Raw genomic sequence first — 144,179 nt, forward strand, 5'->3', positions numbered from 1 at the left:
ACTTGCCTTGAAAATCGAGCATGTATGCCCGAAGCATGTCCTCTAAAGTCTGAATCGTCCTTTCAGACTGACCGTCCGTTTGAGGATGATAAGCAGTACTAAACTGCAGCTTCGACCCCAATGCCGTCTGTAGACTTTTCCAAAAATTGGCAGTAAACCTAGGATCACGGTCCGACGTAATTGTCACAGACACCCCATGCAATCTAACAATCTGTTGCACATACAAATCAGCATATCGATCTAGTGCGAAATCCTTTCGTACAGCCAAGAAATGTGCCGATTTAGTCACTCTATCGACAATCACCCAAATGGAATCGTGGCCTTTTTAGCTCCTTGGCAATCCCATTACAAAATCCATTGTGATATGTTCCCACTTCCATTCTCGGGATTTCCAAAGGTCGCAACAGCCCTCCCCGGCTTACGGTGTTACGCTTTCACTTGCCGGCAAGTCGACATCTAGCCACATGTCTGGCTATGTCTACCTTCATGTCATTCCACCAGTAATACTGCCTTAAGTTTTGATACATTTTCGTGCTATCAGGGTGGATACTATAGCTACTATGATGCGCTTCCGACAAAATTTCCTCCTTCAGTTCCGCATCGTCTGGCACACATACTCATCCTCGGAACTTCAATATCCCATCCTCAGATACTTGGAAGTCCGGTTTCCTCTCGTAGAGTTCATCGCAAGAATTTTCTCGGGTCTCTTGATCTCGTAGTCCGTGGAAGCCCCTAACCTTAGCCTGGATTTCCGGCTCAATCCCGAGCATGGCTAGCAGGCTTGCGACTTGACTCACCTCGAACTTAAACTCCGAGTCTCGTACTTTCTCTAATAAGGTCCATTCCTTGACCATCAAGTGCGTGATGCTTGATTTCCGACTCAACGCATCCGCTACCCGGTTTGCCTTTCCGGGGTGATATAGAATATCACAGTCATAATCCTTCAGCAACTCCATCCAGTGACGCTGCCTCATATTTAATTCTTTCTGAGAGAATAAATACTTGAGGCTCTAATAGTCGGTATAAATCTGAAATCTCTCTCCGCATAGATAATGTCGCCAAATCTTCGGGGCGAACACTATTGCGACTAACTCCAGGTCATGCGTTGGATAATTTAACTCATGCAGCCTTAACTGCCTTGATGCATAGGTTACTATTTGCCCATGTTGCATCAGCACACATCCCACCCCTTTCAACGACGCATCACTATATATCTCGTATCCTCTAAGTCCCGACGAAATAGTCAACACCAGTGCCGTCGTCAGTCAATGCTTCAACTCTTGGAAACTCCTTTCACACTTGTCTGTCCATTCAAACCTCGCTTCCTTTTTCAACAAATGTGTCGGGCCGGTGTTGCTATCGCAAAAACCCTTCCATGAAGCTGCCTATAATATTCGGCTAAACCCGAAAAGTTTCGAACTTCCGTTACTGCTGTTGGTCTCGGTCATTCCATTACGGCCTCAATCTTTGTCGGATCTACCGAAATTCCATCTCCTGAGATCACACGTTCGAGAAAAGCAACTCGATTAAGCCAGAACTCCCACTTGCTAAACTTAGCATACAGTGCGTTCTCTCTTTAAGGTCTGCAAAACCTTGCTCAGATGGAATTTATGCTCCTCAGGACTCTTCGAATACACCAATATATCGTCTATAAAGACTATCACAAACTGGTCTAAGAATTCCTTGAACACTCTATTCATTAAATCCATAACGCAGCAGGGGCATTCGTCAACCCAAACGGCGTTACTGTAAACTCGTAATGACCACACCTCGTCTTAAATGCCGTTTTCAGTATATCCTCTTTTCTAATCTTCAACTGGTGGTATCCTGTTCTCATATCAATTTTAGAGAACACCGAAGCCCCTTGCCGCTGATCAAACAGATCATCGATCCTTGGCAGAGGGTATTTATTTTTTAATCGTCACCTGATTCAACTGTCGATAATTTATGCACAGCCTCAGTGACCCATCCTTCTTTCTCACAAACAAAATTGGTGTTCCCCATGGAGATGCACTTGGACGGATAAATCCTCTGTCCAATAACTCATGCATCTGCACCTTTAATTCCTTCAATTCCGATAACGACATTCTATAAGGCGCCTTCGAGATTGGCTCCGTCCTAGGTGCCAACTCGATCACAAACTTCACTTCCCGTTCTGGTGGCAATCCCGGCAATTCCTGGGGAAAGACATCGGGATAATCGCGCACCACGGCTATATCCTCTAGCCTCGGCTCCTCAGCCGTCGAATCAACTACAGCCGCTAGAAAGCCTTCACATCCTTCGTCTAACAATTTCGTCATTTCCTGTGACGAAATCCAAGGAATTGAGGTCTCTCCTCGATTTCCTACAAATTTGAATTCCGGATGTCTAACAGGATTAAATTGGATCACCCTGCTATCATAATCCATTACTGCCCTCTATTTGACTAACCAGTCCATTCTCACTATCACATCGAAATCATACATTGCTAAGACCGCTAGATCAATCCTCTCTTCCCTATCACCAATCACGATCTTACAATCCGGGCACCCCAACGAAACTAAAATCTTATCATTCAACGGGGTGGTAACACATAACACAACGTCAAGCAATCGCGGTTCCATACCAGTCAATTCAACAAACTGATCAGACACAAAGGAATGCGACGCTCCCGAATTGAATAAAGCACATGCAGCATGATCACAGAGAGAAACCATACCCGTGACCACGCCCCGACGCATTCTCCATTTCCCCTTCCTCGGCCATTGCATACACTCGTCCCTGAGCCGGCCTATTCTCGGTTCGGAGGTACGTGCGGCCCACCTCGGGTTTCTAACTCTAGGCGGCGGCGATAAAGCTGGCGGTCTCGCCTGTCTGTTGTTGGGACAATTCTTCGCCTGGTGGCCCTCTCCGCCACATCTATAACATACCATATTCCTACTGGGACACGGTCCAGTCCCATGCCTTCCTCCACATACCCGACATGGATCATTTTGAAAATGGGCTGGTTTCCCTATATTCTTTCTAGCATGAAGGACAAAGCGTCAGTTATCTATCATCGGCCTCTTTCCCAAATTGCGATTGTCCCTACCTTGGGCAAACCTCGACCCAGAAGCGACATTCCTATCCACCAGATCCCGCTCAATCGCTTGAGCTCGCTCATAAATCTCATTATAATCCCTTAGATTCAGAAAAAGCATCTGGCTGCGAAGATCCTATCTCAAACCTTCTCTGAACCTCCGAGCCCTATCTAGTGGATATTCCACCATTCTCGGGGCAAAGTTAGGCAACCGAGTGAAATCAGCCTCATACTATTCCACTGTTCTCTGCCATTGACGAAGTCTCATGAACTCCGCCAACTTTTGTTCTTGGGCACTCTCAGAGAAATATTTGCTATTGAAAGTCTCCACAAACATTGCCCAATTACCTCGTGGCAACACTGGAAATACTCGTCCCATGGTGGCCTCCCCACCAATCATTTATGCTCCCTTGCAATTGATACGCTGCCAACGTCACTTTCTCCTCATCATTACATTCCAGTACTTCAAAAGCCTTCTCCAATTCTTCTATCCACAATGACGCAGCCTCTAAATCACCTCGGCCATCAAACTTAGGGGGCTTCAACTTCATAAACTATTCGACTAGTTGATGCATTAGTCGATTAGCATTCGCTTGCCCCTGTCCTTGATCTCCATTATTACCATTTACGGCCGCGGCTAATGTAGCCTCAACAGCTTGGGCAATGGTGGCATTTTCGCTCTTAAGTCTGCTTGCCCATCAAAACCCCAACCTCCTCGAGGGCCCTTATCACTCCATCCACTCGAGGATTAGCTACAGCCCTAACATCAACTCCAGGATTTACTGCAGCTTCAACACCAACTCCAGGGTTTTCTATCGCTCTGGCACCCATTCCAAGGTCCTCTACCGCTCTAGCTCGAGCGCGACCTCTGCCTCTTGCTTCTCTTCCTGCGCCCCTTCTTGGGTCCCGTCCTACACCTCTTCCTTCACTGCTCATAGTCCCAACTTTCTATCACTATACTACCTGTTATAATTCTATACGAGAATTAGAGACCTAGGCCAACTAATCCAGTCTAGGCCTAGGCAGTGAATTCACACAGTAATCCACTTAGCAGACAATCAACCACACAGCACCAAACCACATCAATTGGGTTCGTGCACTTACCTCGAGTCCAGACGCACCTGCACATCCAACATTATCACATTCCAATCAACCAACAATCACAACAAACAGTCTAGAATACGTGTAACACTAAGTATACCTATGGCTTACTAAGTTTCCTCTAACCGACTATCACCATCCTGGGTCTCCACTCCTTATCACTCCAAGCTCTGATCATCTTAAATCGAGCTGTCCTTGCTCCGATACCAATTAAACCGGGTTGTCACGCCCCAAACCCCATCGAACCCGTGACTTCCCTCTCAGCTCGGTCGAATCAGTGCGACGTCCCAGGAACACATCGCCGACCCAATGTTCCCATCAGAGTTAATTCGCGGCGGAAACAATTATAAAATCCCAGACAATAAAATTGGAGATTACCAGGAATAACTAGATCGCAAAACCGCCAACATATGTATATATATACATTACACTTCCAAAGATTTACAATATCCATTATAATTTACAATCACACCGAACCAGTAACTATTAACTTCCAAAATACAAAAAAGGATCAGCATCCTAGATCAGCATTATCCAAAAATGGGGCACTCTCAAACTATTGCCTCGCTCCCAGAACTAGTCCCTACGCCCTCTCAAAGGCGTCCCCTCTGATTCACCGTTCTCGGCATCACCACCTGAATCCTCCTCAGCTGTCTGTTCACCCGACGGCTCCGAGTCGATCTCAATATGTTCATGGCTCAAGCGGGGGCTCTGAAATGGTTTGGTTGAAACAACCATAAGACATTTCTCAATAAATCACAACCTAAACCCTACCTAGGCTACCACGTATTCCAGACATATCCAGACACAACCAAGCAATAAACACAAACATCGTCATCCACACGATCACACTAACCTGGACTCTTGGCATAAACAGCCTGCACATTAGTCCGCAATCATAACAAACAATTCTCACATGCATCTCAACCACAAGCACTACAAATCACTCACATTCTCATGCCCACATACACATCGAACACACCACATTTCCAATTCCACATTCCACGCTCGGTCACGCACCAATCACATCATTTTTGTTAATTGCCATCGCGACCCGCGTAAACACGCCTCAGGCCTGATCTCACTTTCCTCGGCCCGCGTAAACACGCCTCAGGCCTACACGATCGCGCCCCGAGCATCACACGCCTCGGTCCGATCCCATTTCCTCGACCGGCGTAAACACGCCTCAGGCCCACACGATCGCACCCCGAGCATCACACGCCTCGGTCCGATCCCATTTCCTCGGCCCGCGCCAAATGCGACAGGCCTACGTGATCGAAACCCGAGCTTACCATGCCTCGGTCCGATCCCGGTCTCACCCGAGCTGATCATGTCTCAGACCGATTTCCACTTTCTTCAGCTCGCGCCAAATGCGACAGGCCTACGTGATCGCAACCCAAGCTTATAATACTCGGCCTGATCCCACAGTCATATCACGATCCGCGTAAACACGCCTCAGGGATTTAATGATCACACGTACACACCAACATACCAGATTTTATCTGAACCCCGCGTAAACACGCCTCAGGGCCTTTTAGTGATCACACGCACGTCGCACATCACAAGTCTCACACGTGCACACACTCGAGCATCAAATACGCGCTCTCAGATGCGCCCAAATCAATCAATCCTATTCAGTCACATCACAACATACAACCAACACACAAATTGGCATTTTTCGCACTCAAAATGACCATATCTCAATCGCGGCCCTTCACGATACTTTCATGAAATTCCGAGCCGGATCTAATGGCGCAAACCACACGCCAAACAGCCCATCACAGCACTTCAAACCACACATCACAGCCATCAATTTGCCATTTTCACACCCAAAATCACAATATTTCATTCTCGGCTCTTCGTGACACTTCCATCAAATTACGAGCCGGTCCTAATGGTACTAACCGCGTACCAAACAGCCCATCACAGCACTTCAAACCACACATCACAGCCATCAATTAACTTCTAAAGTTCCACCAAAATTTCCGATTTCACGCCTAAGGTCCGCTAATCCAATTAATTCCTAATTTCCACCAAATCGCATCTAAACGGGCCCGAAATAACCCGATATACTAGGCGAGATTTAGATCGCGACTTACCAAGCTCTAAACTAACACGGTTAGAGCGAAAGCGGCGGCAAAACCAAGCTTTAACGGCGGCTTGCGGCGGCGGTGACGATCGGCGGTGATTGGGAGGAACGGCGGGTGACGGTGGCCTGGGCGGCGGCCGGTGGGACTCACGGCCAAGAGAGGGAGACCGAGAGGGAGAGAGAGAGTCACGATGGCGACGGTTCGGCATGAGGGCGGCGAACGGGCGGACGGTGGTCGGACGGCCAAGGGGCGGCGAACGGCGGGAGGGGGAGGCTCATGGGGAGAGAGAGAGAGTTCGGGAGGGAGAGAGAGATGGAGCCGTGAGGGTGAGAGAGAGAATGGGGAGAGAGAGAATGGGTCGAGGCTTTTTGTCCAAGTTTTGACCCATAGTTGGCAATTTACCAAAATGCCCTTCTCTAATCTTTTCATCCGACGGCCCAGATTCGATCTTATCTTGAAACCGACGGCCAAGATCGAATCTTTCCAAAAATATCCAAGGGCAATCTTGTAATTTCTCAAAAAGTTCAAGGGCAAAATTGTCTTTTCCAAATTTGAGGGCAAAATTACCAAAATGCCCTTGCCCTTTATAATTAGCCCTTTAGAAATCCTTAGGGGTAAAATGGTCACTTTCTCATTTTCTTGCCCAAATTGAATTTTTCTGAAGGATTCGGGCACACCCAAAAATCGCACGTTACACCCGCAACGTCGTCCTAACGTTCTGCCGTGGCTTCCTAATTTTCCGATGCCCAATTTGGTCTAAATTTAATAATTAAATTCTATATAATGTAACTCGTGCATATCTTTGACTAACGGGCGGCTTTCCGGGAAATTCGCAAAATCGACCCGTGACTGATACCAAATCGAGTCACGTGCAATTTATTCAGACCGTAACGACTTCGGTTGTCAATAAAATCGCGAGGATCGATCACTAGTTCCGATGAGTACGATCGTTTGGAATAGGTTCTGGATCGTTCGTCAATTCATTTCGGGGTCAAACGGAATCACCCGTGATCCACGTGTATGACAATAACGAATCGGCCCATCACTATCCTAAGATCGGCCTACACTGGCTCAAAATGTCACCTCGACGATTTTATGGTCGAAAGTCAGTTCGCGATCGAATTCCTCTAGTCGTACGAATTTAAATCCCCCATTAGCCTTTCCCTAATGGTTAGTATCCCAGCAATGATCAGTTCCGGGCGAGACTGCCTTCAAGTACATTAATAAAATTGGCTATTTCTTAATTCCCAATTGGGCGAAATTTCGGAATGTCACAGTTTAGCTCTTGAATTTAATGTGATAATTTAGCACTTATAAAGTATTGTAAATTAGTACTATAAAAAAAGTGCTCGTGAAATGCACGAGCACTTCTTCTTTTTTACACTTCACAATTTCAAGTATTGACATTTTAGTTTGGATTGTTGGTATATAAATAGCATTGATAATTCTTTTAGCTTGCATTGTCATACATTGATATCAGAATAAAGCTTCTTTCTATTGTTACATGAAGTAATTAATGCATTTATTTTTTTAACATTTCACTCAATTCTTAATACAAATATTTGGACTGGAGTTGATTCAATGTCCGGAGAGCATTGTTTTATTGAGTAACTAAATAAATAAAAAATGCATTGCATGGTATCTAAATGGATGGACTCACTATTGAACATACAAATTGCTTCACATCTTGCACCAACCAAGTTGAATAACATTATTTCTAGCAAAAAAAAAAGTTGAATAACATTATTAATATGCTTAAACATATTTTGAGTGGTAAGTAAAACCTATTTAACATATTTATAAAAGATAGCTACCCATCGTTATTTAATAGGAATAGATCAATATTAAATGAATTGTTGGATGAAAATAATATGCTTGGGTGGTAAGTAAAACCTATTCAACATTTTTATTAACATAGCTACCCATTGTTATTTAAGAGGAACCCACATGCATTTATGTATAAGTATTATATAAAGTTCTATTTAATCTAAATGAATTAAGACTGCACATTTCAACTTCATTCAATAATACAAATATTTGAACTAACACACATTACAAGTTATAGGTGTTTAAGGAAGATTGCAATTGCTAAACTAAACCAAGCAAAAACATTTGCCAGAAAAAATTAAAAATTTTGATTTATTAATATGGTTTTGGGTTGATAAGGAAATTGTGAAATCAATAAATATGACTAAATGGAATCAATAAGTTAGACATCTATAAATAAAAAAAAATAATTGGTAACTTCACAATTAAGTATAGAGAAGAGTAGGGGGCCAGTCACTCATTCGAAATAAGTAATGGACAAAAACTTGGTAGAGAAGAGTAGTGGCCTCAAGTTAAATTATATGCTATCTAATACAAATCTGCCCCTGGATGATTAAAACAGGTGAAGCTCCTTGACTTCCTCTTCCCTCTTTTTATATTGTCTTAATTCCCTAAATATCCTCAAATTTTAGGTTCAGTCTTAATTTAATCCCGAACTTTTCTTTTTGTCTCAAAAAAACCTTCAATTTTAAACCCAATGCTACATTAATCCCCAATTTTTTCGTCTAAAAAAATTCTGAAACTTTATGTCCAATCCCACGTGATCCGAATTACTGACAAGAACTTTTAGGACGAGGTCAAGAGAGAGCAGTTTCCATCTTCACATGAGAGCAATTTCGGCAATTAGGGACCGAAATTCACGGCCAAAGAAGACAAGAAAATCTGGGCATAAAAAAAGCAGAGGATTCTCGGCATATAATCATTGCCAAAGCGAGCTCGAAAAAGAAAAGGATGGAGCTTTCCTTTACAGCCAAGAAAGAGAAATACAGAGAGAGAGAGAGAGGGGGTTGTGGTCGGCAAAAGAGAGAAAACTTTAATAAAGAAAAAGCGAGAAGTGATCGGCACAAGAGAAGAAAGAAAAAGGAGAACAGAGGAGGCAATTCTAGTGGAGGAGGTGAAAAGAAAAAGTGAAGAGAGACAGAATCGTCGGGGCACGCGTGAGGAAGCGACAGAGAGCAAAAAGATGCAATTTAAAAATAAATTTGCTTAATCTACTCTCGAAGCATTTATATTTCCTTAGCACTTTTAATTTCCAAAAATTTTACTCCTCGCGGTTAAATTCCTCCATCGTTTCATTTTCAAACCCAAAAATGAAATCAAGTTCAGCACTATTTTGAAGTTGAACAACTTTTGTTCAAATTAAAATCAGAGTGAGAAAAATCATTTTATCTTTAAAGAAAAGGGCATGCAAAGGTGACCACCGCAGTAGACTTTGCAAAAGTCACAATTGACATTGACGGATTATTCTCACGGGCGAGGTCCTCGTATCACGTACTCGCAAAAATCATTTTATCTTTCTCTTTTTCTTTCCTTTTATTTTTTTCTTCTATTCCTTTCTTCCTCTTCTTTTCCCTTTCTTTTCCTTTCTCTCCTGGTTCGTGCTCTTCCTTTTTCCCTTTGTATCTCTTCTTTTTTTTTCTTTTTTTAAAGCCCACTTTTTGACCAAGTCAAGAAGGACAAAATACTAGAGCAACCGCTAAACTAAACCAAGAAAAAACATTTGCTGGAAAAATTGTAAATTTTGCTTTGTTAATTTGGCTTTGGGTTGATTAAGAAATTGTGAAATCAATAAATTTGATTAAATGATTAATTAATAACTTCACAATTAAGTAGAGAGAAGAGTGGTAAGCACAGCCACTCATTCGAAATAAGAAATGAACAAAGACTTGATAGATAAGAGCAGTAGCCTCAAGTTAAGCAAGGACTGGTGAGACCTAGCCACTAGGCACGAGGGCAGAAAGAAAATTATATGCTATCTAATTACAAATCTGTCCCTAGATGATTAAAACAGGCGAAGCTCATCAACTTTCACTTCCCTCTTTTTATATAATCCTAACGCCCCAAAAAACCCTCAAATTTTAAGTCCAGTTATAATTCTACTCTCGAAGCATCTACATTTCATCCAAATTCACTTTTCCTTTGCACACTAATTTCCAAGAATTTACTCCTCACGGTTAAATTTCTCCATCATTTTAATTTCAAACCAAAAAAACGAAATCAAGTTCAGCACTGTTTCGAAGTTGAACAACTTTTGTTCAAAGATAGAACCAGAGTGCGACCGGAACTCACGGCCAATGAAAACAAGAAAATCTGGGCATAAAAAAGGCAGAGGATTCTCGGCGAAGTGGGGCGGGAGATATTTCAGCATATAATCATTGCCAAAGAGAGCTCGAAAAAAGAAAAGGATGGAGCTTTTCTTCATGGCCAAGAAAGAGAAATACAGAGAGAAAGGGTTATGGTCGGCAAAAGACGGAAAACTTTAATAAAGAAAAAAAGAAAAAACTGAGAAGTGGTCGGCAAAAAGAAAAGGAAGAAAAAGAAGAACAGAGGAGGCAGCTTCTCGGGGAGGAGTTGAAAAGAAAAAAAATGAAAAGACAGGGAGAGAGAGAGAGAATTGTCGGGGCACGAACGAGGAAGCGACAAAGAGCAAAAAGATGCAATTTCACCGTAAGTTTGTTTAATCTACTCTTTCATCCAAATTCACTTTTTCGTTGCACTTTAATTTCCAAGAATTTTACTCCTCACGGTTAAATTTCTCCATCATTTCAATTTCAAACCAAAAAACGAAATCAAGTTTAGCAATGTTTTGAAGTTGAACAACTTTTGTTCAAAGTTAGAACCAGAGTAAGAAAAACCATTTTATCTTTAAAGAAAGGATTAATACCATGAAAAATTCTAAACTGATGCATATGTGACAAATTTATCTAAAACTAATTTTTTTATCACGAAAAACTCAAAACTTACATATGTGATAAATTTACCAAAAACTAATTTTTTGACCACGAAAAACCCCAAACTGGTACACTTGTGATAAATTTACCAAAAACTAATTTTTTTACCACAAAAAACTTCAAATTTGTACACTTGTGATAAAATTTATCCTATGCTAAATTGGATTAATTCCACGAAAAATCACAAATTGATAAACCTGTGACAAATGGAGGGGTAAAACTCCAAATTGGTACACCTACCAACTGCCACGTGTCATCCAACTCAGTAATTTGACAGTAAAATTTAACGGAAACTAACGGATGATAAATTTATCACATATGTATCAGTTTGGGATTTTTGGTGGTCAAAAAATTAATTTGAGATAGATTTATCATAGGTATACCGGTTTGAGATTTTTTCTAGTAAAAAAATTAGTTTGCGGTAAATTTATCGCAGATGTACCAATTTGAGATTTTTGGTAATCAAAAAATTAATTTGGGGTAAATTTATCACATGTGTATCAGTTTAAGATTTTTCGTGGCATTAACTTTTAAACAAAAGCACGTGCAAAGATGACCCGTGTTGGAGACTTTGCAAAAGTCACGATTGACGGTGACGGATTATTCTTGCGGTTGAGGTCCGCTTGACTCGTACACGCAAAGTTCTCTTTCTCTTCTTTTCCTTTTTTTCTTCTATCCCTTTATTCCTCTTCTTTTCCCTTTCTTTTCCTTTCTCCCCTGGTGCGTGCTCTCCTTTTTCCCTTTATATCTCTTATTTTTCTTTTTATTTTTTTAAAGCCTACTTTTTGACCAAGTCAAGAAGGAGGGAAAAATATTAGAGCGAGCGCTAAACTAAACCAACAAAAACCTTGACCAAAAAAAAAAAAAAAAAAAAAAACCAAGAAAAACCATTTGCCGGTAAAACTTATAAATTTTGATTTATTAATTTGGCTTTGGATTAATTAAAAAATTGTGAAATCAATAAGTAAATTTGACTAAATGAAATCAATAAATTTATTATTTGGTTTTTTTTTTTTTTTCATTGCTTCTATAGCGAAACTTGCTCACATGTTTTCTTCTTCCTGGGCGGGGTCGTCTTGGATTCTTCTGTGCATTGAAACTTCCACCGCATGAAGCCAACGACCATAAACGCATGGTTAGTGGTCCCAGTCCAGGAATTACTTATCTAGCTTGGCAAGTTTGAATTATTGGTGCGTGCCTTAAATCAAACCCATAAATAAATACATATATATATATAATGAAGTAAAAGCAAAAGCGAAAGCGAAAAGGCATTTTGATTTATTTCTGATATTTGAAGGAGAAATTAAGGCAGAAACAGAGTAAAAAAGAAATTCTTCTCATTATGCTCAAGTACAAAATGAAAAAAAATATATATTATAGAAATGGTATGTTGATAATTTTTTATGATCCTCGACATGCGTTAATATTTAATAGGCTTAAAGTGAGAGGGGTTAAATTCCTAAGTGGGATCAAGAGCTTAAATATATTCAACAAAAATAACTTTTCTGAAGGAAAATGAATTAACAAAAGCAAAAGGAAAGTTGACCGGTGCAAGCAGTGGGACTAAGTTCAAGGAAGACTCGTCCCAAGTCTCTCTCTCTCTCTCTCTCTCTCCACTTTTCATCTTCCCAACAAATCTACCGTTTTATTACTTCTTATTGGAGAGGTATCGCCTGGGATTCTCTTGTGCAATGAGATTTCCGCCACGTGAAGGCCACGTGGTTGACGAGCTTGACTTGTTGGTGCGACCGTGGTTGCCAACTGGTTCCATTGTATAAATCAAATCCCAAGAGGATGGTCAACAAGAAGGCATTTCTTGTTTCCTGAGAGGCATTCTAGTTTTTTTCTCCGTCAGACTTGAAAGCGCAAATCAAGGGCTGAGTCAGAGCAAAGCCGAAATGCATCGTCCCATTAAGAAGACGACAACTAGTGCGGGCAGAAATGCAGAAGATGTTGATACTGGCGCATCTGGTTCGATGACCGCGCCGGCAGATACTAATTACGGTGGATCTAGTTCGTCTCCGACAGAAACTAACAACGGTGCATCTAGTTCGTTGATCGTGTCGACTGGAAACTGCTACAAGGTGTTCTTGAGTTTCAGAGGCCCAGATACTCGAAAAGGCTTCACCGATCACCTCTATAATGGGCTTTGCGACGCCGGAATTCATGCTTTTAGAGACGATGACGAGCTCCCCCAAGGCGAGAACATCAGACCAGAGCTTTTGACGGCCATCACGAACAGCAAAATCCTGATCCCCATTCTCTCCGTGAATTATGGTACAAGTAGTTGGTGCCTAGATGAACTGGTTCAAATAATGGAGTGCAAGAATAATAACGGGCACATAGTGTTGCCTATATTCTATAAAGTGAAACCATCTGACGTGGGACATCAAATTGGGAGTTTTGGAGATGCATTTCATAAGCGTGAGATGCGTTTGCTTGAGAGGCATTTTGACCCAACGATTTTGGAGAAATGGAAGCAAGCTCTCCTTGAAGTTAGCACCTTGAAAGGATACGAAGCCGAGGGGTAATATTTTTCACCGAGACATTCTCTACTTTCTATTAATTTGTGTAGGTGTTTATTGGTTGTTCTGATTCTTGCCTGCTTCATTTTCGTTGTTTATATATTTATATCTATATATATATATATAAACAGTAAGATCTTGCTAGCATTAAGATCTTGCAATACATGAGTTCTACAAGTTATTTTTTTAGTTTTTTGCGTTAATGATATTGACTAATCTAATTGAAGATTTTATTGCTACGATCCCATACGCTTGAATGATAAGATTTTTTGAATGAATTTTTAATCTTCTATCCAAAGATTTTGTAACATTGTGACATTTTTTTTTCATGTTTAGTGTACACTACATTTTCTCTTCATCACAGACTTTTTTAATTAATATTTCTCTGAGATTAATAGTACAACTCATTGGTGATTTTATTTAAAGCTCACAACATCATATACCGTGCATGGTGATTGTCAAAGCCATAATTCTTTATCTTCCCAAGTTACATTTATTAAATCATTAATATCGTTAATTAGTTGCTATTTATTTTACAAAAGAGATGTTTCATTGGTTATATATGATGATTGTATATATAAAAAAGGAAAAAAATTATTTTTATTATACATTTGTTTGAATAATTTTCAATGCATTTCCTATCTTCAACAAGTAATTTCTATCACATACACCTGCATATATTGAAGCAATGCTCTTATTTTGGGTAAAAATTATTCTTCTCCTTCCCTATAAAATTTATGTTAGATCAATTGAAATCATAGAACATAGATACTCAAAAGGAAAATAAAGTACAACCTGTTATCATCCCTAGAGGCAATGAAAACAAATAAGAACACCCATCTAGAATGGTACTAAATTCACAACACGAGGAGAACTTGCAAGCGTGTAGAATTGTGCAAACAAGGAGAAATCCCCTAATTTGCATTAAGGTAGCTCACAATATCACACTCTGTACGACTTTTCGAATTCGCATAGTTGGGCCTGAAATCATCTTGCATAAAAAATTATGACTTGTTTATTGATTGATGGCTAACTTTCATATTGGGCTGGCTTACTGGGTTTTTGCTTATTCAAATGCTGTAGAAAATTTTCAAAGTCCATGTTATCCCTAAATATCGTTAACAAACAACACGTTTAAAATTTGGTTCAAATCCATAATGTATATATAATATTCAAGATTCATAAGCAATGCCCTCAAGTTTCTTTTGGCTTAAGAAATTATGTCAAAGTAATAGTGGAATGGGCCCCACCATGTGAAGCAACCACCGACATTTCCCACTCTAGTTTTAGCATATAAGATAATACATGGAGGTGTGACAAAAACGATTATTAAAGTTATTCTGTTTATCCCCAGATTTATTTATTACCGTATTCTCAATAGATAAACAATATAAAATTATTGTTGCCACATATTTGAACATTTGTCCCATTTGACAGGTATGAAGCAAAGTTGGTGAAATCGATTGTCCGAAAAGTGTTGAACGAACTGAAGAAGAAGTATGAATTGGTTATTTCTGAGAATTTGGTCGGAATTGATAGTCATGTGAAGGAGATTATGGAATTTGTGGATAATAAATCTCATGCCACCCTATTTGTTGGCATCCACGGAATGGGAGGCATTGGTAAGACTACTCTTGCTAAAACCATCTACAAGAAGCTCTCCAATCAATTTAAGCATCGTAGCTTCATTGCTGATGTAAGGGAATCAAGGAAGCGTAATGGTGCACATTACTTACAGAATAAGTTAATCTTTGATATTTTGAAGCAAGAAAATGCAGTTCATAATGAGGATGAAGGGACTCGGCTCATCTCCTCCAACTTTAAAGGTAAAAAGGTCCTCATTCTTCTTGATGATGTGGATAATGTCCTTCAGTTGAAATGTTTGGCTGATTTTCGTGATTGGTTTTCTTCGGGAAGTAAGATCATTATTACCACTAGAAACGAGAGGATTCTTAAACAATTTGGGGTGGACTATGCCCATGACCATAAGGAATTGGATAACAATCAATCTTTGATTCTGTTTAGCAAACATGCGTTCCGAAGGGAGTCTCCTCCGAGGGAATTTGAGGTCCTCACTCATGAAGTTGTATCCATCTCCGGAGGGCTTCCCTTATCCATTGAGGTTTTAGGTTCATCATTGTGCGGAGCAGAGCTAGCATTCTGGAGAGATACAATAGACAAGCTAAAAGAAGTGCCTCATCAGACAGTGCAAGAAAAGTTAATGATAAGTTATGAAGCATTAGACTATAATCAACAACAAATATTTTTGGATATCGCTTGCTTTTTCATTGGCACTGACAAGAGAATCACATCCTACATGTGGAAAGCCTGTCGCTTTTTCCCCGAGGAGGGAATTGAATTATTGAGATTCAAGTCATTAATAAAAATTGGAGATGATCATGATCTCCGAATGCATGATCAATTGAGAGATCTCGGTAGGGAAATAGTTCGCATGGAAAACCGGCGGGAGCCTCAGAACCGTAGCATTTGTTATGGGACTCTGACGAAGTCGAGAAAGTGCTAAAGGAAAATAAGGTAACCGTTTCTTTCTTTTGCCCACTTAGTCCATGTTCTACTGTTAAGAGTAATGTTGGTCCACTACTTAGTGCTTGCTCTAGTGAACAGAGAACCTTCAACTATTATTGCCCTCGAATGTTTTATTGAAGTGATTATAAAGTAGGGAGGTTGCTCTCTCTTAGTAAGTATAGTAGTATTATCCGAGATTTTTCTTAAAGTGTATATTAAGAAATTATCTCCAAGAATGAGATACTTTCAAATGTTTTAGATAATTGATAGGGGTATTCAATGTTGGCAAGATCTTGAATTTACGTCTTTGTCACATGCAATAAATAACTTGACTATGCTACTATAAACCATAACTACTTAGGATATATAAATCATTAATAATCTAGATGTTAAAATTAATATTATAGGACTAAGATGCCTGCATTTCTCATGAAATTTTAGTCATTATTCCATAACGGAGAATGAAAGGGATACTTATTTTATGTAATATTACGTTTGGAATTCCATTTACCAATATTCATAGGAAAAGGATTGATTTAAGACTTACAGAATTAGATAGGAACAGAAATTCCTTATATATAACATATATGTGTGTATATAACATCAAGCGTATTTTATGCAATCACCATTAGAAAGAGAAATGTTTTATTTTTTTCTGAATAAAAAGTCCAAGAGATAAATACTGTAAAATTCTATTTTGTATAATTAAGTTTGTGAGTGTATTTGCATTTGTGAAATTAACCATAATTTTTAAACTAAAAAGGTACATTTAATATAATTATTTCAGTATTTTTGCATGACTCCATTTCGCTCTTCATCCATGATACTATCATAAAGAGAAGCCTAGCCTTTTGCATATGGGACGAAAATAACATTTCCTCTCAACCTCATCATTTTACTCATGGGACAAAAATGACACCTGCCATCAATTCTTCCTATTCTCACTTTAAATCACCCCGCATCATCCTACATAGCTCATGGTGCGAACATGCACAATGAACCAAGCTAATCGTGACCACAAATGACTTCTTCTCTTTTTACAAAAGGCCAGAAATTTCGTAAGAAAGATTATAAATAAAGTTTGTTAACAAGATCATAAAATAAAGCACAACATCTTTTTTGCTGTGGGTTGACATGGCTCATTGTGTACATTATTAGTAGAGTGAGCAATGTAGGGTACCCATGGCGATTTAGCGATGATAATGGATGAAATTTGTAACAGGCGTCAACTTTGTTCTACGGTTAAATAGTTGGGCTATTTGTATTACGTTTGGAATGTTATGTTATTTTTATCATAAATGCTGAAGGTTAGGCTTTATAGACGTTTGAAAGGTTTTGCTACTTTTGTCCCAAGTACAAAAAGGTTGGGCCTATTTTCGGGATTTGACCAAACTCTAGCTATCGATTTTTTAAGGTGAAAAAAGTCACACATCACACAAAGAAATCTTGAAGATAGATAGGGTATATTGATATTTTGACAGGGAAGTTTATGGGAAAATGACTAATGTGAGCATATTACTTCTGTTGAAGATTTCTTCCTTTTTTTTTTACATAGTTACTCTTTTCTTGGATTACTTTTAGGTGTTGAGATCTGATTCCTTTCCAAATTATTATGTCAATCACCTAAGAGTGTCCATGAAATCTTGCACATCATTGTGAATTACAATAACAAAATTTTTGGTTCGGAGAAACTGATATGGAAATCCATGAACTTTCTGTTTTACTTCTTGACTTCTTATGCATAAGTGATTTTTTTTTGTGAAAGCTTACTACACATTTGGTTCTCAGGAAGAACTATTCTATTTCCAATCTATTCCAATAAAGCAATTATTCCTTCATTTTGTTCAAAAATAGATTAGAAATTACTATTCTTTCGCAATCAGGAATAGTTATTCCTAGGGGGACCAAGGAAAAGCTATTCCATGTAGGTTTGTAGCCAAGAATAGCTTCAATTTTCACCTTTCAAAAATGGTTTGCACTTTCAAAAATTAATCTTTTTAATATACATTAAAGTTTTTAGGGTCTATTTATTATATTTATTATACTTTGAATAACTAAGTTATTTATGATTATGAATATATCAAGTTGTAATCTATAGTTAAACTAAAATTTATGATAAAATAACAAGTTGTAGAGAACATTAACATAACTAATATTATTGTCTTAGTTATTTATAATTAGAAAATAATAAGTTAAAAATATTTCAAGTTAATATTATCAAAATAATAAGTACATAATATATTAATATAACTACCATCACAATTTTCAGTTTCACTCCAATGGAAAATAAGAGTATATGTTATTTGTTTATTAATCATGTAAGTAGCACAGTTGAGTAATATACACGAAATTAATATGAAATTTATAGAGAGAAAAATATATATTTCTATTAGATACTGTTTATTGGTGTAAAAAGAAAATCATATCTTCACATTGCTAGCAATATGAACAAATGATATTCCATTACTTTAGTTGGATTTAATATTAATGAAGGTTCTTGCTAATAGGGAACAGACAAGATTGAGGCGATTGATCTAAGTAAAGGCAACTCAGAAGGCTCCGGCAAAACAATCGAGCAAGATGGCGACATTTACACAGAAGAACAATTCAAACAATTGACGAGTCTAAGATTCCTTCACATGGAGGGGGCACATCTCATTGGAGATTTTAAGAACTCAATTGAGGAGTTAAGGTGGCTTCGATGGAAAAAATGTCCCATGAATTTTGAAGTAAAAAATTTTCATGTAACGAAATTAGTTGTACTCGAATTGTCATACTGTAGGATAAATGAGAAATGGAAAGGATGGAGTTCTTTCGGGGTAAGAACAAGTCTGTTTTTTTTCTTCCTTTTATGCTTTCTTTTGAATCTTAATCACTCTAGACTAACCCCCTTACAATCATTATTATTTTTATTTTACCAGATGCCAGAGAGGCTCAAATATCTCGACCTCGCATCTTGTGATTGCTTGGAAAATACGATCTTCCTCTCAGCTTTTAAGCATTTGGAGGTTCTCATCCTAAAAAATTGTCGGAAACTAAAGCAGACCAGTCCTTCAATTGGAGACACGAGGGACCTCCTTCGCTTGGACTTGGGCGGGTGTGAGAGCGTCGTGGAGCTTCCAGCAGAAATAGAGTCTCTGGAGAGTCTAGAGATTCTGGATATTTCTTTCACCGGTATAGAAGAATTACCCAAGGGTATTGGGAGGCTGATAAAGCTCCGAGAGTTACGTTCTTATAGTTGCAGCAATCTGAAAGGGGAAATGCCGGAGAGCATCTGCAATCTTTCTTCCCTACAAAGCCTTAATGTTTGTTGCTGCAACCAGCTCCAATCGCTGCCGGGCCTTCTTCCTTCTGGCTTAACAGATTTGGGCGTCACCTGTCAAAGCCGCAAATTGCCCTCACTTTCCCACCCAACCCATCTCAAGGTACTACGAGTTTGGGACTGCGAATTTCTGGAGTGCATCCAGGTGCTTCCATCAACACCATTAAAGAATTCAGAATGCTCCCAACCGACAGACGTTGAAGAATCAGAATTACCACAATCCCTAAACACCGCCTTCATGTTGGAAATCTTGGACGTTTGGGGCTGTCGATCTATTAAAACAGTGGACGTTTCGCAGTTTATCCATCTAAGGACATTACACGTCGCTAATTGTGAGAATCTAGTTGAAGTTTGAGGTCTTGACAAATTGATATATTTGGAAAGCTTGCATCTCCAACGATGCGATTCAATTGAGAGGCTACTCCTTCCAAAATCCAAGAGCCTGAAGACATTACAAGCTGAATACTGCAAGAAATTAGCCGAAATTCAAGGCCTCGATAGGTTGGAGTTTTTGGAAAGCCTTGATATCTCTAGGTGTGTTTCCATTGAGAGGCTGCTCCTTCCAAAATCCAAGAGCCTGAAGACATTACAAGCTGAATACTGCGAGAAATTAGCCGAAATTCAAGGCCTCGATAGGTTGGAGTTTTTGGAAAGCCTAGAAATCTTTGGGTGCTCCATTGAGAGGCTGCTCCTTCCAAAATCCAAGAGCCTGAAGACATTACAAGCTGAATACTGCGAGAAATTAGCTGAAATTCAAGGCCTCGATAGGTTGGAGTTTTTGGAAAGCCTGGAAATCTCTGGGTGCGTTTCCATTGAGAGGCTGATCCTTCCAAAATCCAAGAGCCTGAAGACATTACAAGCTAAAAACTGCGAGAAATTAGCCGAAATTCAAGGCCTTGATAGGTTGGAGTTTTTGGAAAGCCTGGATATCTCTGGGTGCGTTTCCATTGAGAGGCTGTTCCTTCCAAAATTCAAGAGCCTGAAGACATTACAAGCTGAATACTGCGAGAAATTAGCCGAAATTCAAGGCCTCGATAGGTTGGAGTTTTTGGAAAGCCTGGAAATCTTTGGGTGCTCCATTGAGAGGCTGCTCCTTCCAAAATCCAAGAGCCTGAAGACATTACAAGCTAAATACTGCGAGAAATTAGCCGAAATTCAAGGCCTCGATAGGTTGGAGTTTTTGGAAAGCCTGGATATCTCTGGGTGCACTTCAATTGAAAAGCTAGACCTTTCAAAATCCAGGAGGCTGAAGAAATTAAAAGTTGTTGACTGCAAAAACTTAGCCGAAATTCAAGGCCTCGATACGTTGGAGTTTTTGGAAAGCCTGGAAATCTCTGGGTGTGTTTCCATTGAGAGGCTGATCCTTCCAAAATCCAAGAGTCTGAAGACATTACAAGCTGAATACTGCGAGAAATTAGCCGAAATTCAAGGCCTCGATAGGTTGGAGTTTTTGGAAAGCCTGAAAATCTTTGGGTGCTCCATTGAGAGGCTGCTCCTTCCAAAATCCAAGAGCCTGAAGACATTAAAAGCTAAATACTACGAGAAATTAGCTGAAATTCAAGGCCTCGATAGGTTGGAGTTTTTGGAAAGCCTGGATATCTCTTGGTGCACTTCAATTGAAAAGCTAGACCTTTCAAAATCCGGGAGGCTGAAGAATTTAAAAGTTGCTGGTTGCGAAAACTTAGCCGAAATTCAAGGCCTTGATACGTTGGAGTTTTTGGAAAGCCTGGATATCTCTAAGTGTGCCTCCATTGAAAGGCTAGACCTTCCAAAATCCGGGAGGTTGAAGATATTAAATGTTGTTGACTACATAAACTTAGCCGAAATTCAAGGCCTCGATACATTGAAGTTTTTGGAAAGCCTGGATATCTCTAGGTGCACTTCAATTGAAAAGCTAGACCTTTCAAAATCCGGGAGGCTAAAGAAATTAGAAGTTGCTGGCTGCAAAAACCTAGCCGAAATTCAAGGCCTCGATACGTTGGAGTTTTTGGAAAGCCTAGATATCTCTAAGTGTGCCTCCAATGAAAAGCTAGACCTTCCAAAATCCGGGAGGCTGAAGAAATTAGAAGTTGCTGGCTGCGAAAACCTAGCCGAAATTCAAGGACTCGATACGTTGGAGTTTTTGGAAAGCCTAGATATCTCTAAGTGTGCCTCCATTGAAAAGCTAGACCTTCCAAAATCTGGGCCAGAAAAATCCACACGGCCTCAAAATGGCCCAGGTGAACAGTGACGACTCGGCGCGGCTAGGGCACGACAGGCGCGGGGCTCAACCACGGCTCGGCACACAGCCCGGCGACTCGGTGCGGCACTCGGCCACGGCCTGGGACACTCGGCCACGGCAAGGGCGGCGGCTGAGCACGCTCGGGCACGGCCTGGGCGACTCAGCCCGGGGCTGGGCACACAGCCCGGCGAGCTCGGGTACTGGGGGCATGCTCGCCTGACTGGCCGGCGAGCTGGCTGGCCGGCCGGCTGGTTGGGCGGTACGGCGGAGGCTCGGCCACGGCCGGGACAGTCCGGCCAAGGCTAAGCTGGGGCGGCGTTGGGCGGACCAGGCGGGTACGGCAGCTGTAGGTGACTGGGCAGGGTAGCTAAGGGCTGGGTGGTGGCGGATAGAGCAGGGGTGGTGGCGGACGGAGCAGCGGCGGTGGCCAGAACGGCGGCGCACGGCGACTGGATGAGGCGGAGCCGGACAGGGAAGACGTCGGGGAGGAGAGAAACAGGGGGAGGGGATGGTCGTGTGGCGGCCGGAGCGACACGGCGTGGCGGCTGGCAGGGCAACGGCGCCTGACGAACGGCCGGACGAGCTGGCCGTCGGCTCGGCGGTGCCTGGCCGCGGCCGATGCAATGGCGAGCTGCTGCTCGCGTGCAGCGCAGGCACACCTGCGACAGGCGGACGGCACGACGGAGCAAAGCGGACGACATGGCGGCGTGACTCGACTAGGGTGGAGCCGAGGTGGCACGGCAGCAACGAGCTCGGGCGGCGAGTAGCAAGCAGGAGGCCAGAGCAGTCGCGGCCGGAAGAGAAGACCAGCGAAGAAGAAGAAGAAGAAGAGAGGAAGAAGAAGAAAGGAAGAAGGAAAAAGAAAGAAAGAAAAGGAAGAGAGAGAGAGAGAGGAGTGGACGGGTCTGACAGGGGAGGGAGGGGACATTGCATGGGGGGAACGTGCGCAGTAGGTGGGGGGAGAGAGAGAGGGAGAGAGAGAGAGAAAAGGTCAAAGCAATGATTGCGATCCAACGGTCACGATTCAAATCCAAAAACGATCTAACGGTCCACGAAAATCCTAATTATAATTTAGAAAAAAAGGGCCAAATGAAAATAACCCAAAACACTCTACGAGGGAGGTCTACTTGTCCAATTCCGCACCCGGTCGAAATTTCACTTTCTACATATCCCGAGCAATATCGAGGCTGGCCACAATAATATCGACATCATCCAATTAAATTCGTCCTGAAACTCCGAGAAATTCGACACCAAAGTTTGGGCTCTAAATAACGGCCAAATTCGATCGAGTGTGATTCTAGCGAAATCTCTAATTTAAAAATAATAACTGAGAGTGATCAGTTCCCGGGTGAGATTTTACTATAAACACACTGACGAATTACACTTTTTATAAATCCCAAAAATGGGTCAAAATTCGGAATGTCACATACACTTTATATGATTGTTTTCTACTTGAATTAAATGTTGTATTAGGCCCGTTTCATGCCGTATAATGCTTGTTTTGCCCCAAGAAATTTTTACTTTATGTGAAACTTTGTTATTTATTTTTTTAAAAGGTTTTTGTGGTCTATGAGTAGTAAAACCCAAGGTATCGGGTTTATATCTCAATTTTTATAAATTAAATAGGGCGAGGATGTTTAAATAGGGGAGCATGCAAAGTTTGGCAGTTTAATTATGTGTACGTGGTCACGTGTGATTTAATTACCGCGTTTTTTGGCATGAAACTTATAGTATCTTGATATGTGAGCATAACCACGTGTGCGTTGGTTAAACGAGGGAAATGAATTGGCTTAAGTAATTGCTATATGTGTATGATCACCTAAAAGTTTCATTTGTGTCGGGTTATACCGGAAGACCGCCAACCTAAGGTTTGGTCGTGGCCGTAAAAGGTCGTGCCCAATTTGGTAATTGGATGCCGTCGCAGGGGGCAGGGTGAGACGAAGTTGTTCGCGAATTGGATTTGGAACGAACCCCTTTTATGAGATGCCGTCATTGAGGTTGGTGAGACGACACCGTGCCCGACAAGGCGGGACGATGCCTGGTTATGCCGGAAGATAGCCAACCTGATGCAAATAACGTGGGTTGTGCCGTGCCCTAAGTGGCCATGGTAATCGGAATACGCGTGAAAAAGTATGGTAACATTGCACCTGATTATGGGATGAAATTGTGAGAGACGTTATAGGATGGGTCAAGGCGGTTTCATCTTATAATCGGGACTCGTGTGGAAGCATTATGCATGGGAAAGCTGCTGCGCATTCTAATTGCATTATATGCTTGTTGCATTACGATTGTATATGGAGGTTTATAATGCGCAAGGCGTGTGCCAAGGTAAGGTAAGGTTACTTACGATTGTGTGATGGCATGTTTGTGTGCACCGGGCTGAGTTGCATGTTTTAAGTGCATCCGAGATGAGTTGATTTCCTAATTGAGGCTTAGGTCATTAACTTGCTGAGTTTATCTCATTGTTGTTTGTTTAAATGTTTTCAACCCCCGAGTATAAACCATTCTCCCATGCGTTTTGGCATGCCCATGGATATGAGCACGATAGTAGTAGAGTTCCTGGTGGGACCGGGTAGAATTTATGAGAAGCATATGTCAACCGTCTGGGTTGACGAGGGGTTAGCAATGTGGCAGCCGCACAAATTCCTAGCATGGTTCATTAGGGAAGGGGGTAGGTTGTTTGGCCCGATAAGGGGCTTTGATGGACCACCTAATGGTGGAGTGGGGGATGAGGTTTAGGAGCCCATGGTTGTCAACCCTCCGGATGGAGCAGTTACTGATCCGGATACCGGTCCGGATGACATGGAGTCCGAAGCGAACGAAGCAGAGTTGGATCCGGAGACACCTCCTGGGTATCACCGGGTTTGATGATGGGTTTGGATATCTCTTCTTTTTTACCATCCTCTTTTCATAGTGAAGCTAGGTTAACCCGACCACCAAATCCCTTTTTTGTTTATGCGTGGTCTTTTAGGAAGCGGCCTTGTGATAGGCTTGTATATTGTATCTTCCAGGGGTTGACGTTGTATTTATCAAATGGTTTCACTGGTTTTCTTCTCAAAGTGTTTTCCTTACTATCCCATTTTATTACTTGTTGATTAGGGTTTTAAGTACGCTTCCGCATGCATTCATTTGATTGATGATATTTATTTGGGTCGGCGATGCATCCTGGAACATTGCCATTTCACGACCATTAGCGGGATGTTAGCGCGCTCGAGGTTCGGGACGTGACAGTCTTGGAGCTCAAAAAAGGCAACTCTGACAAGGCCGAGGTCAAAGCGTTAAAGATGGAGGTGCAAGAGCTCAAGACCGAACTCATCCTGTGCAAAGCAAACATCACGAATGGTGCAATGCCCGTTCAAGTGGCGCATAAGCTAGATATGCCGAAACCAAAAGAATTCAAAGGCAACCGGTCCTCCAAAGAGGTAGATAACTTCCTATGGAGCATGGAGCAATATTTCATTGTTGTTGGGATCCAAGACGGCTTGGCCAAGGCACGAACTGCTTTGATGTTCTTTAGTGATAATGTAAAACATTGTGGCGCAATAAATGCGACGAGACAAAGCGAGGCGCTGATCGCATCAATACTTGGGATGGCTTTGTCGAGGAGTTTCGAGATTATTTCTTCCCCGAGTTTGCTTAACAAGAAGCCCTAAGCAAGCTCCATCGCCTTGGACAATGAGGCACGGTCCGAGAGTACGTGAAGGAACTCACCGAACTCAACCTTCAAATTCCCAACCTTAGGGAGGATGAGTCCCTTGGGGCATTCATGGATGGACTAAAGCCGTAGGCACTACTTGAGCTCAAGCAAAGGGACGTCTGAAGCCTCTCGCGAGCGCTAACCGTGGCCGAGTCTCTCGCCGACTTCACCAAGAAGTCTTCCAAGTCCAAAGGGAGCAGGTGGAGGTCGGATCGTCACCATGAGAATGACAAAGAACAAGCTATCTGTGGTCGAAAATACGCAAATAGTGATCACAACGTGGACGAAGAGACCATGTTAGGCGTGAAAAGTCATAGGGAGAAGGATCATTCCAACCAAGTGATCCGAGGTGGAATCAACCCCAAGGGAACAGCAAAAGCAAGTTCGAGACTCCATCGTCATTCCCATGCTTCATTTGCAACGGTCCTCATTGGACCCAAAAATGCCTAAAGAAGAGCAAAATCAATGCGTTTCTCGCCATAGATGAGGATGAGGATGAGGAGCCGAAGCAAGAGAAATGCGAGGTGCGACTCGGAACCGTTGAAGGTTCTCAACTCAATCAATACCGTGAAGGTCAAAGCACCACCCAAGAAGAAGCTGACAAGCTTACACCTATCATTCGTTGAAGTCAAGGTACATGGTGAATCCCTTTTTGCCCGTGTCAATACGGGTGCTATAGACTTGTTCATGTCAAGAACTTGGGACTTCACGTGGAGCCAACCAGTCATTGATACAAAGCCGTCAACTCCAAATATGTACAGGCCGTAGGCATAGCCAAAGACATGGAACTCCAAGTTGGTGGATGGAAAGGCAAGCTCTCATTCGAGGTAATTGCGCTCAATGATTACAATCTCATTCTAAGTATGGAATTATTCGATCCGGTGAGAGCCATGATAGATTTGAGGACCAAGATGGTTGTCATCACCGACCTGGAGTGCCCATCGCTGGTGCCAATGATCCATGGATTGACCGAGACAAAAATCCTCTCCACAATCCGACACATGGACGATGGACCAAGAGTTGAGAAGCCCGCGACCGAGCCCCGCACGGAGCCAAAGACGAAGGTAGAGGTGGTTCATCCTTCTCAACATGAAATGCTGATCCATGTGTTATTCCCAAAAGTGGTGATCATGCCAACCAACATGGAGGCGGCCCAACCAAAGGAGCCGAATGCCCAACAAATCGGGAAGCCAAAAACGAAGAAGCCTCGGAAGAATCGGAAGCACTCCAACAAGCCATCAAACAACCCAAAGTCGAGAGTGTTGAGGATGTCGCTCGAATGGGTGGGAGAGAATGTCACAGTCGCGAGGTTCCCATGCACTAAGGACTATTCAATATCGAAGAATACTTGTCCAAACCCTAATAGAGCTTTCGGAATATTCCTAGGGACGGGCGATATGGTAATTGTGCCATGTTCTAGAGAATTTTCGGCATAAACTCCGGTAGTTGGTGGACGGGAAGATACGATCTCAATCACTCGATCAAATATCGATCAATGATTGTAATAAGTCGAGTCTTTGTATTAGTAGAGGTGTTTTTCCCCTCATTTGAAGCATCCAAATCAATTGAAGCACTTACATTCTCTTACATAGCTTCTCTCTCTAGATTCTTTCTCTACGATCAGGGTGAGCGAGTGAGTGAACGAGAAAATGCTTGGTTTAGGCGCTCCAACAATTCAATGAAACCTAAGTCGCCTCACGGGTTTGATCCCAAACTACCAATCCGTGACACATTGCTAACAGCAACTGTTGGTCCTTGTTTTAAAAATAATTATAAAGGATCGGGCTTGGGCCAAGCCATACCCAAGGTAGTGGCCTGAGTGAGAAGGGGCTGTACTAGGCCCCGGCCCAAACGGGATCAATGCAAGTGGCTTTCATATATTTTATTTTTTATTTCTTTTTTATTGGTTGAAAATCCACGCAGTGCGCAAGAACTTTTCGACCAAATAGTAGTTTTTTCTTTTTGGACCAAATAGTAGTTTATTTTTTATTTCTTTTTGGCACGATTGAAAAATATAATTTGTAAGTATACAGAGATGACACAAGTGAATTAAAACCTGCAATTTCGTCCAACCAATAATATCACAAAAGTATCTAATCCCTAGTCTTTTTCAAAGCACACCAACATTTTGACTTGTGTCATAGGGCGTTGGAATTGATCCAATATGATGGTTGTGTAGCCAGACAATTTTCATACCTTCGAAAACAAGTAAGGGATAAGTGACTTAGCCGACGGGGCTTCATTCAAGAGAGGGCTTTCCCGCATAGCTAGAGCGTCTGCCACAAAAGCCAATTGGCATAGTTAGATTACTCTATGAAATACAATAAACAATGCTAGGCATCTGTAAACATTACTCTATGAAATTCTAGAAATGCAGTTATAAATGAGTCCAATTATTTCAATTTCGAGAATTTATCGTAATATTGCCCGTGAAGACCGGCTTGTTTTGCTCCTCATTTTTAAGTAGCAAAGACCTCAGCTTTTTCCGTATTGTTTTCTCCTTTTTTCCTGTTGAGTAGACAACACATCGATCCAATAATAAAATGAAAATAAAGATATTACGATGGATTTTCGAATCTCAAAAGAATCTATCGCTGTGTATTAGGGATGTGCAAAGAAAGCGGGAACCGTCCAAACCGCTCAGAACTAGATCGGACAAATCCAAAATCGGCAGTTCCCATGGGACCGATCCAATTCTCGATGTCAATTTATTGGAACCAATTATTATTGGTCCGATTCCCAATTCCAGGCATGGAACCGCCCGCCCGGACCAAACCAATATATATATAGCTACTCTGAAGTTGTAATACTTATCGGAAGATCCCGACATAGTTCAGTTGGATCAACACATCCATTTACTATATTCAAATTAATTTTGCAAGTACACTCTTCATCTAAAAAGGTGATAGATTCACGTTCGCCTTCCTAGTAATTAGAAGTAGATATAATTTCTCTTGCATAACTCATGCACATTGCCTCGTCATCAAACCTACTTTAGCCCTACTGATGTCAACCTCCGCAGGAATCAATACATTGCCTAGTTGTCAGGTCACTCACGGCGAAGAACAAGCCGAGCAGCAAAATGAAACTATGGCAGGGTCACTTACCATCCGTGTTGCGGTCCAAATGAAATTGACAGGTCTTTCATCAATTCCAAATGAAATTAATAATTTCTAGTGTTTCTTGGGAGAGGCTTGCAGTAATCTCTCATGGAAGACATTGATCCCGTTGGTGGCCATTGAAACTGCATGTGCATGGACCATGCCCTTCTTGCATTGGTGGACGAAGTCCAAGATAATACTTGTAACAACCCGGTCCGACGAGGGCGGGAAGTAGTCGCCGGAGACAGAGGGCCTAGGTAAGGAGCGGCTCCTAGCAAGCTTCTAGGATGGTGAAGGGGGCAGGAATGAACCGAATTGTGCACCGAACAGAGGGAGAGCGATCCTGAGATATATATGTGAAAACTAGAATCAACTCACGAATGTGCCTTTTGACGTAACGGCAAGCTTTGCTTTGGAACTCCAAAGTTAAGCGAGCCCAGGCTAGAGCACTACCAGGATAGGTGACCTTTTGGGAAAGTGCCTGCCTGTACGCCAAAGGACAAAACCATGAGGCTCGGTATGGGACGGGCCAAGGCGGACAATACTTCGAGTGAGTTAAATCCAGGATATCACAATATGATATCAGAGCGGGACCCCCTCCAGTAGGTGTGTGGTTCGGGGACGAACCACGTGGAAGTTGGTGGACCTGTAACGACCTAGTCCGATAAGGGCGAGGAGTGGTCACTGGGCCAGAGGGTCTGGACAAAGAGTGTCTTCTGGCAAGCTTCTAGGATGGCGAAATGGATAAGAATGAACCAAACTGTGCACCGAACAGGGAGAGAGCGATCCTGAAATATATATGTAAAAACTGGAATTAACTCACGAATACGCTTTTTGACGTAACGGCAAGCTTTGCTTTGAAATTCCAAAGTTAAGCGAGCCCAGACTAGAGCACTACTAGAATGGGTAAACTTCTAGGAAAGTGCCTGCCTGTACGCCAAAGGACAAAACTGTGAGGCTCGGTATGGGACGGGCCAAAGCGGACAATACCTCGAGTGATTAAATCCAGGATGTCACGATACTTGTAGGGATTGAAGACCGATTCCATGAACCCACTCCAGACCGGACAAGCAGTTTAATTCCTTGATGGATCCATGAAATCAACGAGCGATTCCCGATTTCAATTTTTTGAAACCGATCCTTAGTTGGCAATCCCCTGTTCCAAAGTGGAAACTACCCATCTGAACCATGCTCACCTCTGCTATGTATGGTGGTCACCCATCTCCAGATTCGACAAGCTCACAAACAAGCTCACAAACTCTTATTGTTCACAAACCATTATGCTCTCACTCTCTCTCCCTCTCTTTCGAATCCACCTACCTATGTGAATTTTTGGGTTGCATGAATGAGTAGGAGTGTGATCAGAGTTCCAATGGCCAAATCCCTTTTCGGATGTTTAGATTTATATGTGAACCATAAAACGGTGATTCCGCCAAGTTCTTGGGATTGGCATTCCACTACTTAGGCCATGGAATCACCATTCAAATCCTACGTAGTTTAGAGCCGTTTGGGCTAATGAAATTAAACTAAAAGGCAAGATTGTCATTCATTAGGGGACCAAATGTATACACATGCCCAACTGCAGTTGTAACATGAAACGCCAGTTTCCTGATTAAACACAAACCAGAAAGTGTCAAAAAGATTCAAGTTCAGGCCCATGTGCCCCTGAGGAGGGCGTCCGCGGATGCAGTTTCCCCGAACGTCTTGAGCAGATCGGAACAGGAAGGATCCGCCTCTCCTTCCACTTCGAGCTCTAACCCCAGCTCCTCCTCTATGTCGTCCGATGCCGATATCAGCAGCAGCTCACACCCTTCGTAGTTCAGGAAGTCGGGTGGGTCGGCGGGACTGTACCTCAGCTGCGAACTGCCCCTGCAGGTGGGCGGGGAACACCGCCCTGCGCTTGCTCTGGAGTCCCCTGAACTGGGAAGGGCCAGCCCCGTGCTGGTCGGGGTTCTTGATCTGGATGAGGATGGATCCTTCTCTGTCGACGTTGAGCGACTCCTGGGGCTCCTGCTTCTCATCTTCCGAAGGGAACTCGAGCTTGTATATGAGGTGGGTGTGCGCCTTCTTCCCGCGCGATTTGTGTCTAAGTATGCGGTACACGCCCTCCCCCAATGCTCTGGCCGCAGCCGTGTGGCGGTGTCCCCTCGTGGAAGTGTCGTGCTCCTCTGCAACAAGCAAATCCGACTATTCGTTTGAATCACAATCACACAGAGAGAAAGAGAGAGAGAGAGCAGGAGCAGAGCACCTGCTTTTAGAGCCGACTTGACATCATCGATCTTGGTGGTGACCATCTCCACAAATCCCCAGTAAGGTCGGCTCCGTTTGCTTGGGTCCGGAAGACTCTTCTTCCCCATCACTATCAACCTCAACAGTGCCTGCTTCTCAATGTTCACCTCCTGCGTTTGGCATTTACAAAGACGCTGTGATATTGGGAGGTGATCATAGACAAGTTGTTGGGTCGTGGTTCTCGTGACCATCATTACCTGGCTACCGTGGCCACCTTCCACAGTGGCCTTGTCGTGGGAATCGGGGTCGGAGCCTTCCTTGCCCGAGTGGGGATCTTGCTTCTCCTCGACCGGCCTCTCGCCGGACTCGGGGCGGAGGACTATGTAAAGGCGCTGCACGTCATTGGCGCTGCGAGCTGCTTCTCTCCACCTTGGGCCTATAGAAGAAGAATATCTCCCCTCTTTCCTGCAACAAGCTCACTCGCTCACTACCCTCCGCCACCAACTAGCAGTAAAAGAGGACAAAGCAAGTATGGAACCTGAATTTCGACTTGGGGATCATTTCTGGTCTTGACTTCCTGGCCTTGACCCATTTCCAGTGCCACAACACAACACAACATGCAGCAGTTGCAAATGGAGCCGATGAAGTTGAAGGCAACCAGAGTGTTAACTGTGGACACGTTCACTTTAGGGATAAACCCACGTTTCAACAAACGATCCTGTCACGTCTCTGTGCTGCTGTAACCGACCGAATGGCAAAGGTGCCGGCGAACGATGCATTGCAGAGGGACCTCACACGTGTCCCAACGTTTCCTCCGTCCGTGGAAACACCACATGTTTGAACAGTTTAACAACATTTATGTCCGAGTATTATGGGCATGTTTAAAGTTAAAATTAACTGCTGTTATTTGAGTCCACTTATCAATATTTATTTAATTGTAATTTTCATATGCTGGAAAGCTTCCCAACGAAATGTGGTTGAATTAATGAAACAAATGCTATTTTTTTGTAGGGGCTAATAATACAACATGTGGGTTACGAAAAAAATTACCCGAATATATAAGTTAACAACAATAGAAGCAAATTATGGCAGTCGTATGCATAAGATATTGATAACAACTACTATGTGATAGTGGCGCTAGTGATTAGTCGTTGACAATAATGAACAAATAGCAATTTATAGTGGTTCGGTTTTATTTCCAATTCTACATCCACTCTTCAGATAACAACATCAACACGGATCAGACTCTACTAGTAATCTTCAGAGCAAGTTACAATTAGCAAGTGTCTATCAACCGATAAATCCCATTATCATAACATAATCACTATTTTCACGCTTATACACTTGACCTTGTCTAGATTACAAAGCAGCTTAACTTTACATAAAGAATATCAGTTGGAGAACACAGACACTTTCTAGTTACAGATGAGAAAGATGAAGTACAATGACATTATTCTTGTCCAACCCTTTTTGTGACTTCCTTGATCCTTTTTATATAGACATCATCAATCGCGGTGTTGGAGATTCTAATAAGGAGCAAAGAGCAGTTTGAGAGTTGTTGGAGGCTTTTGTAGCAATGAGCATTGACAATACAATCGTTTCTTCCGACATTAGCAGGTTTCCCAAGATGGAGTTAACTACAATTGTCACTTCACTAATTCTCGGTCTGCTACACCAAAAAGCTGTCATTCCCAGTTTTCTTGTTGCGGATTCTCAGCCTGTAATGGCTATTTCTTATATGGTCAACGGTCATCTTCAAACGAATACCTCACCGGCATCACTTGAGACTTGATATCAACACGATCAAATACTCATTATCAGCATTTGCTCGATATCACCAGTCAATTGATGCTTTCCAGTAATTGCTTGAATGAAGTGACTCGCAACTTGCAATTACATATCCAATAACCCTTTTGAGTATATCAACATACAAAGACTTCTCATGGACACAAGATTGACTTTGGTTTCTACAAGTCACCATGAGCCACTTGTCATATTGGCACTTATTCTCCTATTATCACAATCTTTGTCCTAGTCTTCACTAATCTCGTTTTTCATCAATATTAACACAATTAATCTTGATATCAACACATGTACGTATCATAATAGATATCAATACCAAGAATAGTTTTGGAATCATCAAAACTCCATAGGGATGTTTTCCCAACATTTTTAATATTCAAATAAAAGTTGGTAAGTGACCCAAATAAGAATTGGTAATTTAAGCTCCACAAATAAATATTGATAAATTTTTTAAACGAAGTTGATAATTTTAAAAAGAGTAGCTAATTTCGTAAAAGACTTTGTTTTTAGATTGGATTTGTTAACCTTTTTATTCGGTAATTTCCGTAAAGATTAGTTAATTAATATCAATAAATTATTGAAATGATTGGTAATTTTGGAAAAATCAAATGAGCATTGGTTATTAAGCTCTGCAAATAAAAATTGGTAAATTTTGGAGCAATTGGTAATTTTGTATCAGAGTAAGTAACTTTAACACTTGGTAACTTAAAAAAAACTGTTATTAACAGCCAAACAAATCTGATAAACGTTGGTAATAAAATAGACTCTTGGTAGTTTTCTAAAAGAGTGAGTAACATGAACAAACTGGGAAGCAGTGCAATTAAATTGCACAATTATTGGAACAATTAATATGTTCCAAACAATCGAACGATAGAAAGCCACTTTGCACAAGATAGAAGCCCTTTCATGAACTTTTAGTAATCCAAATGGCTACCACAGAGGAAAATAAACCATATTACCGTAATTATAAAATAACGTAGATAGAGGAATGGAGTACAACAATGCCATCCACAATGGTAGAAGAATCCAGTCATACCTAAATAGAATCTTTGATTAACCAATTGGTCCTAGCCAGTACTTCCGAGGTCTTGGGTCGATCGGGTCCTGGGCTTAAGCATCAGGGTCATGAGGCTGGCCCGTGGTCTCCAAGTCAAGGGGTCGAGGTTAAGAGCCCGACCTTGGGGTCCTAGGTATCACAAAGTATAGGATTAATGACATTTCTCTCACAAAACATCATAGACAAACTCAAATAGGGGGAGGGGACTAACACCGTGCTGGCCCTCAAGGTTCTTGGAGACTCAATTGTTCCATGATTTTGATGGAGGTGCAATATAATTGCGGTGGTAGCGAAATTTCGATAACAAGTGTTACTTAATAATATAATTTAACATCGAACATTTTCATACAGCGTAGGGACTAAACTGAACATATACCGAAAGTTCAAGGACAATATTAAACAAATCAAAAGTTCAAAGACCACATTCCACATCGAGTCAAAGTTCAAGGATCACATTAAACAAATTAAATGTTGAGGGACCACATTGAACATTAGGTTAAAGTTCAAAAACTGTTTGTTCCTGAATTCACTATCGCATCGAAAATTAACTCGCAATGACCTTTTCGATCAATTATATATAAACAAAAGTTGCAAAAAAGAAAAAGAAAAGGAAATTACACATAAAAGTTTCATATCATTTGCCCTATATTAGCCTTGCCCTAAGGTTCTCCTCTACCTCTGCCAAAGCCACCCCACCTATAAAACCACGTATAATCCCGTCGCTTCCAAACCCTAGCCGACAGACCCACAGAGAGATCTCCAGGAGGAACCCGCGAAGATGGTGAAATTCCTCAAGCCCGGGAAGGCCGTGGTGGTGCTCCAGGGCCGCTACGCCGGCCGGAAGGCCGTCATCGTCCGCAACTTCGACGACGGCACCAGGGACCGCCCCTACGCCCACTGCCTCGTCGCCGGCATCAAGAAGTACCCCAGCAAGGTCGTCAGGAAGGACTCCGCCAAGAAGGCTGCCAAGAAGTCCCGCGTGAAGGCCTTCGTGAAGCTCGTCAACTACCGCCACCTGATGCCCACCCGCTACACCCTCGACGTCGACCTCAAGGACGCCGTCGCCCCCGACTCCCTCCAGAGCAAGGACAAGAGGGTCACCGCCGCCAAGGAGGCCAAGAAGCGGCTCGAGGAGAGGTTCAAGACCGGCAAGAACAGGTGGTTCTTCACCAAGCTCAGGTTCTGATTTTCGGGTCCGTTTGCGAAATGGGTGTTCGTCGTGTTAGGGGAAGATTCGATTTTTTATCACTTTTGTTTTCAATACATGGATGGAGCGAACGATGAATGAGAGGCGAGCCTGGATTGGGCTTGTATTGGTTAATTTGGAGCTTGAACATCTCATTCAATTTTGAAATGTGTGACCGCTGTTAATGTTTCAGCGTTGGATCTGTTTCGGGTTGGTTATGTTTTCTTTGCTTCGAGCATTTCTTTTATTCTATGTGGTAGTGCTTCGACTCGGTAGAGGAGTGAAATAAACGTGCACGTTGCCGGTGTTTCATACTGTTTAGATTGGGCGGAATTGAGCATGTCATGGTTATAAGTGAATTCAGAGTTTCTGGCATTTTCGTTCGGTGGTCGATTCGTTTATCCTTTAGGCTGCTCGGTTAATGGGGTCGGAGTAGGGATTTTTTGGCATAAGTATGCTATTGTTCTAAACAATGTCTGCTTTCAACCAATGATGTTTGATCAGGTATGATCAGGGTGATATGGCACATTCTAATTTATTAATTTGTGATTGAATGCTGTCTTTTTTTAAAGGAATTTGAGTTGTTTCCTGGGGAGGTGGTGAATACCAAAGAGGGAACAGAGTTGTTCATTTCTTGGCCTTGATTTTCTCTACTTGCATAATGACTTGCCCATATGAATTGCAGAGTTAGAAGTTTGATTCTAGAGAGTGCTGTGAAGCTGTCTTTCATGTTATCTTATTCTGAATCTTGATTTGTGCTTGTGATAGCAATATCAAATCCATCCAACATGAAATTAATGGAGTTGTTGGTACTTTTGTTAGTCGCTGTATGTTGTGTCAGTCCTTGTTGTCAATATCAGGTCAAATTCTTCGTTGCTAGGATTATGGTTCTAATCAGCATACTAGTGCTTCGTTGAGTGATGCCATTGATCGATGAACATATTTTAGCTGTAGTCTCTCTTATGTGCTTATTCACGCTAATAATAATCATCATTTATATTTGACAAGAAAACTCATCGGGATTTGTCGTCATTGTGATTTCTTTGTTGGGCTTTGGTGATTGGTCATTGCAATATCACAGTTTTAGATCCTACTCTGCTTTTTTTGGAACTAGAAAACTGAATCATCAGTGTCTCTTCGAGTGGCTGATCCAATTGCACGGTTATTTTCCCATGCCTTCCTCCTTGTTTCATCTTTCTGGCGTGCTGTCATGCTATCTCAAGGCATGTATACAAAGTTACAAATTGATGTCTCTCACACATAAGTTTTCGGGTCATATCCTCTTTCTTTCTGTCCCCATTGACTCTCTCTCTCTCTCTCTTTGGGGTGCTCGCTCTCTGCTGGTGATGCACAGAACATTCATACAACAGTAACACAACGATAATCCAAGCATTATATCACTAAGTGGGGTCGACTCAGCTGTTTGATTATGTGTGTTGGAATGAACTCCACTACAGGTCAAGTATAAGTTTGCTTTATCACAGTGTAGTTCGGCGACTAGGACAAATTCACTGCTTAGGTAGGAGTTGCCTCTCGTATCCTGGAGTGCAACTCCCATTTTTTCAATGTATCAAATAGCTCTGGCTATTTTGATAGATCCTTTGGTGCTCTCTCTGATCCTGGGTAAACTACATACGTTTCTTTTCATTTGCTCTGGCATTGTGAGATAAAGTGTCAACAGTCCTTCGCCAGTATGAAAGTTCGTCCTATTAATGTTTCAGGATTTCAATACTTGAAGTTCAAAAACTTCAAATGTCTTGTCATTCACGACCTTGGTAATAATTTAGATGGGTCCTGAACCATGCACTAGTTCAAGCTGATATGAGACGGTCTATAGGGGCGTGGAAAAGTAGAGTAACGGACTTGGAACTCTATGGCTATGTAGTCGTAGTCATCCTCAGCCTCTCTCTTGGTACGGGCATTTCTATTTCAACACTTGAGTGGTATGGTCTTCGATTCCGAGACATGTTCTACATATCTTACTCAGAGAGGCTTATTTCCTAGCTCGAATGACGAACCTTTCGATTGGAAGGTGTCGTCCTCAATGAAAGTTGCATTCAATCGAGATAAAATTTATCGCTTTCTCCGAATCCCATAGATTGTAATTTGCATCTAGAAGCATGAGGTACAATGGACAGACACTAAGGAAAAAGAAATGTCTCCAGACAAATTTTTTTTTTTTGTGAAATAAGAGATTGCGAAAAAGGATAAAATAGCTAAGACCGGAGTTCACCAATCCGATGAAATTCAAATTGCCAGCAACTAATAGACGCTCTATCCCATTAGTGCGGTCCATTTTGGTTTTAGTTAAGTGGGTGATCTCCATTATATTTGTAACCTGTCAATCAGAGGCATGGCAATTCTTTCAATCAGAATCTTTCAATCAGAATTGGAGGAAAAATATAATTCTTACCTTTTTATGCTCATTAGAAGGCAAATGCTCCTTTGCATTCGTGTTTCTCCTCTGTCCATGCTAATTCAGTCATCTACAGGTCACCAATTCTGGATTTGTTTAGGGTGCATTTGTTTCAAAGAAAATTCCACGATAAAGTAAAATATTTTTTATGGAAATCGTTTTCAAGGAAAATAGTTAGTTTTCATTTATTCTGTGGTTTAGAAAAAGTGATCTCTTTCTTGTCGGAAGGTCGGAAGGAGAAGTCATTATCCCTCCTTCTGAGCTTGTTTTCGGTCCATGGAACAACGTTTTTCCGTAAACCAATGAGTTTTCCATCATCAAAACACCAGAAAATTGAAGAATTATTTTCTCGGAAACAGTTTTCTATCAAACAAACGGGTCTTAAGATTTTTTTTTTTCCCACATGACATTGAAGCTAGTTCACTCTTACATCATCTAAGAATATAATTTCCTTGATCGGAATACAACAATGCTGTTAACGTTCGCGATCAAGAAAGCTCTCTCCCAAGTATAAACCAAAAACAAGAGAGAAAACCAAAAGGAAGAAGAAGAACAAGTTTGACCCCGATGTTGACTCAACGAGACGGGTTTCGGGTGGAGCTCCGGAGGAACGACCCGGCCTTGGTGATTTCTCGAAGGGGCTTGTCGGTGAACCGGACCAAGTTGTAGACCCACGCCCCGGAAATCGCCCCGGCTATCGGTGCCACTATATAGATCCACAGCCTGTCGTAATGGTGAGACACTATCGCCGGACCTAAGCTCCTCGCCGGGTTCATCGACGCTCCCGTTATTGGCCTAACCACCACCAGAAAAAAAAAAAAAAAACCTCAGAATAATCATCACAAAATCCCTAATTTCCACCCGAATTAATACTTTTATTATTGTTATTATTATTATTATTATGAGATGAGGATGAGATGATAAATTTTTGAATAAGTCATTACCCTGCAAACAAGACGTTGAGCAAGACGGTTGCACCAACAGCAAGACCGCCGAGTTCTCCTATCTGCACCGATCACAAACATCACCACGTTAGCTTTCGACCAATCACCTCTTGCTTTCCAAAATCTTTCTCCATATCCCTTGGAAGAGCTGACAATTTCCGGTACGAATCCACACGTGTTAGCGAATGTTTGGCGCACAGAAATATAGGTTTTTTTTTTACGACACAACTCAATGCGATTACATAACTCGAGAATGATACGTGAACACGAATGGCCGGCCCTGGTAACAACTTAGAAGTGGGTCGACCCCTTTCTTGTTAGGAGAGCCTAGGGTTGCCCTCTTTTGGCCAGATTTTGGGATTGAGCCCTTTCGACACATAAAGGGCCGGTCCTCTCGAAAATAAAGTCGGAGAAGACATTAGAAAAGAAGCGGGAATGAACCTAAAGGGCGGTTGGGTGGTGGGGGGCCGCCGCCCTCCGGCCTCTAGGTACTATGCGCAAAATGCATCCATTATTTTCCATGTCCATGAGAATTCCACGTAATTTCTTTCTAATCTCATGCGATTTTATAAGATTTCCTTATCCCACCTCATTTTGAAGAGATTGTGCATTAAATTCTATTTGTACAGGCATTTCCATTGAAATTTCCCCAAAGTAATTCAAAGAAAGAAGTTAGAACTCACCGCTCTATCATCGGTGCCGACGCCGGAGACGATGAACATGAGGTAAAAAGTGATGATGAACTCCAGGACGAACGCTTGCACATTCGAACCGGCCGGTTCGGTCCCCACGAAATGGTTGAGCTTGCCAGTGAATAGCAACCGTAGCGTCCCGCTCGCCAACGTTGATCCAATTACTTGTGCCGATATATATGCAGGTACCTACACGCCAAGAACAAAATGCAACCAACCAAGAGGAAGGTTTAGCTTAGCAAAAACACATAAAAGAATCGACATAAGTCCTGCACAATGAATCTACGTATATTTGTTTGTACATTTTTTTTTTGCCTTAAAAAGTGAGTCATATTCTACACATGTGACTCGGATTAATTAAAAGGTCATAGGACGATACCGTTGGAAAAGATGAAAATGAAATCAATGGTCCGAGGCATGCAAACCTTCTCTAAGGATAATTCCGCCCATCGGAATATGAAACTCGACGCAACAGGTTCTAGCGGCTATATTCCACGATACGACAAACCTTTCTCATAAAAGTGCACAGAATAATAGAAGGAATTATATGTAAAACACAGCAAAGGAAGGAAGGAGAAGAGAGAATTTCTTGTTTTGGTATATATGTTGGATTATAGTTGGAGGTTCTATGTTTAGGCAAATAAAAGAGGGGTTGGTATGATAGTTCAACCATTTTAAATGGGAAGATACACAAAAATAGTTAGGAGCGTGGACTTCGGAAGTGATATGGTCGAACCTGTTTCCATGGAAACCTCTTGCAGGTTGCGAAAGCAATGGTGACGGCCGGATTGAAATGGGCGCCAGAGACGTGTCCGACTGAGTACACCAACACCATCACAGCCAACCCCCACACTATTGATATCCCCGGGAGCGTTACCACCTTGTCGTTGTTCAAGTTCACCACCACCGACCCGCAACCCGCGAATATCAAGAAGTACGTCCCGAAGACCTCTGCGACCAACTGCAACGTTTTGAGAAATTCGGGATCAAACTCCTTCGTACCGGAAGTCCTAAATTTTCTGCATATTATTTTAAGTTTGAGGAGTCTTAAACTGCCATGGCAGTTTCATTCATCACGATGAGGAGCAGTGCACCATATGTGCACCTCAAAAGATTCTTGATGAACATTTATATTATGAGTGAACACACACGAAAAAGAAAGAGTAGAAACCAAAAAGAAAACAAGAAGGTATCTAGGGTTTGGGGGAAAAAAGAGTCTCCATGAGAACAAAAGTTAACCTTTTGAATAAAGGGAAAAGACAAGAAAGTGCATTTGATCTCTTGCTTGGTGTTGGAAGTGTCTCTTATTTCCAAGACAAGTCCATGGTCTCCGTTGCTCCCACTGATCTGATCTGCCATTTTCTGCAAACTCAAGGTAAGGAACAGGTAACAGCTTCTCAAGATTGACAAGAAAGGGGGAAGAAATCACTGATGTGTGTTTGAACCGGTTGGCATTTGGAAAGAAGCACAGGCCCAATTTATAATAGTACCTGAGAGAAATAGATGAGGATAAAGATTGCGTGTGACAGTTTGGATTTCTTATAAATAATCATGCTTCTAAATTTGTTTCTTCTGACTATAAACCTACTAAGCCTGTGAACAGACCTGGCATTGGATAAACTATTCAACAACCTTAAGCTAAAATAGAGGCACAAGCACCTAAGCCCAGTTGGATTTATAATTTGGGGAAATTGCTTGTTCTGATGCTTATTTTGGCATTGTTGGCTTTGAGATTGGACCTTGATATCTTGTTTGGATGACAATGATATCTTGGGTTTGGCTATAATTAGCTGGTGCTTGTTTAAGGAAACTAGATAAATTGCTCTTGCTAGCAAAGATATTGGAGACTGCTTTGTCCTATAATGGGACTAAAGGGGCAATATTGATCCATTTGGAAGATATACGCTTTGTGGATTTTTAGATTATACATAAGTATACCTCTCATGAGCTGCTACTCCGTGAGGCCTTCCTAGATTAGCCTTGTTCGTTTCACATTTGGCTTGATGTATCATCAAAGTCAATGATTTGCGTACATATTCAACACAGATGTGAAGACATTATGTGCATGCAAATTTTATTCGAGCGCCAGAAGTTTGCCTAATTTTTGTGTGTATATTTTTCATTTACATAGGCAAAAGTTTATAATGTCTTGAGAGATTATCGACTTCTTTTTGCCATAGCATATCGAATGTCTGACTGCATGAATGCGTTATCTTTTTGTCAACAAATTGAAGATGATACTAATGGTGTAAAATTTAGAGATAGGAATGAGAACTGAATTATCTAGATTAAAATTACCTCAATAATAAAAATTGAATTTTTAATGGTATTAACTCTTAATTTAAATTATAAAAACTTTTATTTCCTTAAGTTCATCCTTTAATATTAAAAAGATTGGGTTGTATTCTAGAATTCAATAGTAACTCCGTGTGAAGCATGTCTACAATAACAATTTCAAAAGTATAGATGGTCACCATAATTATAGTCTCGTTAAATTTTTGTCCTAAATGATGCCACTTTTTTTTTTGTCAATAGTATCCTTATGCCCATCAAGTAATCAAACATGGAAATTCTTGCAATTTATTCAATTCACTTTACACTATATACGATAAATACTTTAGATAAAATAGATCCTTCTCAAAGCTTGACATGGATATATCATAGAAAGCATGACCAGTTACTTCTTTTACCTCAAAATCTATATTATTTTAAACAAATTAATTTTAAATTAAAAACTCATTATGTTTTAAGGACCACAATCATTACATCAATAAAAAAATTCGTTCAAACACCTTTATTTAAAAAATGCAGCAATATGAAATTCGAAATTCTTCTGAAACCTACGTCCATGAAATGCAATTTGATGAATTGAAAATGTTACTGGTTTTTCTTAAGTGTAAGAATCGAGTCAATAGGATGTCGGACGGAAAAGATATGTTCCATCAAAGTTTGGCCAAATTTGTTTAAAATTCATATGAATATAATTTTTCAAAATTTTTTCCAATTTCATGAATTGAAAAAATCAAGTTGTGGGCTTTCTGTAGGTGTAAGAATTGAGTCAATAGAATGTCAAACGGAAAAGTTATGCTCGATCAAAATTTGGCCAAATTTGTGTAAAAATCACATGAAGCAATGCGGTCTGGTCAAATTTCTTCGAGATGAGACCAATTCATCGAGCAAGTACATGCGATGTAGATCCTGCAATGTGGAGCACATCACATGCGATGCCTGGTTTTGCAAGGAGTGCTACGAGAAGTTTGGCAAGAGTGTGAAAGAGCTCAAGTGAGAGATGGAGAACACCACGGACTCCTTCTTGAGGTCCTGGATCATGACCGACCACGACCATCTTAGTGGTTGCTCGCTTGCCCCGCGTTCGCCAACGTCCTCTAAATCGCCGCCAAGGATGTAGGGTGACTAACAAGAGCTTATTTTAATCAACTTGCTGGTGGGAAGCCGATGTTGTCCAAGTCGTTGAATCCGGCTAGTAGGTTAATATATCCTCCGTGGTCTTCATGTCAACGTCAATGTTGATATACAACCGCTCAAGATTGCCACGATCACTGAAGTGTGAATGTAGCAACTTTATAAACGTCTTCGCATGTTCCACCGTGTTCAATATCAATACTTGGTCCATCTTAATTGTATCTACTATTTTTTGGAGATGGTTAGTCGCTGCTTCTTGTGCAAGGAGTCTCGTGGACACCATTCCTACTTAGGATTTGTTGATGATCTTGCTCTGATTTGAAGTTTGGGTTTTTCTCTGCTTTTGATGTGAAATCCGTTTGAATTTGGTAATTTGGGAATTTGAGAAGAGACGATAATCAAAATTACCCATCAAGCCAAAGTTATGCCACGTAAAAGTTTGATTGAACTTGTGTAAAAATCACATTAATATTATTTTTCAAAATTTCTCCAATTTGATGAATTGAAAACATTGGATGACAACCTTTTTGTAGGTATAAAAATCGAGTGAACGGGATGTCGGAAGGAAAAGTTATGCCCAGTATGAGTTTGGTCAAATTTGTGTAAAAATCACATGAAAATAATTTTTCAAAATTTTTTCCAATTTGATGAATTGGAAACATCGGGTTTGGGTTTTTCGGAGGTGCAAATCGAGTCATTGGATGTCGTGATGGAAAATTATGTCTGGTAAAAGTTTTGCCAAATTTGTGTAAAAATTGCATGAATATAAATTTTCCTAATTTAATGAATTGAAAAAAATGGGTCACTAGGTTTTCATAAGTGCAAAAATCAAAGTCAAGGAAATATTGGATGAAAAAGTTAAGGTGCAAAATTATTCTGTTCATCAAATTGGCAAAAATTTTGAATTGAGACGAGGAAGGGTGAAGAAGAAGAATATTCTTCCATGTCTAAGTGCCAATCAGAAGTATCGGTACTGCCAGCCACACTGGCCAGTCCTCAACCGTGGTGAGGAAGGGCAGTCATGCTGGCAACTGGACTGGGCTGTCGGTTTCACGTACACGTAATGGGGAGCTGATCAAATTTAAGTCTAGAGCTGCAGAAGTCGTGTTCTTCCAAAGGTTGAAAAAATTCCGCAATGGGAAGAGCCGGGACCCTTTGGTTCACACAATTGCATTCTTCAATCTCATCTGCAACAATTCGCAACTTCCAAATAAGATTAGGAAGATAAAGCGCAAGTTTGTGAAGGGGACAATGAGCAGGCGATTTGAAAAGAACCCGCGATCGGAAGGTCTCAGAGCTTTTCCGGGTCCTTCGATGGCCATGGTGGAGAAGTGCTCACGTCCCTCAAGGGCAAGCATGCAGCTGCCCCGTCCAAGTCGCGAGAGGACGAGGTTGAGGAGAGCGACTGGGTCAACGTGTCTTCTCTGTTGCAGCTAGACCGAATGGGTCTCGATGAGGTGGTTTTGAGAGTTGGTATGGGAATGATAGACCGCTGGAAGATGGACGAACTAAAGGAAAGGAAAGGCTGTGGGAGTTTCGAATGGGAGAGCTGCAGATGCCACGAGTAGAACAGCCCTGACGAATGACCTGACCAAATTGTTCATAAATAAATACCGTTCATGGATGGTACCATCGGGCAACGGCGGTAGGAAAATAGTCATTAGAAGGGGTTTTTTTTAGATTGTGTTTTTTTTTTTGCACGAAATCTAATATCGGAAGTTTATTGTGGCTTCTGCATTTGTCTTGAATATTTTGCACATTGCAAGCCATTCATGTTAAACTTAGGAATTCATTTGCTAATCGTGCTTTATTTGGTCGGGCAGTTAGGGATGTGAATCGTGGGTTTATTGGGTGGTCTAGTTTATCATCGGGAACTATACTCAAATTGCTTGGTCCTCATATTCAGTTCGCCAGTAGACACCCTCCATCTCTTGTATTCGCAAGCATACATACGGTCTTGGTTCATCATAGTCCGATGCAAAAGCTAAAGATACGTTCTTTGTCCTCCTTGGAATGTCTTCAAAGATCATCTTCTCTTGTCTCGAAACCGTAGACCAGAGGTCGCTCGTGGTGTAACAGTCTCCCATCCCACGACAGACGACAAAAATTATCCAATTTGTCGTGGATGTTTTTATCTTTAGGCGTGCATGACATTGTCATGAAGAACAATAGAAGATGGGAATGTAAAAATAACAAGACAGCACTCATCAGGATTCAGGAGTGCCCCTCGTGCCGTGCCAACCCACTTTTCGGGTCCGGCCACAATTGGTTTGGAACCCATCTGGGAAAAAATTAAAAAATAGAACATATAATTTTTTTGAAGAAAAGTTTAGAATATATAATTTATGCTATTGAATAAAAGTTGCAAGGAATGGAAATGTAAAAATATTTTTGGAGAAATAAGAGAGTATGTAAAACGATCAAAACATGATGTACTTATATACTGCAATATTTAAAATTTGATATTCTATACCGCACTTTGTCGATCCGACGATTTCTTTTCTTTTCTTTTCTTTTCTAATAAATAGTAAAGTTTGCATTGGATACCTTATTTTTATGGATAGATACAATTACTGTCACGCCCCGCACCCTACGAGCGCGCGGTCATCCCTCGATGGTCGATCATTGAACGCGACGTCCCAGGACGCGTCGCCGACCCAAACGAAACACCCAACAATAAAGACAAGCGGAAGCGAAACTAATTAACCCAGACAATAAACAATGACAAAGGGATAGTACGAAACAATAATTGCATACCATCATAAAGTAGTCACTATACAAAACGATAACTCGGGCTACCAATTTAGAACCACAGTTTTCAAAAGGGGGCGGTGGTTGACAAGCTTATCTCCTCTACAAAAGGTACTCAAAGGACAGGGTAAATGATCTACTCTTCAATTCCTGTGGTGCTCTGGCGGCGTCTCCGAATCGATTACGGTCGCGGATCTGAAATGGTTATATAATAACCGTGAGAACGAGTCTCAATAAGCAACCCCCTAAACCCCACGTAGGCCAATGCGTACCCAGACAAGTCATACATGCAATCTACCCCATAACATATAAAATTCGCATCATTGTACTTACTTCGCCATCAAGTCCATGCCAACTCTACACGTTAGTCGTCACGTGATAAGGCAATAATAGTAATTAAATAACACATCACAAATCGCTCAAACACCAACCACGCTTTCACTCAATCACTCCAACTAATTCAACCAGTCAATTCAATCACACTCAATTCACATGCGTGGCCGAGCAACTTTCTCACGACCTCCCGTGTCCTTTCACACGGCCCGCGTCAACACGCCTCAGCCAGCCCTCGGATCAAGCCGGGCTCGGTCCGCGTAACCACGCCTCGGACATTTCTCTCGACCCGCGTAACCACGCCTCGGGTCATTACTTGCCTTTCTAGCCACACCCGCGTAACCACGCCTCGGGTTGGCGGCCCTCGAGATCAAGCCGGGCTCGGTCCGCGTAACCACGCCTCGGACATTTCTCTCGACCCGCGTAACCACGCCTCGGGTCATCACTTGCCTTTCTAGCCACACCCGCGTAACCACGCCTCAGGTTGGCAGCCCTCAGATCAAGCCGGGCTCAGTCCCGCGTAACCACGCCTCAGGACATTTCTCTCGACCCGCGTAACCACGCCTCGGGTCATCACTTGCCTTTCTAGCCACACCCGCGTAACCACGCCTCGGGTTGGCAGCCCTCGAGATCAAGCCGGGCTCGCCCCGCGTAACCACGCCTCAGGACATTTCTCTCGACCCGCGTAACCACGCCTCGAGGTCATTACTTGCCTTTCTAGCCACACCCGCGTAACCACGCCTCAGGTTGGCAGCCCTCAGATCAAGCCGGGCTCAGTCCCGCGTAACCACGCCTTAGGACATTTCTCTCATGCACATGCACCACCACACAATCTGTCATCTAACACGTCGTACATTTCACAATCAAATTACCAAGCTCACACCAATGTCAATCTGACACACTATAATGACCAATTTAATTCACACTCCCCACATCAATCCACCGATTCGACATTCATATCGGCACATTCAAATAATCCAATTCACCCACAAGCGCCACGACAATTCAGTCAGGCATATTTATCTCAGTCAATCACTAAATCAGCCATACAATTATCGCCACAATAATTCACCAATTAAGCACAATCAGTCTAATTAGCCCACGTCTAATTAAATTTCTAAGCCGGTACTAAATTTCACCCTAAACAAGTCTAAAAATACCCAAAGTACTAGGTAGGGTTTAGGAAGTCACTTACCTAAGTTTGGCCCGGGAAAAGTCGGCTCGGCCCAAAATGGCCCGGTGAACAAGACGGACCGGGCGCGGGCGCGGGCCAACAGCGCGGTGGCCGGCCAACGCGAGCACAATGGCTGATCGGCGTGCTCTGGCGCTGCGGGCGCGATGGCCGTGCGGCGTGCTGGGGGCGCACGGGCGAACGAACGGACGACGCGCACGGGTCGGACGGGCACGGCGCCGGGCGAGCTCGGCCACGGCCCGGCCGGCTCGGGCCGCTTGGCTACTGGCCCGGCCGGGCTGGCTGGTCGGGCCGGGCCGGGCTAGCTGGCCTGGGCGGCAACCGCGGCGGCGGCGACTATGGCGACGGCGACGGTGACGGCAACGGGCAGGCTGCGACGGTGGCGAGCGACGCACGACGAGCCGCAGGAGGGTGGAGGTCGGCCGGGGGTGGAGGCGAGAGGGAGAGAGGAGGAGGTGGGCGGGCAGGGGGCGGACCGCGGCGGCGGCCTGTGCATGGCGACGGCAGGCGTGGCAGCTTGCGACTTTGCGGCGGCGGCGGCTGAGCCGGGAGGAGAGATGGAGGTCGGCCCGGGCGTGTGAGGGCGAGGGTGAGGGAGAGAGAAGTCAGGGCCGAGAAGGGGGCAAGCGGCGCGATCCGGCCGGACAGCTCTGGGCGACGGGCGAGCCGGGCCGGGCGAGCAGGGCCGACGACGGGGTGGGCTAGGCGACGCGGCGGCGGCTCGCAGCAGTGGGAACGGCGGCAAGCCGAGCTCACGCGCTCGGGAGGAGGAGAAGGCAGAGTCGGGCGGGGCTACCGGGCGATACGGCGGCGCGACGACGGCGCAAGGAGGACGGCGGCATCGGCGGCTGGTGGGGCGGCGTCGGCCAGAGGCGGAACGGCGGTCGAACGGCGGTCGGCGAGCAGGGCACGGCGGAGCAAAACCAGTCGGGCGAAGGAAGAAGGAGAAGAAGAAGAAGAAGAAGAAGAAAGAAAAGGGAAATAAGGGAAGAGGAGAGAGAGAGAGAGAGAGTGGTTGCATGGGGAAGGGGAAACGTGCGCATGGCAGGGGGTGGGACGTGCGCGGAGGGGACGTGCTCAGCGCGGCAGGGAGGAGAGAGAGGAGAGAGAGAGAGAGAGAGAGAGACTCAAAGTCAAAGCTCTCACTCGAGTGCGATCCAACGGACACGGTTCAAACCCGAAAACGATCTAACGGTCCCCTATAATCCTAATTAATAATATAGGAAAATGGCCAAAATAAAATATGCCAAAACACACCACGAGGGAGGTCTACCAGTCCAAATCCGCACCCGGTCAAAAATCCACTTTTCACATACTCCGGGTAATACCGACGCTGGCCACAATAATATCGACACCGTCCAATTAAATTCGTCCCGGAACTCCGAGAAATTCGACACCAAAGTTTGGGCTCTAAATAACAGTCAAATTCGATCGAGTGCGATTCTAGCGAAATCTCTAATATAAAAATAATAAAAAACCCAGGAGTGATCAGTTCCGGGCGAGATTTTATTATAAGCGCACTGACGAATTATACGTTTTATAAATCCCAAAAATGGGCCAAAATTCGGAATGTCACAACTCTTCCCCCCTTACAAAAATTTCGTCCTCGAAATTTACAATCCAACCCAACTATTCAAACAAATAGGGGTATTGGTGTCGCATCAACTCTTCGCTTTCCCACGTCGCACCTTCAGTTCCATGGTGCTCCCAAATCACCTTGACTATCGGAATTTTCTTGTTCCGCAGCATTCTTTCTATTCAGTCCTCGATCCGAACTGGCTTTTCCACATACGACGCTCTGTCGTCCATTTCTATCTCTTCGTAGTTCAGCACGTGGGTCGGGTCCGGTTCATACTTTCTTAACATTGACACGTGGAATACGTTGTGCACTTGAGACAAATTTGGTGGTAGCGCGAGACGATAGGCCAAGGTACCAATTCTCTCTAAGACCTCGAATGGACCCACGTATCTCGGGCTCAACTTCCCTTTCTTACCAAACCGAGATAATCCTCTCATAGGCGATACCTTGAGGAAAACGTGGTCCCCCACTTGAAATTCCAAAGGTCTACGTCTCCGGTCCGCATAATTCTTTTGGCGGCTCTGAGCGGTCTTAAGCCTATCCCGAATTACCTTGACTGTTTCGACTGATTGCTGAACCAACTCGGGACCTGTGATGCTCCTCTCACCAACTTCATCCCAACAAACCGGTGTTCTGCAAGCCCTGCCATAGAGTGCCTCGAATGGTGCCATTCTGATACTTTGCTGGTAGCTATTGTTGTAGGCGAATTCCACCAAATGTAGCTGTTCCTCCCAACCACCCTTAAAATCCAAAACACATGCTCGCAGCATGACTTCCAAGGTCTGAATCGTCCTTTCAGACTGGCCATCCGTCTGGGGATGATAGGCCGTGCTAAACTGTAACTTCGTTCCTAATGCCACATGAAGACTTTTCCAAAAGGCGGCAGTAAATTTAGGATCCCGGTCTAAAGTGATTGTCACTGGCACTCCGTGCAGACGGACTATTTGTCGCACGTAAATCTCGGCATACCTTTCCAAGGCGAAGTCCTTTATCAGTAGAAAATGCGCCGACTTTGTCAATCGGTCGACTACCACCCAAATCGAATCATGACCCCTTTGACTTCTCGGTAATCCCATTACAAAGTCCATCGTGATGTGTTCCCATTTCCACTCGGGAATTTCCAATGGCTGCAACATTCCACCCGGCTTACAATGTTGTGCCTTCACTTGCTGACATGTTAAACACTTGGCCACGTGCTTGGCTACGTCCACTTTCATGCCATTCCACCAATAATGCTGTCGCAAGTTCTGATACATTTTTGTACTACCCGGGTGAATACGTAATTGCTACGGTGTGCTTGGACAAAATCTCTTCCTTTAGTTCTCGTATCACCTGGGTACACATAACCGTCCACGGAACTTTAGAATTCCATCCTCGGATACACGAAAATCCGATTTCCTTTTTGTGGCATCCATACTCAAAATCTTCTGAGTCTCCGGGTCCGTCAATTGTAAAGCCTTAATCTTAGTCTGTATTTCTGGTTCAATCCTCAACGCTGCAAGTAGACTCGAGACATGACTCACTTCAAACTTAAATTCCGAATCCCGAACTCCCTCCAACAGAGTCCGTTCCTTGACCATCATATGCGCGATGCTCGATTTCCGACTCAGTGCATCCGCTACCTTATTAGCTTTTCCAGGGTGATACATAATCTCGCAGTCGTAATCCTTAAGGAGTTCCATCCAACGGCGCTATCTCATATTTAATTCCTTTTGGGAGAACAAGTACCTTAAACTTTGATGGTCCGTATAAATCTGAAACTTCTCCCCACACAGGTAGTGTCTCCAAATCTTAAGAGCGAAAATAATCGCGGTCAATTCCAAGTCATGCGTCGGATAGTTTTGCTCGTGTGGCCTCAACTGTCGCGATGCGTATGCCACTACTTTCCCGTGTTGCATTAGCACGCATCCCAATCCTCTTAATGACGCGTCACTGTAAATCTCATATCCTCCCGGGCCTGACGGGATCGTTAACACTGGCGCGGTTGTCAATCTCTGTTTTAATTCTTGGAAGCTCCTTTCGCACTTATCCGTCCATTCAAACCTCGTCTCCTTCTTTAGTAACCGCGTCAACGGCGTCGCTAATGCCGAAAACTTCTCCACGAAGCGTCTATAATAACCCGCTAGTCCGAGGAAGCTCCGAACCTCGGTTCGTTGTCGGTCTCGGCCAATTCGTGACGGCTTCAATCTTTGTCGGGTCCACCGCAATTCCTTCCCCGGATATCACATGTCCTAAGAACGCCACTTGGTGAAGCCAGAATTCGCACTTACTGAACTTAGCGTAGAGTGCGTGTTCTCTTAAGGTCCGTAGAACCTCTTCCAAATGTACCTCGTGCTCGGCGGAACTCTTTGAATACACCAGAATATCATCTATGAACACGATCACGAACTGATCTAAAAATTCCTTGAATACCCGATTCATTAAATCCATAAAAGGCTGCAGGGGCGTTCGTCAGTCCAAACGGCATCACCGTAAACTCATAGTGTCCATACCTCGTCCTAAATGCCGACTTCGGCACGTCCTCCTTCTTGATCCTCAATTGGTGATAGCCAGTCCTCAGATCGATTTTTGAAAACACTGACGCCCCTTGCAACTGATCAAATAGGTCATCAATCCTTGGCAACGGGTACTTATTCTTAATGGTCACCTGGTTCAGTTGTCTGTAGTCAATGCACAATCTCAATGATCCATCCTTTTTCCTTACGAATAATACTGGCGCTCCCCATGGAGACGCACTAGGGCGAATGAAGCCTTTGTCCAACAACTCTTGCATTTGGACTTTTAATTCCTTCAATTCCGACAGTGACATCCTATAAGGCGCTTTCGAGATCGGTTCCGTCCCTAGGGCTAACTCAATCGCGAACTCCACTTCTCTATTAGGTGGCAATCCCGGCAATTCCTGAGGAAAGACATCGGGAAAGTTGTACACCACGGCTATGCCTTCTAGCCTCGGCTCTCCAGCCGTCGAATCGATTACATTTGCCAGAAATCCTTGGCACCCTTCATCCAACAGCTTTGTTACCTCGAGCGACGAAATCCAGGGGATCGAGGTTCCTCCTCGGTTTCCCACAAACTCAAATCTAGGATGTCCAGCCGGATTAAACTGGATCACCCTGCTACTACAGTCCATAACAGCTCTCTGTTTGACTAGCCAGTCTATACCGACAATCACATCGAAGTCATGCATACATAATATCGTCAAATCTATCCTTCCTTATCTATCGCCAATCACTATTTTACAATCGGGACACCCAAACGTAATCAGCACTTTATCATTCAGCGGAGTAGTCACACACAGCATAACATCAAGCAATTTTGGCTCAATCCCAGATAATTCAACGAACTGCTCAGATATAAATGAGTGCGACGCCCCCGGATCAAATAAGGCATAAGCAGCATGATCACAGAGAGAGACCGTACCTGTGACCACGCCAGGCGCGTCCTGAGCCTCCCTCCTTGCCATTGCATATACCCGTCCTTGGGCCGGCGGCCGATTCTGATTGGCCGGCTGGATAGCTCTAATTTGATTTCCATTCCGGGGCGGCGGCGGCGGCGGTAGAAGTGCAGGTGACTCGGCCTGCTTGTTGTTTGGACATTCTCTCATCTGGTGGCCCCTTCCACCACATGTAAAACATGCTCCGCCCCTATTTGGGCAAGGTCCATTCCCGTGTTTTCCACCACACAACCTACACGGGGCGTTCTGGTAACGGTTTGGCTTCCCGATATTCCTTCGAGCGGGCGGAACGAAGCGACTATTTCCCGTCATGGGTCCCTTCCCCAGTTGACGGTTGTCCCTAGCCGGGGCATACCGCGATCCAGAAGCGGCAGCTCGATCCGTCTGATCTCGCTCAATTGCCTGAGCCCTTTCATATATCTCATTGTAGCCTCTCAAGTTCAACGAGATCATCTGACTGCGAAGGTCCGGCTTCAGCCCATCCCGGAACCTCCTAGCTTTGTCCATCGAGTCCTCCACCATCCTGGGGGCAAATTTGGACAGTCTTGCGAACTCGGCCTCATACTGATCCACCGATCTCTGACCTTGGCGGAGCCCCATAAATTCAGCCAATTTCTGTTCTTGGGCACTTTCCGAGAAATACTTGCCGTTGAAGGTCTCAGTGAAGACAATCCAATTCGGGGCAATACCAGCGGGGAATACTTGACCTCTGGTGGCCCTCCACCAATCACTTGCATTATTTTGAAGCTGATAGACTGCTAGCGTCACTTTTTCTTCCTCAGTACACCCCAGCACCTCAAAAGCTTTCTCTAGCTCTTCTACCCATCTCGGTGCAGCCTCGGGGTCGCCTCTCCCATCAAACTTCGAGGGTTTCAACCTCAGAAATTGCTCAACTAGCTTGGACATCGGCCTGTTCGCATTTACTCACACTAAACCCGGATTTCCACTAATCACATTATTCCCCTGATTTCCATTATTCCCTATGATCTCACTGGCAGCTGCAGCAGCGACAGTCGCGCTCCTTTCTCCTGTCTGTCTACCCGATAATAATCCTGCTTCCTCAAGTACCCTCCACACTTCATCCAATCTAGGATCCCCCACAACTCCAGCTTGCGGGGCTATACGACCTCGACCTCGACCTCTACCTCGACCTCTACCTCGACCTCGACCGCTCATCTTACCAGTCCTCACAAGGCTCACCTGCTAAATTCCACGCAGGAATTAGAAACCTAGGCCAACTATACCAGTCTAAGCCCTAGGCAGTGCATCACAACACATTTCATTAAGCAGGCAGCCAACCACAACAACACCCAATCACAACCAACAGAGTTCGTGCACTTACCTCAAGTCCTGACGCACCTGCACCTCACATAATATTGCATAAAAACCACTCAGCAATCACAATCATATAGTCTGGGATACGCATGACACACAAGACTCCCTAACTGACTACCCCAAAGTCATCGCTCCTTATCACTCCAGGTTTCGACCACTTGGATCGAGCTGACCTTGCTCTGATACCAAATCAACAGGGATGTCACGCCCCGCACCCTACGAGCGCGCGGTCATCCTCGATGGTCGATCATTGAACGCGACGCCCCAGACGCGTCGCCGACCCAAACGAAACACCCAACAATAAAGGCAAGCGGAAGCGAAACTAATTAACCCAGACAATAAACAATGACAAAGGGATAGTACGAAACAATAATTGCATACCATCATAAAGTAGTCACTATACAAAATGATAACTCGGGCTACCAATTTAGAACCACAGTTTTCAAAAGGGGGCGGTGGTTGACAAGCTTATCTCCTCTACAAAAGGTACTCAAAGGACAGGGTAAATGATCTATTCTTCAATCCCTGTGGTGCTCCGGCGGCGTCTCCGAATCGATTACGGTCGCGGATCTGAAATGGTTATATAATAACCGTGAGAACGAGTCTCAATAAGCAACCCCCTAAACCCCACGTAGGCCAATGCGTACCCAGACAAGTCATACATGCAATCTACCCCATAACATATAAAATTCGCATCATTGTACTTACCTCGCCATCAAGTCCATGCCAACTCTACACGTTAGCCGTCACGTGATAAGGCAATAATAGTAATTAAATAACACATCACAAATCGCTCAAACACCAACCACGCTTTCACTCAATCACTCCAACTAATTCAACCAGTCAATTCAATCACACTCAATTCGCATGCATGGCCGAGCAACTTTCCATGACCTCCCAAGTCCTTTCACACAATCCGCGTCAACACGCCTCAGGTCAGCCCTCAGATCAAGCTGGGTTCAGTCCCGCGTAACCACGCCTCAGGACATTTCTCTCGATCCGCGTAACCACGCCTCAGGTCATTACTTGCCTTTCTAGCCACACCCGCGTAACCACGCCTCAAGTTGGCAGCCCTCAGATCAAGCCGGGCTCAGTCCCTCGTAACCACGCCTCAAGACATTTCTCTCGACCCGCGTAACCACGCCTCAGGTCATCACTTGCCTTTCTAGCCACACCCGCGTAACCACGCCTCAGGTTGGCAGCCCTCAGATCAAGCCGGGCTCAGTCCCGCGTAACCACGCCTCAGGACATTTCTCTCGACCCGCGTAACCACGCCTCAGGTCATCACTTGCCTTTCTAGCCACACCCGCGTAACCACACCTCAGGTTGGCAGCCCTCAGATCAAGCCGGGCTCAGTCCCGCGTAACCACGCCTCAGGACATTTCTCTCGACCCGCGTAACCACGCCTCAGGTCATTACTTGCCTTTCTAGCTACACCCGCATAACCACGCCTCAGGTTGGCAGCCCTCAGATCAAGCCGGGCTCAGTCCCGCGTAACCACGCCTCAGGACATTTCTCTCATGCACATGCACCACCACACAATCTATCATCTAACACATCGTACATTTCACAATCAAATTACCAAGCTCACACCAATGTCAATCTGACACACTATAACGACCAATTTAATTCACACTCCCCACATCAATCCACCGATTCGACATTCATGTCGGCACATTCAAATAATCCAATTCACCCACAAGCGCCACGACAATTCAGTCAGGCATATTTATCTCAGTCAATCACTAAATCAGCCACACAATTATCGCCACAATAATTCACCAATTAAGCACAATCAGTCTAATTAGCCCACGTCTAATTAAATTCCTAAGCCGGTACTAAATTTCACCCTAAACAAGTCTAAAAATACCCAAAGTACTAGGTAGGGTTTAGGAAGTCACTTACCTAAGTTTGGCCCGGAAAAGTCGGCTCGGGCCCAAAATGGCCCGGTGAAACGACGGGATCGGGCGCGAGCGCGGCCAACAGGGCGCGGTGGCCGGCCAACGCGGCACAATGGCCGATCGGCGTGCCTGGCGCTGCGGGCGCGATGGCCCTGCGGCGTGCCGGGCGCACGGGCGAACGGACGGGCGACGTGCTCGGTCGGATGGGCGACGCGCCTGGTCCGGACGGCACGCGCCGGGCGAGCTCGGCCACGGCCCGGCCGGGCTCTGGGCCGCTCGGCCACGGCCCGGCCGGGCTGGGTCGGGCCGTGGCTAGCTGGCGGTCGAGGCGGCGACCGGCGGCGCGACTCCGCGATAATCCTGGCAACAAGGACCTACGGTGGCGAGCTGACTTACGACGAGCCGCAGTGAGGGGCGGAGGCTCGGCCTGGGCGGCGAGAGGAGAGAGAGAGTGAGGTTGGCTAATCGAGGCGGATCAAGGCGTGCATGCGGCACACAAGCGACGGCTGACGGCAATGGCAACAAGGACTAGTGACGCGGCGGCGACGAGCCGGGAGGAGAGATGGAGGTCGGCTCATGCGGCGAAGCGGTGAGTGGAGCGGCAGAAGGCCGGGCCGTGATGTGGGCAGCGCCGCGGCGATCTCGGCCCGGACAAGCCGGGCGACGGCGAGTCGGGCCATGCAGTTAGCGGACGACGCCGGGCGGCTGAGAGGACGCGGCGGCGGCTCGCAGCAGTGAGAACGGCGGCAAGCCGAGCTCACGCGCTCGGGAGGAGGAGAAGGCAGAGTCGGGCGGGGCTACCGGGCGATACGGCGGCGCGACGACGGCGCAAGGAGGACGGCGGCATCGGCGGCTGGTGGGGCGGCGTCGGGCGGAGGCGGAACGTCGGTCGAACGGCGGTCGACGAGCAGGGCACGGCGGAGCAAAACCAGTCGGGCGAAGGAAGAAGGAGAAGAAGAAGAAGAAGAAGAAGAAGAAGAAGAAGAAGAAGAAGAAAGAAAAGGGAAATAAGGGAAGAGGAGAGAGAGAGAGAGTGGTTGCATGGGGAAGGGGAAACATGCGCATGGCAGGGGGTGGGACGTGCGCGGAGGGGACGTGCTCAGCGCGGCAGAGGGAGGAGAGAGAGAGAGAGAGAGAGAGAGAGAGAGAGAGAGAGACTCAAAGTCAAACCTCTCACTCGAGTGCGATCCAACGGACACGGTTCAAACCCGAAAACGATCTAACGGTCCCCTATAATCCTAATTAATAATATAGGAAAATGGCCAAAATAAAATATGCCAAAACACACCACGAGGGAGGTCTACCAGTCCAAATCCGCACCCGGTCAAAAATCCACTTTTCACATACTCCGGATAATACCGACGCTGGCCACAATAATATCGACACCGTCCAATTAAATTCGTCGCGGAACTCCGAGAAATTCGACACTAAAGTTTGGGCTCTAAATAACGGCCAAATTCGATCGAGTGCGATTCTAGCGAAATCTCTAATATAAAAATAATAAAAAACCCAGGAGTGATCAGTTCCGGGCGAGATTTTATTATAAGCGCACTGACGAATTATACGTTTTATAAATCCCAAAAATGGGCCAAAATTCGGAATGTCACAATTACCTGCCCTCCAAATCGAAGATCACGAATCATGCTAGCTAATATTTTTTATTTTGCAATTTTTCTCGTAATTATTAACTAGAGGCAACGCATGGAGCGAGATCGTCATGTAGGGAAAGAAATATTTATAGCCACTAGAGGAAATTGGCGAAGTTGATGGTTTTAACATAAAATGAGATCATCCGTTTCTTATGTAATTGTTTCGGGGAAGTAGATGAAGTTGGTGGATAAAGTAAGTAGTCACAAAAAAAAGTGGGTAAAATCGCTTCAGGTTTTTTTCAATAAAAAAAATTGCTTCTTTTATTATATGCTCTTCATAACTTTAGATTTAGATTAGATTACTGAAATAATTTATTACAAAGAAAAAGATCCGCGTGAATGTGCATGAACCATTCAAAAGTACGGGACTTCCACCAAATTATATATGAAGGCAGACAGACATAGAGTTACGACTGAGTACGACAAATTTAATGACTCATACCCACATGATATCCTACCCATATGAAGTATATCCAACGTCTTGAACGATAAGACATTTTGCAATTTTTGATCTTCAAGGATTGAAATCCTGAAACATCAATAGGATGAACTTTCAACTGCCAAAGGAATATTGGCACTTTGTCTCACAATGCCAGAGCAAATGTAAAGAAATGGTAGGACAAATGTAGTTTAACCCAGGATCAGATGAGTAGGACAAGATCGATCAAAATTGACAGTTTTTTTATGCTTTGAACAAATGGAAGTTGCACTCTAGGATACGAAAGACAACTCCTATCTCAGGAGTGAACTTGTCCTGATTGCCAAACTACTCTGTGATAAAGCAAACTCATATTGGACCTGTAATGGAGTTCATCCCAACATACATAATCAACAGCTGAGTCGACCCCAAGCATTGGCATAATGCTTGAATTGTCATTGTTACTGTTGTGTGTGTGTTCTGTGCCACCACCAGCAGAGAGCGCACGCTCCAGAGAGAGAGAAACCCTCGATGGGACATAAAGAAAGTGGACATCGCCCGAAAACTTCCGTGTGCGAACCATCATCATCTAACTCTGTATTCATTGCCTTGAGATAGCATGACAGCACACCAGAAAGACAAAGCAAGAGGAAGGTATAGGAAAACAACCATGCGATTGGATCAGCCACTCGTAGAGACACTCATGATTCATTTTTCAAGTTCCAAAAAAGCAGAGTAGGATCTAAACCTGTGATCTTGCGACGACCAAACAGTGAAGCCCAACACGAAATCGCAATGACGATAAACGCTGATGATCTTTTTTTTCAATATAAATGATGATGATTACTAGTGTGAATAAGCACATGACTGAGACTATGGCTATGTTACAGTCAGCAATCAATCGCATTACTCAACGAAGCACAAGTATACTGATTAGAACCATAATCCTAGCGACTAAGAATTTGACCTGATATTGACAACAAGGACTGACACGACATACAGCGACTAACAAAAGTACCAACGACTTCATTAATTTCATGTTGGCTGGCTTTGATATTGCTATCACAAGCACAAATCAAGATTCAGAATAATTAAGATAACACGAAAGACAGCTTCAAAGCACACTCTCTAGAATCAAACTTCTAACTCTGCAATTCATATGGGCAAGTCATTATGCAAATAGAGAAAATCAAGGCCAAGAAATGAACGACTCTGTTCCCTCTTTGGTATTGGCCATCTCCCCAGGAAACAACTCAAATTCCTTTAAAAAGGACGGCGTTCAATCACAAATTAATAAATTAGAATGTACCACATCACCCTGATCATACCTGATCAAGCATCATTGGGTGAAAGCAGACATTGTATAGAACAATAGCATACTTATGCAAAAAAATCCCTCCTCCAACCCCATTAACCCGAGTAGCCTAAAGAATAAACGAATCGACAGACTGAATGATAATGCCAGAAACTCCAAATTCACTTGTAACCATGACAAGCTCGATTCCACACAACTTAAACAGTCGAACAAATACCGGCAACGCGTATATCGATTTCACTCCTCTACCGAGTCAAAGCACTACCACACAGAATAGAACTGTCAAAGCAAAGAAAAACATAACCAACCCGAAACAGATCCAACGCTGAAACATTAACAGTAGTAACACATTTCAAAATTGAATGAGGTGTTCAAGCTCCAAATTAACCAATACAAGCCCAATCCAGGCTCGCCTCTCATTCATCGTTCGCTCAATCCACGTATCGACAACAAAAGGATAAAAAAAATCCAATCTTGCCCTAACACGACGAACACCCAATTCGCAAACGGACCCGAAAATCAGAACCTGAGCTTGGTGAAGAACCACCTGTTCTTGCCGGTCTTGAACCTCTCCTCGAGCCGCTTCTTGGCCTCCTTGGCGGCGGTGACCCTCTTGTCCTTGCTCTGGAGGGAGTCGGGGGCGACGGCGTCCTTGAGGTCGACGTCGAGGGTGTAGCGGGTGGGCATCAGGTGGCGGTAGTTGACGAGCTTCACGAAGGCCTTCACCCGGGACTTCTTGGCGGCCTTCTTGGCGGAGTCCTTCCTGACGACCTTGCTGGGGTACTTCTTGATGCCGGCGACGAGGCAGTGGGCGTAGGGGCGGTCCCTGGTGCCGTCGTCGAAGTTGCGGACGATGACGGCCTTCCGGCCGGCGTAGCGGCCCTGGAGCACCACCACGGCCTTCCCGGGCTTGAGGAATTTCACCATCTCTGTGCGGTTGCTGCTCTGCTCTTGGAGATCTCTCCGTGCGCGCGTTTTTCTTCTTCGGCTGGGGTTTTTTTTTTTTTTTTAGGGAACGGAGTGAGGAAAGTTAAAGCAAATTTAAAAGGCGGCTTTGGTTAAAAAATAAATTAAAAACTTTTTTTTAAGGTTAATATCAAGAAAAATTACAATATGATATATTTATGATAAATTTATTTTAAATTAATTTTTAAATTATCAAAAATTCAAAATTAATATACTCATGATAATTTTTTGATAATAAAAAATTCAAAACTGATATACCGGTGACAAATGTATTATCTGTTAAATTAGGTCAATGCCACGAAAAATCATAAATTTGTAAATTTACGAAAAATAAAAGGGGTAAAACTATAAATCGGTACACTTGTTAACCGTAATGTATCATCCAACTCGGCAATTTGTAAAAACTAACGAAAGGTAAATTTGTTATAAATGTACAAGTTTGAGATTTTTAGTGATCAAAAAATTAACTTTAGGTAAATTTATTACAAGTGTACCGATTTAAGATTTTTTGTGATATTCCCTTTTTTAAAATGTAATCTTTCCTGAAATTAGCATATTTTAATTCATGTTAGACATAGAAATTATTCATCGTAATTTTGTCGACTTAACGCGATGGATAAAATAATTCATATTCAACTTCAATCCGTTCAAACTCGAATTAATTTTATTAGATTGGTCTATCAACCTAATCACAAAAGTGACTTATATTGGTATATTTGATTTAAGTTAACGATAGTTATCTATAGGGGTAATTACATTGAAAATACATGAATTTTTCCCCACTTTACAATCAAGCACTCGATATTTTTTTTAAATTCAAGGATGACATAGAATGTTGCCATACAATTTAGGGACTAAATTGAATACGTATCAAAAGTTCAAGTTAAAAGTTTATAAATGATATTGTATATTAAGCTAAAATTATTGGATCGCATTAAATAAATCATAAATTTAGGAACGACATTGTATATGAGATCAAAATTTAAGAATCATTTGTGTAATTTTTCTTGACAAGTGAGATGTGTAATTAATTCATTTTCCTTTTTAAGGACGTTTTTGAACGGGAAAACGTTAACGTTAATTGTGGTCGGAGTGTCAACCAGGTGGCCTCACTGACCTAAAAAAGCTTCGAGCGCCGCCGTTCGCGATAACCACGCCGGAGGACGGCACGATGAGCAGCTCGCAAGCCCACCACGACGGCGGCGGCGACGACTCCGACGAGGGCGAGGTCTTCCTCGACGACTCCGACATCATCCACGAAGTCACCGTCGACGACGAAGGTTTCTTCTTCATTTCTTCTTCATCATCATCATCGCTCTGGCTTCTAAATTGCCTCAGAAAGGTTTCGATACACGCACGCAGCTCAGTCTGATCGTCTCTACGCACGAAAGGGTGACGAGGGTGTCTTTCAATTTCTTTACTTGGGTCCATCCTCATTTGATTCTGTTCATGGGTCTGGTAGATGTTCTGTCTCCTTCGTTTCTCTGACTCCTCGATTGTGTTTTGCAGATCTTCCCGACGCCGACGATGAGGCAGACGAGGCTGGTAAGACTAATGCAATAGTTTTTCTTCGTTTTTGTTTGGCTGGGGTTTAGTGAATTCATTGGGTTTAGGGGTTATCACGAGTGGGCGAATTCAGCGGCCTTTGTGCAGTCTAAATTGGAAGTTTATGGTCGATTTTACTGTCGGTTTTTTAACGGCTGATCGTCTCTGTCTTTTAATTTCAGAGGAAGCGGATGACTCTTTGCACATATTCACAGGCCATACTGGTAACTTTTTTGTTCTTGTTCGTTTGCGAGCGACAATTTTCTATGCTTAAAATCCTGCTGGACATGGGTATCATCTAGTCCAGGTTGTATTGGGAGTGGTAGATTGTATGTTTGTGGCTGGTGTTTGTCTTTCAGCTGATTAAACCATTATAGCTATCTATGAATCGGTAAGAACGCAACTGGCAATCTAGATAAGGAATATCTGCTCTCTGTGTACAAGAAGCTGCAGTTTTTGTTCCAATGACATTCAGACGACTAATCTGAATTGCAGAATGGGTTAATCAATTGAGACGAGGGAATAAAGTACTAGTGCTTTTTGTATATGCTAAGGGGGTTCATCAGTGCAAGTGCAAATTCTTAGTGAAACAATTGATCCCTCTGTTAAGTAGTCATGCATTATGATCATGATTGAGAGTTATATTGTAATTACAAACGGCATTGATGGAGGTTCTAGTCAACATCCACCTCAAGTCTTCATTGGGTGTTCTAGAACAAAAGCAGAATTAATTTGTGCGGTTGGTTCAAAGTCTTTGAGAAAGCCTTACTGCTTGAGGGGACTGATGTAGCAGACTGGTCTGATAAAACTGTCCTGCCATGTTGGAGTGGAAATCTTGAATGATCTTATTAGGTTTTATCACCCTTTCTTGTTCAAATAGATGCCAGCTGTTAATTCACTGCTAAAGGGGATTGAGTTGTTCTTTTACCATTTAGTTCTTATTGTATCAAGAAACTAATCGGAAAATTGAATGACAACCATTTAGTTCTTTATTGTGGTTGTGATAGAAATTATTTGGACCATTGACTGTGTAATCTGAAATGTCAGCTTTTTGTGAATAGACAAATTTGTTTATTTGCATTTTACAGATCAGCGTTCACGGAGATACTCAGTTCAAGAAGCATGCCATGTCTTATAGAAGTTTTTTCTGACTTGTCTATTCTCTTCCTCATATGCAGGTGAACTCTACACTGTTGCTTGCAGTCCCACAGATGCAACACTGGTGGCAACTGGGGGTGGAGATGATAAAGGGTTTCTGTGGAGGATAGGTCATGGAGATTGGGCAGTTGAGCTCCAAGGCATGTGCATGTAGCCACTAGTTCCTTCCTATCGAATAGAGACCCATATTGTTGATAATTTACTAGTTATTTATGCTCATGCAGGCACAAATATGTTTGCTACAAGACCCTAATCTTCTAGAATTCCTGCAGGTCATAAGGATTCCGTCTCTTGTTTAGCGTTTAGTCTGGATGGGCAGCTGCTTGGATCTGGAAGCCTTGATGGAGTTATACAGATTTGGGATGTTCCATCTGGAAATCTTAAAGGCACCCTTGATGGACCCGGAGGGGGCATAGAGGTGAAAATTTGAATTGATGAGATTTTGCTGCCTTGACATTTCATTTTCCCAGAAAGGTTGGTGATGAGCTGTGTGATTACTCAGTGGATCAGGTGGCATCCCAAGGGACACTTAATATTAGCAGGTTCGGAGGATTCCACTGTTTGGATGTGGAATGCTGACAAGATGGCCTACTTGAATATGTTTTCGGGGCACGGTAACAGCGTCACGTGTGGAGATTTTACTCCTGATGGTACTGATCTAGTCTCTTTGCTATTGTCTGCTACTAAAGGCGTTTTTTTTTTATCATTATCAACACTATGGCCCTCCTCTTTGCCTAGGGAAGACAATTTGTACTGGCTCGGATGATGCAACTTTGAGAATTTGGAATCCCAAGAGTGGGGAAAACATTCATGTTGTAAAAGGTATTCTTCAACCCTTGCTTAATCTTGTTTGTTGAAGTATTATTTACAGGGTAAAACAGTTGATTCACCAGCTTCGAAGTAGCGTCCTAAGAAAGTGTTGGTGAGGTGATATCTTAGAGTTCCAGGAGATGTTAAATGACTTTTCTTGATTATGCTTTCTATTTTTTGTTTTTAACCATTCCCATCTGATCAAAGAATGTTTTGAAAAATGTGTTCATTGAGAAGAAAAGTTGATGAGGTATAGTATCTCGACTGCATAACCAGAAAGGCCTTGCATTCTTGTAAAAGATGTGCATCACATGTGTCAATACTTTTCTAGATGTGGTAAAAATTCAACTTAATGAGATGTTATAAGGGGCCCTATTCTTACCTCTTGTCGCACTAGAATTGCTTGGATTTTTAAGATCCTTAGAACTCTATTTTGAGACATCTAGTTCTTTCTGCTTCGATAGCAATTTTATTAGCTTTATGGCACCATGTTGGATTATTACGCTATAGCCTAGCATGAGATCTGAGTGAAAGAAGCTCAATCTAAGATTATCATTGATAAAATGTCCATACCAAAAGCCGAAACTAATAGGTGGAGGGACATAACATGAATATTAGGCCTATATAAATCTCATTGACAAGCGATGTGAGATAATTTAAAATGCCCTCTCACATGGAAACCGGACTGAGAACGGCAAGTGAAATTGATGAATGGGGGCCCACACGTGTGGCATAAATTGAGGTGGAACCTGGCTCCGATACTATGTTGGAAAGTTCGATCTAAAAACTTTTAGTAATCGGTGGAGGGAGATAACATCAATATCATGCCCATACAAACTCCATAGATAAATGATAATTTACACTCACCATCAGATTTTTGACATGTGGAAGAATTTCGGTCATGAAACTAACTCCAAACACACTTGTCACTTATCCAATGGTGAGTTTGTAAAAATCTTTTTCTAATTGACAGTGGACTAACAATAATCCCAATCTATATGGTTTCTCTTCCTCCCTGTTTTCATAGAATCATTATATTCTTCCTTACATAACGACAAGAATTTTCTATATCAGCAAAAAGCACTTGCAGTGGAAACAAGTAATATCTATATTTCAAAGATGTTGTATCTGAGGTGAGACAGTTGTGTGGAGCCTTTACTATTCCATCTAAAATACTTGACATCTAATGTGCTCTCTTCAGGTCATCCATATCATGCTGAAGGACTAACAAGCATGGCAATAAGCTCTGATTCAAGTCTTGCTATTACTGGTGCCAAAGATGGATCTGTTCGCATTGTCAATATATCAAGTGGAAGGGTTGGATGTTACTTCTTTTCTTCTTCTTCTTTCTATCTTGAAGCATGCATTGGTGTCAATGAAAAAGTAGGAGAAAAATTAAGTATCACAGGAACTACTCTGGTAGAATCACGGGGAGGGATTTTCTATCTTGAAGCATGCATTGGTGTCAATGAAAAAGTAGGAGAAAAATTAAGTATCACGGGAACTACTTCTGGTAGAATCATGGGGAGGGATTGGAAGGGTTCTGTAAAAATAAGTCATTATATTTTAATACAATCAGGATGGAATGCGATGGCAGCATGGATGAAGTTTTGAATTTAAATTTGATATTGCGGTTTTAGATTTGTTAACTCAGTCTTCTGAAGAATTTTACTCATGATCGCTCATCTCAGACAACTTATTTGTTCTTGTGATGAAATAGCTTGTTACTCAGTTAGTTATTTCCATGCATCATGTCTTCTCCCTTACGAATGCACATGGTTAGGTTCTATTGCTGCTTATGCTGTGGCTAAATTTTTAGTGCACTTGTTGTCTGATGACATTTATGCTGCTGATTTCAACAGGTTGTGAGTTCTCTGGATGCTCACGCAGATTCTGTCGAATGTGTGGGACTGGCACCGAGGTATCACCTGTTTAACAAATTATTTTACTTAAACATAGATTATGAGAATAGATCTATATCTGCTAGTCATGGTCTTCACGATAATATCTAGAGCTCAATGGTGTCGGTGGATCCCATGCTGTTTGTAAATTAGACTATGATAGAGACGTTAAGCTAAACACTTATCTAGTATAAAAGACAAGCTCAGAGAAATGTAAATGGAAGATTTACGTAAAGGCTGGAAATAACTTCTGAGAGGTATTACTCTAATAATCATTCCCATTCGATGTTCTAATAATTGAAAATGCTTATTGGGCAATAAAAAATAAGCACAAACTGGAAGCATGAGATCATAGCATAGATATAAAATAATGCAAGGAGTTTGCCTTTGAAGAAGGTAGTGAAATGGCCCGTTTGGTTCGGCTTTTCAAATGCAACTTGGGGGAATGCAAATACCTTTAGGTGAAAGTCACTTGGAGAAATGTAAGTAGTGTTTGGTAAAAAAAAATTTGTGAAGCTACTTTGGCCTAAGTAGTGTTTGGTAAATTTTTTTTTGCAAAGAACTTTGGCAATTTTTAGTTTTAATATTCCAGTTTTGCCCCTATTACTGTTCATCTTCTTCACCGGCGAGGGTGGCCGGCGAGGGTAGATCTGGCCGGCGAGGGTGGCCGGCGAAGCGCCAGCGAGGTCGCCCGACCCAGGCGACGGCTGCCTGGGGTTGGGCGACCGCCCAAGCGCCGTCGCCTGGGTCGCGCGACTCAGCGGACGTCGGGCCGGTCGCGCGACCTCGAGCGACGTCCGGCCGGGCCGCGCGACCTCGGGCGAGCGGCAGCCGATCCCGGGTCGCGCGATTCCGGCGGACGGCCGCCCGGTCGCGCTGACCCTGAGCGACGGCCGCCGGGTCGCTGCGACCTCGGGCGACGGCCGCCCGGGTCGCGCGACCCGGGCGACGGCAGCCCGAGGTCGCGCGACCCGGCCGACGGCAGCCCGAGGTCGCGCGACCCGGCCGACCGTCGCACGGGGTCGCACGACCTCAGGCGACCGTCGCCGGGTCGCGACCCAGCCGACGTCGCGGAGGTCGCGCAACCCAGGCGACGGCGCCTGGGCGGTCGCCCGACCCCAGGCGGCCGTCGCCTAGGTCAGGCGACCTCGCCGGCCAGATCCGCCCTCGCCGGCCACCCTCGCCGTGAAGAAGATGAACAGTAACAGGGGCAAAACCGGAATAAAGAAATTTGAGTGAGGGCAATTTGGGAAGGGAAAAATAGGCTCAAATGCTGAAAGCCCAAAGCTGGTCCGGACCAGCTTTGAGCTTTCAGTATCCCAAATGCTAACTTTCGGCTTTCCGTTCTCCAAATTCAGCATTTTGGGAAGGGGCTTTCGAGCCCGAAAGCCCCTTCCCAAAGCTGAACCAAACGGGGCCAAAGTAGGTGTGATGTGATAGAGGATGGTAAATTAATTAAAGTCATTTTATGTTGTATATGATAATGAAAATGGACGACCAATTTGATCGAAGGGCACACGTGCACATTTTCTTTCTTGTGAATGACAATATATAAAACTTTGTAGATAAATGCATGAGGAGAGCATAAAGAAGGAAAATGCAGCGTTTTTTGAACCAAAATAAGTAGTATAGTTGCTTAGAGCATTGATTTGTTGTTATGGCGGTCAAAATAATGTGGGAAGGCAAGTGAAATGTGAGGTGTTGGTTCTACCATAATCACACATTCCACATGGAGTCACTTGCTTAAGCATTTAAGCAAGTGAATGCTCAACTATTTTCTCATCAAAGAAAAGTATTTGCTTATATTCCTCCTCCTGGAATTCATGTTTAAATCTAAATCACTTCAAACAAAAAAATGTTCACGAGATTATTAGAAATTGTTTTATATGAAATTCGGCAATTTTTTTACGGTTTCAAAACTCCTATGGCAGCTCCCCGTGGGCTGCGACTGGAAGCTTGGATCAGAAGCTTATTATATGGGATCTCCAGCATTCTTCTCCCCGTGCCACCTGTGATCACGAGGTGATTGCTCATGTTTCCCATTCAACTTTACTGATTAAATCTTTTCAAATAGATTGGATTGTCATATAGCTGTCTGCTGCGCTTAAAATTTGTGTTGCTTCATTGTGATGGACTTGGGGCTTGTTTGGGATTATCTCCAGGATGGGCTGACTTGCTTGACATGGGTTGGTGCATCAAGATTTTTGGCTACCGGTTGTGTCGATGGCAGAGTACGAGTGTGGGATAGCCTTTCTGGTGATTGCGTAAGAACATTTCACGGGCATTCCGAACCTGTTCAGTCCCTGTCGTTGTCTGCTAATGGCGAGTTCCTTGTTTCTGTTTCTATAGATGGAACTGCCAGGGTTTTTGAGATTGCGGAGTTTCACTAAGGATAACACCAATGATGTACAATATTGTTGTCTGTACAGTTCCTGAACTAAATTGCGGTCTTATGGTCTTTTCTTTTTGTTTTCATTTTTTTGCCCCCGCCCCTCAATATTCTCTGCATTTGAAAATCGAGGAAACCATAGAAGTTTCGACTTCGATATCTTTTGAGAATGTTTTATCTTTTTGAAGCTTATGCAAACACATATGCAATGTACTACTTGACAAGATAGGGAAAGTCTTTAGTTTACGGTGCGATTTAGTTGATGAATTTACATTTTATTAGAGATTTCATTCAATTCTGACTTGATTGGAAAACATTCAATTGCCCTGGTGGAGTGCTGTGGCTTTGAAATAGGGGTGATCAGTTCTCGATTCCCAATTTTGAGAACCGGGGACCGGTCCGATCCATTGGAATTGGTTACTTTTTTTATTTTTATCCCATTACAACAAGAGTAACAAATCTCAACATATTGATGGAAGCGAAGATGAGTAAAGAGTCGTGGTGCGACGATAAGGGAAAAGTATTGTATGTGGATTTAATTAACATTTTACTAATTTTTTTGAAGAAATAAAAAAAGGTATATGTAGTCGGTCCAATCCTTCCTTGGAATCGGGAACCGGATTGACTGGACATCGGTTTCACTTTTAGGAACCGGGAATAGGATCGACACTTTCGGGAATCGGAACAAACCGGCCGGTTCGGACAGTCTGTTTTGCACACCCATACTTTGAAGTCCCTTGATATTTTGCCCTTCATTGTCTTCCCAACCTAAGAAAAAGTTTAAAATGACGAAACTTGAGTTCAAGGACTGGACTGACACGACAATATGGTACATCATCGGACTTATTCTTAATGGAACTCTGCAGTGTCAAAAACTTCAGTTCCATCCATTGAAACAGAAACATGGAACTCCTCATTGGCAAACACTAAAGGGGCCCGAACCACTTTGGATTGCGCGTAAAATGTTCTTACACAAAAGTTTCTTTCAAAATATGTTGTCAAATTTCAAACTAAGAGAGATAAAACTTTAAAATCAAATAGATAACTTCACTATCATGAGTTTTGGTTGAACTAACATATATTTTTTTAAAATGCATCTCAAGATATTTTATCTAAATTTATCGAGAGAAAAATTGGCAAATGAAAAATCAAAGTCTATTGGTTAGATATGGTATATATCACAAAACAATGCCAAGTGTCTTGTCACATGAGAATTAGATATAGAGAGAAACTAAAGTGTCACATCTCACATGGAGGGAATGAGAGACATTCTCTCAGCTTCCGACTTTAATTATTTGCCAATTACATGGCTGACGCTTTGCGTGGGCATATTTAGATATATGACTTCTTATATGCATGAATTAGGCATATATAAATTGTCACTTATGATCTCAATGATGTTATCACGTTGTTTCCATGAAATCTGCATTTGGACCTATATATGTGCACAAGTGCCATAAAACGAAAAGTTTTGGAAAGTTAAAACATACAAAAACCTGCATAAAAGTTAAAATGGGACATATGATAGAAAAATCAGAGAAAGAAAAGTTTGAGAGCTATTGGCAACTTTGCCAAAAAAAAATTTGTTTTATAGGAGTTGGACGTCCTTTCTTCTAGTGTAGCTTTCATTCAATTCTTCATTGGCTGAGTTTTCTATGAAAAATTTGGCAAAAAAGTACTAAATCTATTGGACTTATGCCAATTTAAATTTAAACCTTCTAATTTTGCTAATTTAGTTATAAACCTATTGACAGTTTGCTAATTCAACCCAAACCTTTCAATTCTGTCAATTTAGTCATAAACTTTTTAATGAATTACCAATATAGTCTTTTCGGCTAATTTTGACCATAAATCACTGACATGGTAGTCTAGTCAAAGCTGGCTATCGTACATGGCATCACTGGCGTCAATGTGAATAGTTTTTTAAAAATATTTTTATAACTTTATATTATTTTTTATTGATATTTTCTTTCTTTTTCTTCATAGGGCTAGCGAGGCTGCTGGCCCTGGGGTGAGGGCTTGCAACACCCTAGCCGGCCACAGTGAGGGCCACGATGCCCTTGTTGTGTCTTGCGAAGGCTTGGGAGTAGGGGTGTCAATCAAACCCGTGCCGGCCCGGCCCGACCCGCGCCGGCCCAGCCCAACCCGCACCGGCCCGATCCAACGCTAAAATTTGGGGTAGGGCCTTAATTTTATTCAAATATGGCCCTAAAATTTGGGGTTTCATTAGGGTTGGGATATTTTAGGGTCGGCCCATTGACACTCTGGGTCGACCCATCTCCCTCTCTCAGTCTCTCTTCCCTTCTCTCTCCCCTCTCTGGCGCTACGCCGCCGCTCCTCCCCCCTCGCCGTCCCCTGTCGCCGGTCCCCCGGCAAGCCCCTCCGCCTCTCCACCGCCGCCACTCGCGTCGCCATCTCCGTGGGCGACAGGCCCCCCGACGCCACCCTCTCCTACTTCGACCCCGCCGACGACCTCGAGACCACCACCGTCTCCACCCTCACTGCCGGGAAGAAGTCGATCCTCTTCGCCGTCCCGGGGGCCTTCACCCCGACCTGCTCGCAGAAGCACCTGCCGGGGTTCGTGGAGAAGGCCGGGGAGCTGAAGGCCAAGGGCGTGGGCAACATCGCCTGCATCTCCGTGAACGACGCCTTCATGATGCGGGCGTGGAAGGAGAACCTGGGCATCGGCGACTACGTCATGCTGCTGTCGGACAGGAACGGGGACTTCACGAGGGCGATCGGGTGCGAGCTCGACCTGAGCGACCAGCCGGTGGGGCTCGGGGTGTGGTCGCGGCGGTACGCGCTGCTCGCGGAGGACGGCGTCGTGAAGGTGCTCAACCTGGAGGAAGGCAGGGCCTTCACCTTCAGTGGTGCCGAGGATATGCTCAAAGTCTTGTAGATGCTTTCAAGTTTCCATTTTTTTTCTTTTCTTTTTAGGGCTTTGAACTTGGCTGTCGTTGGCTGGTGTTGAGGGGTGAGGTTCTTGTTGGGTTTTGAGCTTGATGAAGTTTTCGTTCCTGAGTGCCTAATAAATTGAGATGGAGTTGGAACTGCGGTTTGATGCAGACACAATGGACAGGGATTTTGCTTCTGGGATTCCAAGATGTTGCCTTTCTTTTGTATTGATTTCGTGAGGATGATGATGTTGTTCCTGAGTTCAGCAGTATAAGAGTCAACGGGTGTTCTGGTGCTGGGAATCGCATTGCGAATTGCGATTCACAGTAGCAAAAAAAAAAAAAAACCCAAAGAGCCGGGCCGGCCCGACTCGACCCGGCCCAGCCCCAGGCCTTGGGGTGTACGGCGAACAGGGTCCTGGGTGGGTCAAGTATGACCCTGTAGGTTTCGGGTCGGGTCGGGTATCAAGAAAGCCCGACCCGACCCGACACATTGACACCCCTACTTGGGAGGGCATCACAAACCCTCGCTAGATCCAGTGATGACCATGGCTCATGACCTAGTAGGGCCGCCAACCTTACGAAAAGAAAAGAAAAGAAGAAAAAATAATTAAACATTAGAAAAATTTAAAATTATCCACGTTAGAGCCAGTTATACTACGTAGGACAGCCGTCGCTGTCATAGCGTAGCTAATTCAGACCAAAATTAGCTTGAAGGACTACATTGGTAATTCATTAAAAAGTTTATGACTAAGGCTCCGTTCGTTTGGCGGAAAATATTCTCCTTTTGGAAAATATTTTCCCGGAAGTCATTTTCCCGGAAAATATTTTCCCAGAACATAATTCTTCGGTGTTCGGTGATCAATATGAAAAAGTTTCGGAAAATTGCCGGCGGCGGGCGGCGGCGGGCGACCGCAGCGACGGCGACGGGCGACGGCGGCGGGGCGCGGCGGCGGCGGCGACCGGGCGACCGGCGGCCGGCGCGGCAGCGGCGGCGGGCAACCTGCGACCGGCGGCGGCGGACGGCGGCGGCGGGCGGCGACCGGGCCGCTGATACAGCGCGGCAAGGCCGGCGACCTTAGTGAAGAAGAAGAAGAAGAAGCTCCGGAAAATGATTTCCGCTTTTGAAGAAGCGAAAGTCATTTTCCATAGACTTAGGCTATTTTGTGAGGGGGGGAAGGAAAATATTTTTCCACGGAAAACGTTTTCCGCCCCCCGAACACCGGAAAACCCGGAAAATATTTTTCGAGAGAATATTTTCCGCCAAACGAACGGAGCCTAAATTGGCAAATCTTTAAGAGGCTTGAGACCGAATTGATAAATTGTCAAAAGGTTTAGGACTAAATTAGCCAATTAAAATATTTATGACTGAATTGGCATAAGTATAATAGGTTTAGGATTTTTTTGGTAATTTTCCCTTTCTTTATCCATAGTATGAGATGAATCGCAAATTTATAATGAATAGATAACTTATTTTTAAAAAAATAATTGTATTTAATATTGAGGTTAAGAAATGTGATAAGTTGTCTTTTAAATAGCGACAATTATTAATCTTTACATTGTAATTCAAATTAAGTGGATTTCTTTGTTCCTTTCAAAAAATTAATGCAATAAATTTTTATATTAAAGTTATCGATTATCTTTTTACATGCCATATATCTTCATTTTGTACAATCTTAATTTCTTTCCAAAAATAAGTGACTTTCTACATCTTATTAATTTTCTCCATGACAAAACTAAATAAGTTATATAAGTGAAATAATAATTAAGAGCCACTATTAGGATGCGTTTGGTTGGACGATTTTAGACCTAAAGGACTTCCTATCAATATTGAGGTATTTGGCAATACAATTTCAAAGGATTTTGAGTCAAAGTCCGCATTTCCAAAGTCCGACCCAGTATAAGTCCCACCTAAAATTAATTTAATGGATTATTTTTCTAACTTTGCCCACGCTAATATTTTCTTTTTCCCTTTTGCCTTCACTAAATTATCTAATTTCAGTTTTACCCTCGCCCCAAACATGCTTTCTCTCTTTTCCCCTCTCTCCTCTACCTTGCCTCCACTGCACCCCCGCTTGACCCCACCGTCTCCGGCGAGTCCAATGCCGGACTCCAGGAGCGACCGCCACCACACCTTCCACTTCAAAGTTTGATTAACCTAGCAAAACGTAGCAGTCCAATCACCATAAATTCGAGCAAAAAAGACCAAGCCTCCATGGAATGACCAGGAGAGCCAACCTTCAATCTCAGGCTACATGACAATGAACTCCCACCTCCCCCAATGCCCCTCCACTCTTCTAGGGCTTGGGCGACCCTAAATTTGAGATTAGGGCTCTAGTCGAGCCTGGTTGAGTATGAGACTCGAGGCTCGTGCAAAATTTTGAGAATTGATGGCGGCAGCAAGCAAAGAAGAGGCTAAGTAGAGAGGTGAAGAAAGAGAAGGGGTTAGTGTCGCAACCTCGCTTCGGGTGATGCCATATGGGGCATCGCTGGAGGCGGCGGAGGCTTGGCTGGCAGTGCTTGTGTCGGTGGTCGGGTTTGGTGGTTGATTGGCGGTCGTGCACACTGCACAATGCGACTGCTGATGGCAAGTGGTAGTGGTGGAGACGAAGCTGCAAGTGAAGCAAAGAGAAAAGCATGGAAAAGTACCAAAAAAAGTCCTAAACTTATTGCATTGGTATCAATTTAATCATAAACCTTTCAATTAGACCAATTTAGTTTTAAATCCTTTCATATTAGTACCAATTCAATATATCCAGCCAATTTAGACTAGCGAGGGCATTGTAGCCCTTGCCAGCCATAGGCGAGGGCATCGTGGCTCTCGCCGGCCACAGCTGATGGCAGCCCACGCTAGATTCAATGAGGGTGACCCATGCCCAAGCTGCGAAGGTTGCCCCTGGCGAGGGCCGAGACGCCCTCACTAGCCATCGCCTGTGGCCGATCGTCGGCCATAGCTAAGTACTGACCAAAGGCAAATGGAATAGAAGGAAAAAATAAAGAAAGGAAAAAATAAAAATAAAAAGAAAGGAAAAAAATGAAAAAGAAAAAGGGAAAAATTGTAACAAAATTATTAAATATTATTAAAAATGTCCACGTCAGGGCTGGTCATCTACCAACTATGTCACGTAGGATGGTCGGCATCCACGTCAGCGATTTCTGGCCTAAATTGGCTAGATTGACTAAATTGGTACCAATATAAAAAGTTTTAAGACTGAATTAGTCCAATTGAAAGGTTTGGGATTGAATTGGTACCAATGCAACAGGTTTATGACTCTTTTTTATAGTTTTCCTAAGAAAAGTAGCAAGCACAAAGATAAAATTTAACTTATAACTTAGTTTAGATTTTAAAAGGTGAATTGATTAATATTTTTTTTATTAATTAAATCATATTATTCAAATAAAGTGGAATCATATGATTGACGTTTATTCATTATATTTTACTATTTGAGTAAAGTGAATAGGCTTATCAAATATAATTTTATCACATAATGTAGTAGGCATTACTTTATGTTATACTTATTTTTTTATTCATAACATGTATTATATGTTTCTACTTTTCTTTAAAGATGGAGCTTGTCATCTTTTAATATTCCTATCATGTTTAAGTAAAGTGAATTTATTTGTTAAGTAAAATATCAATCAAGTATTGAAAGAATATATATTTCATCAAGTTAATAAATATTTGGGTTAATACAACGAAATACCCAAAACTGGTACACATATAATAAATTTACCCAAAACTAATTTTTTGACCACCAGAAACCCCAAATTGGTACACCTGTAACATATTTACCGTAAATTAATTTTTTGACCACCAAAAACTCTAAACTGGTATACTTGTGACAAATTTACTCTCTATTAAATTGAATTAATATTATGAAAAATCATAAACTGGTAAATCTGTAACAAACAGAGGGGTAAAACCCTAAACTGGCACACCCATAAACTGCCATGTATCATCCAACTCAGTAAATTAACGATAAAATTTAATGGAAACTAACGGAGGGTAAATTTGTCATAGGTATACTGGTTTGGGGTTTTTAGTAAAAAATAATTTGTTTGAGATAAATTTATCACAAGTACACTCGTTTGGGGTTTTTTGTGGTATTAACCTATATATTTTTACACCCACCCATGGGTAGCTCAGTTGGTTAGGGCGTACTTGGGATTGTGTGGTTAGGCGCACTCATCCTAGGTTTGATTTCCCAGCTGAGCACTTGTGATTTAAGTGGGGGGCCATGGCGGTGGGTTGTTGTGCTAGTCTCCTCCGAGGAATAGTCGAGGTGCGCGCAAGCTGGCCCGGACACCTCGGTTACCAAAAAAAAAAAAACCTATATATTTTTACATATTGTGGTTTTTCAATTTTTTATGAATATATATAGTTAATTTTCTTATACTTTATTCTAATGTAATTTTCAAATCGAGTTAATAGAAAAATTAAATAATTATAGTTCAAATTATGTATAATATATCTACTATTTACATATACTATTTAGGTAACTGTATAGTTTACTAGCATTAGTTGTATTCGGAATAACCTACATTATCAATACTATTGACGTAATAAGATATATTTCTCCTTTACTTTTTTTTTGTCAAAATATTTCTCCTTTAGTTCAAATTTACATTAAATGGATAATCTCACTATGATGAGTTATATTCAAAATAATATATCTGAAAAAATTTATTTCAAGATATTTTCTCTTTGTGTATCTTTTTCGAATTTCATATGCAAAAGAAAATCTTTCAAAATAATAGAATTTATTTTATTGTGACGAGCTTTATTCAGAATGACATAAATTATTATAATAAATTTCCAGATATTTTATCTTTAATTTAAAATCAAAATAGATAAAAAAAAATTGGTGAACAACAAATAAATTAGATAAAGTTGTATTAGTTAAATTTGGACAATATGGCAAAACGATGCTTAGTTCTACCATATATAATAAATGATAGATAAAACATCTAACGATCGATTATTTTCACACTCATTTTAAAATAGGGTCGGTGTATTTCCACCCGCATACAACTAAATTTATCAATTTTCGCTAAAGAGATATAACTGCTTTGAATCATTCAGTTGGAAGCTAAGGTGATGGTCCCTAACTTTATTCACTTTCTTGCTTTTCTTAGTATTTTCCAATTCAATGTACTAGTTGTCATAATTGAGAATATCATATGTTTTGTTGTTCTTTTTTCAATTTATAAATGGATATTACCATGCATATCAAAAGGACTATGTCTTTTTTATATTTTTGATTTTACCTCTGTATATATTAGCTTTCTCACAGAAAGAAATTTCCACAAAACCTACTTCTGTTCTATATTGTCGAGTATTTTATGGATATATTGTCCCGTAGAATCTAGATAAATTTGAATATAAACAACATTTTGGATTGAGAAAAAAATAGTTGAATTTCATTCATTTTGAATTGAGAAAAAATAGTGTGATTCGTGGAGTGTTCATAAAAAAAAATGTTAAGGTGCCTCACAATTCATCACTATTTTACGTTATTGTCGTTAGTGTATTTTAGATAATCCTCTAACTATATATCTCATCAATGTGTGAAAGTGTCTCAATGATAGTGTAAAGGAATCACTAATTCTTTGGTGTAGTAAATGAAGAGACTCAAGATTTTTTTTGACACTAATCAAATAACAAATTCATGATAAAAAAAACGAGCCTTTGAGGTAGGAGTGACGAATGATGTATGAGTTGCAACAAGAGTAATGAACAAGTCGAGAATAAATTTTATGCTGTAAATAGCAATATATTTGAATTCGAAGAAAACCCAAAATAGGAAAATAACTGAATTGAAGGAAGTTATCTAAACAGGAAAATCATTAAGGGTTTATCTAGTGAAAATACAGTGGATTAAGTCGTACACGATATGGAAATATCCCCGTCCTTTAAATATATTAAGTGCAATGTACAATAGATAATATTTGAGCGAAGTGTATTTATCAAGCGAATAGTCTGATTGTTTGATTGTACCACAATAGATCTTATCCGATGCATAAGATATTGTTTCCTTTTTTTCGGAGGGATTTGGAAGGACAAAGGAATTTATGAGTAAAGCATAGTAGGGAATCTCGAACTTCCTCCGTTGTCCTGCCGCAAGCCTAGGCCTAAGCCAAGCCATCACTTGAGGAAGCAATCTCCAGACAAGTCCACGCTCCACCAAATAGAGAAAGAAAAGAAACGCTAGAAGCCATGGCAGGTACTTTGAAGCAGACCACAGGCCAAAAAGACGATGATTACATCAGTCCGTTGCCCGATTGCCTAATCCACCACATCTTCTCCTTTTTGCGCATGAGGGACGTGGTCAAAACTTGTGTTTTGTCGAAAAGTTGGCGGTCTGTTTGGACCACTGTCTCGGATCTCAGGTTCTCCATCTCTTCTTATGATGATGATTGGTTTGTAGAAAGGGTTTTGACCCAATATGGGTGGGCTAAGGTGGAAAAGTTCCACCTTGACATTGAATCAAAGCACTTCTTTACCTCTACTATCGATTCATCGGTTTGCTTTGCGATTGATCATCAAGTGCAAGAACTTCGTCTCAGCTTTAATTTTGGGTGGGCGTGTTACACGCTGTCTCCATTGCTCTATAGTTGCTCTTCGTTGACTAAGCTATGTTTGAGTCGCTGTTGTTTATCATTCAGCGAAAGTATCAGTTGGATTTCGCTTAAGTCCTTGTCCATTCAATACATGGACATGAGTGATGATGTTCTGCAGAAAATTTTGATGGGCAGCCCTGTCCTTGAATACTTGAATTTGAAAAGATGCTGGGATGTAAAAGGAATTCATTCGACCAGTTTGAAAGAGTTGGTGATTGATGATATTCAAGTGGGATTACCTTTGCACATTTCGACTCCTCAATTACTGTCATTGCATGTGACAGATTATCTTTTTGAGATAATAAGAATTGTTGAAGCACCATCCTTGCTGGAAGCGGTATTAGATTTCCACAGTCAAATTAAATCAGATTTCTGCCTGCTGAAGGAAATGCTTTGCAAGCTGCAAAATGCTACTCGAATTCTTTTCGGTTCTTGGTGCGTTCGGGTGAGTATAGTCATCTTGCTTCATAATGGACGTTATCTTTTCCATGTAGCTTTTCACTTAGGATAGTGGACATTAATCTGCCAGAGCTTGAGGACGTTTAGGGGTTATATTGATGAATATTTTATGAGGAAAAAAGTACTGGATTGTGATGTACTTGAGAGAAGTTTAATCTGTCTTATAATTCCAAGGTATACTTTACTAACATAACAAATGCTCTAGCAAATATGCTTTTTTCTTGGTGATCTGACTCTACCTTTTGACGTGGGTAGGTTATGTGGCCTTTGAAGGTAGAAGACGTGCAGGTTTTGCTGCCGAGTTGCAAGTCTCTGACCCTACACGTGCCCATTCCCGAGTTTAGCTTTCCTGCTATAGCAAATATGCTAGCAACTACACCAAATTTGGAGAAGCTGGTTATAGTTTTTAAGCCATTTGATCCGTACTCGTACTCGGTATATTCTCTATACTCTAATTCGCAGGTAAAGATATTTAATTCACTGGAATGTACTCTCCAAAGTCTCTCCCTTCTTTTGTCATCTTGTGTCCATCAATTAGTGAAACTAGTATAATGCTCTGGAAGTTTTGAGACTGTCGCAGCCTATGTTTTAAATGCCCCTTCTTTTTTTTTCTTTTTTTTTGGTCGAAAAATGCCCCTTCTATAATGCTCCAAAAAGTTTCACAATAATCTCGTGAATTCTTGTTTGTCCTCTCTCTCTCTCTCTCTCTCTCTCTCTCTCTCTCTCTCTCTCTCTCTCTCTCTCTGAATGCGGTGACGATTAGAAGATTGTGCTTGCATTGAATGAGTTCAGGTGCCTGAATTTTGGTTTCTCTCGTTTATGATTTCCTTAGATCTGATTACTATAGGCTAGAGTTTTGATTTCACAAGAGATGATTATTCTTTTGGGTGATCAAGATATTGAAGTGAGGAAATTAACTAAATCGTGTTTTATTTGGAACGTTCATTCTGTCTTTTATCTGTGTGCAGAATATATCTGACTTAGACTCCTGCAATTTTGATCACGAGAGCTATTGGCATATAAAGAAGAAGTTCAAGCGTTGGGCTCTGCATCTCAAGAATGTTGAGATTTTTGGATTTTATGATTGTTTAAGATTTAAATATGAGGAAGTTCTCACGCTGGTAAAGTTTCTTCTCGGACATGCATTTGTGCTGGAAAATATGGTCATCGATGTTATGAAGGGATTACAACATCTTGAGGTAGTTGGTTCACGCAAATTGCATAAAATGGCTCGACAACTTCAATGTTATCACAGAGCTTCTAAGCATGCTGCAGTTATACTTAGTAATCTGGAAGAAGAGCATGGAAAGCGGCAGAAGAAACGAGTTAGAGTAACAACAAAATGCATGCACATTGGCCATAAAGATGCCCAATTGGGATAGGAATACTACAAGCTACAACATCAACTAGCTTGGTCCGTTGGTGGTATCATCTCATGGAAGTGTATCAGCATTTTAAAGCAAGTTATGGGTTAGTATTTTACTTCCGAATTGTTTTACAAGGTTGAGCAACGTGTTGCCGTAGCTTTTCCTTCTCTAGCCCTCGATCCAGTAGAGAAGTCTCTATTCAAATAATTAATGCTGTTCTAACAAATCCATACTAAATCAATGATAGTGACAACCCCGCATGGCCTTTGTCAATGCCATTACCATGTGTTTCGTTTTGACCAAAAACAGAAAACACTACGCAAAAAAGAGAGTTTATATCCCCTAAAACTCCCATGGCTTACGGACCTTTTTCCTGAGGGCAATCGTTAGCTTGTCTATTATTGAGAACATCTTGTTATGTACATATCCGAGTGGCTTTCATTAATATTTAAATTTTTTTTGGTATACTATAATTCAGGGGAAAACCTGAAAACTTTGCCTTTTTAATAGCGTAGTGAGTAGAACTTTAAAATTATAATACATAAATCAAACTAGTTATGGGAAATTTGAGTCTATCGAATAAGATAGATAAAAGATGAAGTGCTCGAAATATTATGAACTCGACGAAATCTTGATTTCAATGATTGGGTATGCTGATTCACTTTTAAGCTTCAATACTATGCGGATTCGTTCCATGAGACTCTCCGCTCAGTAAAGCTTCTCAAAATGCTGAAGTTGTTTATTGCTATCCTTGTGGGGGAAATCCTTCTGAAATCATGTGTAGATCTTAACTCTTTGCTCGATCTCATGATGTGATGTTGTTCATCATGTGTATGTTCTAATAGGGTTCGAGCAGTTTGTCAGACGTACTTTTTGGATGTTTGAACTGTCTTTCTTCCTGTTGGTTTTTACTTTCATGCTAGTTTAGTTTATTCTTCAAGATAGATGTATTAAAGGCAATGACTATAATGCATGCCTTTTCTGATCCCTAATGGCTGTTTTCACCAATACAACATAATAGAGATTATATATATTTCTTAGTAGAAAAGCTTTATATATACTGAAACATAATCACCTATGGTTATCCTGATAGATCAACTCAAATCACAGTGAAAGAAACTGTGACATTACACCATGTCTCATGAATATTCTGTGACACTATGCTTTGTATCTCATTGAATCAAACTATATGCGAGTGGACCAACCTCGCTTTACTAGCTCCAGTAAAAATCAGATCATCTAGCTTTGAATCCCATGGTTACAACCAATTGTGACTACAAGAAACAATAGTAGCAGCAGTTTTCTTCTCTTTGTACAATCTACGTCTTACATCACTTTTGATGGCAAATAATACCTGCACACTAGAAACACTTCGCACATAATGAATTTTGTCGTTTCTGGCTCGCCAAACATGACTTGCTTTTGAAGTGCATAGAAGCCCATTCCAGCTCGACATTATATCATTGTTCTCTGTATCAGTTTTAATAAAGCATCCGATTCTCCACTTCAATGATAGTGCTTCACAATTTCATGGGTTAAAAGAACATTATCTACAATGCTTCTCCTTCAGTGAAACAACTTCGACTGGGATGAATATATTAAGGCAAAATCCTCAGTCTCAGAGAAATTATCCTTCGGTGGTGCAATTATAGATTACATCACGGCATAAAATTGGTCTAAACTAAGACATCCTTGATGGATTGGGAACTTTTTGCACTAATGTTATTCTTGTTGCATTAATAGCACCCAGAAGCCTAGAAGAGGAGAAAAACAATCAAGCAGAGCCCTGGTAACATCAGCACCAACAATATTCCAGGCTCTTAAAGCAAGATGAGTATCCGTCAGGTCCTGGACTCTTATCCTCTTTAATTGTCCAATTGCTTCTTTAACGTAACCAGCTGTAACAGAGGATATAAGAGTATTAATGTCCTTCTGGGATAAAATAGAAGTTCAAGATGGATCTCAACTCTTCCTCTAAACCTCCATTACACTGAGGATGTCCCACCCAGAAGATCCTTACAGAAAGAAATTGCTTCGTCTATAATATGATCATATTTTTTCGAGTCTCTCACCATTAGAATTGTATAGCACTCCGACAATATTCTTAGCATTTCCTGCTTTAACAACTATGAAAAAGTAGCCAGACTTCTGATCGCACCATTTAATCCAGGATTTCCTGCATTTTTTCTTTGAAAAACCTTCTTCAGCAGCTTTAAGAGTATCTAGTAGTGTAGCAAGTGTCCTTTCCTCTCTCTTCAAGTCATCTGTGGCAACATTAAGCAGGTCGGTGAGATTCCTGTAACATTCTTTTTCACTACCACTGTCAACTAAAATCATTGGTAGAAAAAAGTCTATAGTATATATACATGTAACAAATGGCAAATTATTCCTCATTGATTGCTTAGTGTTGCAGATTTTTCTGCACTCAAGAATTTTCATGTCTCCCACCATTTCAGTATGCAAAGCATCTTTCTGGGAATAGTATTAGGACGATTGATTTTGATTTAATTCATGTTGTTCTTCTGAAAGTAGAAAATTTTTGTTTGTAAATCTGTTTATCTTTTACAATAAGAATTATTTTGTCTTTTCTCATCTGGTCGAGCCTTTCGGCAATTCTTCGCTGGTGAAATCTGACATGTCCGTCATTGGACTTGCCCCATCACAAGTATGAGTAAAAAGCTCAATGACCTTGCAATTAGTTGGAACTTACCCAAAAGCCTCAATATGTACACTTGACAGTGTAAGTTGATATTTTAACGAAAAATAAGTTAAGTTGGAGTAAGCGCTTGATTTGGATGCGGTGTATCATGCATTCAATTTACAATCTATCTTACTAAGATTAATTTTGTAGTCAAATTTGTCATCTTATAAATGGAGGATTCTCATATGCACGTGAGGCATAGAGTGGGAGGTCATAAGAGTCTATATCGTAAAATCGATTTTCGATGGAATGAAAAAGACATATATGGTAGAATCGTAAGCATAGAATACGACCCTAATCGAAATGCATCCATTTGTCTCATACACTATGGGGATGGTGAGAAGAGATATATTTTACGTCCCAGAGGGGCTATAATTGGAGATACCATTGTTTTTGGTACAAAAGTTGTGTATCAGTGTAGATCAATGGAGCGAAATGATTCGAAAACTCGTGTTGTGCTAAAAATACAATGGCTCTTACGTACTGTGGCTCAATTTATAGTAGGCTGATAAGTTTTAACAACTACCTCAAAATTGATGAGAGGGCTCCAATATTCCTTCATTAAGTTAATATCCACATTCCTAAAGCATGGTCTCATTAGGGTAAATAAATATTTTCTAGATTAAATATTTTAATGAGTACAAAAGTTGTAATCCATATGTACACTTCTTAGTGTAAATTATTCATTCATTGACAAAATGAAGTCTTTTGTCTCGATTGCTCCATAGAAAAATTGTAATACATTGGTGTATAGGTTCAAAGTTAGGATCTCTGTGTCTCTTTTTTGCTTTCAAAAAGGTTGGGAGTTTTCGGCTTTGTTTCACTCTCCCATCAACGACGGCCAGGTGAACATCGTCTGGGCTTTCCAAATAAGGTTCGTTCACCCTCCCATCAACGCCACCCCTTCATATGCTGCCGCCGGTCGCACACCACCGCTCGGTCACACACCGCCGGTGCCCACCGGCCCTCGCTCAGGTGGCGATCTCAACCTTTGTTCATAGAGTGGGTTGGAGAAAGGGGAAGAGAAAGAATTGGGATTTTCACTTTTATAAATTTGGTTTTTTTATTCAAAATATTTTTGAACAAAAAATGCCCTTGTTCCGGCTACCGGAAGAGTCACATGCCCAGGCCCTAATTCGAGATCAATATCTATCCTAGACCCTTTCTTTGAGAAAGTGAACTCACTTCGGATCCTTATTTGAAAATTTTCTTAATTTTTATGTTATAAGTGGCAATATGTTCAAATTCGAAGAAAACCCAAAATAGGAAGATAGAAAAAATCATTAAGGGAATTGTATCTAACGAAAATGCAGAGGATTTCCCCATCCTTTAAAATATATTTATGAGTTAAGCATAGTAGGCGAATTGGAGAAAATATTAGGTGAGTTTAATACTCCACGTCACCTGTGCAGCACACCATTCAAAAGTCGACATTTGGCAATTCGGGCCCACCTTCTGACTCCTTTGTCTCTCTCCCCTGCTCCGTTGCTTTTGTGATCATTGGACGTTATCTCTCTCTCAGTTCAGGACTCCGTTGCTTCCTCTTCGTCCCCCTGCTCTTCCCGCTCGACTCACAATCCGAGTACCCCACACAGGGCTCCACCTGAATCTCCGGAGCCGGACCGGAGCTGCATGGGGCACCTCCGACGGCACGATCTCGAGGATCTCCTTCGAGATGGGGGCGTGGCGGCCGGCGCGTTGAGGTCGGCGGGGTGCTTGGCGGCGCCCTTCCCGCCGTCGCGGCGGTGGGAGGTGAGGCAGAAGGAGAGGAGGAAGAGCGCGACGATGATGAGGGAGCCGAGGAATATACCGACCGACCCACAGGAGGAGGACGAAGATGGAGGTTGGCTTGGACAGGTTGGTGTTCACGAACGACAAGTTGTAGACCGGCATCTTCGGATCGAACCTCTGCCAGAAAAAAATCGGGCCTTTTTCAGCGAACGGAGGCATGGGTGGTTTCGATCGTGAAGAAAAAGGGGGAGAGAGAGAGAGTGGAGTCGTGAACGGAGCAGTGCAAAGAAGATGAGGGAGAGAGGGAGGAGAGAGAGAGTGTCCATGTGTCTAACGGAGGGAGGAGATGAGGGAAAAAGTAACGGAGAGACAGAAAAAAGTAACTGAGCAGGTGAGAGAGACAGCGGAGTCAGAAGGTGGGCCCGAATTGCCAGATGTCGACTTTTGAATGATGTGCTGCATAAATGACGTGGAGTATTAAATTCACCTAATATTTTCTCGAATTGGGATTCCTGAACTCCCTCGGGTGTCCCGACGCCAACTTGGATTGTCGCTTGTCAGGCACAGCGTCCACGCTTTCTCGGAAAGAGAAAGAAAAGAAACCCAAGAACCCATTCGTAAGCCATGGCAGGTACTGAGGATTGTCCGTTGCCCGATGACATAATCGAGCACATCTTCTCCTTTTTGCCCACGAGGGACGTTGTCAAAACTTGTGTTCTGTCGAGGAGGTGGCGATCTTACTGGATCACCGTAGACATGGCCACGGGCCAATTTCGGCCCGGAACCGGCCCGGGTCAAACCCTGGACCAGCCCGTTGACCGGGCCCGCGGTTCAGAACCGGAACCAGCCCGTGGCCTACTGGCCCGGTTCCAGTTCCAACAATTTTGGAACCGGCCCGGAACCGCCGAATCCAGGCCCGGTTCTCAAAAAAAAAAAAACTTTGATTACATTTTAAGTTCAAGCTCCATCTTTTTCTTTCTTTTTTTCTCCAAATTTGATTACAATGTACATTTTGATTACATTTTATATTGAATAATTCATTATTTTATAATTTTATAATTCATTATTTTTTTATTTCATAATTTATTTTTTTAATTTTTACAGCCTGGTTCAGAACCGAGCCGGAACCGGAACCGGAACCGCCAGGGGCGGTTCCAGTTCCGGTTCATACATGAACACGAACCAAAATCGGCTGATTCCGAACCGTGACCATGTCTAGATCACTATCTCAGATCTCAGGTACTCCGTCTCTTCTAATCATGACTCGTTTGTGGACAAGGTTAATTTTGAGGCTATATGGGAGGGGTAAGGTGAGAAAGTTCCACCTTGACTTCAATTCAAAGCAATCCTGGCCCTCTAATATTAATTCATGGGTTGACTTTGCGATTGATCATGAAGTGGAAGAACTTGTTCTCGACTTGAATATTTGGTAACACCTTGGTTGGTTGGAGAATTATCCGTGGGAGGATTACACATTGTCTCCATTGCTTTATGATTGCTCTTCGTTGACTAGGCTAGTTTTGAGAGGCTGTGTTTATCCGTGGTGCGAAGGTATCAGTTGGAGTTTGCTTAAGTCCTTGTCCATTGACAATGTGGCTGGTGATGTGCTTCAGCCGATTTTGATGAGCAGCCCTGTTCTTGAATACTTGACTTTGGAAAGGTTCTGGGCTGTAGAAGAAATTCATTCTAGAAGTTTGAGAGAGTTGGTGATTGATACTTCTCTCGGGGAATGCCGTTTGCACATTTTGCCTCCTCAATTACTGTCATTGTGTGTGAGATTGGATTATTTTCATGAGATGATAAGAACCGTTGAAGCACCATCCTTACTTGAAGCCGAATTAGATTTCAATGGTCCAGCCGAATCAGATTTCTGCCCGCTAAAGGAAATGCTTTGCAAGCTGCAGAATGCTACTCGAATACTTTTCGGTCCTTAGAGCTGTTGGGTGAGAATAGTCATCTTGCTTCCTGATGGACGTGTTATCTTGTCCATGTAGCTTTTCACTTAGGATAGTGGACATTAATCTGTCAAAGCTTGTGAACGTTTAGGGGTTATATTGATGAATTTTCTATGAGGAAAAAAGTACTGGATTGTGATGTACTTGAGAGAAGTTTGATCTATGTTTTATCATTCCAAGCTATACTTTGCTAACATAACAAATACAAGGATGTGACCCCAAACTTTTTTCTTGGTGATTTGACATTACCTTTTGTCATGGTTAGGTTATGCGGTCTCTCAAGGTAGAAGATGTGCAGGTTTCGCTGCCGAATTGCAAGTGTCTGACCCTACACGTGCCCATTTCCGGATTCAGCTTTCCTGCTATAGCAAATATGCTAGCAACTACCCCAAATTTGGAGAAGCTGGTTATAATTTTTAAGCCATATGATCGGTACTCGGTACATTCCCTAAACTCTAATTCACAGGTTAAGATTTTAAAGGATTAATTGAAATTTACCATCCAAAGTTTCTCCCTTCTTTTGTCGCAGGCTATGTTTCAAATACTCCCTTTATAATGCTCCGAATTTATAACAGTCTCATGGAATCTTGCTTTTCTTCCTCTCTCTCTCTCTCTGAATGCCACTGTGATGATGACAATTAGAAGATTGCGCTTGCATTAATGAACTTGGGTACCCGAAGTTTTGTTTCCCTCGTTTATGATTTACTCCGATTTGATTACCATAGGCTAGAGATCCGATTTGACAAGAGATGATCATTCTTTGGGGTGATTAAGATATTAAAGCATGGAAACTAAATCGTGTTTTATTTGGAATGTTCACCCTGTCTTTTATCCTTGTGCAAAATATGTCTGATTTAGACTCTTGCAATGTTCATCATGATAGCTATTGGCATATAAAAAAGAAGTTCAAACGTTGGGCTCGGCATCTCAAGAATGTTGAGATTGTTGGATTTGATGGTTGTTTAAGATTCAAATATGAGGAAGTTTTCACGCTAGTAAAGTTTCTTCTCGGACATGCATTTGTGCTGGAAAATATGGTCATCAAAGTTATGAATGGATCACGACATCTTGAGGTAGTCGATTCACACAAATTGCATGAAGTGGCCAGACGACTTCAATGTTATCACAGAGCTTCTAAGCATGCTGCAGTTATGCTCAATTATTTGGAAGAAGAGCACGGAAAGTGGCAGAAGAAAGGAGTTAGAGTAACAACAAAATGTATGCGCATTGGCCATAAGGATGCCTGATTGGAATAGGAATACAGTAAGCTACAACATCAATTAGCTTGGTCTGTTTTATTTTGCTGGCATTGTCTCATGGAAGTTTTTCAACGTTTTAAAGCAAGTTATGGAATAATATTTTGTTTCGGAATTGCTTTACAAGAGCAAAGTGTTGCCGTAGCATTTACTTCTGTAGCCCTCGATTCAGTAAGGAAGTCCCTATTCAAATAAGTAATGCTGTTCTAAGAAATCCATCTTAAATCAATGACGGTGACAACCCCCACTTGGCCTTTGTCATGTCATTACCATGTGTTTCGTATTGACCAAAAACAGAAAACACAACTCAATTAATGGAGTTTATATCCCTTATACTCCCGTAGCTTACGGACCTTTTTCCAGAAGAGGGCATTTGTTATCTTGTTTACTTATTGAGAGCATTTTTTGTAATGTACACATTCGGGTGGCTTTTTTCTAATATATATTTTTAAAATTCTTGACATTTTAAAATTCAGGGGAAAACCTGAAAACTTTGCCTTTCTAATAGCATAATGAGTAGAACGTTAAAATTATAGCATAGGGATCAAGGTAGTTTATGGGAAATTTGAGTCTATCGAATAAGAAAGATAAAAGTTGCAAGTGCTCGGAACATTATAAGCTCAACAAAATCTTGATTTCAATGATTGGGTATGCTGAATCACTTTTAAGCTTCAATACTATGTATATCCATCTTTTGACTCAAAAAATTATTGCATTTTACTGGTTGAAGAGAGATTGAAGTCACAAGCTATTGGAATGGTTCAGTAAAAGGAATAGATGGCTTTGTGTTATCTTCCTCCTTTGAAAGGCTAATAAAATTCGCAGCAATACATGATATAGGCAATTGTTGATGAGATCTATTGGATACAGTTATTGACAGACATGACTTGTAATTAAAATTGTTGGGTTGATATCAGGTACTGGTGCAATCGATGGCGAGGTATATATATGCTTGTATTCGTTATCGATCCTAGCAGTGTAGACATTATGCTTGATGTTATGTTCAACGAAGTAATTAACCATTTCGTTGATAATATTATGAATAGTTTTGTAATTAGATTACTGGATATTATAATAATATTCATATGGTATAATTCCGCAATTGAAGTCGTGCACTTAGTTGAGTGGATGACCAGGCTCAAGCATGTCGTAATTGTTAGTTTTGGTGTTGTTTATCTTAGTCCGAAAACTGTAGTTGCTGTACTAATATTTCTACTTGGAAATGCACTCGTGTTGGATAAAATGGCGATCCTCGCCAATGGACCAAAACATGTTGGAAAAAGTGGATCCTCGGAAAGTGTTTGAAGCAGCCCGAGTTGTTCCAAACCTCCGTAGAGCTTCTTAAAATGCTGAAGTTGTTTTTGACTATCCTTTCCAGGTAAATCCTTCCGAAATCAGGTGTAGATCTTAACTCTTTGTTCGATCTCATGATGCGTTGTTGTTCATCATGTGTATGTTCTAATAGTGTTGCAGCAGTTTGTCAGACATACTATTTGGATGTTTGAATTGTGTTTCTTCCTGTTGGTTTTACTTCCATAGTAGTTTAGTTTACTCTTCAAGATAGATGTATTAAAGGCAATGACAATAACGCATGCCTTTTCTGATCCCTGATGGCTGCATTCACCAATACAACATAATAGAGATTATAAAAATTTCTTAGCAGAAAAGTTCAGTGAATACTGAACATAATCACCTATAGTTATCTTGTTAGATCAACTCGAATCACATTTGAAGAAACTGAGACATTATGCTGGATCTTGCAAATATTTCTGCAACATTTTTTTAAATAGATTAGTACGCTTTGTATCTTATTGAATCAAACTATGTGCGAGTGGACCAACCTCGCCTAACATGCTCCAGTGAAAATCAGATCAACTAGCTTTGAATCCCCCAGTCACAATCAAATGGAAGTGCAAGAAACAATAGTAGCAGCAGTTTTCTTCTCTTTGTACAATCTACATCTTACATCACTTTTGATGGCAAATAATACTTGTACACTGAAAACACTTTGCACAGGATGAATTTTGTCGTTCCTGGCTCGCCAAACATGACTTGCTTTCGAATGCCTAGAAGCCCATTCCGGCTCAACATTCCAAATATCAATTGTTCTCTGTATGTGGCATAGATGAAGAATCTTCTGCCGAATACCCCTGGCAAAGGGGCACTCAACAAAGAGATGACCCCTTGAGTCATCGGTGTCTCTACACAAGCAACATAATGGATCAACTAAAGCATTCCATGAAGAGTGCTTAGCCATATTGAAAGGAAACCAAAGCGTCTCCATTTTACTCGATCTCTTATAACTCTCAGCTCATTCCATGCACTGTTAACAAAGAATGCCCCATCTATACCTGGAATCCAAACTACTCGATCAGTAGCATCATTAGGAAATAGGACACCACAGACAGCAGATTGAAGAGTGTCACCAAATCCTCAGATCTAGCACTCGGCCAAGCCCAGTCTATGTTTCTGATGACGGCAGAGGCCGCTTTTATCCAGGCTACCCATACAGAGGCTGCTTTTATCATCAGCGGCGATACATCTAAAAAATGCAAGCCATATTCGAGTGTGCAAGCCTCTTTAAACCCAAGCCACCTTCTTTCTTAGGAATACAACTATCTTCCAGCTAAATCTGGCGGCCCTCGAGTATGAGTGGCTGACCCTTTCCAAAGAAAGGAAATACATTTCTGCTCAACTTCCATGATCACTTTCATAAAAAACAAATAATTACACCAGTACTTATATATGCTTAGCAATACTGAAGAAACTAAATGGAGCCCTCCTGCAAATGACAGCTTTTGAAAAGGCCAATCGCAATGAGCTTGCCTGAAACAAGAGGGACCCCAACATATCTAACCGGCAAAGAACCTTGCTCAAATCCAAAGATGACCAAAATATTTGCCATTGAATCTGCAGGTAAACCTCCTGGGTAGCTCAGTCTCATGGGATTAAGTTTCAGTCCTGACAGCTGATACAATTTCTCCAATATCTGCAAAACCACTCGAAGATCCTCAACCTTTCCACCCAAAAATATAACAAGTTCATCTGCAAAACATACATGGGTGATCTTGATATCGCTACACAGAGCATGAATTTTCCCTGCAGCTGCAGCAGTAGTCGACAAGCATGAGAATACTTGCATAGCCGTGACAAATTGATTTAAAAAAAAACATGGGATCTCCTTGTCTAAGCCCTTTCTTTGTCGGAAATAACTTCCCAAGGAACCATTAAGAGCTACAGAAAACTTGGGATTTGTTTCACGAGCCTGAATCCAATTAACATAAGTTCCAGGGTCCCAATGACCTTTAAAACATAAGCGTAAAATCCAAATTGAGAGAGTCGAAAGCCTTCATAATATATGCTTTAATAAAGCATCGGAAACGCCACTTCAATGATAGTGCTTCACAATTTCATGGGTTAAAAGAATATTATCTGCAATGCTTCTCCTTCAATGAAAGCACTTCGATCGGGACGAATAAATTATGGCAAAATCCTCCTCAGTCTCAGAGAAATTATCCTTTGCTGACGCAATTATAGATCACATCACAGCTTAAAATTGGTCTAAACTCAGACATCCTTGATGGATTGGGAACCTTTGGCACTAATGTTATTCTTGTTGCATTAATAGCACCAAGAAGCCTAGACGAGGAGAAAAAATCAAGTAGAGCCCTGGTAACATCAGCAACAACAGTTACAGGCTCTTAATGTCACGCCCCGAACCCTACGACGCGCGATCATCCCTCCAAGGTCGATTACAAGTGCAACGTTCCAGGACGCGTCGCCGACCCAACGCCCAAACGACAGAGAACGATACACAAGCGGAAGCAAACAAACACCCGTACAAATTAAAACCGCATGACCAAGGATAGCAGTAATACCATAAATATAACTTGCACTAATAACGGGGATTTACAATGTCTATTACAACAGAATAAACATATAAAAGCCAAATCGGGTCAACAGCCACCAACGCCAAAAAGGAGGTACGTGGCTCGGCGGTCAAGCACTATATCTAGCTGGGCTCCTCCCAAAACGTATCGGTACGTCTGCCATCCTCAAGGCTGGGGGTCTGAAAAGTGGGGTTTCAACAACAGTGAGAATAAATCTCAGCGAGTAAGCCCCCTAAACCTAAACTAGGCTAACATGCACCTCCTGACGAGCACTAATCAACACACCAAGCAAATCATAATTGACTTAGGCCCTCGGGCCCAAATCCAATACTCGCCTTGCCCTGTAGGTTAGGCACTTACAGTTCAAGAATAAAACATAGGACCCAGTCGCAGCACATGTACACATCATTTGGTCACAACGCATGTCATGCTTATGCTCGTGCTCATACGCGTGCTCACGCCTCATCAATGCATTTTCGCACGCTTGCACCCCAGCACACTTGCAATTATCAATTCTCCTCCGACCCGCGTAAAACGCATCAGGTCCGACCCGCGTAAAACGCATCAGGTCCATCACTTCGAGATCGATCTCCGGCCCGCGTAAAACGCATCAAGCTCATGACACATAACCCGCGTAATACGCATCAGGTTGGTCATCTTCCGGTAATCCGGGCATCGTCCCGCGTAACACGCCTCGTGACGGGTTCACTACCCCGCGTAAAACGCATCAGGGCTTTATGTGATCACTCATTCACAAACACCAATTATTATCTGAACCCCGCGTAAAACGCATCAGGGCATTTTAGGTAATCACACACTCATGTCATTCGTGCACACTCATATATGCACATGCCATGCCAATGCTCGAGATGCACACCCATGGCCATGAAATTCACACTTGAGCACTCACAAATTTCACAATGAGCAATCAATTGCGCAACGCCACATATTCAATTTACCACGCAATAAGCTCAATCCACATTTCAATATGCCCAACCAATAAACTAGCATGACCATGAAAGCAATTCAAGGCACTCTTGCACGGCACATAAATCACACATATAATTCGCACAATTTGATCAACATGAATTCACGCACCCGAGGCCCGCCAAGTTACTCTATTCTTAGTCACACTAGGCACATGGCACTATGTCACGTAATTGATCACAACCAAGTACAAATCAGCCACTTAATCCGCCAATCTAAACGTTCCAGGTAATTACACAATTAAACCTCGAATTGACCGCGCCTTGTCCAATTAAATCCCGATATGGCCAGCCACTAAACAGATTATTCTGGGCCTATAAATATCCTCAAATTACTTCACTTGGCTCCCCACAACATCATCCAAAGCAGCTCCCATGAGAACAGGGCGCACACAAAACTCCACCATTGAGCCCGAACTTAACCGAACTCGGGCCCATTTCGAACCCATAATTCCAGCCATCGCACAGCACCTTACGGGTCTCTAAACCTCAATAAAATTGACACGATAAACCACCAAATCAGCCACGATAACAGCCACCGTTTGGATCACAAGTTTGTCCTGCCAAACCCACAAATTCTATCCGAATCAAAGCGTCCAAGCTCAGCCAACTTACGGCACCATACGGACCTCTAAACCTCAATTAGAACATCACACTAATCCACCAAATGCGCCAAAAAATCAGCCCCTAGCAGCCTCCACTCGGTTCTCAATTTGCACCCGCCAAATTCACATTTTCGCCCAAATTAAGGCACCTATGCACAACCACCGCACAGCACTATACGGGCCACTAAACCTTGATTAAATTATCACACTAAGCCCGTAAAATAGCCACAAGATCAGCCCTCAATAATCTCCACGATTTAACCCCTAAAATACCCTAATTAACCCATAAAACTCATTTAGAAATGTAAATTAGCCTAATTAGGGTTTAGGGTTGTACTCAATTAGATTCCTAGGCTCCAAATAGGGCTGAGCAAGTGGCAATGGCGGCTGGACAGTGGCGGTCCCGCGTCGGAACAGTAACGGCGAGCGGCGGCTCCGGCGAGGCCCTTGAGCGGCCAAGAAGGAGAGGGGGAGCGGGAGAGAGGGAGATACGGCGAGAGGGAGAGGTGAGGGGGACGGGATGGTGGTGGTGGCGAGGCGAGAGGAACGGCGGCTCACGGCGGCGGCACCGGCGGCGGCGAACGGCGGAAAGCCAAAGGGAAGAAGAGGAAGTGGGCTGAGGCGGGTGGACGCGGCGGAGAAGGAAGAGAAAGAAGAAGAAAAGAAGAAAAGGGAGAGAGAAGAAAAAGAAAAGAGAAAGAAGGAGAGAGGAGAGAGAGAGTGTGTCAGGGGGTTGGTCCGCATGGGCGTGGGCTGAGGGGACGTGTGCATGGGGGAGACGTGCACGGTCAGAGGGGGAGAGAGAGAGAGAAAAGAGAGGACGGACGCGTTGGGGGGGGGGGGGGGAAAAGAGAAACGTGCGCGGCAGAGGAGAGAGGAGAGAGAAGAGAGCCAAAAAGTCAACACGCACTCAAGCGCGATTTAATGGACACGGTTCAAACTCAAAATCGATCTAACGGTCACGATTCAAATTCGGAAAACGATCTAACGATCCACAAAAATCATAATTAATATTATAGGACAAATGACCAAAATAAAATAACTCAAAACACACTACGAAGGAGGTCTACTAGTCGAAATCCGCATCCGGTCTAAAATTTCAAGTTCGGGGTCTTAAATAACGGCCAAATTCGATCAAGTGCGATTCTAGCAAAATCTCTATTTTAAAAAAACAAGAACCCGAGAGTAATCAGTTCCCGGGCGAGATTCTATTATAAGCACACTGACGAATTACACGTTTTATAAATCCCAAACATGAGTCGAAATTCGGAATGTCACACTTAAAGCAAGATGTGTACCCATCAGGTCCAGGACTCTTGTCCTCTTTAATTGACCAAATTGCTACTTTAATATAACCCGTTGTAACAGGGGATATAAGAGTATCAAAGTCCTTAAGGGATAAAATAGTAGTTTACGATGGATCTCAACTCTTCCTTTAAACCTCCATTACTCTGATTATCTGTCCTACCCAGAAGACCATTACAGAATGAAATTGCTTCCTCTATAATATGATCATACTTTTTCAAGTCTCTCACCATTAGAATTGTATAGCACTATGACAATATTCTTAGCATTTCCTGCATTAACAACTATGAAAAAGTAGCCAAACTTCTGATCACACAATTTAATCCAGGATTTCCTGCATTGTTTCTTTGAAAAACCTTCTTCAGCAGCTTTAAGAGCAGCTAGTAGTGTAGCAAGTGTCCTTTCCTCTCTCTTCAAGTCATCTGTGGCAACATTAAGCAGTTGACACTGCCCATGCCTCGGTGAGATTTCTGTAACATTCTTTTTCACTACCACTGTCAACTAAAATCTTTGGTAGAAAAAAGTCTATGGTATATATACATGCAACAAATGGCAAATTATGCCTCATTGATTGCTTAGTGTTGCAGATTTTTCTGCACTCAAGAATTTTCATGTCTCCCACCATTTCAGTATGCAAAGCATCTTTCTAGGCATGGTATTAGGATGACTGATTTTGATTTATCTTTTTTAACATTTCATTCATGTTGTTCTTCTGAAAGTAGAGAATTTTTGTTTGTAAATCTGTTTATCTTTTACAGTATGAATTATTTTGTCTTTTCTCATCTAGTCAGGCCTTTCGGCAATTTTTCGTTGGTGAAATCTGACACGTTCGGCACTGGACTTGCCCCGTTACAAGTGTGAGTAAAGTTCAATGACCTTGCACTTACTTGGAACTTACCCAAAAGCCTCAATATGTACACTTGTAATTGTACAATGTAAGTTGATATTTTCATAAAAAATAAGTCAAGTCGGAGTAATTAAGCGCTCGATTTGGATGCAGTGTATCATGCATTCAATTTACAATGTCTCCTACTAAGATTAATCTTGTAGTCAAATATGTCATCTTATAAATGGAGGCTTCTCAAATGCACATGGATAGAACGACTAGCATGTATATGTGTAGATCAATCGAGTGAAATGATTCGAAAACTCGTGTTGTGCTAAAAATACAATGGCTCTTATGTACTGTGGCCAAATTTATAGTAGGCTGATAAATTTTAACAACTCCGTCAAAATTGATGATAGGGTCCCAATATTCCTTCACTAAGTAAATATTCAACTCCGTAAAGCATGGTCTCATTAGGGTAAAATAAATATTTTCTAGATTAAATATTTTAATGAGTAGAAAAGTTGTAATCCATATGTAGACTTCTTAGCGTAAATTATTTATTCATTGACAAAATGAAGTCTTTTGTGTTGATTGCTCCCATAAAAAAATTGTAATACATTGGTGTACAGGTTCCAAGTTGGGATCTCTCTGTCTCCTTTTTGCTTTCTAAAAGGTTAGGAGTGTGCTTCTAGTTTCGGGTGGATACAGAACATGGACGATTCCTGAGAAGATATAATCTCGTGAATGTTTGTCTTCCGTGTCACACGCCGCTTGGAGTTTTCGGCTTCGTTTCACTCTCCCATCAACGACGGCCAGGTGAATATCGTCGGGCCTTTCCAAATAAGGTTCGTTCGCCCTCCCATCGACACCGCCCCGTTGTACGCCGCCACCGGTCACACACCGCGACCCAGTCACACACCGCCGGTGCCCACCGGTCCTTGCTCAGGCAACGATCTCGACATTCATTCATAGAGTGGGTTGGGGAAAGGAGAAGAGAAAGAACTGGGATTTTCACTTTTATAAATTTGGTATTTTTATTGAAAATTTTTTGGACAAAAATACTCTTGTTCCGGCCACCGGAAAAGTCACCTGCCCAGGTCCTAATTTGAGATCGAAATAGACACTTCAACCCTTATTTGAAATAACTTCACCCTAGGCTCCTTTTTTTGAGAGAATAAACTCATTTCGAGTCCTTATTTGAATATTTCCTTAATTTTCATGTTATAAGTGGCAATATGTTTTTTTTTTTTGGTAAGGTATAAGTGGCAATATGTTCAAATTCGAAGAAAAAAAAATCGCAAAATAGGAAGATAGAAAAATCATTAAGGGAATTGTATCTACCGAAAATGCAGTGTATTAAGTCAGATATGGAAATATCCCCATCCTTTAAAATATATTTATGAGTTAAGCGTAGTAGGGGAATTCCAGAACTCCCTCGGGTGTCCCGCCGCCATCAGAAGCCATTAAGCAATCTCAACAACTTGGATTGTCGCTTGTCAGGCACAGAGTCCATGCTTTCCCGAAAAGAGAAAGAAAAGAAACCCAAGAACCCATTCGGAAGCCATGGCAGGTACTGAGGATCGTCCGTTGCCCGATGACATAATCGAGCACATCTTCTCCTTTTTGCCCACGAGGGACGTTGTCAAAACTTGTGTTCTGTCGAGGAGGTGGCGATCTTACTGGATCACCGTCTCGGATCTCAGGTTCTCCGTCTCTTCTCATCATGATTCGTTCGTGGACAGTATTTTGAGGCTATATGGGAGGGGTAAGGTGAGAAAGTTCCACCTTGACTTCAATTCAGAGCAACTCTGGCCCTCTAATATTAATTCATGGGTTGACTTTGTGATTGATCATGAAGTGGAAGAACTTCGTCTCAACTTGAATATTTGCTACGACTATAATTGGTTGGAGCAGATTCCGTGGGGGGATTACACATTGTCTCCATTGCTTTATAATTGCTCTTCGTTGACTAGGCTAGTTTTGAGAGGCTGTCTTTATCCGTCCTGCGAAAGTATTAGTTGGAGTTCACTTAAGTCCTTGTCCATTGACAATGTGTCTGGTGATGTGCTTCAGAAGATTTTGATGAGCAGCCCTGTTCTTGAATACTTGACTTTGGAAAGATTCTGGGCTGTAGAAGAAATTAATTCTAGAAGTTTGAGAGAGTTGGTGATTGATGCTTCTCTCGCGGTACGCGGTTTGCGCATTTTGGCTCCTCGATTACTGTCATTGCGTGTGAGATTGGATCATTTTCATGACATAATAAGAATTGTTGAAGTACCATCCTTACTTGAAGCCGAATTAGATTTCAACGGTCCAACCGTCTCGGACTTCTGCCCGCTGAAGGAAATGCTTTGCAAGCTGCAGAATGCTACTCGTATACTTTTCGGTCCTTGGAGCTGTTGGGTGAGAATAGTCATCTTGCTTCCTGATGGACGTGTTATCTTGTCCATGTAGCTTTTCACTTAAGATAGTGGACATTAATCTGCCAAAGCTTGTGGACGTTTAGGGGTTATGTTGTTGAATTTTCTATGAGGAAAAAAGTACTGGATTGTGATGTACTCGAGGGAAGTTTGATCTATGTTTTATCATTTTAAGCTATACTTTGCTGACATAACAAATACAAGGATGTGACCCCAAACTTTTTTCTTGGTGATCTGACTTTACCTTTTGACATGGTTAGGTTATGCGGCCTCTGAAGGTAGAAGATGTGCAGGTTTTGCTGCCGAATTGCAAATCTCTGACCCTACACGTGCCCATTCCTGAATTCAGCTTTCCTGCTATAGCAAATATGCTAGCAACTACCCCAAATTTGGAGAAGCTGGTTATAATTTTTAAGCCAAATGATCGGTACTCGGTATATTCCCTAAACTCTAATTCCCAGGTTAAGATTTCAAAGGATTTACTGAAATTTACCATCCAAAGTTTCTCGCTTCTTTTGTCTTCTTGTGTCGATCAATTAGCGAAACTAGTATAATGCTTTGGAAGTTTCAAGACTGTCGCAGCCTATGTTTCAAATGCTCCCTCTATAATGCTCCGAAAGTTTCACAACAGGATTCTTATTTTCCTTCTCTCTCTGAATGCCACTGTGATGGTGACAATTAGCAGATTGCGCTTGCATTGATGAACTCGGGTACCCGAATTTTTGTTTCCCTCGTTTATGATTTCCTCTGATCTGATTACTGTAGGCTAGAGATTTGACTTGACAAGAGATGATCATTCTTTCGGGTGATTAAGATATTAAAGTATGGAAACAAAATCATGTTTTATTTGGGACGTTCACTCTATTTTTTATCCCTGTGCAGAATATATTTGACTTAGACTCCTGCAATGTTGATCACGAGAGATATTGGCATATAAAGAAGAAGTTCAAGCGTTGGGCTCGGCATCTCAAGAATGTTGAGATTTTTGGATTTGATGGTTGTTTAAGATTCGACTATGAGGAAGTGCTCACGCTGGTAAAGTTTCTTCTCGGGCATGCATTTGTGCTGGAAAATATGGTCATCAAAGTTATGAATGGATCACAACATCTTGAGGTAGTTGGTTCACACAAATTGCATAAAGTGGCCCGACGGCTTCAATGTTATCACAAAGCTTCTAAGCATGCTGCTGTTATACTCAATTATCTGGAAGAAGAGAATGGAAAGCGGTAGAAGAAAGGAGTTAGAGTAACAACAAAATGTATGCGCATTGGCCATAAGGATGCCTGATTGGAATAGGAATACAGTAAGCTACAACATCAATTAGCCTGGTCTGTCGCCGGTATTGTCTCGTGGAAGTTTTTCAGCGTTTTAAAGCAAGCTATGGGATAGTATTTTGTTTCAGAATTGTTTTACAAGGTTGAGCAACGTGTTGCCGTAGCATTCCCTTCTGTAGTCCTCGATCCAGTAGGGAAGTCCCTATTCAAAAAAGTAATGCTGTTCTAAGAAATCCATATTAAATCAATGACAGTGACAACCCCCACTTGGCCTTTGTCATGTCTTTACCATGTGTATCATTTCGACCAAAAACAGAAAATCCAACTCAATTAATGGAGTTTATATCCCTAAAACACCCATTGCTTACGGACCGTGTTTACTTATTGAGAGCATTTCTTGTTATGTACACATCCGGGTGGTTTTTTTTTAATATATATTCTTAAAATTCTTGACATTTTAAAAGTCAGCGCCAATACATGATTTAGGAAATTGTTGATGAGATCTATTGGATACAGTTAATGATAGACAGGACTTGTAATTAAAATTGTTGGGTTGATATCAAGTACTGTTGCAATCGATGGCGAGATATACATATGCTTGTCTTGTTATCGATCCTAGCAGTGTAGACATTATGCTTGATGTTATGTTCAACCAAGTAATTAACTATTTAGTTGATAATATTATGAATAGTTTTGTAATTAGATTACCGGATATTATAACAATATTCATATGGTATAATTCCACAATTAGAGTCCTGCGCTTAATTGAGTGTATGATTAGGCTCAAGCATGTCGCGATTGTTAGTTTTGGAGTTGTTTATCTTAGTCCGAAAACTTTAGTTGCTGTACTAACGTTTCTACTTGGAAATGCACTCGTGTTGGATAAAATGGCGATCCTCGCCAATGAACCAAAATCTGTTGGAAAAAGTGGATCCGTGGAAACTGTTTGAAGCAGCCTGAGTTGTTCCAAACCTCCGTAGAGCTTCTTAAAATGCTGAAGTTGTTTTTGACTATCCTTTCCAGGGAAATCCTTCCGAAATCATGTGTAGATCTTAGCTCTTTGTTCTATCTCATGATATTGTTGTTCGTCATGTGTATGTTCTAATAATGTTCCAGCAGTTTGTCAGACATACTATTTGGATGTTTGAATTGTGTTTCTTCCTGTTGGTTTTTCCCGACATGGAACCGAGAACTGCCCACTAAAGACCAGTTCCGAAAAATTTGAATCGGGAACAGCCCATTGGTTCCATGGGTCCACTCGAGAAGTAGACTGCCGGTCCGGTCCGATTCCCGGGTGGGTCCATGGAACCGGCCTCACCAAGTTTCACGCAAATGGAGGTGACCGAAAGTGAGAGAGGGAGGCGATAAATGGCTAAAGGCACGACCGTGAGTTGATGGAAGTTGAGAGTTGAGCTTTAGATTAGGGATTTTATGGTTTTCATTTTTCTAAAAATGTTTTTTTTTTGGGTTAAATTTTTTCTAAAAAATTATATATATTACCGGCCTGGTCCGAATGGACGGTTCCACGCTAAGAACCAGGAACCGGACTGGTACTTACCGGTTCTAGTAAATTAGAACTGGGAACCGGACCGGTCTTCACGGGAACCGTCGGTTCCAGGCTGGTCCGGTTCGATTTCGAGCAGTTCTCGGTTCCTTTGCACACCTCTAGTTAGATCTGTTAAACGGGTGGGTCGGATCGGGTCATAAATGGTCCAACCCAACTTAACCCATTTAATCCGTTTATGACCCATTTATCGCAAGGAAAATTTCTCGATCGATACATGATCGATACCCGACCCGACCCATTTAATTATATATAGGAAAGCTTATTTCTGATAATTATTTTTAAAAAATTGTATTGTTAAAATATTTTCATGCAATGCAAATTTAGTGGATAATTTATATATATATTTTTTTAAAAAATTGATGCTTTGTTTGTTTCGCGAAAAATATAACATTTCTAGAAAATGTTTTCAGGAAAATGAAAATGTTTTTTTTATATTTTTAAAAATCATATTTTAATTAATTTTCTTTTATTTTTTTTTATTTTTTCTTCTTCCCTACCAGTGGCCGGCCACGAGGACGGCCGGTCACAAGCGAGGGATGAGCTTGCCGATCTAGCGAGTTTCGGGCCTCGCTGGCCTCTGGCAAGACTCGATCTCGCTGGGGGCTGGCTGGCCTCAACCTCACTAGATCAGCGAGCTTGAGCTCGCTTGAGGCCGGCGAGGCCCGAAGCTCGCTAGATCGATGAGCTTGAGGCCTCGTTGGCCACCGGCGAGCTTGTCCCTCGCCGGCCTCTGGCGAGCTTGTCCCTCGCCTATGGCCCTCCACCGGCGGGAAGAAGAAAAAAGAAAAAGAAAAGAAAAATAATATAAAAAATTTAAAAACCAAAAACTTAAAAAATAATGAAGATAACATGTTTATTATTCACTTAAACTTGTTGGGTAACCCATTTATGACCCATTTAATACCCATTAAGTTAACAGATCAATCCATTAATGACCGATTTAAGTCTATTTTTAAACTAAAGCCAACCCATTAATGACCCACAATCACTATATATGGATTAACAAATGAGTTCTTGACCCATTTACCACCTCTGCTGATAGTTTAGTTACTCTTCAAGATAGATGTAGTAAGGGCAATGACAATAATGCATGCCTTTTCAGATCCCTGATGCCTGTATTCACCAATACAACATCACAGAGATTATAAAAATTTCTTAGCATACATGATGGCTATATTCACCAATACAACATCGACGCGGCAGCCTCCTGATGGCTGTGTTCACCAATTCACTATAGGTGATTATGTTTCAGTAATCACCTATAGTTATCTTGTTAGATCAACTCGAATCACATTTGAAGAAACCGGGACATTATGCCGGATCTCGCAAATATTTCTGCGACATTTTTTTATATAGATTAGTACGCTTTTTATTTCATTGAATCAAACCATGTGCAAGTGGACCAACCTTGCTTTACATGCTCCAGTGAAAAACAGATCATCCAGCTTTGAATCTCCAGTCACAACCAAGTGGAACTACAAGAAAAAATAGCAGCAGCAGTTTTCTTCTCTTTGTACAATCTACATCTTACATCACTTTTGATGTCAAATAATACCTGCACACTAGAAACACTTCCGCACAGAATGAATTTTGTCGTTCCTGGCTCGCCAAACATGACTTGCTTTTGAAGTGCATAGAAGCCCATTACGGCTCAACATTCCAAGTATCAATTGTTCTCTGTGTGTGGCATAGATGAAGAATCTTCTGCCGAATACCCCCTGGCAAAGCGGCACTCAACAATGAGAGGACCCACCCCTTGACTCATCGGTGTCTCCACACAAGCAACAATCAACTGAAGCATTCCTTGAAGAGTGCTTAGCCATATAAGGGAAACCAAAGCGACTCCATTTTACTCGATCTCTTTCATCTATCAGCTCATTCCATGCACTGTTAACAAAGAATGCCCCATCTCTCGCTCAGTAGCATCAATAGGAAATAGGACACCAGAGAGCAGATTGAACAGTCACCTAGTTCTCAGATCTAGCACTCGGCCCAGCGCAGTCTATGTTTCTGATGACAGCAGAGGCTGCTTTTATCCAGGCTACCCATACAGAGGCTGCTTTTATCATCATCGGCGATATATTTAAAAAATGCAAGCCATATTCGAGTGTGCAAGCCTCTTTAAACCCAAGCCACCTTCTTTCTTAGGAATACAAGCTATCTTGCTGCTAAATCTGGCGGCCCTCGAGTATGAGTGGCTGACCCTTTCCAAAGAAAGGAAATACATTTCTGCTCAACTTCCATGATCACTTCCGTAAAAAACAATTAATTACACCAGTAATTGGATATGCTTAGCAATACTGAAGAAATTAAATGGAGCCCTCCTGCAAATGACAGCTTTTGAAAAGGCCAATCGCAGTGAGCTTGCCTGAAACAAGAGGGACGCCAACATATCTAACCGGCAAAGAACCTTGCTCAAATCCAGAGATAGCCAAAATAATTGCCATTGAATCTGCAGATAAACCTCCTGATGGCTCAGTCTCTTGGGATTAAGTTTCAGTCCTGACAGCTGATACCACTTCTCCAATATCTGCAAAACCACTCAAAGATCCTCAACCTTCCCACCCAAAAATATAACAAGGTTATCTGCCAAGCATACATGGGCGAACTTGATCTCACTACACAGAGGATGATAATGAATTTTCCCTGCAGCTGCAGCATCAGTCAACAGGCATGAGAGAGTACTCCATAGCCGTGACAAAATGACAAAAAAACATGGGATCTCCTTGTCTAAGCCCTTTCTTTTTTGGAAAATAATGTCCCAAAGAACCATTAAGAGCTACAGAACACTTGGGATTTGTTTCACAAGCCTGAATCCAACTAGCAAAAGTTGCAGGGATCCCAATGGCCTTTAATACATTAAGAGTAAAATCCAAATTCAGAGAGTCGAAAGCCTTCATAATATCAGCTTTAATAAAGCATAGGAAACTCCACTTCAATGATAGTGCTTCACAATTTCATGGGTTAAAAGAATATTATCTGCAATGTTTCTCCTTCAATGAAAACACTTTGATTGGGATGAGTAAATTAAGGCAAAATCCTCCTTAGTCTTAGAGAAATTATCTTTTGGTGATGCAGTTATAGACCACTTCACAGCATAAAATTGGTCTAAACTCAGATATCCTTGATAGATTGGGAACTTTTGGCCGCTAATGTTATTCTGGTTGCATTAATGGCACCCAGAAGCCTCTAGAGGAGAAAAAAAATCAAGCAGAGCTCTGGAAACATCAGCACCAACAATATTCCATACTCTTAAAGCAATAAGTGTATCCTTCGGGTCCAGGATTCTTGTGCTCTTTAATTGACCAAATTGCTTCTTTAACATAACAAGCTGTAACAGGGGATATAAGAGTATCAAAGTCCTTCTGGGATAAAATAGTAGTTCAAGATGGATCTCCACTCTTCCTTTAAACCTCCATTACACTGAGGATCAGTCCTACCCAAAAGACCCTTATAGAAAGAAATTGCTTCGTCTATAATATGATCATACTTTTTCAAGTTTCTCACCATTGGAATTGTATAGCCCTCTGACCATATTCTTAGCATTTCTTGTTTTAACAACTACGAAAAAGTAGCCAGACTTCTGATCTTCCAATTTAATCCAGGATATCCTGGATTATTTGTTTGAAAAACCATCTTCAGCTTTAAGATCAGCTAGTAGTGTAGCAAGCGTGTGACAACTGACACTGCACATGCCGCGGTGAGATTTCTGTAACATTCTTTTTCACTACCACTGTCAACTAAAAACTTTGGTAGAAAAAAAGTCTATGGTATATATACCATGTAGAATAACTTTTCTACCTTGTCACTGACAACTGACACTGCACATGCAAAGCATCTTTCTTCAATAGGAGAATAATTGAAATCACGAAAGATCACTTAACTTTTCTCCGTTTTCAGTTTGCTCCACAAACTTTTGGCTATCACATGACATCCATTCTTATTAGAATTAAATAAAGACGGTCTACAGCCGGTTATAGCTTCTTCTGGCTATTTTCCTCAAATATTTTCGGCATGGTATTAGGACGTCAGATTTTGATTTTCTTTTTTAACATTTTATTCATGTTTTTCTTCTAAAAGAAATTTGTTTGTATTATGTTTATCTTTTATAGTATGACTTATTTTGTCTTTTCTCATATGGTCGGGCTTTTCGGGCAATTCTTCATTGGTGAAATCTGACACGTCCGTCATTGGACTTGCCCCGTTACAAGTATGAGCAAAGTTCATTGACCTTAAGATTACTTGGAACATACCCAAAAGCCTCAATGTGTACACTTGTAATTATACCATGTAAGGTGATATTTTCACATAAAATAAGTTAAATCGGAGTTATTAAGCGCTTGATTTGGATACGACATATCATGCGTTCAATTTACAACGTCTCGTACTATGATTAATCTTGTAGTCACACTTGTCATCTTATAAATGGAGGCTTCTCATATGCATGTGGACAAAACGACTAGCGTCTATCTATGCAAATCATCGAGCGAAATGATTAGAAAACTCGTGTTGGCTAAAAATACAACGGCTTTTAGGTACTGCGGCCAAATTTGCAGTAGGCTGATAAGTTTTAACAACTACCTCAAAATTGATGATAGGGCCCCAATATTCCTTCATCAAGTTAATATCCACCTCCCTAAAGCATTTTCTCATTGGGGTAAATAAACATTTTCTAGATTAAAATATTTTAATGAGTAGAAAAATTGTAATCCATATGTAGACTTCTTAGTGTAAAATATTTATTCATTGACAAATATATGTTACATGTGAATGAAACTCATATTTCTTAATCAATTAGATTCGATGGGATTTATTGAAATTTACGGTTATATCTAAGGATTGTTTGATAGTTTTTTTTTTTCGTTTTTTACATTTAGAGGCTATGCTTTTAATTTTTATTAATTAAGTTTAGTTTAGAATTTTCATTAATAGAGTATATTTCAATTGTATTTTTTCTTTTGCCTTTATTACTTAAAATTTTTATTTTCTCTAGTAATTATGTGCATGATAACATTATACTTTTGTTGGGCCTAAAAGAGCCTTTCTTTTTAGGGTTAATGCTACGAAAAACTTTAAATTTATATACCTGCGATAAATTTACTCAAAACTAATTTTTTGTCCACAAAAAATCCCAAATTGGTACACTTGTGACAAATTTACCCTCAATTTGTTTTCGTTAAATTTTACTGTCAAATTACTAAGTTAAATGATACGTGGCAGTTGACGAATGTATCAGTTTGGAGTTTTACCCTCCATTTATCACGGGTGTACGAGTTTGTGATTTTTTTTATTAATCTAATTTAACGGAGGGTAAATTTGTCACAGGCGTACCTTTGAAATTTTTTATGGTAAAAAAATTAGTTTGGGGTAAATTTGTCACAAATGTACCAATTTAGGGCTTTTCATAGTATTAACCATTCTTTTTACTCAAGGACTGGTTTTATCTTTTCGGCCACAAGAATACATCTTGCATTCCTTAATTCACTCAAACAAAGTACATCATGGTGGGAGAGTGTGTGCTTGTGACTGAATGTTATGATGTGACATTCTGAATTTCGGGCCATTTTTGGGATTTATAAAACGTGTAATTCGTCGGTGTGCTTATAGTAAAATCTCGCCCGGGAACTGATCACTCCCGGTTATTGATTTTAAAATTGAGATTTCGCTAGAATCGCACTTGATCGAATTTGACCGTTATTTAGAGCCCAAACTTTGGTGTTGAATTTTTCGGAGTTACGGGACGAATTTAATTGGACGGTGTCGATATTATTGTGGCCAGCCTCGATATTACCCGGGATATGCGAAAAGTGAAATTTTGACCGGGTGCAGATTTGGACTAGTAGACTTCCCTCGTAGTATATTTTTATTAATATCTTTTGGCCCTTTTCCTATATTATTAATAGGAATTTTCGTGGACCGTTGGATCGTTTTTGAATTTGATCAAGGACCGTCGGATCGCACTTGAGTGCGATGTTGACTTTTCCTCTCTCTCTCTCTCCCTTCCCTTTTCCACGCCCGTCCCCCTAGAGGTGGCCACGGTTCGGAACCGACCGGTTCCGGTTCGGAACCGGCGGTTCCGGTTCGTGGCCAAGTGTGAACCGGAACCGTCCGGTTCCGGGCCGATTCCTATTTTTTTCTGTTTTTTTTCTTTTCCTTTTCCTTTTCTTTTTTTTTTTTCTTCCTCCGCGGCCGGCCATAGCCGGGCCGCAGTGAGGTCGCCGGCCTCTAGGCGAGGCGGCCCTCGCCGGCGGAGGTCGAGCCTCGCGGGGCTGGGCGAGGCCGGCCTCTCCCGACGCCGGTGAGGTCGAGCCTCGCCACTCGCCGAGGGCCGGCCTCGCTCGACGCCGCGCGAGGTCGAGCCTCGCCGATTGCGGGCGAGGCCGAGCCTTGCCGGCGTCGGGCGAGGTCGAGCCTCGCCCGATTGCGTGCGAGGCCTCGCCTCGCCTAGCCGGCGTTAGGCGAGGCCGGCCTCGCCCGGCCCTAGGCGAGGGCCGCCTCGCCCGACGCCGGCGAGGGCCCCCTCGCCTAGACGCCGGCGACCTCCGCGCCGGCCCCGGCCATGGCCGGCCGGCGGCCGCGGAGGAAGAAAAAAAAATTAAAATATAAATTATAATTTTAAAAAACAGAAACAAGGAAAAAAGACAAAAGAGAAAAAGGAAAAACAGAAAACGAAAAGGAAAGGAAAAAGAAGAAAAGGAAAAACAGAAATGAAAATAAAAAAAATTAAAAAAATACTATTCTTGTGATAGAACATTATTTAATATAAATTGTGATTAAAATGTAAATTGTACTCAAATTTGGGGACAAAAAGACAAGAGAGAAAGAGAGGGCTTCAACTTAATAAATTATCATTAAGCACATTACAATTCGTTACAACGATCTTAAAAAAAAAGGAGTACAATATATATACCCTAAAATTATCCCAAAACCTAAGTATTCCGTGCGCAGGGGACCAGAGGTCACATATCGTCGGATTATATTTCGATTTCCCTAAGCTCACGTGGGCGTACCCGGTATGAGAAACAAGAGTTCCCGAAATATTTGCCAACTCCAATAGTTCTTTTACCCTCAATCGTCACTACCCGTTCCAGTACCGATAGTGGTAGCGGTAGTATCTCCGTCATTAAAGAATTCGGATTCATTATTCCGATCTATCTCTTGTTGCCGGTATTGAGCCTTCGTCCAATCATCAACACAAGCTTGCATCTCCACTGATTCTGGATATAATCTTGAACGGATGTTCGTTCAAAATATTACCTCCAGATCGAATGCTTGTTCGACCGCAACTGTGGAACAAGGGGTTGAAAAAATCTGTTTTGCAATAAGAGAAAGGATTGGGTATTGGCTTGCGTGCCTCTTCCACCAATCCAAAATAAAAATCTGTACCACCTTCGGCTTCAGTAAACTCAAATAAAATGGTTAGATAACTCTCTAATTCAGAAATATTTCCTATTACTCCCTTTTGTTTTTTTTTGTCTATGTAATAAAAGTTGGTACCCTCTACTAATTTTACCTGTACTGTCATTTTGTATCTCCGTAGATTGAGAAGATCTAATATCACCTAAATTATATTTAGTATAAAATTCATTATATAATTCTATTACTACGTTTTTAACCTCACGTACTATGGTTGTAACATTTGTCACATCATAATGTAAACATTGATAATACGCACGCAAAAAATCATTTAAGCCATCCAATTTGCAACGCGGATAAAAAACACAAGCAACTAAATAAATCATGGGAATTTCACTATAATAATGAAGCCATTTCATTTTCATTGCAACTATAGTATGTTGTAATTCAACATCATTTTCATATTCATCAAAAGTTCCGACAATATTAGTACACTCTACTAAAAATAAATGTGTAGTAGGATAATAAACACCAGACAAAGTATAAGTTGCATCATTAAAAACCTTTAAAAGATCTAAAATTTTTTGGCAAATATGCCACTCCTGTGGGTATAAATTAATCTCAGGTATATTATTAGAAATGAATGCACATAATAAATCTTTATATGCTAAAGATTCACTAAGCAAGTGGAAAGTAGAATTCCAACGAGTTGGAACATCTCTTGGAAATCTTTTTGGCTTTTTGCCATTATCTCTACAAAATCTACCCCATTCTTTCATTTTTTTTGGGATGTTTCCATAAAAATTGAATCGCCGTTTTTATTGGTTGAAGAAAAATATCAAGAGTTTTCAAACCATCTTGTACACATAAATTTAAAACATAACAAGCACATCTAATGTGAAAATATTTTCCGCCAAAAGCGGGTTTACAAATATTTTCTAACTCGGCAATTGAAGCGGTATTTGCTGCAGCATTATCAAAACCAATTGAAAAAATTTTGTTAAGCAAATAATATTCTTCTAAAACTTGCCTAATTAGTCTATAAATATTATTTGCCGTATGATGATCATCGAAAACTCTAAATGCAATAACTCTTTTTTGAATAGTCCACTCGTCATCTATCCAATGACATGTTATGCCCATGTAAGAATGATTTTGCCAATGATCACTCCAAATATCACTACCTATATGCACGCATCCATTAAATTGCATAAAAAAATTTTGTAAATCATTTTTTCCATTTTTGTAAAGATCTTTAATTACTCGTTTAGTTGTATTTCTAGAAACACGTTTTGCTTGTGGAGCACATGCTTTTTGTACAAATTCATTAAAACCAAATCTTTCTCCAAAATTAAATGCTAAATGCTCAACGGAAATAAATTTGCCTAATTCTTCCTTATAAGTTTTTTCATTAAAACGAAATAAAGGGGAAGTGTTAGGATTGACGTACCCGGAAATTTGTTGTTGCCCGATATCGATTCCCGTTTCGGTTGGATGTTTGCTCATAAGATGTCATTTAAATGTTCCATATCCTTGTCCACCTGTATATTTATATATTTTTCCACAATATTTACAAATTATATCATACCTTTTTTGACCGATATCAAACCTTTCCATTTTCGTGAAGTGATTCCAAATGTCGGATGTAAATTCCCGTTCCGCTTCCTTTGTTGTAGATATTTCAGCAGGAGGATGAAAACTTTCTTGCGTCGGGACGCGCTCCACATCGTGAAAAATGTTGATTTCATCATCTTGAAAATTTGCATATTCACGAGGATCAAAAGAATGATGGGATTCCGTCGCGATATTCTTACCTTTGCCAATTGGCACTCGACTTCCACTTGCCATTTTTCGAATGGATTGAGAGAATTGAGCGGATTAATTGGGAGAATTAAGAAAGAATTGCGTGGATTGAGAAAATTGAGAGAATTTCAGAGAATTTGAGAGAATTTCGAGTATTGAGAAAATTTGAGACTTGAGAGAAGAGAATTGGAGAGAATTTGAGAGAATTGTGTGTGTATTGTGAGAATTTGAGAGAATTTATAGAAAAAAAATAGAAGAAAATTTAGAATTAAAAAAAATAAAACATATCCGTTGCAATTTTGCAACGGTTATGTGTGTTTTTTTTTTATTATAAAAACGCCCGTTGGGGCGTAGCCGTTGCCCCAACGGGCCGCAGCCGCAAGGTGCTGCGGATAAATAAAATTTTTTTTTTTTTTTTTGGTTGGGCCGTTGGCCCGTCCCCGTTCTCTCCCGCATCGCAGCTGTGCGCTATGCAGCAGGCCGCCGTTGCATGCATGCAGATGGCCGAGGCCCCGCAGCCGTGTCTTGTAGCACCGCATCTTTTTTTTTTTTTAAATTTTTTATTTTTTTTTCGAGAACGGCCCGGAACCGGCGGTTCCGGGCCGGTTCAAATTTTTCTGGAACCGGAACCGGGCCCGTATGCCATGGGCTGGTTCCGGTTCCGAACCGCGGGCTCGGGTTTGACCGGGCCGGTTCCGATCCGGTTGCGGGCCAAAACCGGCCCGTGGCCACCTCTACGTCCCCCTTGCGTCCGACACCCACCACCCCCACCAACTCTCTCTCTCTCTCCTCTCCTTCTTTTTCTTTTTCTTCTTTTCTTTTCTTCTCTTCTTCTTCTTCTTCGCCGGTTCCACTTCCGGTTCGTGCTTCGCTCCTTCGTGCCGCTCGCCGACCGATCGCCCTCCCCTTGCGGAACCACCGCTCGCCGCGCGCCGCCTTCCCCGCCGCGAGCCACCGCCACCCTAGCTCCTCCTCGGCCGAGCCGCACCACCGGCCACGCCCGTAGTCGCCGTCCGCGGCCTGTCTCGCCAAGCGCGAGCCGCGCCGCCGGCCCAGCCGCCGTCCGTCCACCGTCGCCGCCACCGTTGTCCCCGCCGCCGGACACCACCATCGCCCGCCGTTCAGCCCTTGAACCAGCCCCGCCCAGCCACCACAGCAGCTGTCTCCCCTCGCCACGCCCGTTCACCACTCACCGCTCACCGGAGCATTCCGAGGACACCGCGGACCGACCGCGTCACCGCCGTCGTCCTCGCGTCGTCGCCGGTGTTAGCCGAGTAAGTTAACCCCTAATCCCGTGTTTAGGGTGTTAAACTTGCTTAGGGTAGTTGATTTAAGTTTATGGTTAATTAAGTGGGATTAGGTGATAGGTTATCGGTAATTATTTGATAGGCTATTGATGGGTTGCGATAAGCTATCGTGTAATTGTGATAAGTTATCAGTTATTTTATTGTTATTGATTATTTTATTAAATAATTTATTTTCGGAATTTAAATATTATTTTATTAGTTAATAAATTAATTCCGAATTAAATATTATTATTTTATTATTAAATAATTAATTTCCGAAAATTAAATAGTATTATTTTCGGAAAATTTTCTAACGTTATTTGTGATGCCAATGTTGGTTTTTGCCGTATAAGATGGCGTTTTAGAAAATTATTTGAATGATTTTGATTCGAGAAAATATTTTGAATTCTTTGAAAAGAAATTATTCTTGGATATTATTAAATAATTAAATTCCGAATTTATTTATTATTATTTCGGAAAATTTATAATTTCAAATTATGATTTCTAGTTTGAATATTGGCGTTTGTGCCGTGTTTTGTCGTATAAAACTATTTTTACGACAAATTATTTTGATCGGAAGTTTTCAAGAAAGTTTACGAGATTATTGGCATTAAATTATTTTTATTGTTATGCCAAGAATGATAGTGGTGCTTTGTAGTTGATAATCATGTTTGGCATCGAAGTTTGCAAGAATTGATTGACTGTTTGCATGTGTGACCACTTGATTTGTTATGTGGCATTTTGTGAGCACTATTCATGGATGCATGGGCTAATTGAGAAGATAATAATTGGCCGGAATGCTTGTGTGCTCGTGTGGTCACACGTTGGAGCCGTCTTGCTGTGTATCGCTTGACGATGCCCGATTTATCGGATGCCTGGGGATTATCTGGAGTGCCGATACCCCGGATGCCTTGTCGCGGCCCGAGGCCGGACTCGATGCTCCTTACGGGATACCATCTTACTGTGTATCGTTTGATGTTGCCGTATTGGAATGCCGTCATCCTGTGTATCGTTTGACGTAGCCGTGCCCGACGGGGCGGGACGGAGCCCGGTTTTTACCGGAAGACTGCCATCTTGCTGCGTATCGCTTGATGTGTAGTGGCCCCGAGGGGGCGTAATAACTGGAATACGTGTGATACATAGTGTCTGATTATGTGGTAGAAACTGCTAGGCATGGTATGGGACGTGCCCAAGTGGATTCTATCTTATAATCGGGACACGCACGCTTGTGATGCATTGATGCATGAGTAAATGATTTAGATGCTTCGAGTTTGCGACATATCCATTTCATCAACGAATGTCTCAAGGCGAAGTAAGGATGCCTGTGATTGTTTAATGATGTGCTGATGATGCTGTATTGCCTGGTTAGGGACCCCCGTGCGAGTTGGCCTCCTAAGCGGGGCTTAGGCTGTTAACTTATTGAGACTTTCGTCTCATTTGTTGTTGTTAACCACTTTTCAGGCCTTTAGCACGTTGATGCACCCAATTGGTTCAGGGTGTTCGGAAGCTGGTTTTTGGAGTTCGACTTGTTGGTGGAGTAGATTAACCCTAACCTTTGTCTTTTGCTGGTCTTTGTGGAAACGCCCGGAGTGGGCTTGTAAGTATGTTCCCAGGCGTTAATCAAGTGAATATTAAAAATGGCTTTTGTTATGTCTGATTTTCCTCTACTATCCCTGATTTAATTATTGTCTGTGGATTGTTGTGTTGGTTATCGTTTCCGCTTGCGTAATTCAAAGATAAAAAGAAAAGGGTCGGCGACGAGTCCTGGGTCGTCGCATCATAACGACCATAGCGGGATGTTGCGTGTCCGTAGGGCTCGGGGCGTGACATCCCCGTCCGAATTGGTATCAGAGCAAGGTCAGCTCGATCCAAATTTGGTCGAGATCTGGAGTAATAAGGTGCGATGGGTTTTGGGATAGTAAGTTAGGAAAACACTATGTGCCTGTGCTTGGTTATTAGAGTTCTCGTTTTTCAACGGATTGTTTATGGTTTCTAATTCCTTTTTAGAATTGGTAAGCAATGAGGTTTAGGGATGGGTTAAAGCTCGATATTAAGACCCACTGGTGCCCCAGAATCTGAAGGATTATGATGAGTTGTATGAGAGGGCACAGTTAATTGAGAGGAACCTGGCTGAGAGGGCAGCCTCGTCTAGATCATGGTTTGTGCCAAACAAGGATAATCATCGGTTTGGGAAGAAAATGATGATAGGGGATAGGTCTCCCAGCCCTCTTAACGAGAAAGGTAGTATGAGGAAATCGGCATACAATCCAAATGGTGTGTGCCACTTTTATCATAGGAGTCGTGGCTCAGCCCCGTGCTTAGTGAAGACGGGAGCTCGCTTCAGATGTAGCCAGCACGGCCACCATGTAAGAGACTGTCCACAACAAGCCGCAGGAGAACATGGACCAGTGCAGCAGGTAGGACAACCTGCAAGGAACGTCCCACCAAACCAGTTGAACCGACCCCAAATACAAGGAAGGCTCTATGCTGTCACGAGGAAGGAGGCGAAAGACTCGCCCGCCATAATTATAGGTATGGTCTCGTTACACAACCATGCTGCTTATGCTTTGTTTGATCCTGGATCTATGCCTTTGTTGTGGCTAAGCAATTTGTGGACTTAGTGGGGTTAAATCCGAAATTACTGAGAGTGGTCTATAGTATTTCTACCCCTTTTAAAGGATAGTGTAGTGTCTGTAGTTGGTTATGCTAGTTGTAAGTTATCTATTAGTGGTCGTAAAGACAGCATAGATTTAATTGTTTGGACGATATTTGACCTCGGTGCGATTATTGGATGGATTGGCTCACCAAGCAATGAGCCACAGTAAATTGTTATCGTAAGACAATTCAGTTTGAGCCTATAGGGAGCGTTGGATTCGAGTTTGTTAGGAATCGAGGAGGACTATCGATCCCTTTGATTTCGCCACCTAAGGTTACTCGGATGTTGGATGAGGGTTGCCAAGGCTATTTGGCAACTGTAGTTGATACTTTGACAGAGGAACCAAGAATGCTAGTATTGGTTATTGTGCATCAAGACAATGATATATTTTAGAGGTATTAAGTTTAAATTTTAAGCTCTGATGGTAAGTACTGACCTTTTGGATGTTTGGATGTTATCCGCAAAGAAGGTCTTCGAATGAGATGGAGGAGTTTTGATTATCGGTGGAACTAGATGAATTGGCGAAGATATGATTTATAGAAAGTAAGTTATGATTTTGAAAATTAAGTCATGATTGATTGAGTTAGGCTGCGATCTCCTGTTGGAAAAGAGAATCTATATCCAAAGTCTTGATGAAGATACTTAGTATGATAAGTAATGACCTTGGAAGTTATAAGCTTGAGTTGTTACATGTGATGTAAATTCACTTGTGATTTATAGATTGAAGTGATAGGTATGTTCCTCATGATTGTGGGATCCAACTTGATTTTAACCAGTTTTGTGGAATTAAAGGATAAGGATTGTACCCTCTTTAAAGGAAAATGGATGGATGCTTAAGTTGTGATATTAGAAGTGATAAGTTGAATGATGATTCTTGAGATTTAGAACTTGAGGAACATTGAATAGAATATAGGTAAGTTTTTACCTTTGGGAGATTTGAGGAGTTGAAGTTATTCAATTAGGTAATGATCATTTAAGTAATAATATTCACGTTAAGTTATGTGGAATTGAGGACAACCTCTTATTTTGATGATTTGGAAGATGATAGTTACTCATGTCTAAGAGTCGATCTTTCAAATAGTGATCAAAGACAAGTTCTTACTCAGGTGGTATCAAACTCCATGGAGACATATACAGTCAATTGCTTGGGAGATAATGAGTTCGAAACTCGAAGAAGTTGATCTTTTTCTAAGTATTATGATTGGAAGTATTTTAGCCATTGATTTAATATTCTGATTTCGTGAATCTCCAATTAGAGGGAGAGGTATTCTTAGGTTATGTCATAATTAAGATGATAGAGATCTTGATAGATTCATTAATGGTTTCTGAAAGTTCAGATCATGCTGGATATGAAAGATGCAATACATTGGAGGTAAGGTAGATTGTTGGTTGGAGCGCAAGCGAATATGCTGGCGGACGATCTTAGTCAGAAATCTTCAATGACGGTGGCGAATTTGATCAATAGGGAATGGAATTTACTTGAGAAAAATTGACATTCGGAGTCTAAGCTAGATAGGAATGAGCTGACGAGTGTGATGGCTGCACTTAGGATTGAACCGGAGATTATGTAAAGGATTAGAATAATACAGCAATCAAATCTTGGGATTGCAAAGGTTGGCAAAGAAGTAGCAGAAGGTAGAAGGATCAAAATTTTCAAGTACTGGATGATGAAATGGTAAGGCTTCATGGACGTCTCCGCGTGCCCAAAGAGGAAATTAGGAATGAGATTTTGTCAAAAACGCATAGGAGAAGATATAGTATCCACCTTGAGAGTATGAAAGTGTATCGTAACTTTCAGCAACATTATTGATGAAGTAGAGTGAAGGTTGATATTGTTAAGCACGTCTCGAAGTGCCTGGCGTGTCAGTAAGTGAAAACCGAACGCCATAAGTCTGCAGATATGATAAAACCTTTAGAAATTCCCAAATGGAGATGGGAGCTTGTTATTATGGATTTTGTGCAAGGATTGTCAAGAACGTCAAGTAATCACGATTCTATTTGGGTAATAGTGGATCGATTGCCTAAATCTGCACATTTTCTGGCTGTGCGAGTGGACCATACATTTGAAAAGTATAAAGACTTATATGTTAAATAAATAGTGCGACTGCACGGAGTGCCTGTGACCATTACATCGGATCGAGACCCAAGTTTCACCTTAAATTTTTGGAAGAGTCTCCAAGTGGCTTTAGGAACGAAACTTCAGTACAGTACCGCACTCCACCCACAAACGGATGGACAGTCAGAACAGGTGATTCAAGTGTTAGAGGACGGGTTGCGGGCATATATGATTGATTTCAAGGGTGATTGGGATGAGAAGTTACATCTAATGGAATTTGTTTACAACAACTGTTTTCATAAAAGTATTAACATGACCCCATTTGAGGCCTTATATGGAAGGGCTTCTGGAACATTTGTCTATTGGGGCGAGGTAGGAGAATGGAAGTTGACAAGATCGGAGTTGATACCAGTTATAACTGATACAGTAAGGGTGATACGCGATAGGCTAAGGATTGCTCAAAGTCGCTAGAAAAGTTATGCAGATAGGCGACGTAGACCAATGGAGTTTTAGGTTGGAAATCATGTGTTCCTCAAGGTATCACCAATGCGAGGAACGTCCCGCTTTGGCAAGAAAGGCAAGCTGAGCCCAAGATATGTAGGACCGTTCGAAATCTTGGAGCATATTGGATCGTTGGCGTATCGTCTAGCATTGCCGCCAAGGTTGGCTTAAGTACATAATGTATTCCACGTGTTTATGCTAAGGAAGTATGAACCGGATTCAACCCACGTTTTGAACTACGAAGAGATCATCGTGAACGATAGGGTATCGTATGTGGAAAAGCCAATGAGAATTGAGGATCGGAAGGAGCAGGTATTAGGAAACAAGATGATTCCTCTGGTCAAAATTGTGTGGCAACATCATGGGAACGAGGGAGCCACATGGGAAAGTGAAGAGTTGATGCGACACCAATACCCCCATTTGTTTGAGTAATTGGGATGGATTGCAAATTTCGAGGACGAAATTTCTGTAAGGGGGGAAGAGTTGTGACATTCTGAATTTCGGGCCATTTTTGGGATTTATAAAAAGTGTAATTCGTCGGTGTGCTTATAGTAAAATCTCGCCCAGGAACTGATCACTCCCGGTTATTGATTTTAAAATTGAGATTTCGCTAGAATCGCACTTGATCGAATTTGACCGTTATTTAGAGCCCAAACTTTGGTGTTGAATTTTTCGGAGTTACGGGACGAATTTAATTGGACGGTGTCGATATTATTGTGGCCAGCCTCGATATTACCCGGGATATGCGAAAAGTGAAATTTTGACCGGGTGCAGATTTGGACTAGTAGACTTCCCTCGTAGTATATTTTTATTAATATCTTTTGGCCCTTTTCCTATATTATTAATATGAATTTTCGTGGACCGTTGGATCGTTTTTGAATTTGATCAAGGACCGTCGGATCGCACTTGAGTGCGATGTCGACTTTTCCTCTCTCTCTCTCCCTTCCCTTTTCCACGCCCGTCCCCCCTTTGCGTCGACACCCACCCACCCCCACCAACTCTCTCTCTCTCTCCTCTCCTTCTTTTTCTTTTTCTTCTTTTCTTTCTTCTCTTCTTCTTCTTCTTCTTCGTGGTTCCACTCTCGGTTCGTGCTTCGCTCCTTCGTGCCGCTCACCGACCCGATCGCCCTCCCTTGCCGGAACCAGCCGCTCGCCGCGCGCCGCCTTCCCGCCGCGAGCCACCGCCACCCTAGCTCCCCTCTGGCCGAGCCGCACCATTGGCCACGCCCCGTAGTCGCCTGTCGCTGGCCTGTTTCGGCCAAGCGCGAGCCGCGCCGCTCGCCGGCCCAGCCGCCGTCCGTCCACCGTCGCTCGCCACCGTTGTCCCCGCCGCCGGGACACCACTATCGCCCACCGTTCAGCCCTTGAACCAGCCCCGTCCAGCCACCACGCAGCTGTCTCCCCTCGCTACGCCCGTTCACCGCTCACCGGAGCATTCCGAGGACACCGCGGACCGCCCTTGTCACCGCCGTCGTCCTCGCGTCGTCGCTGGCGTTAGCCGAGTAAGTTAACCCCTAATCCCGTGTTTAGGGTGTTAAACTTGCTTAGGGTAGTTGATTTAAGTTTATGGTTAATTAAGTGGGATTAGGTGATAGGTTATCGGTAATTATTTGATAGGCTATTGATGGGTTGCGATAAGCTATCGTGTAATTGTGATAAGTTATCAGTTATTTTATTGTTATTGATTATTTTATTAAATAATTTATTTTCGGAATTTAAATATTATTTTATTAGTTAATAAATTAATTCCGAATTAAATATTATTATTTTATTATTAAATAATTAATTTCCGAAAATTAAATAGTATTATTTTCGGAAAATTTTCTAACGTTATTTGTGATGCCAATGTTGGTTTTTGCCGTATAAGATGGCGTTTTAGAAAATTATTTGAATGATTTTGATTCGAGAAAATATTTTGAATTCTTTGAAAAGAAATTATTCTTGGATATTATTAAATAATTAAATTCCGAATTTATTTATTATTATTTCGGAAAATTTATAATTTCAAATTATGATTTCTAGTTTGAATGTTGGCGTTTGTGCCGTGATTTGTCGTATAAAACTATTTTTACGACAAATTGTTTTGATCGGAAGTTTTCAAGAAAGTTTACGAGATTATTGGCATTAAATTATTTTTATTGTTATGCCAAGAATGATAGTGGTGCTTTGTAGTTGATAAACATGTTTGGCATCGAAGTTTGCAAGAATTGATTGACTGTTTGCATGTGTGACCACTTGATTTGTTATGTGGCATTTTGTGAGCACTATTCATGGATGCATGGGCTAATTGAGAAGATAATAATTGGCCGGAATGCTTGTGTGCTCGTGTGGTCACACGTTGGAGCCGTCTTGCTGTGTATCGCTTGACGATGCCCGACTTATCGGATGCTTGGGGATTATCTGTAGTGCCGATACCCCGGATGCCTTGTCGCGGCCCGAGGCCGGACTCGATGCTCCTTACGGGATACCATCTTACTGTGTATCGTTTGATGTTGCCGTATTGGAATGCCGTCATCCTGTGTATCGTTTGACGTAGCCGTGCCCGACGGGGCGGGATGGAGCCCGGTTTTTGCCGGAAGACTGCCATCTTGCTGCGTATCGCTTGATGTGTAGTGGCCCCGAGGGGGCGTAATAACTGGAATACGTGTGATACATAGTGCCTGATTATGTGGTAGAAACTGCTAGGCATGGTATGGGACGTGTCCAAGTGGATTCTATTTTATAATCGGGACACGCACGCTTGTGATGCATTGATGCATGAGTAAATGATTTAGATGCTTCGAGTTTGCGACATATGCATTTCATCAACGAATGTCTCAAGGCGAGGTAAGGATGCCTGTGATTGTTTAATGATGTGCTGATGATGCTGTATTGCCTGGTTAGGGACCCCCGTGCGAGTTGGCCTCCTAAGCGAGGCTTAGGCTGTTAACTTATTGAGACTTTCGTCTCATTTGTTGTTGTTAACCACTTTTCAGGCCGTTAGCACGTTGATGCACCCAATTGGTTCAGGGTGTTCGGAAGCTGGTTTTTGGAGTTCGACTTGTTGGTGGAGTAGATTAACCCTAACCTTTGTCTTTTGCTGGTCTTTGTGGAAACGCCCGGAGTGGGCTTGTAAGTATGTTCCCAGGCGTTAATCAAGTGAATATTAAAAATGGCTTTTGTTATGTCTGGTTTTCCTCTGCTATCCCTGATTTAATTATTGTCTGGGGATTGTTGTGTTGGTTATCGTTTCCGCTTGCGTAATTCAAAGATAAAAAGAAAAGGGTCGGCGACGAGTCCTGGGTCGTCGCATCATAACGACCATAGCGGGATGTTGCGTGTCCGTAGGGCTCGGGGCGTGACATGTGATCTGTTAGTTTAATTTTTGGATATTTACGTCGCCCATTTTTGTAGAAGAAAGGCCAATAGAGTTGCGGATTGGATAACAAAGGCTCAAAGGAAAAAGACGCTTTCACAAAACTGGTTAGCTTATTCCCCGCACGCCCTGTTACTTGTTTTGTTATGAAATCTCTTTTGTAGGCTATGATGTTCCAAATTAGAGAAATGAGTAAAATTCTCCTTCTTCGAAAGCAAAATCAAAGTACATCACGCTGGGTGAATGACATCTAAAAACGGCAAATCCTTTAAAGGACGTGTTTACACAGACCCAATTTCCTAAACTCACCTTCCTTCTACCCTGCAATGCCAACCAATTAGCACATACATTTGCCAGCCTTGTAAATATACTTACATGTATACCATGAAAATCTGAAAGCCAGCTCCTAATATCATCCACAATAGTTTCAGCTTGCCAACTACAACCTCTCTTCACATTCTTTACAGCATTTCATTTCCAATCACCTCAGCATCTGTTTCAAATCACAAACAGCAGCCAACCTTATCTTTCGCCGGAAGTATACCTTCTTCGATTGCTAATGCTTCAGCCACCTCAGTAGAATCAGCATGGACTTCACTGATCCCGTACTATCCCTTACAATGACTCAAACCCCAGCTTCCTCATTCCAGAAAAAGCACCATCACAATTGATCTTCAAATATCCCTTAGTAGGAGGATGCCATCTCCCCTGCTCCTTGTTGCTCCTGTGATTCTGCTTACAACCTCCATTCATTTTCAAATTCTGAACTTCGCTGCCACTTGTATTCTTCAAAGAACCCGCTCTCAATTAATTTTTTATCCACTATGAACTGCTTCCTTTCGAACTTTCCAGATATGCCAGCATATAAGTATTATTTCTGTCAGCAATTCCTCCTATTTTCCTGTGGTCTTTTGAATATCTACAATGGCCTTCTTAAGCCAGTAAGGCATACTCTACACCTTATCCTTCTCAATCCTAATGCCCGATCTGCCAAACCGTATGGCCTGACTCCAATCACGCAATAACAATGTATGCTCAATTGTCTCTATCTTCTCACAATAAACACACGATTGATTCCCTTTGATACTCCTCTCGAACAGGTTTTTTGCTGTAACTATTGCATTATGCCAAACTCTTCATGCTGTGCATGGGCAGTTAGCATGCCATAATCTATTCCATTGCCTGCTTTGTATTACATAAGAAGAAGACCCTCTCAACTCACCTTGATTTATTCGTCCCAATCAAAGTGCTTTCATTGAAGGAGAAACATTGCAGATAATATTCTTTTAACCCATATAATTGTGAAGGACTGTCATTGAAGGGGAGTTTCCAATGCTTTATTAAAGCTGATATTATGAAGGCTTAGGACTCTGTGAATTTGGATTTTATTCTTAATGTTTTAAAGACCATTGGGATCCCTGCAACTTTTGTTAGTTGGATTCAGGCTTGTGAAACAAGTCCCTTGGTTCTTTGGAAGAATAAAAGGAAGGGCTTAGACAAGGGGTTCCCTTATTATTATTATTATTTTTTATCTTTTTGTCATGGCTATGCAAGTATTCTCATGCTTGTTGACTGATGCAGCAGCTGCAGGGAAAATTCATTATCATCTTCGGTGTAGCGAGATCAAGCTCACCAGTGTATGTTTTGCAGATGACCTTGTTATATATTTGGGAGGGAAGGTTGAGGATATTCAGGTGGTTTTGCAGATATTGGAGTTGTATCGGCTGTCAGGACTGAAACTTGATCCCATGAAGACTGAGTTCTACCCAGGAGGTTTATCTGCAGATTCAATAGCAAATATTTTGCTGTCTCTGGATTTGAGCAAGGATTTTTGCCTGTGAGATATGTTGGGGTCCCTCTTGTTTCAGGCAAGCTAACCGTGACTGCCCTTTTGAAAAGCTGTCATTTGCAGGAAGGCTTCAATTAATTTCTTCAGTATTGCTAAGCATATCCAATTACTGTCGTAATTTTTTGTTGTTCATGAAAGTGATAATGGAAGTTCAGCAGAAATGTATTTCCTTTCTTTGGAAAGGGTCAGCCACTCATACTCGAGGGGCCAGATTTAGCTCGGAGAGAGTTTGTATTCCTAAGAAAGAAGGTGGCTTGGGTTTAAAGAGGCTTGCACACTAGAATATGGCTTGCATTTTTCAGATATATATGGCTGATGAAGATAAAAGCAGCCTCTGTGCGGGTAGCCTGGATAGAAGCAGCCTCTGCTGTCATCAGAAACAGAGACTGGGCTTAGGGCTAGATATCAAGGATTTGGTGATCGTCCAATCTGCTATCTGTGGTGTCCTATTTCCTAACAACGCTACTGATCGAGTTGTTTGTATTCCAGCTAGAGATGGGGCATTCTTTGTTAACAGAGCATTACATGAGCTGAGAGTAAAAAGAGATCTTAGTAAAATGGAGTCGCTTTGGTTTTCCTTCAATATGCCTAAGCACTCCTTATCTCTTGGCTTGTGATCCATAACAGTTTGCCTAGTCAGGATCAAATAGCTTCATGGAAAGCTTCAGTTGATCCATTATGTTGCTTGTGTAGAGACACTGATGAGTCAAGGGGTCATCTCTTTGTTGAGGGCCCCTTTGCCATGGGTATTTGACCGAAGACTCTTCACCTATGCCACATTCAGAGAACAATTAAAACTAGGAGTGTGGAGCTGGAATGGGCTTCTATGCCACTTCAAAAGTAAGTCAAGTTTGGAAAATTCATTCTGCGCAAAGTGTTTCTATTGTGCAGGACTTATTTGCCATCAAAGTTGATGTAAGATGTAGAATGTACAAAGAGAAGAAAACTGCTGCTGCTATTGTTTCTTGTAATGCCATTAGTTGTAATTTGGGGATTTATAGCTACATGATTTGATTGGTACTGGGGCTTTTACAACAAAGCAGGTCCACTCTCATATAGTCTGATTCAATGAGATACAGAGCACACTCATCTATTTAAAAAGATGATGCAGAAATATTTGTGAGATCCAGCGTAGTGCCCCAATTTCTTCAAACATGACTCGAGTTGATCTAATAAATTTAATATTAGGTGATTATGCTTCAGTATCCACTGAAACTTTCTGCTAAGAGATATATAAAATCTCTAAATGTTGTATTGGTAAAAACAGCCATCAGGTATTAGAAAAGGCATGCATTATAGTCACTACCTTTATTAGATCTATCTTGAAGGGTAAACTGAACTATTATGAATCTGAAAACCAATAGTAAGAAACACCATTCGAAGATCCTCCAAATAGCATCATGTAACTGGGCCAGTCAATTTTGAACATGGGACGAAGGTCCCCCTTTTTTAATATGGGACCCTAGAATCGCCCTTACTAAGTTAGAGACAAGCTTAAGACCAAAGTAGAGGATCCTAGAACGTAGAATCACCGAAGCAGATGTTTTGTGTTCATGAGGGCAATTTAGGGCAAGGACTTTCGAACAAATTAAGATTTTTCACAAAAAAAAAGTCAAAGATTGAATGTCCAAATAAAAATATTTTACATCAGTCATGCGAAGGAGAATCGAAACTTTCTCAAGAATTCATTACCATGTTTTCCGAATGCAGCGGAGCAAGTGATGTGAGTAGGTATATACTTAATTTTGTCGCATGACTTGGTTTTCTTGCTCTTTCTTTTTCTTTCTTTGTGGGAAGTAACTTAACAGGTCAGATTGATTCGGACTATCTTGGCATTCTGTTACGTCCCAAGATTGCAAGTATATTCACGGCGCAAGAACATGCCTAAACAAGGTTAAGGAGAATCGCATTCCATTTATGACGGGGATAGTAATCAGCATTAATAAGGATAGCCATCAATTAATTTCTATCTATAAGGATAGCCATTAATTAGTTTCCATTTATAATTGATATCCATATGTGTACTCAGCTATTTAAAGGGCCATTAGATTACACTAAAGAGTAAGCAATTACAATTCTGTTCCTACCTCTCTTCCTTTTTTCCCCTCCTCTATTCTCAATTCCTGCTAAATCAACTATTCTCTTAACAATTTAGTGCTCTCGTCGACTCACACCTCCACCATGCCTGCAACTCGTTCTCAAGAACAGGAGACCCAATTGCAAGTGGTGCAACAACTAGCCAATGAAACTGCTAGAGCTGTCGAACAATTACTGTCACGCCCCGAACCCCAACAGGCTCGCGACACCCCTTCCACGGTCGTATTGAACGCGACGTCCCAGGACGCGTCGCCGACCCAAACGAACTACGCAAGCGGAAGCAAAATAAAACAACCCAGACAACTAACAAGATGACAAAAGGATAGCACGAAACAATAATTTCATAAAGCAGTCATTAATACAAAACAGTAATCCAGGCTACCAAATTTAAAGCCACAATTTTCAAAAGGGGGCGGTGGTTGACAAACTTATCTCCTCTACAAAAGGTACTCAAAAGACAGGGTAAATTGATCTATCCTTCAATCCCTGTAGTACTCTGGCGGCCTCTTCAAGTCGATCACGGTCGCGGATCTGAAAGTGGTTATATAATAACCGTGAGAACGAGTCTCAATAAGCAACCCCTATACCCCACGTAGGCCAATGCGTACCCTGCACAAGTCGTACATGCAATCTACCCCATAATATATAAAATTCGCATCATTGTACTTACCTCGTCATCAAGCCCATGCCAACTCTACACGTTAGTCACAACGTGATAATACAATAATAGTAATTAAATAGCACATCACAACCGCTCAAACACCAACCACACTTGCACTCAATCAATCCAACTAATTCAACCAGCCAATTCAATCACACGCTCAACCAGCCAATTCAATCACTCAATTCGCATGCGTGGCCGAACATCTTTCTCACGACCCGCGCCACTGCGCCTCAGGTCCATTCTCACTGCCCGCGCCACTGCGCCTCAGGCCCACTTGGCACACCGGCCATTCATGCTTTCACACGGACCGCCGTCAACACGTCCCAAGTCCGTAGCCCTCCGATCAATCCGGGCTCAATTTCCAATGACCGACGTAAATACGTCCCGGTCCAACACACCTCTAACGGGCCACCGTCAACACGTCTCAAGCCCGCATCCATTTGGCACACCGGCCATTCATGCCTTCACACGGACCGCCGTCAACACGTCCCAAGTCCGTAGCCCTCCGATCAATCCGGGCTTATAATCGACAGGCATGCACACGCCATTCAATTCAATCAATTTCACGCCAATTGCATTAAACCATCCATATTCACAACTCACCACGTCAATCCACAAACCCGACGTTCAAGTCGGCCACGTACGATCACCCAAATCATGCACATCATTTTATCCAATCCAATTAGCACAATCATATCATAATATAATTAAATTAAATCACGCTCTAACCGTTCTAAACCCGAGACAAGTCATAAAATACCCAAAGTACTAGATAGGGTTTAGGAAGTCACTTACTTCAATTTGGCTCGGGAAAAACCCGCACGGGCTCAAAAACGGGCCGGATGAACAGTGCCGAATGAACAGTAACGGGCCTTGATGAACAGTGTTCGGAATGAACAGTAATGGGCCTCGGATGAACAGTACCCCCGGAATGAACAGTGACGGGCCCCGGATGAACAGTACCCCCGGAATGAACAGTGACGCCCCTCCCTCGGCTGAACCGAACGAGCAAGGGCGCGGGCTCGGCCACGGCTCGGGGCACTCTCGGGCTGGCTGGGCAGGGTCGCCGGGGCTAGGTGGTGGTAGACGGGGCAGCGACGGCGGCCGGTACGGCGGCGCGCGGCGGCTGGTCGAGGCGGTGCCGGGGAGAGCCCAAAACAGGGGAGGCGTCGGGGAGGAAGAAAAACAGAGGAAGAAAGGTGGTGGCGGCCAAGGGGGGAAGCGGCAGGTCGGCGGAGGTGGCTGAGGGGAGAGACTGGGTGGCGGAGGCGGAGCGGCAGCGGCCGGAACGGCGGTTCGCGGCAGCGACGAAGCTGGGAGCCGAAACAGGGGAAGGCGTCGGGGAAGAGAGAAACAGGGGAGAGGAAGTCGCGCGGCGGCCGGAGGCGGCACGGCGGCGTCTCGGGTGGCCGGGCGACGGAGGACAGGCCGGCGGACGGCTGGGCAACGCCGGACCACGGCGGACGCAGCTGGCAGCCGCTGCTCGCGTGCATAGCGTGGGGGTGGCCGGCGACGAGGCGGACAAGGCCGACGAGCGCGGTCGCAGGCGACGGCAGCGACACTGGCTCGGTCGGGCGGCGGCGGCAGCGGCAGCAGCGGCGACGGGTGGAGGCGAGCTCGGTCGGCGTCGGGCTGGTGCGAGCGGCGAAGCGATCGAGTGACGAAGGAGGAGGAAGAAGAAGAAGAAAGAAGGAAGAAGAAAAAGAAAAAGGAAGAGAGAGAAGGAGAAGGGATGGGTCCGACACGGGGAGAAGGGATAGACGTGCGCGGGGAGGTGACCGGGGAGAGAGAGAGAGAGAGAGAGAGAAAACAATAAAAAATTTAACTTCAATCAAATATTAAATGCGATCCGATGACCCAAATTCAAAATCGAAAGCGATCTACCGGTCCAAAATAAGCCTCGCATATAAAAAGGGACAAAGGCGGAATTAATTAAATCAAACTATATCGAGGGAGGTCTACTAGTCCAAATTCGCACCCGGTCAAAAACTCCCCTTTTTCCATTATTCCTGACAATCTCAACGCTGGCTACGATAATATTGACACCGTCCAATTTATTTCGTCCTGAAATTCCCGAAAATCGACTGTCAAGTTCGGGGTCTAAATAACGGCCAAATTCGATCGAGCGCGATTCTAGCGAAATCTCAATTTTAAAACAATAACCGAGAGTGATCAGTTCCCGGGCGAGATTTTACTATAAGCACACTGACGAATTACACGTTTTATAAATCCCAACTATGGGCCGAAATTCGGAATGTCACAACTCTTCCCCCCTTACAAAAATTTCGTCCTCGAAATTTACAATCCAACCCAACTATTCAAACAAATGGGGGTACTGGTGTCGCATCAACTCTTCACTTTCTCACGTCGCACCTTCGGTTCCATGGTGTTCCCAAATCACTTTAACCATCGGAATTGTCTTGTTCCTCAACACTCGCTCCATTCTGTCCTCGATCCGAACTGGCTTTTCCACGTACGACACTCTGTCGTCCACGTCTATTTCCTCGTAGTTCAGCAAGTGTGTCGGGTCCGGTTCATACTTTCTTAACATTGACACGTGGAAGACGTTATGAACTTGCGACAAATTCGGCGGCAAGGCGAGACGATATGCTAACATCCCAATCCTTTCCAAAATCTCGAATGGGCCTATATACCTTGGACTTAGTTTCCCTTTCTTGCCAAATCGAGATAGTCCTCTCATCGGCGAGACCTTAAGAAACACATGGTCGCCAACTCGAAACTCCAACGGTCTACGTCTTCGGTCTCGCGTGAACTTTTCTCGACGGCTCGAGCTGTTCTTAGCCTTTCCCGGATAATCTTTACTTGTTTCTACCGATCGTTGAACCAACTCTGGACCCGTTATACTTCTTTCCCCACTTCATCCCAACACAACGGTGTTCTACACGCTCCGCCATAAAGTGCTTCAAACGGCGCCATCCCAATACTCGCGAAAGCCGTTATTATAGGCGAATTCGACTAAATGCACTGTTCCTCCCAACCACCTTTAAAATCCAAAACACATGCTCGCAGCATGTCTTCCAATGTCTGAATCGTCCTTTCAGACTGGCCGTCCGTCTGAGGATGATAGGCCGTACTGAATTGCAACTTAGTCCCCATGGCCAATTGCAGACTTTTCCAAAAATTCGCAGTAAACCGGGAATCACGGTCCGAAGTGATCGATACCGGTACTCCATGCAATCGGACTACCTGCCGTACATATAAATCTGCATATCTTTCTAGCTCAAAATCCTTTCGCACTGCCAGGAAGTGCGCTGACTTGGTTAATCTGTCCACTATCACCCAAATAGAGTCGTGTCCCCTCTGGCTTCTTGGCAATCCCGTTACAAAATCCATCGTAATATGCTCCCATTTCCATTCTGGGATTTCCAACGGTTGCAACATCCCACCAGGTTTACAATGCTGTGCCTTCACTTGTTGGCACGTCAAACACTTGGCCACATACTTGGTTACATCCACCTTCATTCCATTCCACCAATAATGCCGTCGAAGGTTCCTGTACATTTTCGTGCCGCCCGGATGAATGCTATAATTGCTCCTATGAGCTTCCGATAAAATCTCTTCCTTAAGCTCCAAATCATCTGGCACGCACAACCGTCCTCGAAACTTAAGAATTCCGTCCTCGGACGCTTGGAAGTCCGATTTCCTCTTAGTGCCATCCATCTCCGTAATTTTCTCGAATCTCGTGGTCCGTAGATCGTAACGTCTTAATCTTGGTTTGCACTTCCGGTTCAATCCTTAACGTTGCCACCAAACCGAGAGGCGTCCTACCTCGAACTTAAACTCGAGTCTCGCGCTTTTTCCAATAAAATCCACTCTTTGACTATTAATTGCGCGATACTCGATTTCCGGCTTAAAGCATCCGCTACCCGGTTGGCTTTTCCGGGATTATACAAAATATCACAGTCATAGTCCTTCAAAAGCTCCATCCAACGCCTTTGCCTCATATTCAATTCTTTCTGCGAAAATAAATACTTGAGGCTCTGATGGTCCGTATAAATTTGGAACCTTTCTCCATATAAATAGTGCCTCCAAATCTTAAGTGCGAAAACAATTGCTGCCAATTCCAAGTCGTGAGTTGGGTAGTTCATCTCATGAGGCCTTAACTGACGCGATGCATAAGCAACCACCCTTCCATGTTGCATTAGCACGCATCCCAATCCCTTGAGCGAAGCATCGCTATAAATCTCATATCCTCCCGGCCCCGAAGGGATCGTTAGCACCGGCGCATCGTCAATCTCGCTTCAACTCCCGAAAGCTCACTTCGCACTTCTCCGTCCATTCAAACTTAGTCTCCTTCTTAAGCAACCTTGTCAATGGAGTGGCTATCCCGAGAATCTTTCCACAAATCGTCTATAGTAACCCGCCGGTCCTAAGAAGCTTCGAACCTCGCAGAACCTGTCGTCGGTCTCGCCAATCCATCACCGCTTCAATCTTTGCTCTGGATCCACGGAGATTCCTTCTCCGGAAATTACATGCCCAAGAAATGCTACTCGGTTCACCCAAAACTCGCACTTGCTAAACTTAGCATACAAGTGCATGCTCTCTTAACGTTCGTAGAACCTTTTCCAAGTGTACCTCATGTTCCTGGGGCTCTTTGAATACACCAAAATATCATCTATGAAGACGATGACGAATCGATCCAAAAACTCCTTGAATACCCGATTCATTAAGTCCATAAAAGCAAAGCAGGCATTAGTCACCCAAACGGCATTACCGTGAATTCATAAGTGCCCATACCTCGTCCCGAATGCCGTCTTTGGGATATCCTCCTTTTTAATCCTCAGTTGATGGTACCCCGTCCTCAAGTCGATCTTTGAAAACATCGATGCTCCTTGCAACTGATCAAATAGGTCATCTATCCTTGGTAGTGGGTACTTATTCTTAATGGTCACTTGATTTAACTGTCTGTAGTCTATGCACAACCTCAAAGATCCATCTTTCTTTCTCACGAATAACACCGGTGCTCCCCATGGAGACGCACTCGGGCGGATAAAGCCTCTATCTAGCAACTCCTGCATTTGGACCTTCAATTCCTTCAATTCAGACAGTGACATCCTATAGGGCGCTTTCGAGATTGGTTCCGTTCCTGGGGCTAACTCAATCACGAACTCCACTTCTCTATCAGGTGGCAGTCCCGGCAATTCCTGAGGAAAAACATCAGGGAAATTGCACACCACGGCTATGTCTTCTAGCCTCGGCTCTCCAGCCGTCGAATCAACTACATTTGCCAGAAATCCTTGGCACCCTTCATTCAGAAGCTTGGCTACCTCGAGCGACGAAATCCAAGGGATCGAGGTTCCTCCTCGGTTTCCCACAAACTCAAATCTAGGATGTCCAACCGGATTAAATTGGATCATCCTGCTACTACAATCCATAACAGCTCTCTGTTTGACTAGCCAGTCCATACCGACAATCACATCAAAGTCATGCATAGATAAAACCGCCAAATCTATCCTTTCTTCCCTATCACCGATCACTATCTTACAATCGGGACATCCAAACGCAATCAGCACTTTATCATTCAGTGGAGTAGTAACACACAGCATAACATCAAGCGATTTCGGCTCAATCCCAGATAATTCAACGAACTGCTCAGATATAAATGAATGCGACGCCCCCGGATCAAACAAGGCATATGCAAGCATGATCACGAGAGAGACATCACTGTGACCACGCGCGCGGCCCCGAGCCTCCCTCCTTGCCATTGCATACACCGGCCTTGGGCCGCGGCCTATTCTCGATTGGCCACTGGATAGCTCTAGTTTGATTTCCATTCCGGGCGGCGACGGCGGGAGTGCAGGCGACCCAGCCTGCCTATTGTTGGGGCAGTCCTTCATCTGATGGCCCCTTCCGCCACATACAAAACAGACTCCGCTCCTATTTGGGCACGGTCCATTCCAGTGCCTTCCTCCACATAGCCTACATGGGGCGTTCTGATAACGGTTTGGCTTCCCAATATTCCTCCGAACGGGAGGGACAAAGCGACTATTTCCTGCCATGGGCCTTTTCCCAAGTTGACGGTCATCCCTAGTCGGGGCATACCGCGATCCAGAAGCGGCGGCCCGATCCGTTTGATCTCGCTCAATTGCCTGGGCCCTTTCATATATCTCGTTATAGCCCCTCAAGTTCAATGAGATCATCTCGATCGCGAAGGTCCTGGTTTCAGCCCATCCCGGAATCTCCTAGCTTTGTCCATTGGGTCCTCCACCATTCTCGGGGGCAAATTTGGACAGCCTTGCAAACTCGGCTTCATACTGATCTACTGACCTCTGACCTTGGCGGAGTCTCATGAATTCGGCCAATTTCTGTTCTCGGGCACTTTCCGAGAAATACTTGCCGTTGAAGGTCTCGGTAAAAACGGTCCAATTTGGGGCAGTACCAGCGGGGAACACTTGACCTCTGGTGGCTCTCCACCAATCGCTGGCATTTTCCTGAAGCTGGTAGACTGCTAAGGTTACTTTCTCTTCCTCAGTACACCCCAGCACCTCAAAAGCTTTCTCTAGCTCTTCTACCCATCTCGGTGCAGCCTCGGGGTCACCTCTCCCATCAAACTTTGGGGGTTTCAACCTCAGAAACTGTTCGACCAGCTTGGACATTGGCCTGATCGCATTTACTCGCACTGGACCAGGATTTCCACCAATTACATTATTCCCTTGATCTCCATTATTCCTAACAATCTCATGGGTGCTGCGACATTAGCACTTCTTTCCCCGTCCGTCTACCCGATAATATTCCCCGCTTCTTCGAGCGCCTCCAGATTTCATCCACCCTAGGATCCTCCATAACTCCAGCTAACGGGGCTACGCGACCTCGACCTCTACCTCGACCTCTACCTCGACCTCGACCTCGACTGCTCATCTTACCGATTCTCACAAACGCTCACCTGCTAAGTTCCACGCAGGAATTAAAAACCTAGGCCAACTCTACCAGTCTAAAGCCCTAGGCAGCGAATCACAACAATAATTCACTAAGCAGGCAGCCAATCACATACAACACTCAATCTCAGTCAACCGAGTTCGTGCACTTACCTCAAGTCCTGACGCACCTGCACCTCACACATTATTGCATAAAAATCACTTAGCAAATCACAATCACACAGTCTGGGGTACGCATGGCACACAAATCTCCCTAACTGGCTACCCCAAAGTCATCGCTCCTTATCACTCCAGGTTTCGACCACTGGGATCGAGCTGACCTTGCTCTGATACCAAATCAACGGGGATGTCACGCCCCGAACCCCAACGGGCTCGCGACACCCCTTCCACGGTCGTATTGAACGCGACGTCCCGTGACGCGTCGCCGACCCAAACGAACTACGCAAGCGGAAGCAAAATAAAACAACCTGCATAACTAACAAGATGACAAAAGGATAGCACGAAACAATAATTTCATAAAGCAGTCATTAATACAAAACAGTAATCCAGGCTACCAAATTTAAAGCCACAATTTTCAAAAGGGGGCGGTGGTTGACAAACTTATCTCCTCTACAAAAGGTACTCAAAAGACAGGGTAAATTGATCTATCCTTCAATCCCTGTAGTACTCTGGCGGCCTCTTCAAGTCGATCACGGTCGCGGATCTGAAAGTGGTTATATAATAACCGTGAGAACGAGTCTCAATAAGCAACCCCCTATACCCCACGTAGGCCAATGCGTACCCAGACAAGTCGTACATGCAATCTACCCCATAATATATAAAATTCGCATCATTGTACTTACCTCGTCATCAAGCCCATGCCAACTCTACACGTTAGTCACAACGTGATAATACAATAATAGTAATTAAATAGCACATCACAACCGCTCAAACACCAACCACACTTGCACTCAATCAATCCAACTAATTCAACCAGCCAATTCAATCACACGCTCAACCAGCCAATTCAATCACTCAATTCGCATGCGTGGCCGAACATCTTTCTCACGACCCGCGCCACTGCGCCTCAGGTCCATTCTCACTGCCCGCGCCACTGCGCCTCAGGCCCACTTGGCACACCGGCCATTCATGCTTTCACACGGACCGCCGTCAACACGTCCCAAGTCCGTAGCCCTCCGATCAATCCGGGCTCAATTTCCAATGACCGACGTAAATACGTCCCGGTCCAACACACCTCCTAACGGGCCACCGTCAACACGTCTCAAGCCCGCATCCATTTGGCACACCGGCCATTCATGCCTTCACACGGACCGCCGTCAACACGTCCCAAGTCCGTAGCCCTCCGATCAATCCGGGCTTATAATCGACAGGCATGCACACGCCATTCAATTCAATCAATTTCACGCCAATTGCATTAAACCATCCATATTCACAACTCACCACGTCAATCCACAAACCCGACGTTCAAGTCGGCCACGTACGATCACCCAAATCATGCACATCATTTTATCCAATCCAATTAGCACAATCATATCATAATATAATTAAATTAAATCACGCTCTAACCGTTCTAAACCCGAGACAAGTCATAAAATACCCAAAGTACTAGATAGGGTTTAGGAAGTCACTTACTTCAATTTGGCTCAGAAAACCCGCACGGGCTCAAAAACGGGCCGGATGAACAAGGCCGAATGAACAAGAACGGGCCTTGATGAACAAGTGTTCGAATGAACAAGAATGGGCCTCGGATGAACAAGAGAATGAACAAAGTGACGGGCCCCGGATGAACAGTACCCCGGAATGAACAGTGACGCCCCTCCTGCTGAACCGAACGAGCAAGGGCGCGGGCTCGGCCACGGCTCGGGCACTCGGGCCGGGCTGGGCGGTGGTCGCCGGGCTAGGTGGTGGTAGACGGGCGGCTGACGGCGGCCGTGCACGGGCGCGGCGGGTGGTCGAGGCGGTGCGGGGAGAGCCCAAAACAGGGGAGGCGTCGGGGAGGAAGAAAACGAGAGGAAGAAAGGTGGTGGCGGCCAAGGGGGAAGCGGCGGGTCGGCGGAGGTGGGCGAGGGGAGAGACCGGGTGGCGGAGGCGGAGCGGCGCCGGCCGGAACGGCGGTTCGCAGCAGCCGACGAGGCCGGGAGCCGAAACGGGGAAGGCGTCGGGAAAGAGAGAAACGGGGAGAGGAAGTCGCGCGGCGGCCGGAGGCGGCACGGCGGCGTCTCGGGTGGCCGGGCGACGGAGGACAGGCCGGCGGACGGCTGGGCAACGCCGGACCACGGCGGACGCTTATTGCTGCTAGCTGCTGGCTCGCGTGCGAGCGTGGGCAGGCGGCGACGGGCGGACAAGGCCGACGGCGCGTCGCGGGCGACGGCGGCGGCACTGGCTTCCGGTCGGGCGACAGGCGGCGGCGGCTGGCCCGGCGGCGGACAGGGGTGGGAGGCGAGCTCGGTCGGCGTCGGGCGGTGCGAGCGAAGGCCGAAACGATCGAGTGACGAAGGAGGAGGAAGAAGAAGAAGAAAGAAGGAAGAAGAAAAAGAAAAAGGAAGAGAGAGAAGGAGAAGGGATGGGTCTGACACAGGGGAGAAGGGATAGACGTGCGCAGGGGGAGGTGACCGGGGAGAGAGAGAGAGAGAGAGAGAGAGAGAGAAAACAATAAAAAATTTAACTTCAATCAAATATTAAATGCGATCCGATGACCCAAATTCAAAATCGAAAGCGATCTACCGGTCCAAAATAAGCCTCGCATATAAAAAGGGACAAAGGCGGAATTAATTAAATCAAACTATATCGAGGGAGGTCTACTAGTCCAAATTCGCACCCGGTCAAAAACTCCCCTTTTTTCCATTATTCCTGACAATCTCAACGCTGGCTACGATAATATTGACACCGTCCAATTTATTTCGTCCTGAAATTCCCGAAAATCGACTGTCAAGTTCGGGGTCTAAATAACGGCCAAATTCGATCGAGCGCGATTCTAGCGAAATCTCAATTTTAAAACAATAACCGAGAGTGATCAGTTCCCGGGCGAGATTTTACTATAAGCACACTGACGAATTACACGTTTTATAAATCCCAACTATGGGCCGAAATTCGGAATGTCACAATTACGACAAGATCTCATTACCTCTACAGCCAATCAGCTAACTGCCGAGAGCCTCATGACTCTCCTAGATAAACGTGACCAACGTCTCACCGCTATCCTCCGAACAAAACCATCACCACCGCCCACCTCATCCAATCCTATGACGTCCGGCATTCTCGGGAGTGGCCCACTGAAACCCACCCATATAGATGAGAGGCCAACCCAGCACCCGACATCACGTCTCATATTTCCGCATTTCTCTTCGGGTGATCCGTCTGTTTGGCTTTTCAACGTAAGCCATTTTTTTCAATATTATCACACTCACCCCGAGGATAGCCTACTGCTAGCGGCAATGCACCTCGATGCTCCCGCCGCCACTTCGTATCAAGGATTGGCGGCTGAAAATCTTTTGCCGGATTGGGATGCATTTACCCGTGTTATCCGTCATTGCTTTGGCCCCTCCGAATACGAAGATGCAACGGCCCTCCTTGCCAAGTTATCGCAAACGGGTTCCGTCCTTGATTACCAGGCCACCTTTGAAAATCTTTCCAGCAAGGTACATGGACTCTCACCGGCACACTTACGTAGTTTGTTTATTTCCGGCCTACAACTCCGGGTGCGCATGGCCGTCCAAGCTCACCGCCCAGTGGACTTGGACGATGCCTTCACATTAGCACGCATGTACGAGGCCCAGTTCAGCGAGCCGCGCAACCGGTCGTTTTCCCCACGCCCTTTCGCATCACCCCACCTGTCCGCATCTGCAACCGCACAACCACCGCTTCCACGACTTCCCGTTAAACATCTATCCGCAGTAGAGATGCAAGTACGACGTGACAAAGGTCTATGCTTCAACTGTGACGAAAAATTTGTCCGCGGGCATCGTTGTAAAGAGCATCCGACCCTTTTATATTTGGAGGGCTTCGACGACTCGGACGACGTCTCGCTGCCAATCGAAAGTGAGGCCATCCAAACTACTTTACTTGAACCCGAAGTCAGCCTCAATGCTCTCTTGGGCCAACGTTCGGCCAAATCCATGTGCATGACGGGAACAGTGCGAGGTCAGTCGGTTCAAGTACTGGTTGATGGAGGAAGCACACATAACTTCCTATCTACGTGCATGTCCAAGTTCCTTGCCCTACCACTGTCGCCGATCACTCCGTTCCAAGTGTTGGTAGGCAATGGTGATGCCCTACGATGCACAGCCATATGTCGCAATGTGCCCATATTGCTTCAGACCCATTTATTTACCATGGATTAGTTTATTCTTGACGTGCAGGGCACTGATATTGTTTTGGGCGTCCAATGGTTAGAAACTTTGGGGCCAGTCGTAACAGACCACGCCAACATGACAATGGAATTCCAGCACCATGGCCAACCAGTGCGGCTACAAGGTGACCCCTCTCTGCGCGCACTCTCGGTCTCATCCTCGGGCCTTTTCAAACTCATGGCGGCTAACAGCATAAGCGCATGCTACATGTGCTTAGCCACCTCTCCATCAGACCAACCTCCAACAGACGTGGATGCTGACATTCCGCTGTCAGTACAAAGCCTTCCTGCGGAGTACGACGACCTATTTGCCCAACCAACCAGCCTTCCACCGGCGCGTGATGTCGACCACCGCATTCCCCTCAAAACGGGCACCGAGGCAGTCAATGTCCGACCTTACCATTATCCACACTACCAAAAACATGAGATTGAATGCCTAGTCATGGAACTCTTCCGGGATGGAATCATTCGCCCTAGTCACTCAGCCTTCAGTTCGCCGATCCTCCTAGTCAAAAAGAAGGACGGCTCTTGGCGCTTTTGCGTCAATTACAGGGAGCTTAATGCTGCCACTTTTTGTGATCGATTCCCCATTCCAACGGTTGATGAGCTATTGGACAAATTGCACGGCGCTATCATTTTCTCCAAATTGGATTTGCGCTCCGGATATCATCAGATTCAGATGGATCCCTCCGACATTCACAAAAAAGCCTTCAGGACTCACCACGGCCACTTCGAATTCCTGGTAATATCCTTTGGACTCACCAACACACCATCCACCTTTCAGGCGTTAAAGAATGAGGTATTCCGACCGTTTCTTCGTCGTTTCGTTGTTACATTCTTCGACGATATTCTTGTTTATAGCAAAGATTTGGCCTTTCATCTTGATCATCTCCAACAAGTATTTGCCACTCTGCGCCACCATCACCTGGCAATCAAACACTCGAAGTGCAGCTTCGCCACACCCACTGTCAAATTTCTTGGACATATTGTTTCAGCGCATGGTGTCTCCGCTGATCTTGCCAAGCTTGAAGCGGTTCGAGGCTGGCCACTCCCAACAACGCCCAAGCAGGTTCGCGGCTTCTTAGGGTTGACCGGCTATTATCGTCGTTTCATCCGCCACTACGCAACGTTAGCCACCCCCCTCACGGACCTCCTCACCAAGAACGGATTCACATGGTGCGCGCAAGCCGAGCACGCCTTCAACTCCCTCAAGGAAGCTTTGAGTCATGCCCCGGTATTGGCACTACCTAATTTTTCCATTCCCTTTGTTGTGGAAACTGATGCCAGCGACGTAGGAATTGGTGCAGTATTGATGCAGTCTGAACACCCGCTGGCCTTCTACAGTCGCAAACTTTCTCCCATCATGCGCAGCAAGTCAACTTATGTGCGTGAGTTGTTCACAATACAGTCTGCCGTTCAGAAGTGGTGACAATATCTGCTCGGCGCTCACTTCATTATCCGGACAGATCATAAGCCGCTGCACCATCTTCTTAAGCAAACCATCCAAACACCAGAACAACAGCAGTTCCTCTCGAAATTGGTCGGCTTTGACTACTCTATCGAGTACAAGCTATGCAAGAAAAACGCAGCGGCAGATGCCCTGTCAAGGGTTTATGATGACGATAACCAGGAGAGCGCACTTTTGACATTATCCCATCCCGTGAATACTGACCTTGACACCCTTCGTGCCGAGTTGCTGCTAAACCAGCGTACAAAGAGCATCATTGACGACCTCCAGTGTGCACTTGAATCCCAGCTCGGGTGGTCTTACTCATCAGGTTTGCTCCGTCACCGTGGCCGCTTGTCCTTGCCCGTGGACTCCTCCCTTGTGCCCTTCCTTCTATCAGATTATCACTCCAGCTTACATGGTGGTCACTCTGGGGTACAACGGACCTTACAACGTAACTCTGCGCATTTTCAGTGGGATGGCATGCGCAAGGACTTAGCCAAGTTCGTCCAAGCATGCAATGTTTGCCAAAAGTGCAAACCCACCAACCATCACCCTACGGGTTACTTCAACCCATTGCTCCACCCAACTCATTATGGACCGATCTCTCTATGGATTTCATCACACATTTACCACCATCTGTTGGGTATACGGCCATATTAGTGGTCGTTGATCATTTTTCCAAGGGGGCTCACCTCGCTTCTTTGCCACCACATTACACTGCCACCAAGGTGGCCCAAGTTTTTTGGACTACGGTGAGAAAGCTACACGACATACCTCACTTCATTATTTCCGACCATGACCCTATTTTTCAGAGTGCCTTTTGGAAGGAGTTGTTTAAACTCCAGGGAACCAAGCTGCATTTCTCATCCGCTTACCACCCGCAATTGGACGGACAAATGGAGCGTGTCAATCGCTGCATTGAACAGTTCCTTCGTTCATTTGTTCATGATCAACCCTCCAAGTGGTCCAAGATACTTAGCTAGGCGGAGTACCACTACAACACCACGTTCCAGGCTTCTACAGGTATGACGCCCTTCAAGGTGACATTCGGTAGAAAACCTCCCTTCCTCTTGGCCTATTGTGCAGGCAGCAGTGCTGTCGAAGCAGTCGATCATGACTTGCACTCACGTGATATAATCTTATCTCAGTTACGTGCCAATTTATCCAAAGCGCAGGCGATCATGAAAACCCAAGCAGATAAGCACCGCACTGATATTTCTTTCAAACCAAGCGACATGGTGCTTCTTCGTCTTCATCCTTATCGCCAGCTATCGGCTCGCAAAGACTCAACCCACAAGCTTGGACTTCGCTACTATGGTCTGTTCCCTGTGAAGTAACGCGTGGGACAAGTGGCTTATCGACTTTCCTTGCCAGCTTCTAGTCGCATACACCCAGTTTTTCATTGTTCACTACTCAAACCGTATATGGCTTCACACTCCACTAGAGTGCACCCACTTCCAGAGGCAATTGTTGATCACCAACCCATTCACAAGCCACTAGCAATTTTGGGTCAACGAGTTATTATGAAGGATTCTAAGCCGGTCTCACAAGTGTTAGTTCAGTGGCAGGACCTCGCGCCCGACGACTCTAGTTGGGAGGATGAGCACCTCTTGGATAATATTCAACTTGAGAACAAGTTGTCTCTCTATGGGGGAAGGAATGTTACGTCCCAAGGATTGCAAGTATATTCACTGCGCAAGAACATGCCTAAACAAGGCTAAGGAGAATCGCATTCCATTTGTGACGGGGATAGTAATCAGTATTAATAAGGATAGCCATCAATTAGTTTCTATCTATAATAATTAGTTTCCATTTATAATTGATATCCATATATGTACTCGGCTATTTAAAGGGCCATTAAATTACACTAAAGAATAAGCAATTACAATTCTGTTCCTACCTCTCTTCCTTCTTTCCCCTCCTCTCTTCTCAATTCCTGCTAAATCAACTATTCTCTTAACACATTCCCTTCTCCAATTTATGATCATCTTGTTTTTGCTGATCATACCTTCAAAGTAAATTAATCTTTGCATAAAAACACATTGGTGTCAATCAAATGTGTAGCAAGACTGCTGCTTGCTCATTGTGCTTAAATTATTTGCTAGCTCGAAATCATTTGCTACTATTTTGGCAGAAAGACTAATCGTAAATGCACTTACGACACTATTGCTCGTTTCAAGCATCTCCCTAACACAATCCATAAAGTTGAATGATCTTAGCTGAAGAATAACGTAATATGCAGGCACGAGCTTTTAAAGTCGACATGACGTGTTTAGGGAATTGGAGAAGCACCTGGGGACCATTTGGTGGTGACACTGTTTGCCTTTGGTCTATGTAAGTCAAGTTCACGCATTCATATATGTCCATATTCGTATGAAAAGGAAGGGACTGGTGTTGATATATCCCTGATTGTTTGGCGAAATTATGACAGAGGATTATGGTCTTTGATCTTAGACAATCATGTCTAAGATTGTGTGTAAAATGTCTTTGAGGGAAGAACATCGTCGCGATGAGGCATTGCGAGAGAAGCGACGATCAAAGGATGTCAAGGCTCCAAGGGGACGTGTTGAGAAGCACCGCCCTCTCTCTTCCATTATCCAGATTTTTCTCTCTCTCGCTCTACGTTCTTCCATATTTTTCCTTCTCTCCAGAATTTTCCCTTTCTAGCCGCCGCTTCTGATAAGCCAAAGCAAGTTGCAATGTGATGATTAGTCGCGGAGATATTTTATGTTGGACTAGTGTAGAAGGCTGGGATGCACCAAGTTTGCATCCTATCAATGGAGCTGGTGCTCCACTTGCGAGCGTGTAGTGAATAAAGCACCAGAGAAGAGTGCTTTATCGAGTGTTTTCTTTCAATTGTGCATCCACTTGACCTATATAGGACCACGTGGAGACGAGACTCGCCAGAAAATGGCCGCCAGCAGTATCCCCACATACCCACGATAAAGCTCCAAGAATCATCACGCTCATTTGACGTCCTCAGACATTTGCGAGATTTGAGCCACAAGACTTGCACTTGAAAGATAATCTACCGATCGTTTTTGGGTCTTCATCACTCCCACCGTGAAGGTTGACTTGGTTGTGTCAATTTGTATATTCATGTCGCCAAATGGAGGAGTCAGTATTTCGAAACTCTCTTTTTAGGGATCCAAACATGGAGTCCGAGCTTTTAGACGGGATCGACCGCCGTGGACTAGTATCATTTGCTTTGGACCAGTGGTATTAACAAGCATAATTTTATAGGCTGGCTTGTTTGTAAAGATAGGCTACTGACGGCAATAGCCATATCATGATAGCTAAGATTGTGTGTAGAATGTCTGGTCGTGGCTTGAGGGAAGAACATCGTTGCAATGAAGCATTGCAAGAGAAGCGACGATCGAAGGATGTGCAAGGCTTCAAGGGGACATGTTGAGAAGCACGGCCTCTCTCTCTCTCTCTTCCATTTTCCAGATTTCTCTCTCGCTCTACCTTCTTCCATAGCTTTCCTCCTCGCTAGCTTTTTCCCTTTCTTGCCGCCTCTTCCGATAAGCCAAAGCTAGTTGCAATGTGATGATTAGTTTTGGAGATATTTTATGTTGGACAAGTGTAGAAAGGTGGGATGCACCCACTTTGCATCCTATAAATGGAGAAGGTGCTCCATGTGCGAGTGAGTAGTGTATAAAGCGACGTAGAGAGAGAACAGAGAAGAGTGTTCTATTGAGTGTTCATTTCAATAGAGCATCCACTCGATTCTTTAACACATGTTACATGTGGACACTTAACCCATATAGGGACCAAATGGAGACGAGACTCTACAGAAAATGGCCGCCAGGTGTGTCCCAACGTACCCCCAGTAAAACTCCAAGAGTCATCACCTTACGTGAGTGACATACTAGGACACGCGTGTGAACCGAGCCACATACTTGCAGATAGGAACTATCTACCAGTCAATTTTCGGCCTTCGTCGAGCCTACCGTGAAGGTTGACTTGGTTGTGAGTATATATATTCAAGTCCCCAAATGGAGGGGTGCGTATCCCGAAACTCTCCTTTTAGAGAGCCAAACATGGAGTCCGAGCTCTACCAAGCCGCCGTGAAAGGAAATGTGCCTCCTTTGCTTGAGTTGCTCGCAAAAGATAAGCTGCTTCTCGACAGAATCATGACCGGGAATCACACCGAGACTCCTTTGCACATTGCAGCCATGCTCGGACACTTGGAATTCGTGGAAGAGGTCCTAGCTCGGAAGCCCGAGCTGGCAAGAGAGCAAGATTCTCAGAGTTCGACGCCTCTTCATCTCGCAGCAGCAAAAGGGTACCTTAACATAGTGGCAAGCTTGTTAAGAGTCGGCCCTGAAATATGTTTCGTCCATGATAAATACGAAAGAAACCCTCTTCATGTCGCGGCCCTGAAGGGGCATGTGGATGTGTTGGAACTCTTGGTTCGAGCGAGACCTGATGCAGCCCATAGTGTCATTGAACATGGCCAGACAATCCTGCATTTATGTGTGAAGCACAACAGACTTGAAGCTTTGAAGTTTTTGATAGATATCTTGGGTGATGAGCAGTTCATCAACTTGAGGGACGAAGATGGCAACACAATTTTGCATTTGGCTGCTGCAGATAGACAAACTAAGGTATGTTCATACAACCAAGCCGCTGTGCTAGTTAGATTCAGTGAGCTTATCAACCAAAAAGGCATGAATGTTATAAAAATATTCGTAAGCTAAAAGATATCCATTTAAAAATCATTGCATGTAATGATACTTAGAAAAGAAGTCATTGGTCCAGATAATTAACGCCAACTTTATGGTACACGCTATTTTCATACTAATTTTATGTAGATTAGAGGGAAAATAAAACCAGAGATGGCAAAAGAGATTCCAAAGGGGATGAGTTTCCCTTTTGAGAGCATCACATAATAGTCACAAACACTACAGGATAGAAAACACTGGTACCAAAGTTAATCCTAAAAAATATATAGCATAGGCTTGTCTAGTTCAAACTTGAGCATAATTGGTAAATTCTGTTGTTGCTCCTCTACAGACTATAGCCTTCTTGATTAATAAAGGAATAAACCCGCACATTACGAACTCCAGAGGTTTAACAGCACTTGGCCTATTAGCACAAGGCGAAAGCGTGGGAAGAGACTCAAAGATTAAGGACTATGTTCCTCAAACTTTAGAGAATCACGACCCATTCGGACCAACAGTCTACGCAAATAGTACAATCACCGCCTTCCATCCACCTGTAGGAGAAGAGGACAAAAGGGAAAGAAAGAGAAAGTGGCAAGATAGTATGCATGAGACGCTAATGGTGGTAGCGACATTACTAGCTACCATGGCATTCCAACTCAGCATTACCCCGCCTGGTGGCCTTTGGCAAGACGATGTTTCAGGTGATGAAAAGATCGCAGCACATACTGCGGGCGACTCTATAATGGCATTTAAGTACTCAGATGCGTACAAGAAGTTCATAACATGTAACACGATAAGCTTCGTCGCATCGCTTAGCGTCATTATGCTTCTCATAAGTGGTCTTCCTCTAAAGCAGCGTCGGATCACTACGTGGATTGCAATGCTGACTATGTGGGTTGCAATAACATTCATGGCAGCCACTTATGCCATCTCCATATTTGTCTTCACACCAGAAAGCGAACTGAATAGTACAAGTAATACAGTTGGATATGCGGTGCTGGCATGGGTTGCATTGATGGCTCTTCTTTTCCTGTGCCATGTTGTTCGCTTAATCATGAAGTGTGGACACAAAGTCCTGAAATTCGTCCGCAAAGCCTCAACAAAACGGAAGCCGGAGGATCTTATAGCTTAGTGGTTGTATATCGCTACAAATGTGTTTGTCCCAAAAGAAGTGTCCTGAGCCCTAAGGCCATGCGAGAGGAGATGTTATACAGTATGTGCTGTTCAGTGTGCCGATTAGACGACTTAGCTACGATGCATTCGAGTATGTATGTATGTGTGTATGTGCTAGCGAAAACAATAAATGTTTTATGCGTGTTGAATCTATGTAAAAAATGGAGTTTAGATGTATAATGGATGGTTGGTTTGTTTGAATAGATTTGATTTGCGGTGGTTAGAATACGACTCAAAAGGATTATTACTTATTGATAGGATCCAATGATTACAAGTTTGGAAAGAACACAAGGGTATGGATGATTAGGGTTACTGGGGGCAAAAAATTTGAGGCGAGACTCCTCAAGCTGTCTTTCTTAGCGACTATCTCCTGCATATGGATGGAACGCAATTGCAAACGGTTTCAAAACAAGTCGATTGAGGCTCATCTTCTGTTGGCTAGGATATGAAAGGTTGTGAGAGGTAGGGCATCACTCTACCAACATTGTGTGCTTTCCCGGGCAAATGTTTTATTGGCTATTGTATGGAGGCTTCCTTTTTCCATCTTCTCGCATAATTAGTCTCTTTGAATTGCTAGGGGTTTCTCCTAAGCTTTTGTAATTCATCTAATTAATGATATTCACATATTTATAGCAAAAAAAAAAAAAAAGAACACAAGGACTATTTTATGTAGATTTGCTAAGAATAGGGAAATAGAAAGTAAACTTTAGGTTGCTTAGATTTCTCAATAAAAGTTACAATCATTAAGACCTTCGAGTTTTGGATAACTTGAGGTAATTTACTATCTATAAAGGTAGAATACTAACTACCATTTACACGGACTTACGAATGATTAACGATTATTACAGTCAATTATTGATTATAAGTTGTGTCTCTTATGACAATTTCAAGTACCTTATTATCCCATTAGTTAATTGCTAAGTGATATGAATTTCTTGTTTCAAATTGTATCACTCAATTACCACACAAAAAGAAAAATTACTAATTAGACGTGCAATTGAGATCCTAACGATTTCAGGCAAATTATAATCTCCGTATGTATAATGACACGGGACAGGAACTACAAGTTATGACCTGGCGAGTTACAAAGTATAAAAGGAAGTTACCGTTAATTATGAAAAATACTGAAAAAATGAACTACCAATTTTGACTAATTGAAGAAAATTATAATATTACTGGATAACTAGCGACAACATCCCTAATTTAAGTGGTGTATATGAATGTCACTATTTTTATACAATTTTATGAAAAACAAAGTGCAACCGGATTATGAGGAGTTTAACCAATTTACCATAGCTTTAGATCAATTACCAAGTATTATATCTCACGCCATGGCTTGAGGTAATGTTATAAGGAAATTACTAGGCGTAAGCATTCTCATGTTACAAAATAAATAACTTGCCATCAAAGTAGTAACATCTTTTAAGACGGTAATCTACCACAAAGGAATTCTTGTTTTGAACTGTTTAATTAAATTACTACGCAAAAAAGGAATGTACTAACTACAGGTACAATCGAGATCACGATGATTTCAAGCAAATTACAATTGTTGGAGACATAATTATTAAGGACAGGAATTACAAGTTATGACATGTCGAGGAAATTTACACCATGGTAGGACAATTACTTAGTAATTCCATTGTCGAGTTATGAAATATAAAGGGAATTTACTATTAATACTGGAAATATACTAACAATAATGAACTGCCAATCATGACTGATTAAAGAAAATTATAATATTACTAGATAACTACTATTGAAACATCCCCAACTTACGAAGTCTACGGGAATATTTCTATTTTTGATAAAATTTTATGATTCACCATAGATTTAGGTCAACTACAAATGATATATCACACGGATGGTTTGAGGTAATTTACTATGTTATAAGGAAATTACTAAGGGTAAGTATTCTCCTGTTACAAAATGTTTAATTTACCTTCTAAGTAGTAACATCTCTCAAGATAGTATTCTACTATATCAAAATAGAAAGTTACCCTGTAAGATATGATGTGCCTTTCAAATAGTAATTTCCCTTGTAATTAGTAAACTGAGTGAGTGCTAATCCTTGATGATCTTAATTATACTTATTCTTAGTAAATTGTTAACAAAGCCTAATCGTAGTAACAGCCTTCTTGTATCATAAATGCCAGATGTTGTTTGTTAGTTTTATATTGTTTCGTAAAATTAGTTTCAACATCGTTAGATTACCTTAATGTTCGTAGATATTTGCAAAAGCAAAAATTATCTTACAGTTGATAAATTATCTTTTGAATTCATAAATTGTGTACAACCAAAGTAAACTACAAATAACTAGCTATAGCCGGTCAATTTTGCACACGGGATAGAGGTCCCAATTCTCATATGGGACCCAAAAATCACCCTTTCTAAGTTAGAAACAAGCTTTAAGACCGAAGCAGATGTTTTGTGCTCATGAGGGTAATTTAGGGCAAGGACTTTCAAACAAATATTATCGCTTTCACCAAAAACAATGTTAAAGATTTAATGTCCAAATAAAAAGATCACTGCCAACAATTTTTTACATCAGTCATGCGAAGGAGAATCGAAACTTTCTCAAGAATTCATTTTCATGTTTTCTGAATGCAGTGGAGCAAGTGACCTGAGTAGGTAACATACTTAATTTTGTCGCGTGACTTGGTTTTCTTTCTCTTTCTTTCTGGGAAGTTACTTAATCAGTTTGTTTTTGCTGATCGTACCTTCAAAGTAAATTAATCTTTGCATAAAAGCACATTGGTGTTTGAACAAAAATGGGCAATCAAATGCGTAGCAACACTGCTGCTTGCTTTAAATTATTTGCTAGCTCAAAGTCATTTGCGACTATTTTGGCGGTGAGACTAATCGTAACTGCATGTACAACGCTATTGCTCATTTCAAGCATCTTCCTAACACAATCCTTAAAGTTGAATGATCTTAGCTGAAGAATAGGGTAATATGCAGGCTCAAATAAGACTATAACAGGAGCTTTCGAAGTCGACATGATATGTTTAGGGAATTGGCGCTGCGCCTGGGGACCATTTAGTGGTGACACTGTTTGCATTTGGTCTATGGAAGTCAAGTTCACGCGTGCATATATGTCCATATTCTTAAGAAAAGGAAAGGACTGGTGTAGATAGATTATGGTCTTTGATCTTAGCCAATCATGTCTAAGATTGTGTGTAGAGTGTCTGGTCGTGGTTTGAGGGAAGAACATCGTCGCAATGAAGCATTGCGAGAGAAGCGGCGATCACAGGATGTTCAAGGCTTCAAGGGGACATGTTGAGAAGAACTGCCTCTC

At 42.8% G+C, this 144,179-nt stretch overlaps 7 protein-coding genes and 3 pseudogenes across 8 annotated transcripts; 7 read left to right on the forward strand and 3 right to left on the reverse strand.

The window, feature by feature from the left end:
* The first annotated feature begins 12,629 nt into the window (after positions 1 to 12,629).
* LOC115693344 (disease resistance protein L6-like) lies at positions 12,630 to 21,630 on the forward strand (annotated as a pseudogene).
* Positions 21,631 to 29,935: 8,305 nt separating this feature from the next.
* LOC115693354 (uncharacterized) lies at positions 29,936 to 31,240 on the reverse strand (annotated as a pseudogene).
* Positions 31,241 to 34,210: 2,970 nt separating this feature from the next.
* LOC115693356 (60S ribosomal protein L27-like) lies at positions 34,211 to 34,896 on the forward strand. The gene has a single exon (XM_030620335.2). It carries the CDS (start codon positions 34,287 to 34,289, stop codon positions 34,692 to 34,694), a length of 408 nt encoding a protein of 135 aa, XP_030476195.1. The 5' UTR covers positions 34,211 to 34,286; the 3' UTR covers positions 34,695 to 34,896.
* A 2,618-nt stretch (positions 34,897 to 37,514) lies between these two features.
* LOC115693355 (aquaporin NIP1-1-like) lies at positions 37,515 to 40,105 on the reverse strand. Its single transcript, XM_030620334.2, has 5 exons — positions 39,986 to 40,105; positions 39,483 to 39,707; positions 38,738 to 38,935; positions 38,055 to 38,116; positions 37,515 to 37,905 (listed from the first exon to the last, which is right to left on the reverse strand). Exons 1-5 carry the CDS (start codon positions 40,103 to 40,105, stop codon positions 37,686 to 37,688), a joined length of 825 nt encoding a protein of 274 aa, XP_030476194.2. The 3' UTR covers positions 37,515 to 37,685.
* Positions 40,106 to 58,378: 18,273 nt separating this feature from the next.
* Positions 58,379 to 59,098, reverse strand: LOC115665561 (60S ribosomal protein L27-like). Its single transcript, XM_030587424.2, has one exon. It carries the CDS (start codon positions 59,021 to 59,023, stop codon positions 58,616 to 58,618), a length of 408 nt encoding a protein of 135 aa, XP_030443284.1. The 5' UTR covers positions 59,024 to 59,098; the 3' UTR covers positions 58,379 to 58,615.
* A 1,028-nt stretch (positions 59,099 to 60,126) lies between these two features.
* On the forward strand, positions 60,127 to 67,111 carry LOC115665560 (uncharacterized). 2 transcript variants are annotated; one of them, XM_056302647.1, is made up of 12 exons: positions 60,127 to 60,342; positions 60,572 to 60,607; positions 60,790 to 60,831; positions 61,786 to 61,905; positions 62,038 to 62,183; positions 62,268 to 62,415; positions 62,504 to 62,587; positions 63,777 to 63,892; positions 64,438 to 64,496; positions 66,408 to 66,498; positions 66,639 to 66,707; positions 66,826 to 67,111. In XM_056302647.1, exons 1-12 carry the CDS (start codon positions 60,234 to 60,236, stop codon positions 66,910 to 66,912), a joined length of 1,107 nt encoding a protein of 368 aa, XP_056158622.1. In that variant the 5' UTR covers positions 60,127 to 60,233; the 3' UTR covers positions 66,913 to 67,111. The 2 variants fall into 2 exon arrangements, with proteins under 2 accessions (XP_056158622.1, XP_056158621.1); XM_056302646.1 differs by having other exon boundaries at positions 60,128 to 60,342; positions 66,639 to 67,111.
* A 2,070-nt stretch (positions 67,112 to 69,181) lies between these two features.
* On the forward strand, positions 69,182 to 69,959 carry LOC115667456 (peroxiredoxin-2E-2, chloroplastic-like; annotated as a pseudogene).
* Positions 69,960 to 75,976: 6,017 nt separating this feature from the next.
* LOC115693345 (putative F-box protein At1g49610) lies at positions 75,977 to 79,022 on the forward strand. The gene is made up of 4 exons (XM_030620321.2): positions 75,977 to 76,825; positions 77,095 to 77,301; positions 77,808 to 78,038; positions 78,876 to 79,022. Exons 1-4 carry the CDS (start codon positions 75,977 to 75,979, stop codon positions 79,020 to 79,022), a joined length of 1,434 nt encoding a protein of 477 aa, XP_030476181.2.
* Positions 79,023 to 94,980: 15,958 nt separating this feature from the next.
* Positions 94,981 to 96,609, forward strand: LOC115693346 (putative F-box/LRR-repeat protein At5g02930). Its single transcript, XM_056302648.1, has one exon. The coding sequence runs from the start codon at positions 95,028 to 95,030 to the stop codon at positions 95,916 to 95,918; it is 891 nt and encodes a 296-aa protein (XP_056158623.1). The 5' UTR covers positions 94,981 to 95,027; the 3' UTR covers positions 95,919 to 96,609.
* A 42,418-nt stretch (positions 96,610 to 139,027) lies between these two features.
* LOC115664942 (ankyrin repeat-containing protein BDA1-like) lies at positions 139,028 to 141,112 on the forward strand. Its single transcript, XM_030586820.2, has 2 exons — positions 139,028 to 139,651; positions 140,061 to 141,112. The coding sequence occupies exons 1-2, from the start codon at positions 139,040 to 139,042 to the stop codon at positions 140,841 to 140,843; spliced, it is 1,395 nt and encodes a 464-aa protein (XP_030442680.2). The 5' UTR covers positions 139,028 to 139,039; the 3' UTR covers positions 140,844 to 141,112.
* The last annotated feature ends 3,067 nt before the right edge of the window (positions 141,113 to 144,179 follow it).

The sequence above is a fragment of the Syzygium oleosum genome, unplaced genomic scaffold, assembly GCF_021117445.2.
Source record: "Syzygium oleosum isolate NSW1041296 unplaced genomic scaffold, Sole_v2.1 Sole_v2.24, whole genome shotgun sequence".
NCBI classification, from domain to species: Eukaryota; Viridiplantae; Streptophyta; class Magnoliopsida; order Myrtales; family Myrtaceae; genus Syzygium; species Syzygium oleosum.

What these genes read in the sequence shown, in the direction of transcription:
- LOC115693346 (XM_056302648.1), top strand. Translation starts at nt 95,028, where the DNA reads ATGGCAGGTACTGAGGATCGTCCGTTGCCCGATGACATAATCGAGCAC.
- LOC115665561 (XM_030587424.2), bottom strand. Translation starts at nt 59,023, where the DNA reads ATGGTGAAATTCCTCAAGCCCGGGAAGGCCGTGGTGGTGCTCCAGGGC.
- LOC115693356 (XM_030620335.2), top strand. Translation starts at nt 34,287, where the DNA reads ATGGTGAAATTCCTCAAGCCCGGGAAGGCCGTGGTGGTGCTCCAGGGC.
- LOC115693345 (XM_030620321.2), top strand. Translation starts at nt 75,977, where the DNA reads ATGGCAGGTACTTTGAAGCAGACCACAGGCCAAAAAGACGATGATTAC. An exon ending in TCGGTTCTTGGTGCGTTCGG is followed by an intron (nt 76,826 to 77,094) that starts GTGAGTATAGTC and finishes TGACGTGGGTAG; the next exon opens with GTTATGTGGCCTTTGAAGGT. An exon ending in AGGGATTACAACATCTTGAG is followed by an intron (nt 78,039 to 78,875) that starts GTAGTTGGTTCA and finishes TTCACTTTTAAG; the next exon opens with CTTCAATACTATGCGGATTC.
- LOC115664942 (XM_030586820.2), top strand. Translation starts at nt 139,040, where the DNA reads ATGGAGGGGTGCGTATCCCGAAACTCTCCTTTTAGAGAGCCAAACATG. An exon ending in CTGCAGATAGACAAACTAAG is followed by an intron (nt 139,652 to 140,060) that starts GTATGTTCATAC and finishes GCTCCTCTACAG; the next exon opens with ACTATAGCCTTCTTGATTAA.
- LOC115665560 (XM_056302646.1), top strand. Translation starts at nt 60,234, where the DNA reads ATGAGCAGCTCGCAAGCCCACCACGACGGCGGCGGCGACGACTCCGAC. An exon ending in GACCCGGAGGGGGCATAGAG is followed by an intron (nt 62,184 to 62,267) that starts GTGAAAATTTGA and finishes GTGATTACTCAG; the next exon opens with TGGATCAGGTGGCATCCCAA. An exon ending in TGTGTGGGACTGGCACCGAG is followed by an intron (nt 64,497 to 66,407) that starts GTATCACCTGTT and finishes CTCCTATGGCAG; the next exon opens with CTCCCCGTGGGCTGCGACTG.
- LOC115693355 (XM_030620334.2), bottom strand. Translation starts at nt 40,105, where the DNA reads ATGGCAGATCAGATCAGTGGGAGCAACGGAGACCATGGACTTGTCTTG. An exon ending in CTTTTCCCTTTATTCAAAAG is followed by an intron (nt 39,708 to 39,985) that starts GTTAACTTTTGT and finishes AAAACGTTGCAG; the next exon opens with TTGGTCGCAGAGGTCTTCGG. An exon ending in TCGGCACCGATGATAGAGCG is followed by an intron (nt 38,117 to 38,737) that starts GTGAGTTCTAAC and finishes TGATCGGTGCAG; the next exon opens with ATAGGAGAACTCGGCGGTCT.